At 42.6% G+C, this 134778-nt stretch overlaps 3 protein-coding genes across 4 annotated transcripts; 2 read left to right on the plus strand and 1 right to left on the minus strand.

The window, feature by feature from the left end:
- The first annotated feature begins 11993 nt into the window (after nt 1-11993).
- Nucleotides 11994-58309, plus strand: GRAMD2B (GRAM domain containing 2B). Of its 2 annotated transcripts, none has more exons than XM_075078720.1 (14): nt 11994-12185; nt 38931-39053; nt 41071-41158; nt 41471-41537; nt 42514-42617; nt 46651-46746; nt 47760-47831; nt 47952-48032; nt 48729-48840; nt 50567-50689; nt 50869-50956; nt 51370-51471; nt 53304-53397; nt 57084-58309. In XM_075078720.1, exons 1-14 carry the CDS (start codon nt 12061-12063, stop codon nt 57123-57125), a joined length of 1317 nt encoding a protein of 438 aa, XP_074934821.1. In that variant the 5' UTR covers nt 11994-12060; the 3' UTR covers nt 57126-58309. The 2 variants fall into 2 exon arrangements, with proteins under 2 accessions (XP_074934821.1, XP_074934822.1); XM_075078721.1 differs by lacking the exon at nt 11994-12185 and adding an exon at nt 24559-24729.
- A 16043-nt stretch (nt 58310-74352) lies between these two features.
- Nucleotides 74353-90794, minus strand: ALDH7A1 (aldehyde dehydrogenase 7 family member A1). The gene is made up of 18 exons (XM_075079898.1): nt 90591-90794; nt 90422-90475; nt 89518-89583; nt 87768-87848; nt 85583-85706; nt 84840-84972; nt 84175-84219; nt 83127-83204; nt 82169-82266; nt 81075-81116; nt 79648-79742; nt 78684-78768; nt 78304-78410; nt 77423-77539; nt 76894-76991; nt 76655-76728; nt 75629-75704; nt 74353-74857 (listed from the first exon to the last, which is right to left on the minus strand). The coding sequence occupies exons 1-18, from the start codon at nt 90762-90764 to the stop codon at nt 74803-74805; spliced, it is 1602 nt and encodes a 533-aa protein (XP_074935999.1). The 5' UTR covers nt 90765-90794; the 3' UTR covers nt 74353-74802.
- A 31248-nt stretch (nt 90795-122042) lies between these two features.
- TICAM2 (TIR domain containing adaptor molecule 2) lies at nt 122043-122906 on the plus strand (the record flags this gene model as incomplete). The annotated part of the gene is given in 2 exon segments (XM_075079021.1): nt 122043-122208; nt 122211-122906. Coding segments are annotated over 2 exon segments (405 nt in total), but the record flags the coding sequence as incomplete, so codon positions are not given.
- Nucleotides 122907-134778: the final 11872 nt, after the last annotated feature.

Genomic DNA, 134778 nt, shown 5'->3' on the forward strand with positions numbered 1-134778 from the left:
ATTCACAGAAGATGGCTGCTATTCTCCACAACCACTATGCAACGTATGAATTATTCACCAAAACTTTTATAGCTTCCCTTATCATTAACAAACCACAAACATCCACATCACAAATGACCTACAGTTCCTGCAGGAGGATCTCACTAGTACTCACTCATAGCAAGTGGACTCGTGCTCTACTGTTATCCAATAATCTCAGATGTAGAAAATACAGTATCGTCACAGAATGTAGACAACGCCGAGTAAAAAGCAGCATTATAAACATACTTTCTGTATACAGAAAACATATATAAGGCTTCCTTCAAAGGAAGCCTTACTGTCATTTTGCATCAAAACTAGCAAATAACTCACAATGGGTAAATTAACAAGCACCTGTTTTGACACCTGGCTGTTTTCAGATCTCAACTTTCTCATTTGTTTCATCATTCTTGGCTCAGCCCCTTAAAGTAGTTTTAAATTCTATTCTTGCAAAAATAAACTACATTTAGGCATCATTTTATGATAGCCAGAAGGACTAATGGATCACAGCTGAACAAGTTTTTCTTTGGCAGAAAGACCATTGCTGAAAAGCTGTGTTAATAAGTGCACTGCAGAGATAATCAAGAGCATTCTCAAACGGGGAATATTTGTATGAGATGCTCTTTAACGGAAATGTTATCAGAATAATTTTTAGAATACAAAAATGGATTATTAAATATCCTGAACTCGCCCCGCGCTGCCGAAAATCCACGCACTAAATTTCTGCAGCATTGTTTTCAAAACTGACTGCAGGGCCTGCAGTTTGCCGGTGGTACTGGCCGCCAGCCCGAGCAAACGGGACGCCGCGGCGGCGGGAGAGAGGCAGGCGGGCGGGCGCGCGGCGGCGGCGGCGGGAAGGGGCTCGCAAACCCCCCCCGCACAGGCCGCGGCGGCGGCGGCACCCACTAGATGGTGCTGCTCCCCCGCGGTGTGGGGACATTCTGAGGTGGACTTCAAATTAAGACTACGAAAGTACTCACTGGGGGGAGCGGGTTTTTTTTTTTTATAAAAAGAATAAAATACGATAAAGGTTCGGAGGAACATTTTATCCGCTTTCTCCTCATCACCCGTGTGAGCGGTACTGGCTCCATCACATCTTTTTCTTGAGGCAATGTTAGAGCAGAAAATTAAACTCTGCCCAGTGTCACAAGCTTGTAGATGTGTTTTCTCTTTTTTAATTGTTTTCTAAAATAATTCAAGGCCTAGTGGTCTAGTGATAATGTATATTATTCAAGCAAATACTAAATGGTTGTATGGCAGATTCTTCATACTTTATTAATTCAAAGAAATAGTCAACATGTTTGAAAATAATTTACACAGAAAAGATAATTTACATTGTAGGTAAAAAAAAAAAAAAATCAGATTGTAGGGAACAGAACCTGACCTTTTGTTTCCTGAACTTTTTTCCAGTTTATACACTAATAAATGTCACAAGTTCACTGCACACAAAGAGAAAGACTATTTTTTCCAGATGACCTACTCCATTTTGTCTTCATTTCAAAGTAATAGTCTATGCCCTTCCATACCCCTTGAGGGTATACTGGGTGAGGGGGCGACACACCAAACGAGGTAATATTTTCAGACAATGTGGTGTAAAAATGGCAGTTGAACCACAAAGGGTGGTAATTTTCTCGTGGAAAAACAATGTTACACACACAAAAAAATGGAAAAAAAAAAAAAAAAGACTTATACACTTATGTAGGATTACAAGGGGAGGAATAATGGGTTGAGTCAAAGGGAAACTTTACTGAAGTGGGGAGGCAAAAAAGTACGGAAAGTACTAAGCCAACAATGCACAGCAGACTGCATCAGAAAAGATATGAGTCATAATAAAAGACAGTGGAGATTTAATCATTAGCCGTTTCAACAGAATTTGGAAAATAGGTGTCTTATTGCTGAAGGCCTAAATAAAGTTAGCAGAGAAGAATTCAAGGCAGCAATTCCAGATGGTCAGTAAAGAATCACATTACAATCTACCTTTCTTAGCTTATAAGGGAAAGCTCAGAACAAGGCTGAACCCAAAAGCTAGGTTGAACATATGTTAGGCAAAGAACAAACCCAGTGCTTGCCTGAATAACAATGCACAGAAAGCAATCTGCTGATGAAAACTGCTATTATACGTGCAAAGTTACCATCACACCTCAAGAACCTAGTATAAGACAGTGAGTTTTAACAGCATTTTTAAGGGCATAGGATTAACATCACATTAGAATGGTTGATATAAAACTAAACTTCTTAAACTAAGCAATGATTCTGATTATAATCCAAAATTGATTCTAAGTATGTCTGCAGAGCTTTAATTTAATCTTCTAGCTATAAAACTGACAAAAAATGTTACAGGTTACCAACAAAACTAGCAATTAAGAAAACAAATCCATGTATTTGTGATATTTTCTGTCTTTTGTTATCTAAAATAATTTACTGCCAGATTAGATCACTCAGAAAGGAAATTAATAGGTAATATTTATTATAATTAAAAATTGCTAGTAATTTAAAATAGTGTTAGAAATTTAAAGCTAGATGCTAAAAAGCCTAGTTGTATTGTTTCCAGGTCCACTGGGACACTGGGCTGTGTCTCCTGTTTAAGCACAAACAGACTTTGATAATTTACAGTACTATTATGTTATCAATAACAAATGGATAGCTTGGCATAGTGAACTGTTCTATTAATCTATATTTATGCTTAAACATAAAAGATTATTCTGGACCCATCAACTACTTATTTGGGCTTTTTATGCTATTAGCTTACAAGGTAGCTTGTTATATTTTTTGTTCACTGTAGAAGCTGTTTTTCAATACAGAATAATACAGAGTAATGGTCTGGATGGAAATTCTAATTTTAAATTATAACCTGTGTAACCACTGGAAAGTACAAAATGCTTGTTGCGTAACGCCAGATCTAGTAGAGATTTTAGAAGTGCTTCCTTATATTTTCAAATATGTTTCTGCGTACACTAGTGATTAATACAAATGTTCTTCTTGCAAGTTGCCAGCGTTGTTGCATTAGTCTGTTTTACATTTTGTTCAGTCTCATTCAAGGGATAGGAAAAATTGCTTTGAGAATATTAAAGCAAGATATGTAAAGGAGGTTGCTAAAAACCTAACCCCAGTTACCACCATCTGAGGAATGCAGGCAGAAATGAATGGTCCAAAATTACCACGGTTCAGCTCCTTTAAGCAATGCTACCTACTGCAAATTGAGCCAAACAATAGCTTTAAGTAATTCATTTGAGGTATTAGGGACTCCAAGGACACGGTCCTGTATTGCTGGTCAAACTGAAGTTTTGAAGGCTCTCCCTACCTCACTTATCTGAATGACATGGGCGGCTTGAGTAGGCTTTTCAAACACTCAGCATTAATTGGTAACAGAGACTAGATCAAAATCAGCCGACTTCCTTTAACCTCTCCCAAATACCCTCACATCTTCAAGTTTCACTTAATGTAATTGTAAAAACAGGACTACTGTTATTCAACTCTCAAGGGTGGCATTAACTTCATTAGGCGCTGTTTGTACAATGTTTTAAGCTCCTCATTAGAACATGCACAGAGGTATTCTAGACTGAGGCACTATTGTTATAACCTATCACTGCATAACTGCAGTTTTTTTCTAAGTAGCTGACGTGGTGCAAACCCTCTTAAATGGTAAATACTGGCACAACAATTCGTTTTCAATGATGTGTACTTTAAAACAAACCTTCCCATTGGGCTGCAGACTGTATGCCTACTAGCTCCAGGTAAAAAAAATATTTTAAAAAGAAAAAAAACCACTACGCACATGTGACCCGCACCTCACCCACTTGCTAAAGAGTGCTGCAGCCTCCTTCCTGCTCTGGGGCCCCGGGCACAGCCTGATGTGCTGACACAGCAGCAGCAGCAGCAAGGCTCTACAGCTCACCCAGCCCGTGCATTCTAGCAGCAGCCTTCATTGACACCCTCAGTTCAGGTCTTTCACTGTCTCCTCTCACACTACAAGAGAAGCAACCCCAGAGGACTGGATAAACAGCCTGCTCTCTCACAAGGGCACGGTCACAGGAGCTAAACCCTGTTACTGCAACTGGGCTCGCGGTGGCAGGAGGCACAGGTGGCACCGGTCAACTTGGCAAATGCAGCAACTAATGCTCTAGGCAGGATGAGTACGTACAACAACTCAGGGACGATGCTTAAGAGTGTCTTGGGATAGAAGATGTTAAGCAAATCAAGGGAAAAACAAAAGGAAAACTGAACGAATAAATATCCATGTTGCAAACAGAAAGTTTGCTTCTGAAACAGTTTGTTTCTGAACAATGTATTTCCATGCTCTTTTTTTTTTTTTTTGCCCTGCAGGAAGAAAAGACACGAGGCTTATGTAATTTAAATCGTGTACATAGCTAAATATAATAAGACCTTCAAGGGAGAAGAGCCGTACCTAAGCCTTAGTTCCCCTTTTGCCCTGACAAGGCTCCTTCTAATTGCCATACCTGGGCAAAAATGTTCTGCTTTTAGCACAGTTCCACAGAGAAAGACAGCAGATTAAGAGAGATACTTGTGCACACAGGGACAGAAATGTACCTCTGAAAAGATATTCAAAAGGAAAAAAAGCTTTTAAAAAAAAACATTTTTATTTCACTTTCAGAAAGCACTCTACTGTGTGATCGCATAAGATTAAACTTGTCTCTCCAACTCTTCCTCCTTTTGTGTTAAACACAAAAATATACGGTGAGAGATAGGTTTGCCCAGTGTGCAAAGCACCAAACTAAACACAGAGCGGAGGTATTTTATTTAATTCATGTTTGTGCAAAGACGGGTGCTAGGTGGTAACCCACAAAGCTAAAACACTGCACCAAGAAACTACAATGCATTTATACAGTTAAACGTGTCAGTCACAGCTAATATCCACATGCTTCGGCTAGTAATTGGTTAATTTCTTTCTCACTTTGATGTAAAGGTACACTCACTTTTAATTTACCAGGCATGCTCAGAGAGCAAGGGACTTATTGGGGGTGGGGTGGCAGGTTCCTGGCCTTTCAGCCTGATTTTTAGTATTATACTGAGGCTAGTTCCCCTAATGGGCACTTTGTTTTAGTTCCTATCATTATCCCACTTAGTTTTCTCCTTGACTCTACACTTTATCACCCTGTTCTCAGCGGCTTCTGAGAGGGGGTGTTTGCTTTGATCAGTCTCTTGGCTCTCCTCAAGGATATAGTCGTAAAACAAGTGCTTCTCTATCTCAAATTCTGCTTTTCCAAGCTCACATAGTTCATTGTTATGGCTTAGCAGAAAATTCCAGAAATTCCATTTTCTCTAGGATATCAAGAGCAGTAAGTTGCCACTTTTTTACAAAGAAGAGAAAAACAGGTTTGAAGTGCTTAAATTTCCTCGATCTGTTTAGTTTCCTCATAGACTAGTCATCACTTCCTAAGAAAATCAAAGTAACCAAATCCATGATTTGTTCAGACTGTCTATTGGTTACTGTAGGCAAGTTTCTATCAAGCGAGGTTTCTTCCATACTTCCTACGTCAAAATTAAGTTCACCATTGCAGCACAGGGTTGTATGACAGGGATCTGGTTAGAAGTCTGATGAAGCTTCTGCTCACCTCAGTGGGGTTTTGTGTAATGCCTCAAATGCTCTTCCTGTTTTAAGGATTTGCTACACTGATATATTGGAGTTGGCCTTGTTGGAGTTTTATTCCTATTACCACTTTGTTGTTGTTTTACTGACAACTGCCTCACCAGCTGCCATCTCACTGACATTACTGTCTCATGCATATTCCTGGTGGTGCTACACTAGCTAAATGTCCCTGGAATTCCCTATTTTATTCACTAGTGCCTTTTGCCGTGCAGTCCTTGAGAGGGAGCGTCACTACACAGTCAGCAACGGTATTTTACATCTGCAGACCAGTACCTCGTTTACCAAGTGAATTGTTTAATAAAGCAGAGGTCTAGATAGAAAACAGCTAGCATAAGCTCACTTCAGAGATGACGGTACTATGGGTAGGCAGAAATTTTCTATATTTCACAATGCTGCTAACTATATTTACTTTTTCTTTCATGTCAGCAGCCACAGCTTGGTAAGATTTGTCACTTCGCATTCTTAGCAACATTTTACTCCAGGCCTGGCTGTAATCCTAACCGTTACCACAGAAAGTTTGAAAACATGACCTTGACAAATCTATCGGCTTCAAATGCACAAATAAAAAATTGTTGGCTTTTTTTCTTTATTTTAATTATCTTCTTACAGTACTCAGAGAAGAGAACAGAAAGAAAATCAATTCACATTTTTTAATGCTTGGACTGATTGTACTGCAAGCCTCTAGACATCACTTCAAGAATGAGAAATGCAGCCATTTACAAAGCTGATTTTTTTACTTTTTTAAAGCGTATGCTGCAAACATCCATAAGGCAAAGAATGAGCCATTCACTCAAATAAGCAGCACCCTGCAAAACTCAGATGCTAGTAGCCTATTGGCTTCGCATGCCTATGTTCTCTTGTTTACTTCCACAGAATCTATACTCTCATTCTCACTCAAGGCACTCAGGCCAGGCATTATTAATAGCAGGAATCCTTCAATCAACCAGAAGATGTGGGTTTTTTGTTGTTATTAACAAAGCCAAATCTCTCACTCACACAGGGCAACAAACTCAGACACTTTTTGTCTTGTATTTCCTCATCAGCCTCTGGTGCTCAAGCACTAAAGCTGTACATACACCAAATTTTTAGACTTCAGCATTTCCTACTGTTACAAGAAAATTTTACAAAACCCCACCTTTCAAGTCAGAGTTGCGTTCTGTAACCCCACCACACCAGACTCTCTTCTTCATCCCAATGGCTTTCTTCCAAATTCATTGGGTCTGGGTTTGTTTTTTAAAAAACTCTTTCCTGCCTGGAAGTAGAGGCTCCCAAACACAGATAAGCCGGACTACTCCAAGTGGAATAGTATCTCTCATGTATGTGGTCCCAGGAGTTGAGCATAAGGGAGCTCCAGGGGGAGGAAGCTGAGCATTCATATGCTGGAGTAAGCACAACAGCATCCACTGTGTCACCACCATGCCAGAGAGCAAAAAAAGAGTTTTAAGTGCATGCTCCTGCAACAAGATTACTGAGAGAAAAACAGCCACTGGCTTCAAGAACTATGGTCACCACACCATTCAGTTCATTCCTATATACCTCTAGGTGTCATTCTTCTATGCTACATTTTCATCTACCTCTTTCACTGCACCTGACTAGTTGAAGAAGTTTTCTGACTCGCTACTCTAATGTAGTTGTGATTCTACCAGTTCTGCTTTCATCCAGCATTCGGAGCAGCACAGAGGATGCTACTGCAATCCTAGGTATCTGCTTGTAGCGTCCCTCATACTCAAGAAAGTACTGGTGTAAGTTTAAGCAGAAACAGGCACAACTCAAAACTCACTGCATACAAGCAGAGTGTATCTCTGTGTTGCAGATTAAGCATAGGGTGGAGCAGGTCAAACTCAAGTTCAAGAAGAAAACCAAAAAATCTAAGATTAGAAAGAGGAGCAGAACAAAGGAACCTAGATATAAAACTTATCTAAAAATGTCCAAACTGATTTTATAGTGAACTAGATCTGATCCATATTTAATTCTGGAATTATCTGTGGAAAGGTGCACTTTTCAAATGTACAACTCAGAGGAAAAATACTAGTTTTTGCACAGGCTTGGTCTAGCAAGCAAAAAAGAAAATAAAAACTGGATGCAGTCCTAACCATGAAAGACAATGTCAGATCTGAATCAGAGCACCTGCTTCTTTATATACCGTAGAGAACAAAAATTAGGTGAGCCAAATGCAAAAGCAGGAACTCTGTGCTTTAGGCTACTGGTTAAATGTTGTCACCTCCCCCCCTCCCAATTATTCTAGGGATCATAACAGACTAATCATGCACAATCTTATTTCAGTTTAGAGTCCTGTAAATTCTGAGACTCAGAACAAACTGATTAAACACCTACTCATCCATTCCCCTGCCCTTTATTATAAAATCTATGAGATTTTGTGGCTGCACTCCAGCCAAGATGTTCTAAGATTGTACATAAAAACATTCACTACCATCTCAAATCCCTAGTATGACATTCTGCCACATGTACAATGGCTGGTTTGTTGTTGATTTGATTCTTCTTGGATAGTAATAAAATTGCATGTTTTGTTCAAACATCTTTCCAGCTATCTCTTTACCTTTTTTAACAACGCCTCCCACTTATCATCACATCAACCTGCGATGTCTATGTAGTTTCTTAGCGGTTACCTATCACAAGGCGCAAAGGCTCTCCTAGCATAAATAAAGCCCTCACTCTGAATACCCAGAATCACTTTTTTCTTCCTATCCGATAACATGAGGTCATTTTAGTAAAGACATAGGACTTAAAATAGGTGCAACACTATTGGCATTGCTAATATATTTCCCCGTATCTCTATCCTCAGAGAAACATTTCGGGAATTGAGAAAGCAAAAATAAACTACCATTTCTTTTTCTGGAGTAACTCACTTGGAAAAAACAAATTCACAGCAGTCATGAGGATAAAGAAGAGAATCGTAAATTTTTCAGGACAAATTCTAGCCTTTCAACTATGGCTGTTGTAGACTGAGAATAAAATTATATGAGGTTCAAAGGCACCAACAACTTTTTTTCCCCTGTCTGCTTATCAGAAACAATTGCAACAGTGCTAGACTCCACAAGATATAGTCTAGCAGGTAAGTGATAACAGAGTGTCAGTGACAAAGGTCAGAATTAAAGGGCATAGTTGAGAAAAATAAGGACGCACCTGGCCAAATACACATATGGAGTTCAAGAAAAGATTACAGGAAGAGAAACATGAAATAAAAAGCTGTTTTCATTATATGGGACAGCAAGAGACAGTAAAAAATGTATTAAAGCTTACAAGCCACTGAGCTACCAATTTCTTCAGAACATAAAGAACAATTCTCTGGGGAGATGTCTGTGTACAGCAGATAGCCACACCATCAGGAGTATCAACTTCTCCCCACACCTGATCCACTGCATCGGACAGAGAAAAGATATTGGTGTCCGTTAACTACTGCTAAGACATCTGAAGCAAGCAAGTACTGTATCTGCCACACGCCTCTGCAGGTGAAATTTCTGTAGGTATCTAAACCCCCATGAAAAATTTTATGGATACCAGTAACAGGGAGTGATTGACTGCTTTAAAAATTTGCATGGTGATTTATAAACTACAAGGTTTGCATATGATTGCATCAAAATAGGGCAATGCTGAAGATGATCATACAGCTTAAATCCCTTTCCAATAAAAATGGCATGAATTCAAGTCATATCATTTATACAGGCACCATCAGGTCAGTCCTTTGGGGCTCCTAATTGCAAATTACCATCTCCTTCTGTTCCAGCCCCAAAACAATCTGCAAAACATCTCAAGATAACAGTTGTGCAGAGGGACTAGAAATCAATAGTAAACTCAGTTTGTCTGAGCCTGGCAATACGAAGAGGAAAGGTCCATCCCTTGGGCATACAATGACATTGCTACCACCACTGTACCTCTCTGCTTCCACCAGAAATGTATCCTGTAGGCCAGGTCCTCTTCTTTCTATCGCTCCAGCAGTCACTGCTGCAACACTCAAGAAAGGTGAGCCTTCTTAGTAAGCAGCAGCAGTGAGAGTCTCAGGGCACTCTCACACGAGCGTTTTGCTTCACATGGCCAGTGCAACACGTAATGCCAGTGTCACTGCAACAAAAATCAGGTGGTGGGCTTGGCAGCATTAGGTTTACAGTTGGACTTGGTGATGTTATAGGTCTTCTCCAACTTAAATGATTCTATGATTCTACATAGTCAGGTCTAAGCTGGTCCTAAACTAGCTCAGTAATACCAGCTGTGTAGCCACAAGAGCATTTAACTCACCAGCTAAGTACCTGACCTGGTTAATTATAGCACTAGGATGGGCAAACCTAGAAGCCCTTCAGAACAGGCATACGTGGTGTGGTCATATAATTGCAGGCTGGAAAGCATAGACTTAGTGTGTGGTAGAGGTTGATGGAATACAATACTTCAGAGGGGGGCACAGTGCTGTGTTCGAGAATTTAACTGTTTTGTGGACACCAGCAAAGATGCATACGCTTGACGGAAGGAAATCGTGTCATGGTTGGTCCTTGCTAAAAATGTTCCTGCAATTACCCATTCAGGGAAAAATTCAATTGCCCACTCTATGTACTTGCTCTTTAACAGAAGGAACAAAGTTGCCATTATGACTTTTAATGAAGGGTTTTCATTACATTTTACTGTACTAATAGATTGTTTTCAAAGATAAATATTACATATTAATGATTTATGAGCTCACTATGTCACTTAAGTTTTCTAATCAGTTTTAAGGATGTTTGTTTCTTTGAAAAGAACAGACTTCCTATCCTAAGTGGATAGATGTGAACAACGTGACAGAGCCAAGGCCAATTCTCCTTGTGACCAGAGGAGGAAAATAGCTTTTGTTTACTGTATTTGTTGAAGGTTATATTGCTTGTTTTATGGTGAAGGAATAAAGTACAGAGACTTTGCCTAGCTAGACAGCCCTGTATTTATAGACTATGATCGTGCAGGATCAAGGAGAATCAAAGTAACAAAAAGGCCTAGATAGCAGGAAACCAAAGACATATAGCATAGCTACTGAAGAAGGCATAAATTCAGAACATTTAACTGGGGAAAAACAAGAAGACCAACCCAATTTCCAAGCAGCTTACATACTGCTCCTAAGTACAAGTGTTCCATTTTTTCCATTTCACAGGGAATACCTAAGATGATGAAGAGTGTGTATTTGATTCCTTTTCTGCTTTTTTTCTTTCAAGGCGTTTCACATTTACTCAGGATTTTCACTTCCAAGGAAATTACTCTTTCATCTCTACCTTTGCTTCTTAGCTATTATGCTAATCCTACATTTTAGTAGTTACTGTTTCTCCTGTTGTTTCTCACACTTATAGATTTCATTACAGTTTGCGTAATACTGATCACAAAATAAATTTTATATTTTAAAAAGCAAAGTCCAGGTATTTAGTCATGTAAAGAAACGAGAGACAAAAAAAACCCACAACATGGAGAAAGCCGTCATAGTTTGACTAGGTGTCTTTGAGATTATGAGTAAACCTGGGAACAGTCCAAATGCATTTGTATTGTTTCACAATCTATTTATAGAAGCTGAGAACAGACAAAGAGCACTACATTCCGTGTGTTTTTTCAGTCTCATAGACTTTATTACCTTATTATTTACAAGCTTATTACCATGCAGGCCCTAAATGAAGTTTAACAGAATTTCTGGAGGCCTTGGGGTGCTAATTCAGTATTATAAGAGGACTGGCAATCTAAAGAAACACCACTTATCATTTCCTTGACTAACCTAATCATTATACTCATCTTCAACAAACAGAAAACTGTTTAAGTTTGTAGTTAATGTGTGCCAATTCCTATGGAAAAAAATGGCTAGGCAAACTGGTTTTGTTTAGTTGGGTTTTGGTGCACCAAGAATTAAAAGATTATCTGTATTTAAGATGAACTGCAATGATGGATTTATAGCGGCTCCATGCATAAATCTGCACCAATTTGTCAGTGGAGAAGTGCAATATAGTAATTTTGACATGTCAGGATGGGTGGATATAGTCACTGCTGAAAGATACACAATTATGTTATTCAAGCTTGGGTAATTAGAGATGGGTAGATAATTCACAAAGCAGAATTTAGGACAGACCATGTTACAGTTTTTGGTACAAACCTGTCAATGAAACTTCATTTGAATTAGAGTTCTTGTTTTACATTCTTACTTCTTCTTAACTCATCAGAACAAGTTATTGCTATTATTAATGACATTCCAAAGACACAGTGCACCTAGATTTGATTGTTTTTGTTTGTGAACCTTCCAAGTGCTGTAGATAAAAAAGAAAACCACCTTATGATGTCACATCAATAAGTTACTCATTAATTGATTTTAAAAACTAGCCTGAGCTGGATTCACATCAAGATTCCATAGCAGTGAAAGGCTTTGTGTTTGAAGGATCGCTCTAGAACTGAACTTACTTAACTCTGCGGTTAACTCCATTACAATGATGAGAAAGGGGAATTCCTTGGAGGACTCCGTTTTTCATTCTGAAAGTCATAACAGCTTCCAAATGTCATGTAACGACACGCCAGTCAGCCCTACAGAGAGTTTCGGATCAGTATTTATAAGGTAAATCCTGATGTGTTTGAATGTTCAGTATGTACTTGATGCTGGGGGGGACAGGGCCACAACACAGGAGGGCACTGGTACAAATACACCGGTGAAAATAGCCTGAAGGGGAAGCTTAAAATGAGAAGGCAATGCATGCAGGAGTGATAATTTCACTCATGCTACCAGCTGCACTGGGCAGGGAGTGCTACCGTAAAGGAGAAATTTTTAAGGGAAGATAGGAGGGTGTAGTTCTCTCTTTCTTTATCTATTACACTGAAGTAAGGCTTTGATCGTGTATAGCACGGTACACTAATACGCTCAAGCCTTAAAATGACCCCTGCGAGGTCATACAATACTATGTATTATATTTGAGTGGATCTCTCTACAAAACAAATGTAATGTTTGTTAGAATAGGGAATGTAACAAAATATTTTCAGGTGTCTTTAGGCCTATATGAATGCTTATTAAATTATATTTCAAGAGAAATGCTACCGTAATCACCAGGACTATCCGTGAACATTGAATGCTTGCATGAAGGAACACTGCTACAGAGTTTGCTGATACAGCAATCACAATTTTTCAGGGGAAATCTATTTTCTTAATTTGGAAGGGTGGACTTGTTGGACTGTGGACCTAGAGTGAGGTGGAATTCATTGTAATGAAATGTTCTGGATAAATCATGCACATTTTAGCATAGCTAAATGAGGGGAGGCAGTGTCAGAGGGTTAATGGCACTTACAACTTATCCTTCACCATCTACCGCAGGAGAGAGACAAGTAAACATCCATAGTATTTATGTCAACCCATTATCAATTAAATAACTTTAAAAAGCTATTCAGAGTACCTTTAGAGATATTGGTTCTTAACCAACTTGAAAACTCTTTATCAAGTGCTGTCCTTAATATCTGTTTAGTTCCCAGCCGCCCTGAAGAGTGATTTGGAGGGAGCACCTCTACATAGTCTTTCATAGAATTATTATTACTAAGGTTGGAAAAGACCTCTAGGATCATCAAGTCCAGCCATCAACCCAAAACTACCATGCCTCCTAAACCATGCCCTGAAGTGCCACCTCTACCCTTCTTTTAAATACCTCCAGGGATGGTGACTCCACCACCTCTCTGGGCAGCCTGTTCCAGTGCCTGAACACTCTCTCAGTAAAGACATTTTCCTAATATCCAATCTAAACCTCCTCTGATGCACCTTGAAGCCATTTCCTCTCATCTTATCGCTAGTAACTTGGGAGAAGAGACCAACACCCACCCCACTACAACCTCCTTTCAGGTAGCTGTAGAGAGCGATAAGGTCACCCCTCAGCCTCCTCTTCTCCAGGCTAAATAACCCCAGTTCTCTCAACCTCTCCTCATAAGACCTGCTCTCCAGACCCTTCACCAGCTTCATTGTCCTTCCTGGGATACGCTCCAGCACCTCGATGTCCTTCTTGTAGTGAGGGGCCCAAAACTGAACACAGTATTCAAGGTGCAGCCTCACCAGTGCCGAGTCCAGGGGCACGATCACTGCCCTGCTCCTGCTGGCCACACTATTCCTGATACAAGCCAGGATGCCACTGGCCTTCTTGGCCGCCTGAGCACACTGCTGGCTCATGTTCAGGCAGCTGTCAGCCAGCACCCCCAGGTCCTTCTCTGCAGAGCAGCTTTCCAGCCACTCTTCCCCAGGCTTGTAGTGTTGCATGAGGTTGTTGTGACACAAATGCAGGACCCGGCACTTGGCCTTATTAAACCTCATAAGTTGGCCTCGGCCCATCGGTCCAGCCTGTCCAGATAGCTCTGCAGAGCCTTCTTACCCTCACGCAGATCAACACTCTTGCCCAACATGGTGTCACGTGCAAACTTACTGGGGGTGCACTCCATCCCCTCATCCAGACAATTGATAAAGATATTAAAAATGATGGCCCCAAAACTGAGCCGTGGGGAACCCCACTCGTGCCCAGTCGCCAGCTGGATTTAGCTCCATTCACCACAACTCTCCAGGCTCAGCCACCCAGCCAGATTTTTACCCAGTGAAGAGTACACCTGTCTAAGCCATGAGCCACCAGCTTTTCTAGGAGGATGCTGTGGGAGACAGTGTCAAAGGCTTTACTGAAGTCCAGGCAGACAACACCCACAGCCTTTCCCCCATCCACTAGGCAGGTCACCTGGTCATAGGAGGAGATGAGGTTGGTCAGGCAGGACCTGCCATTCATGAACCCATGCTGGCTGGGCCTGATCCCCTGCTTGTCTTGCACTTGCCTGGTGAGCTCTCTCAAGATGAACTGCTCCATGATCTTCCCCAGTACTGAGATCAGGCTACAGGCCTGTAGTTCCCTGTATCCTTCCTTCTGGCCCTTCTTGTAGACGAGTGTCACATCAGCAAGCCTCCAGTCATCTGGGACCTCCCTGTTAACCAGGACTGCTGATAGATGATGGAGGGTGGCTTGGCGAGCTCCTCTGCCAGCTCCCTCAGTACCCTTGGGTGGATCCCACCCAGTCCCATGGACTTGTGAGTGTCCAGGTGGCTCAGCAGGTCATAAACTGCTTCCTCCTGGATTATGGGGGTTCATTCCACTCCCTGTCCCTGCCTTCCAGCTCAGGGGGCTGAACACCCTGGGGATAACTGGTCTGACAGTTAAAGACTGTGGCAAAGAAGACATTTAGTACCTCGCCTTATCCTCAGTGGCGATGTTCCCCTCTGCGTCCAATAGAGGATGGAGTTTCTCTTTGGTTCTCTTTTTGTTGTTAATGTATTTGTAAGAGCATTTTTTGTTCTCCCTTACAACAGTGACCAGATTGAGTTCTAGCTGGGCTTTTGCCTAATTTTCTCTCTGCAAGACCTAACGAGAACCTTGTACTCTTTTTGAGTTGCCTGCCCCTTCTTCCAAAAGTGGTAAACTCTCCTCTTTTTTCCTGAGTGCCAGCAAAAGCTCCCTGTTCAGCCAGGCCAATTGTCTTACCTGCAGGTTTGTCTAGCAGCACATGCGGACAACCTGCTCCTGTGCCTTCAAGACTTCCTTCCTGAAGAAAGCCCAGCCTTCCTGGACTCCCTTGCCCTTCAGGACTGCCTCCCAAGGGACTCTCCCAGTCAGGACCTGAAGTCCATGGTAGTGGTTCTGCTGATCCCCCTTCTTACTTCACCAAGGATTGAGAACTCAGTCATATCATGGTAGCTAAGCCCAAGATGGCCTCCAACCACCACATCTCCCACCAGCCCGTTTATGAACAGGAGGTCAAGCGAGGCACCCTCCCTGGTAGGCTCACTTACCAGCTGCATCAGGAAGTTATCTTCCACACACTCCAGGAACCTCCTGGATTGTTTCTCCTCTGCTGTCTTGTACTTCCATCAGACATCTGGTAAACTGTGTGACTGAATTGGACTTCTTTGTAGTGGCGCACAAAATCTTTATATGGGGTGATGGCTCGTATCACTAATTGGGTCACAAGCATAAATAAGGCTGCTGGCCTCATTTTTCCTCTTTTGAAATGTTACTAGGTCGTTTTAATATTTTATCTGCGTAATGTCCTTTCTTCCAACTCAATGTCAGAGAGATAATGTCCAACAGTTTGAGCAGAGAAGAAGGAATCAGAAATTTTAGGTTTTAATTAGAGCTCTCAAAGGCTCTTACCTAATCATTTAGAGCCTGTTTTTTAAAACAACTTCCACATGTATTTTTGTATGCCTCTCTTGATCTCATTATCCGACGAGGCATGGGACATGAGTACATACAGTGGCACATGCAGTGTTCAGCACAAGGAGGTGACGTTTAACCATTTCTAATTTGGGCAACAGAAAGTTTGCCTTTTTTTCTCTGTCCAGCCTGAAACACTGGGCAGACAGATTTGCTTACTTTGTTATTTACCAGTAGATAACCAGTATGCAAAAAGCTACCATATATGCTCTGAGAGCAACGTGATCAGACCTTACAAAGAACAGAGTCCTTTGCCTCAGATTTCTCAATAATCTACCTGCTGCCAAGTAGGAAGTGGCAGGGGCGGGCCTTCTAGAAATCCAGTTTGCTCACCTGTTGTTTCAGGAAGAAGGATAACATGATTTCAAAGCCCTGCTGTGAAACTATACCTCTATCAATAGCAAAGATGGAATAGCAGGCTGCAAATACTAGACAATCTAATAAGAAGAATGCAAGATTGCACACAATGAGCTAGTAGCTGGACTGAGCTCTCACTGAACTTGCTTTTCATGTGTTTGTCACAGTCATAATACACCTACCCAACGTGAGACACATGAAAAAATCAGGGAAAATGCTTTTGGGAAAAAGAAATGCAGGCTCTGCGTTTTTAGGTGCTATTTTCAACACAGTCCTATTTACTTAGAGCATATTTCCCATATATGAGGATGCATCCACAGAGAAAATTTACTATATTAATCATTGCTTGTTTATCATAACTATTTATGCCTGAGGACAAAAACTGACAATATGCCTAAGTTTTTATATATCTCTGTTTTCACCTCACTGTAATTGGCACCATGTGGATGAGCACAAATTTGCCAGAATCCAGGGGTTATTAACATTTCAGACAGGGAGCTCACAGTTTATCACCATGGCAGCATGTTATTCCTGACACAGAGCGGAACTGATTTCAGAAGCAAATTAAGACTCTGGAGCTGTAGCTGAGGTGTCAGCCATGCATAATAGATCAGAGATTTGTACTGATAAAAGTATTGGCCACTGTATATACAGCATTTTATCAGCATCAACGCATAGAGTTGTTCTGACATTAGAACAAAACATTTTCCAGCAGTCCAGATCAAAATATTGGGAAAAACAATAGAGACCTCAACCTCCCCTTTGGAGCCCTTCCCTATGATGTGAGTCAATACCCTGCATCCAGATCTCCTAATCTTTAGAAAAATCTCGAGCCTTGTGGTTTTGACCACTCTTCAGAATGACCCTGAAAAAAATATATTGAACACAAGAGAATGATATTTTTAAACAATTTAGATCAGGACTCCTGACCACCAGCTCTGTGAATGTCACACAGCTACATATGTTAACATCAGCCCTAGCAATAATCAAATGCAGATTGTATATCAAATGCTTGTTTAAAAAGAAAGAAAAAGTGAAGATTCAGCATTTGCCAGTAACATTGATATTAGGTAAAAAAATAAAATAAAATAAAGTAAAATAAAGTAAAATAAAATAAAATAAAATTAAATTAAATTAAATTAAATTAAATCAACCAACCAAAAAGTACAGTATGGAGAAGTATGGAGAAGTCATGGAAATGGAAGTCAAAATGGTCCTGGACTCTAATCCTGGCTTGGTAGCTCATTTGGTACATTGCAATGTGTAAATCAATTAAATTTGGGGGCAGGCGCTGATCTCTTCTCTCTGGCAACTAATGACAGGACCCGAGGGAATGGCAGGAAGATGTGCCAGGGGAGCTTTATGCTGGGTATTAGGAAAAGGTTCTTCCCCCAGAGGGTGGTGGAGCCCTGGAACAGGCTCCCCAGGGAGGCATCATGGCACCAAGCCTGGTGTTATTCAAGAAGCACTTGGACAAGTCCCTCAGAGACATGGTGTGAATTCTGGGGTTGTCCTGTGCAGGGACAGGGGTTGGACTTGATGGTCCTTGTGGGTCCCTTCCAACTCAGGGCATTTTATGATTCTAAATACTATACTTGTGTTTTCCATCTGTGATCTGGCATTAATATTTACCTGTCTTTTGCATACAGCAGAAAAACAGAAAAAGTGTGTGACAACTTGTAAACTGTAAAGATTGTTGTGTTGCAGTTGGGTTTTTGTTTGGACACAAGAAAGGACCTGTACATTCAGGTTTTCTCTCTGAAGATTTTTGGATGGGAATGTGAACTTTTTTTAGGAAAATTTACTTCTGCATTGAAATTATACCCCTCAGAAGCATCCAATGCACTGCTGTAAGGCTGAGGCTTAGTTCAGACTAATCCAAGCAGTCATGCTAAAGAGATAAACACATGCCTACTATCTTCTAAAAGGTGCATTGTCTTTATAGCTCAATTATGAGCACCTGAAACACTGGCAACCACTTTACTGCTACTGCTTAAAGGCTTGCACCTGGGATTTGGTATTCACCCTACGTAGCCTTGATATGCAAGACATATCTATGGTTTTTTTTTCCCCCAGAGTAATGTAGCTCCTAGTTTTAAATGAGACGAAACAGTAAGTCTATCCAGCTTAGTAGAATAACTTATTATTCACAATCACATCTAATGTAAAGACTGTGAGAGAACTGATAGCATGATTCATTCTTTCACATTATCTTGTGTCCCTCACTTCAACCTTCCTCTTCTCAGAGTAAGAACAATCCTTTCCTAAGCTCCTGGAAAGTCTGAGCACTATTTTTTCTTGTGGAATATTTAATTTATCCTCAAAGGAGCTGTGCTAAGTTTCCCTTTCTTACATACTTAATGTACTATACTGCTGCTCTTCAGAGACTGCCAGATGACTAAAGGTTTCTCCCAATGAAATGATCACCATATTTAGATATACCATGAATGTTTGGGTGCATGCATGCATCTCTCATTCAAAGAGGTATCCATATATATTCCTTTATAATACACAGTTTCAATAATTACATACATGCATGCGCATTATTCATTAGACACACGTAATCTGGCGTCTGAAACATACCAGTGCACCTGGACTGAAATCTTTGCCCATGTAATCCATATACAGAGATGTCACACTTGGACGTCACCCAGGATTTCCTCTGGACATTTAGAGGCAGAGGATGACAAATCAAGCTAAGCTGATCCATCAGGTTAGAAAAAGCAATACTTGTATTAATCTTTTCCTGCCTAGCTGGCCAATATATTAAATGATGGTTATAAATGCAGAAAAATGGATTTTACTGCCATGCGATTTGGTACTGTAATTAAAAATTACAAGATCTAGGCACCACAGCATTCTAACAATGCCATCCATGAGGCATCCAGGGCAATACATTGCTTGGGAAGTATGGCATGACTGCTTTTTTTCTCTTGAACTAAAAGGAGACACTGACCTGTGTTTTCCAGCATAGTGCCAACTGGCTGAGGGCCACATCACAGGTAGCAGAACTGAACTATTACATGTCACAAGGTTGCTTTGTTCAGAAGAAAGTTGCCGTGAACAATTTGGAGGGAGATGAATGCTCCTTTACTTTACCAGTTCCACTGCGTTTTGCCATTAACCCTCCTTCCCATACTGTCCTTTTGATCAGTATTAGACACAGTTAGACACATCAGTAAGATGCACAGTATGCAGTGTGTATTCTGTGACTCGGCACAGTAAACTGCGTGAAGGTCACTGGTATCAAAATGGCAGTAAATGTGCTGATGGAGTACATGTACAACGTGTTACACGTTCATTGGGGGGGAGGGGGGCTGACACCATATTACTATTACCCCAGAGGCTTTGGGTGAGAATTTCTCTCCTTTTTCCTGCTGGGTGCTACAGTACCTAATTGTAGTGTAGTCTGTTTCATCCAATTGCTTTGGTAGTCAACCACAACAAACAGCCTCAGCATGCCTCACCATTTGTGGCGAGAAATGTGCTCTAACTTTTAGCCAGCTTACTTCATATGCCCTATGCACTTCCCTGTCCAAAGGGGAGCTCAACTGATACAGTAATCCAGGCTCCTGTAAACAAAAAACAGGAACAGATAGGCAGATAGGACTTCTAGCAAACTGCTAAGAAACCAATCACAAGATATAGGTCTCTATAAAGCAATCTCACACTTCTAGAAACAAATTAATAACTGAACTTTTAATCCAGGCAAGGAACGGGTATCAATTGGCCAAAACTGCTTTTCCCTCCTTACAAAACTGCACCATTTACTGTGTTCTGGCCCTAGTTATCTTACACAGACTATTTAGAACCCTGGTTTACTCCGTTTATTTTGAGCATACTTCAAGTATGCTGACTGACTTGCAGGTATTTCTGAACACTCCTGCTTGAGGCAGGAGTATCACTGACACCAGATCAGATCAGGTATGGTTTTGTCTAGCTGAGTCTTGTGAGTACCTCCAAAGATAAGAGTCTACCGCCTTTCTGGGCAACCTCTTCCAATGCTGAACGACTCTTTTAATGCAGTTTTTTTTGTCTTTTCTAGTCTGTGTTTCCCAAGCTGTAAGCCGTTTCACTCTGGCTTGTGGCTGGCTTGCATATATTCTAGAAACCAAAGTTTTTCACTGTTTCAACATCTTCCCAAATGTCTATTAGTTTGTAATTCATACTATCATAGCTCATATTTCTATGGTAGCTAACATAAGTCTGCTTACCTCTGCATATTTCAACAGAATAATATAAGGACTTATTTAGGGGGTCTTTCATCACTTAATGGCTTCTAAGGCATTTGAGTAGCTTTCACAGAATCCTTACCAAGGCAGAATATCATACAGAAAACTGAAGACAAGACATACAAGGACCTATAATCCAAAAGTTCCTGTATTCAGGTACTGTTAAGAGTGTATCAATTTGCACCCTTTCACTCCTGCAAAGAAGTACAGAAGAATTCTCTACTGAGAAAAAATGTGCTTGAAGCATACAAATGCCAAAATCCCTCTACTCATTTTCTGCTTTGCTCCTTCCCAATGAAGTTTCCTCATGTTTAGGCATGCTGATACTCACCATATAAACTGAGAAATTCTTTATGAACAGCCTTGGTGACTGTACTGAAATAAACTCCCAAGACACATAAATACTCATTGGCTAAGACAATCTCTAATCCTGTTTATTTCCAGCTAGACTGTCTTTTTTTATCATTCATCAGCAATATCCTATGCAAGAATGGGTGGCAGTCCTACTGCTTTTTGTATTGACCTTTCCAGTGTGTCTGTTTGGGCTTCTTCCTCTTCTCACATCATTCCACACAGGATTCATAATTATTCTGACAAATTGAAGAAACAATCTGAAAAAACAAGAGTGAAATCAAAAAAGGATATGTAGAAGGTCATACTTAGCCAAGTCTAACAATCAGCTGCTAATATATTAGAGAAGAACATCTCAGTTGTCCTTTATAAAAGTGTCACCAGGTCATAGTGGTTCAACAATTAAACCTGAGCCAGCCTCACACTGCTGTGAAATGCGTAAATATGTTACTATGAAATATAAACAACCGTAGTGTGTATAGGACAGATAAAGTAATCCTTTAATTTTGCCTCTACTCAGCCTTCTTAAGGCTTCTCGTGTCCAGCTTGGGGCACTGCACTTCTGAAAAGATCTGAACCTATCAGAGAGTTCACAGATAAAAAAGAAGTCCTGAAAACACCCTTTATAGATTTCATCTTAGGCTAAAGAATAGAAGAAAAGAATCTTTTCTTACAATGAAAGTTTTTCCTATTATTTCATTTCTAGTTTTTCATCCTTTGCTGTGCTATAACGTAATGTTGAAGGTCCTGATTATCAAAATCCCTCAAATCTTTCTGAGGCTTAATGCAGTCACTTCAGAGCAGGAACATGTCAATTTTTGCCTACATGACATCACCAGTACTGCACGCATTAAACAGTAATCAGTAATTTTATAGTACACTAATACCTCTTTCTCTCCCCAGTCTGGACTACACCAATTAGACAAAAACGTGGTCCATATTTGCACCAAACATGGGTCTCTCTTGCTGATAGCTTGATCTTCACATACTTGCTTTATCTGTATACCTGAAAAATTATAACTGTACGGTAAAAGGTCCTTTGTGCTTTTTTTTTGCATATGTAAGACTCACCAGAGCATACCAAAACAAAAGCATAGCATATGGTTTTCAAGTATATTCCACCCACATGGGCAGCTGCATATTTGAGTGTTTAATATAAGGCACACCTCATACATATTCCTGAGAATCCTGGCATTCAGGACTCGGGAGTGTGTCTCTTGCTCTGGAGTTGGTACACTATGCACCGTTTGACAAAGCTTGGCCACAGAGTTTCATTTCTCTTTCAAATCCTCCAAAAAAACACAAGCTATAGTTACTTGCTTATTACTTTCACTGTACTAATAGATAATAACAAAATGTACTGGAGAGGCATGCATTTAAAATTTGCCAGAACCAAGTCTCTGTCAAAAGTTAAGATATCATGATATGGAACAAAGTATTTAGTAAGGATTGATTTCTATTGTCTTGGCTGCATGCATCAATTTAAGTTACTTCTACAGTGAATACCTTGACTAATTAAAACAGAGAGCTTTTCAGACCTTGAGAATGGAGTCAACCAAAACTATAACAGAGACTAAGCTCCAGGGACCAAGCAGCTCCTTCCCAGTTCTTGCACCACTCTGCTAGAGGCAGGAGCCTCTGGAGATGAGTGAACAAAACTAGCCAGCAGTAGCATTTATTTCCTGTAGCTAAATCTGCCAGAGACTGAAAATCTAAGCACTCAAAAGGCAGCTGATTTTATTTGTTTAAATATCTAAAAGTCAGATTCTCACCTACTCTATACCAGCATTGTTCTGCTGGAGTGGTTAGAGCTATACAAGCGTTATTCTACCACAAATCTGCCTTCAGCCTCAGTGAGGACTAAAATAGCTATTGATACCTTTCTAGTGCAATGAAAGGCCTCCAAAAATGAGATGAAGGGCAGGCAGACTCTTTTCCTACTGATTCCAGACATGCTGTGCATGCCTTGGTAGTGCACACTGACATAAGAACAATTCCCAGGGAACCCAAAACCTCATACAGGTTGCTACATGCCAGCAAAGGGTCCTGGGTCCAAACAGATGCCAACCCTGCCTTCCCTGACTCTTTCAGTTCCAGCTCTACTTGCAGCCCAGACAGCAGGAATGGGCCTATTCTGTTGTCCCTTGAATAAATGGGATGCCGCTACTCACAGGTTGCACCTAGCATAAGGTAGTGGGAGAGGATCTGTAATGCAGTGCCAAACCTGCCCTGGTGCTTCACAGGGGACCATGAGGCAGCAATCAAAGTTTCACAGGTGCAGGACCTAACAGGCCTGAAAAAAATATTTCTTGTAAACTACATCTCATTGCTTTTCCTTATGTACCTTGGTTTCATGTTTAATAATACATAAGCATTAGTTAATCGTGTCTCCCAGAAATACGGCCATTTTAAATGTTTGACTTTCTATGCAGCTTGGCACAGAGTCTTAAAATTTTATTGGACTAGAGCTAATGAAAGCCACCTGGCCTAGCTAAGACCATAGAGCAACCTCGCATTTTCTGCACAATCCATGTGCCCAAGCAGCTATGGCAGTCCTGAGCCTTTTCACCCTTAACACCTCTTTCTTTTTACTTATTTCCTGAATATATTGCAACAATACCTAATGCTTAGTCCTTGCACCTTCAAAATACTGTGTTAGTATCAAGCAATCCTAACACTGCCACAGGAAAGTTGATGTTCTTCATACATCTTTTAATCTGAAATGCACATTAGTATCTATCTCCTACCTTTATGTCCGCTAACAGACACCACTCTCCTGTATATATTTTTCCCTTACTGCCTGTGAACAGTCCAGCAGTTAGAAAGAAAAATTAAAATCTTCTGTTATCAATTCTATTAATATGTTCTAACACATTAAATAGACCTTTTTCTAGAGATGTTACTTTGAAATCTCACCCCAGGGTTGGCCTTCCTTAGATTGTATTGCTACAGCTGCAGAGTCCATCTTTGCTTTGTGAAGATTATTTGCTCAGCAAACTGAACCTCAACTCGGGTATTAACCAGGCAACAAAAACATTTTTCACATGCACGTTCACAATTTGTGCATGTGATATGACTCGTGCCAAAGGCTGCCATTTAGTGCTTCTGAGGGCACCCAACTTCCAGGACAGCCCCACCAGCTTAAGCCGGGGGAAGACTTTTGCGCAACATCAGGTCATTTCCTGGGCAGACAAACCAGCCCAGGGTGCTGCTGAAAATAAACAAAAAAGCCACCTGAGGCAGCCACAGATGGAAATACCAGCTAATCACCACAGAATTTCACGTTAGTACAGCTGCCTGTAGGCCTGCACCGGTACTGGGGCTACCGCCTGCTTCACAAAGAGGCCAGGGCTCTCCTCACCGGCCACCTCCCCACCCCAGACCGCGCCTGCCCGCGTGAAACCGCATCTCCCGTCCCCTACGTATAAAACATTAAGGACACCCTTTGTTCGAGCCGGCGGGAGGCAGCCTCTCACGCCTCAACGCCCTGGCTAAATAATTTAAGGCGCGTAACGGATCGGCCACGCGGGGAGCGCGGGTTCCCGCTCCCGGGGCCGCCTCAGTCACGTCGCGGCCGCAGCCGGGGCCAACCCGCCCGCCGCGGCCCGGGGCAGCAGCCAGCCCCCGGACAGACAGACAGCCCCAGACTGACCGGCGGAACCGGTTTTTAGCGGCTTCCCACCGCGGGCCCGCGCTCTGACTCCAGCCGGCCCACGACAACGACGACCACAGCGGCGGCGCCCGCCCCGGGGCGGAGCGGGGGCGTGGGTGGGGGCGGGGTGGCCCGGCCCGCCGGTTGAGCGCGGTGGTGCAGCGGCGGCGACGGGGCTGTGTCGCGCCGTGCGGTGCCGATGGTTCTCATGACCGAGCAGCGGTGCGACGCGGAGGAACCGAAGGTTGCGCGGGCCGCCGGCAGGCGGGAAAACAGGGTCGCTCTGCGGCTGTGAGTACTGCCCGGGCCGGAGGGGCAGCCGCGGGGGGCTGCTCGGCGGAGGCGCGGCGGCGGCCGGGCCCTCTGAGGCGGAGGCGGCGGCGGCGGGCAGGAGCGGGCGGGGTGGGTAGGGGGAGCCCAGTGGGGGCTTCGCGGCGCCAGGCGTTGGCTTTGGGTGGAAGTTCATAGGGAAGTGTTGCCGAGGGGTCTCCGCCTCCAGGCTGAGATTAAGCACGAACATCTCCGCTTAGGCGAGACTCGCGCTCCTCAGGAGGCGGCCCCGAGCACAGCCTTAAACTCCAGTGCCCTACTTTTAGGAGCAAGGCGCATACATATTGCTTCTAGTGCTTTCATGCAGCAGCATGGAAATCCTTCTCTGCCGTGGCACAGAAACTCAGCAGCTCTACTTTATCGCTTACAGCAATGGGTATGGGCTCCAGTGGGAAGCTGTGATCCTCTTCTCTCCGTGCCAAAAAAACCCAGAACTTTGTCAAAAGTTCCCAAACTTCGATACAGGCAAGATGGAGTAAAACGGGAGTTCGGTCTGAATTCTGTCGCGGGCAGGGCCAGGCCGGGCCATGTCAGCGAGACGGTGGGCTCCCCACCACGGTCCTCACCCAGCCCGGCCGTGCCTGCACCCGGCCTCCTCCTGGCTTTTAACCTGACAGGTATTGTAAAAATAGAGCAGATGAAGAGATCAAAAATACTTAATATTTTTCATGAGGAAGAGGAGGCCTTGCTGGCTGGTAAAGGCTGCTTAGGCTAATTGATGGAAAGTGGGGAGTCGGAGGGCTTCCCATTCCATGGGCAGGAGGGCTCCCTGCACACCCCGAGGCCTGGGGACCTTAGGGGTTAAAGACTCCATCTCCTGCATTGGTCTTTGGCTTCCTGTGGAGGTCTCAAGTTGTTTAGGTGCTTGTATGCCATGGTAATGACCATCATCTGAAAACTGCTGGAATCAAGCAGCTGTCTGGTTCCATACAGGGCTCCCAATTCATTTGGGACTTGGCAGTCCCAAGGGTGCTCTTTGAGAAGTTAAGCGTATGTGAAAAAAGAAACTAAAAAAATCTGGGGCTTTCTCCTCCAAAGAAAAATAAAAGGTGACTTTCTCCTAATCTGGGATGATTCCATTCCCCAAAGAACTTTTCTTCACAAAGGTTTGATTGTAAACAGCGTCCAGGAGAAAGGAGAACAAGTTACCAGCAACTAGCTCTTCCTCTGGACAGAAATTCTTGAGAAGGTCTGTGCATTTCTTTTTTTCCAACTGTTGTATCCCTGGTCTCTAAGCAGGTGTATTCCCAAAGTATGTATTGCAGTGAAATCTGTTGCCAGAAATAACTTGCTTGTTAGCACTGGGAATCAAAGTGTCTTCTAACTGTCCTTTATCCTGTATGGTGTAGTCCCATCAGTGACTTCACATTAGAAATGAAGTGTAATTCCTTGGCCTTCTCTACAGCTGCCTGACTTCAAGCCTTGGGTCATGATTTCCCTCCCCCCCCCCCCCCAAATTATGCCAATAAACTTAATAAAGTTCTTCAGGTATGCAAGATCTGTATCTGATTTTTCTCTTGAACAGGACTAGGAGTCCAAGACGAAGTGTAGAAAGCTTGATGTCAGAGACACTGCACATGCAGCAGCTAACTGACCTGCTTTGTCCCCAGGTGTTTCAGTGCTGAATCAGCTACAGTTGTAGAAATGAGGTCTGTCTTAAACAGGTGATAAATGGGGAAGTCTTGCTCGCTATGACTCTCCTTTTTTTAGCTTCAGTTTTTGCTCGTCAGTAGAAATTAGGTGTCATGCAGAGGAGAGCTAGGTGGTCTGTTGCGCTGCGAGCTGCAGTGTTCAGCAGCGCTAGCCTGGGCAGCAGAAGGGTGAAAAGAATGGGGTAGGCAAAAGTTTAAATGCTTTGTCTTAAACTAGAAAATTGTTTAAGCATTTGCTGGCTGGAAACAAAATTGGAGTTTATTTGCCAATCCCATCTAACTGGTAGCTGGATCCTTCTGAGAAACTGCTGTGTTCATTTGACTGTGAGTTAATCTCAGAAACCATAACTTTGGTTTGACATATGTGAAGCTACAGGGGAGATTGTTCTGCTGAAGAACAAGAACAAAATCTTGGTTTTGATTCAATTAGAAGTGAACTTGCTAAAAGTTGGATCACTGAAGATTTGGTTTTAGAAAATTTCGTAAATAAGTGTGTGTGGTTGTGGAGCTTCATTCCCTTTGTGTACTTTTACAGAATACACACAACTAACAGAGTTCATACTGACCTCTATTGGAAAATAATCCTAGCAAAGTAATAGAGGCTTAGGGAATCTTTTAGTGTTTTCCAAAGCTCAGGGGAGAGAGGTTTATGTTTGTACTGCAAGCTGTACTTCCTGGAGGTATGGTTAAAATGTTGTTCTGTTTACTTTTGTAGCTCAGTATGCTTCTGCTGTTATGCTTCCCCAGGTGTCCCTGGGGGATAGGTGCTTCTGAAGGATTGAAGCTGTAGAAGTTTTTTGGAGTTTTTTTGTTGGATTGATTGTTTGTTTTTTTTTAATTATTTCAAGGTTAGATCTGAGAAGATAATATTTATCTGCCAGTCATTCAGGAAGCTTTATACAGAAAGAGTTAAGTACATTCATACTGATTAGAAAATGGGCTTCTCTGGCATGTTTAGCAATAGTTATATCTTTACAAAATTCGGAGTACATTTCTGTGGGTTGTACAACACCAGAGATAACATCCTGTGAAAGATGGGCACTGTTATTATGCACACCCAAAATAGTGATGTGCCAAGAGTTTGTCCTTATGTGGAGTTCCTCCCAAGCAAGTCAAAAGTTCCTGGATAGAGACATTTCAGAGTGGTGTTCCCTGACCGTTAAGTCCTGATGCAGCCTTGGACCAAAACGGAATTAACCCATGCATTGTATTTAGAGGATTTTTATTTTCCTGACTTGAAAGTGGGGTGTGTTATGTTTGTGGTGGTGCTGGACCTGCCTCAGAAGCTGTCAGCCCCAGTACAGGGACAACTGATGGAACAGTTATTGCGTTGTTGAAAACTGGGTGTGGGACATTAAGGAGAAATGGCAAAGGTGTAATAAATAACAAGCAGTTCATATTCCATGTCGGCATCCTTCTGCTTTCACACACGTTTGCATCTGTTGAAGTCCGTATAGCATTTTCTCGTTTCCACAGATAGTATTTGGCCTGGTACAATTAAATCTGTCTGTATTAGGGCAACATGCTGAGCTACTGTATGGTAAGATACCGCCAACATTAAGTGGCACATTCTGTCCTCTTACAGTTACAGCATAAGGTAATGTCCAGTTACTGAGTGTAACTTAAAGAAATGAGGAGGCTGGGACTTAAGACTCTGAAAGACATGGAAAGTTTTAGATGGATTTTTTTTGAGCAAAAATACGTTGCAAACACTGGGGGAAATATGCTACTGAAAGCAGTGGAAAATGCTTACAAGCAAATTACGTACTTCTGGGAAAAGAGAGAATGTGATTTTTATGGTTTGTTTGTCTGACGTGTTATGCTCTCATAACAGATGTTTTCTAATAACTGTTTATCAGTTGGTAAATTAAGAAACAACTGACTGACGGGCACATAGTCACAACTCACTAACTTTTTCCTCAACTCTCCTACTTCACAGAAATACAAAATGCAGCGAAGAAAGGGGAGGCTGTTTATTACTGATTCAGAGGTTTATTTCAGCTTTGATCCAGGTTAACTCCTTTAAAGCAGCCAAACTTACACTGTTTTTTTGTGAAAGGAAAAAGATGTAGCTATGTGCCTGTGTTATCCATGTGCTGTACATTCAGTGGATGAAGATATTAACACATATTAAGTATCATATTTTTTAATTCTTCCCTGGTAGTTCTTCCTGTTTTTATAGGGAAAGTCGTAATGCGTGATCTGAAAAGAAGGATGGTCTTGCAAAGTGAAACATTTAAATTTGAGGTGTGAGAGAAAAGAGGTTTCCAATCTGGATGACCTCCATTTGTTCATGATGATGTTTAATTCAGATGATTTTTCCCTTTTTCCCTGTCGTTCTTGGTTTATTCACTGTATATACATGCTTAAGTTACAAAAGCAGCTTTTTAAAAATAATTGTGCTGTGTTTAAATGCATGCCATTGATCTGAACAGCCTTTTCTTTGAACCAAAGTGCTTCATTGGCTAACCAGAAATACTCCCAAATGTGCTGCCTTTCCTGGTTATATGCAGTCTGTCGGAAATGCTTGTTAGGCGATATATACTACAGATAAGCTTTGGGCAGCAGGATTTATTGCTGGTATTTGACAGGTGATGCATAAACATAGTATCACCATATTGTCTTCCTATGGTCATCTCCATAAATGTTGCAGTCATGTGGTTAGAAAGTATGTGCTTATCTAGTGATTCCACTGCTGGGACTAGTTACCTTCATGCTCTGTACATAGCTGTTGCCGAGTCCATATATATCCTTTCCAGTTAACCTTTTTTGAGTTGTGTTACTGTTATGCCAGAGAGCTGTAGTGTTTTGTCTAGCAATCTTTACAGATCTCTTTTGTAGTACTTATTTTAACCAAAATTCATGGGTGTCTGTCTGCATCCAGCCAGGTGGATCAGCAAAGTCTCTTCAAATATTGTTGTCACAGAGCAAATCATTTCTATGAGGATAATAGTACATCAAGACAAGTTGTCTTTCCCTGTTTCTCCACTTTTCCTTGAAAAGAAACTTCTTGCTTTATCTAGAAAATCTCTTAGCTACCCAAAATTACAGAGAGATTGCTTTCTTGCCAGAAAGCTGTAAACAAGTATCTAACACATGCATTTTTCCATAATGCAAGGGTCAGTGGGAGATTCTAGGAGGTCATGGGCAACTGCTGCCTGCCAGCCCGTTGTGTAAGGCCCTTGTCTCCTCTTTATAAAATGGCATGGTGTGCTGTCTTATGCTGGGGTGATTGTTACGGTAATGGAATTAAGTACTGGGAGGTGGGACACCTGAATTAAAAGGGAGAACCAGGGATTGTAGGGTATGTACAAGGAGAACACCGTTGCCTCTTCTCAGTTCCCTGGTAACTGAACTTCAGTGCTGTACTGAAGTATGCACTTCCTTTAACTTCTACCTGGCACTGACTGCCTTCTGCCCTCATCCTTGAAAAATAGCACAGAAGGTGTGGGAGGTTAATTAGCTTCCAGAAATAGTGGCAGGAAATAATGTGCAGGTTCTGGATAGGCAGCAGAGAAACTCAGCAGGGTAGAGGGTGTAGAGACAGACTGAGGCCTTCCTCCTCCGTTGGTAGATGGGGAAAGCCTTGTATTTACCTTACTATGAAACAACAGTTCCTGACATCGCCCCAAAAACAACCATACCTAGGCATGTCCTCTACAGAGATCCGTTCCTGTAGGTGCTTCAGTGGTTTAGCCCTCTGGGAATCTCAGTTTAGGCTGTTTGTGAAAGATAGGCAGACTAGGTGAAAGACTCCTGATGGTAATTTTGTAGCTACCATTTATGCTATACTAGTTCAGGAAGAGCTGTTTAGGTCTGTTCAGCCTTCTTCTGGTCAAGAAGAAGTGCTATGGTACAAAAGTCCAGTAAATAGCAAAATTCTATATACACCCATTGCTTTTGTGAAATTTTACAATACATGTGAATATGCTATGGCCAGCATAGGAGAGAACGGGTGTTGCCTTGGAGGACAGCGTGTGGACAGTGGAAAGGCTCATACTGAAGGAGGAGATTTACAGAGCATTCAGACTCAGTGTCCTGGTGACACAGAAAATAAAAAGTCAAGCTGGCCCTAAGAGGGATCTGACCACCATGTGCCACATCTGATTCTAATAAGAGTATCTTTTTCCAGGTCTTAGCAAGAAAAATCATTCCTTATATGCAGTGTTGCAGTCAAAGGCACTGTTGTGATTAGTGTCAGACCCACTGTTGGAAGCTACTGTTTCCTACTGTGAAATAATAGCTCTTGTATTAGGTTATCTACATTGTTCTGGTCTTTTCCGCGAACACATAGATGGGTCTTTAAGAAAAATTACAGGTTGCAAAGATATAATTATGGGAAATTCAATATTGCCAGACCCTTGGTGAACAGTGACCCTCAAGCAGTGATTTCACTTTGATCAGCTTCTATTCTTGATGGAAGGTGTGATGAAACAGGGTAGACAGACATAAGTAGATGCTCCTTTTCATCTCAATGTTTTCCATTAGGCCTTCTTGTGCACTGTTCTTGCTGGGGAGCACGCAAAAAACATACTCAAGCATCCCTTGAAATATCTAAATTTTCTCTGCTCAATTAGTGTTGCCTTTTAAACAGAGAAACCTCATTAATGATCATGGCTTATCTGTTGTCAATGCCAGTTCTCAAAGAAACTGCTGCATGATCAAACCTAACCATCTTTCTCTTTGTTTATATCCTGTCTGAAGAACCAAAATTATTTTTTCCCTATATATTGATTAAAACACTTCGTGCGCAGCATATTGACTCATTATTTATATGCAGCATACTGAGTCATTATTTCTAAAAGTGCCATAAAACAGAAACTTCTCATCAGGTGATCAGTGGCAGCTTCATTTTTTAACTTTGTTTTTCTTAAGCAGCAGAGAAAGGAATAAAGGTGTTGATATGACTGTTCCCAAACCTCTGTTATCTTCTCTAACTGTTCTGCATTCTTAATAGCAGTTAATATAATTGCTGGTATCAGCCTTTTTTTTTTTTTCTTTTAAATCCTAATTCAGGCTGAAGAATTTTTTTTTTTTTCAAAAACACAGTTAATGCTGGAAAACTGGCAGCCAAGTCTTGTGTCATGTGGAGGCATGTTGCTTTGGAGTTCTTCTCCCAAAAAAGGGAGACGTGGCTTCAGGTAATGAGGCCAAACCTTTATGCTTATGCTCTGGTGATCAGGCCTTATTTGTAAAGATGCTTATGTTGTTCCAGAGAGAGTTTTGTGTTGTTTCTGCCTGGGTTATGAGTTACGGAGCAGATCTACTCGATAGATGCCTACGAGGTCATACTGAACATGTAGACTATGCATAGATGCTGTATTTATCCTTCTTATGGAATTCTGTATAGAACAATTGGTAGACCTGTCACTGAAGTGCCTTTGCACTTTTTTGCACCCTGAACAAGTTGTAGATCAGGAATTCTTCTTTCTCCTCCCTTTTTTCTCTTACTTCTAGAAGCTAAAATAAAATAAAAATGCGATCTGATATAAGGCTGCAGGCTTCCTTTTCAGTAGGAATTGTGATCCTGTTTTTTGTCTTGTTCTGGGTTAGAAGATAAGGTAGGCTAGAACTAGGAGATAGGAAAACCTTTCCCCCTAAAGGCTGCCAGTGAGTTGGAGAATGAAAAGAATGCATATTCCAGTCCAAAGTAGATGTAAATGAGTGTCTCCCCTAAGGTCTTTTGGATTTGGCCATGCTTGTGTTCAGTTAAATAGTTGTTGGTCACCCTGCTGAGATGGCCATGCAAGCTACATCATGGGTATTTCATGCAGCTGAGTGAAGATACATACAACAGGGCTTTTGCTTTTTGAAGTGGATATCTGAAACAGAAACCCTTGAAAGGACAAGAGAGCTAAATGGCTTTTGTTCCTGTTCTAGTGTTAACTTAATAAAATATCTTTTTATAGTGTCTCATGTTTCAGAGCACAGGGAATTCTTCTGCATGTTTTTTTTTTTTTTCCTACGGAACTTGATAGCAGTCTGGTTTTGATTAGACAGGGAATACAGACAGTTAATAATAGATTGTATTTAAAGCAGAGAATTTACATACTTGCTAATGATGTCTGTGGTGCCACAGTGATCTTGCTGGTGTCCAAGTGGTAAGGTAGTGTGCAACTTGATCTGGTTATTAAGTGAAATGTCTATTCAGTTGAGGAAAAAAAATTTACTTCCTCAAACCTTAACAGTGTTGGAGGGGCTCCTGTTCAGACTCAAAAATTTGATCCATCCTTCTAATAAAGACATAGCAACACAGGCTTATGAAACTACTCACACATGATCAATTGTGTTCCAAGATGTAGCTGTAAAACAGAACACAGTAAATATTCCTGAAACTAATTTCCTTCATATATAAAAAAAAAAATTCACAATTTAAGAAGTCTTTTAACAATCAGGTTGGTTCCTCTTTAGTGCTAGCTGACCTCAAGATTCCACCTGTCCCTGCTGACCTGTTTCATCCTAGGCATTCAGAGAAACACGAGGTGTATATGCATGTGTGTCCATCCATATGGATATGATAATTAATGTGCAGCTTTGTAACTTTGACTCCATTATGCCAAGTTTGAGTGTGGTATTGTGAGAAGAGAGTTAGCCTACACCTTGAACAACCTGAGGTAGTTAAATCTCAGTCTGGTTCATACCTATTCATATTAAAATCCCAACCTTTTCCTTCGTGTAGGCTTTCACATCTCTGCTCCTTCATTAATGCTTTGCAGCTCTCCATATTTGGTATAAATACATCTGCTAGCTGTATATCTGTCATACAAAATCCATAAGAAATGCCATACTTTCAGAATCATCTGCTTTACTTCCTTTACTCTTCAGCCTTAAGTACAGGCTGCGTACTAAGCATATGAAATTATACAGATACCAAATGCATACATTATGGCTATCCTTAACATCTGTTATAGCAGCTGTTATGCAGCTCTCTGCTCCATTGTGGTTAGGGTAGCTCATTTTCTACCTGTTTTGATAGTTTTTGAGTCTCAGTGATAGTCAATCTTTGGCTTTCCATTTGCACAGTAAAAGTGATACTTGGTCATAGCATTATTCTGAGGCATGTTTTTTAGGAGATGTATTTTCTCCCATTAACAGTGCCATGTGCCACATAATACTGCAGCATGGCTGTAGAGCTACTGGAGGCATTTTGCCTCTGAGTGACCAGAATGTGTAGGAATAGACAATGTCTAAGTCCTTTACTTGAGCACTGTTGTTAGCTTATCCAGTACAGAGACCACTCTAATCTGCTATGAAGAGGACAGCGGGAGAGTTTACAATGGAAAAGTTATTTTCTTCCATGCAGGGGTATAATAATTCAACTGTGTAAGGTATGAAAGCAAGCTGATCAGACAGAGCACTCCAGATTCTGATTACACATCCACAAAAGATTTGTTCAGACTAGTGTGGCATAGAAAAGGTGTTTAGTGGAACTATGGGACGTACCTTCTGAAAGAAGATTTAAGACTTAAGACAGTCCTAGCAAAAGCAAGGTTGAGATGATTGCACCTTCAGGGTATGATAGGTCAAGGAAGGTCTGTGTTGAGGCAGCCTCTGGCCTGCAGCGTGCTTAGCAGGGTGTCCTTTCAAGCGCTAGCACATTTCATCTTACCCCCTTGCAGTCACCTCTGCTTGAAGTGTGTTGCTGTTATGTCTCATGGATTCTGCCTAGATAAATCTCTTCATCCTGCTCCCTCTCCTGTGCTTTCAAGCCTGCCAAAGCCTGTCATCGTGATTTGGGATCCTGAAATACTTGGAGCCTGTCCCTTTGGCTTCTAGTTTCTGAAAGAGTAACCAAATCCATTGTCTGAAGAGACTCAGTCTGGGAGTAAGAACAGCTTAAATAACACTATCTGTTAGTATTTGGGCCTGTCACGCTACTTTGATTCCTTTGTCAAATCCTTTCATTCTGCTAACAGCTACGTAGTAAATCCAGTAGTACCCAACAGAACCAAAAGATATGGAATGTAATTGTATTTGTGACAGATATTTCCACATATGTTGTACCAAGCATGGTTGTGGACAGTAGGGGAGAAATTACTCCACACTCTTGTTTAATCGTTTACAATAATACAGCACTCTAACTACTGTTGCAAAATTAATCCTTTTCGTATAAAAGAGACAAAGCAGGAAAACAGGGCTTCTAAGGTAACATGATCCATTATGTAGGCTCCATCAGCAGAGGGAATGTTGCAGCAATGCTGGCTCACATAAAACCCTAGGGAAATATTGGTTTGGCTGCAGTTATGCAAACAATTGAAGTTGTAGCTAGCATCTCTAGTTATTCAAGATGCCTTTTTCCTCTTATGTAACTGATCTGCAGTTTGTGGACTGGGGGACTGGTTTGTCACAACTTCTTGTGGCTTCTGAACTTTTTATACCTGTTATCATGCGGACCAAGTAACATGGGTCTCCTTTGGGGGTGGATCTGAGGAAGCTTTGGAAAAAGGTATGTATGGTTGTAGGGAATTAAAGACAGTTGTGGAGTTTTCTGTCTCTCTTACATATAACTGAGAAGTAGTCATGTCTGGTAAGACTGTATTGGGGTTGTCAAAGACAACAGTTTTTCTTTAAGGCTCACCTTTCAAACCGTGGCCTATTAGCACATCTCTCATGTTATTTCTGATCAGTGCTTCTTATTTTGAAGTTTTGAAAGGAACGGGAAAAATTTATATTTTAGATTAGTGTTTTTCTTTTTTTCCCTCCTGAAAAATCCCCATTAATATGGCACAGCATAATTTTAACAAGAAGTCAGAATTTTTCAGGTCCTTAAGAAGATTAGCACCAAACAAGAAAACTTTTTAAAGTTCAGGAAACTTTCTGCACTATGAGGAACTTGACACACCTGTCTGTCAGAAAGTTTCACAGAAGCCATTCAAATCAGAAGAGGTGAAGTTCCTCTGACTTTTGAAATACATTGATGAATAATGCACTTCTGAACACTTCCTGAGAGTCAAACTTAGTTCACTTCTTTGGTTAATGTATTTCATAGTACTTTCCCTTTTCTGTGATTTAATGTTAAATTACTCAGTTCAGTTATTGGTGTATATTTAAAAAAGGAAAATAAACATTTATTGCAAGAAGTTTAGAGTGCTTGCAACTAGCGTTTATTTTAACTTGCTTAGATACAAGATATGATCCCATAGTAAGCACAAGCCTTGGCTTTGAAAATACTCCCTATGACAACTGTTCTCTATTTGGAAAAAAGAGACAACTTTGGTTTTTTTTTATTTTAGCTGCTGTTTTAAATAGGCTTGGTAGTAGTACCCTATACACAATATATTCTGTATATTTGAAAAATCAGAATCACAGAATGGTGGGTGTCAGAAGGGACCACTGGAGAACATCTTGTCCAACCCCCTGCTTGAGCAGGCACACCTAGAGCAGGGGGCACAGGAACGCGGCCAGGCAGGTTTTGAATGTCTCCAGGGAAGGAGACTCCACAGCCTCCCTGCGCAGCCTGTGCCACTGCTCTGGCACCCTCACAGGAAAGAAGTTTCTTCTCATATTGAGGTGGAACTTCCTGTGTTCCAGTTTGTGCCCATTGCCCCCTGACCTGTCTTTGGGCACAGCTGAAAAGATCCTAGTCCCATCGTCTGGACACCCACACATTAGATATCTATAGGTATTTAGGAAACCCCCCCTCATTCTTCTCTTCTCCAGGCTGAATAAACCAGAGTCTCTCAGCCTTTCCTCATAAGGGAGATGTTCCAGTCCCCTGATCATCCTTGTAGCTCTCTGCTGGAATCTCTCCAGTAGTTCCCTGTCTTTCTGGAACCAGGAAGCCCAAAACTGGACACAGTACTACAGATGTGGCCTCACTCGGGTGGAGTAGAGGGGGAAGATAACTTCCCTCAACCTGTTCGCCACACTCCTTTTAATGCACCCCCAGAAAATGTTATTTTTCATATCAACAAAGTCCTGTTGTCGCAAAGTTTACATGCTTTGCCTTGATACTTGCAAATGCAGTTCAATATACGTGACAATTGCTAACAGGTGTAGTGAGTATCCCTTTGTTTCTTACATGCACTTGATCTAATTTTTTTTATGGATTGCTCACTTTTGTGCTCTTTTTACAAAGCATTTATGAATCCTGACTCACACATCAAAATGTAAGGAATGCTTTAATTTGCTTGTGACTTGAACAATATTGTACTCTTTTTAGGTTATACCTGTGATCTGGCCTTCTCTAGGTCAGCTAAGATTCTTCTGATACTTTAAAGACACCTACCAGGAACTTAGCTGCTGTGTGGAGCTATAGTTATCAGAAGTGTAAGGACAAATCCTTATGTAGTTTTTCATTATGTGAAGGGGGCATATGGTACGTAAGGTAAAGGATAGACATAGCAAGACCATATCAGCTAGTAGGAATACACCCAGTTGCTACTGTCAGTAGCATGTGTTAAATGGATGAAGCTCATCACACCTGAGATGTGTTGTATGAAACTCCTGCTTTATTTGGGTACATTCTCCTGTTCTCAGCTGCAGAAGACGATCACGGAGAGGTGTCCAGACTGACATGAGATTCCTCAGCACTTCCACACACAACACTCAGCAGGGTTAACATGTTCAGATGCCCTAGCTCTCCACCATCTGAAAGCAGCCAGAGGGAACAAGTTCAGACAGTAGAGGTTCAGTAGTGGTTAATAGGGAAGACAGACAGGATAGGTAGGGCTTATAGGTTTAACTGCAAAGTAGGGATTAATTTATTGGTCAGGGAAAAGGAAATATGAGTGGTAAGTAAATAAAGCATTTAAGAGCAACAAAACATCTATGTTAGCAGGTGTAAGTGAACACTAAAACCTGTATTGTAGGTATTTTTGAAACAAATTTGTGGGTGTGATACAGGCTGCTTTGATCAGTCAATAGCACTGCTGTGTAAGAATAGAAGGCTGCTCAAGGCAATGATAGACACCAGTCAGGCTCCAGGCTGAAGCAACTACGTCTTCAAAATGCTCTATGTCTTGTAGTCTTATTCATTTGGGAGTTTCCATGGTGCCTTGCTCTTTTGAAATGCAGGTGTGATTGAATATGACAATTTTGCCTCACCCTGTTCCTCAGCAATGGGGAAACAATTGGTTTTTTCCCTAATGACTTTATTATGTAACGCTTTCAAGTATACACAAAGTCTAACTTGGGAAGTGTCAGTTGTGTCCCTGTGGTGGGGAGTGCTAAGGGTTGAGGAAGGATTAGATAGGGGAATAGTTGCTGTGCATAAACATCAAAGCCCTTGAGGACAAGTCTCAGCACCAGTAAGGCGAAACTCTGTGGCTTTTGTCCTGTGACATAAGCTCTAGTTTAGCTGCGAAGCAGGACTCCACATCATTAGGTCTCAATTAAGATGCTGTGAGGTGTATCTTCTAATCTTATTCACCAAAGTGAATCAAAGCAATGGATCTTTTTATGCCCTTCCTAAAAGAAAATGGAGATTAATTACTCTGGGAACCTCTGTCGGCAAAACTTTTGTCTTTTTAGGAAAAGAAACTGTTTATTGCCAAGACACCCTTACATGACGGCAGTGGCTGTGTTGTTGCCATAAAATTGCAGAAAATGAACATTATAGTGGAAAGCTTCTGGTCATTCAGGCCTGGCTTTAAGTTAGTGAGCAACATGGTTTGACTTTCTTCTTCAATGCTAAGAGCATCCTGTAATCTTTCTGAGGCTTTAGTCTTCTGAGGGAGGGTGTGTGTATATATTTGTGATGTCTTATTTTAAAGTACTGTCATTCTTCATTTAATTGTTTATTAAACTGCTATTAATGACAGCTTTTTTCCCCTCTAAATTTTCTGTGTTAACATTTTATTAGAAAATTATGAAAAGGGAAGCCAGGGAAAATCTCTGATGGCACATGTCTTAGCCCTCAGACTCTAGTTCCTTAACATGTATTTCTGAGGCAGTGGCATGTGCTGTGAAAGGGCAATGCACTGTAGTGGCAGTGCTGCTTTTGTAAACTAAACCCAGCACTTTTGATACTTTGAGAGGACCCTTTATTGTGAAAATCCTGCAGGTGCTCTCTCACAGGAGAGGTAAGTGAGAGGGAAAATACTACCCAGCTTCCTCTTGCAACACTGAGCCACAAATAATCTGCTAAGTGCTAGGTACTGTCATGCAGGATGTTTTTCTCCCAACTTGCCAATCAAATTAATTTCCATTAGTCATCGGGCCTGAGTACTGAACATGGAATGCATTTTTCCTAAATGAGACATTCTCTTTGGAGTGGAAGCTAGAGCTACGAATTTTGTGAGCGCTGAAATATCCATGGCAGTATTTCAACTTTCCTCTCTTCATTGCTGAAATTCCAGTACTGGAGCTCAGAATACTGTTCAGATGTGTAATACTGTCAAGTCAGTAGATGAAGGCCTTTCAGGACCTTAATATAAAAGTTATGTTATGATTTCGTTCTTTAATATGTGCTGTATTGTCAACATGTTGCAGTGGCATTTGACATTGGTATGAATCCTGCAGTACATATTTCTCTTTTCTTTTTTTTTTTTTTCTTTTCTCCCTCTGCAGTTCAGATGGAGAAAATGGAACAGATGAAAAAAGAAAAGCAGGAAGATCGCCTACTCTGTTGCTACAGACCCCTACCGGTGAAATGGAGTATTTTGATGACCGGAAAAAAGTTGATGTTGCTAGGTAATGTCAGAATTGCTGTCAGTTTTTCTTCTAGTCAGATAATCAGAATGGTTACAACCCATTCAAGAAGCTATGCTGAAAAGCAAGATTCATCAGACATCCCAGTTGTGGGTTAGCTTGCACACTATGCAAGTAAACAGGAATCAGAGGCACCTTCCACGGGTTGTTCCGTTACCTACCACAAGCAGTCACAATAGTGGGAATTTAGACTTTGGTCTGGCTTAGCTTCCCTGTTCTAGGAAAAAATACATTGCACTGTTTGGTGCCACTGCTAGTTACATGCCTTTCACAGTCAATTTGACAGGCAATCAAACTGAGCTGCAGCTTGAGTCCTAAGCTGTTCCCAGAACACTTTCATGCTGGAATATTGATTGTCCATGGTAAAGATATGACAGAAGTTGCATCAGATTATTGTAATGTCTCTGCAAAAGTAGTCATTCTTCCTTTCTTGAAGAACTAGAATGCTCCTCTAAAAAGAGGAGGGCTTGAGTACAAATTTTGCATCCCTTTCACTTTGTCAGCTGAGCAGCCACTGCAGAAGTCAGCAGCCAACCTGTCACTGTGGTTTTGGTCACAAGGCAGATATTTAAAAAACATCACTTGATTTCCTGAAGCATCTTTGAGGGGAAGGTATCTGAAGAAAAATGTGACTACTTTGTTGTTTTTCTTGCAAACTCTCAGTCTTACCTCTCACATACAGTGTAATTGACTGTGTGCTGGTGAGGGGTTGGCATAAGTTTTTTGTAAGGTTTACTGTTCATTTCAGTTTGACCTGTACTTTACATAGGCACACAAATACATGTACACATGTATTTTAGAGTTTTCTTCTGTGGGAGACCACCTGACACATGCAGCCAGACCCCTGCTATTTAAATCAGTCATACTGTACAACCACTTCCCTAAATCCAGCTATATCTCCATTACGCTTGGGGGTTCTTTCTATCACCCTTACAGTTTTTACTGGAAATCCTGAACCTCTCAAGTTTAGGACAGCAAAGAAGACTTATTGTACAGGGTAAGGTGCAGTAACGGAAACTTTTGTAGCACCTTTCTTTCCCTGTTGAATTGTTAGTACAACATGTTCTTCAGGTCATTCAGTACAGGAGTCCTGTGTTGTGTTTCTTTTTCTGTTCTTCAGTCTGCATCTGAAGGCCTCTAAAAAAGAGCTACCTTATTTTTATAGCCTGTTGGTAATGCTTTTTTTCTGTGCTAAATAGCTCTCAGAAGTAATTTCTCTTCTTAATGTATGAAACATTGTTTTCCCACCTCTGCATTTGTTTTTCTGAACAGTCCATGCCATTAATATCTCCTGTATAAAATGAACAAAACTCATTTTCCCAGCCGTCTGCAGACTTTCTTCTGTACTTGTTCTACTCTAGACTTGTTGGGGTTTTGGCTGTTTTTCTTTTTCCAATGTGAATGGCTAGAGCTGTACAGGTACAGCTTGCTACACAACCAGCACTCACAATTCCCTTTCATCTTGGGGATTACTGGTTATCTTAATTATTTCATTGCACTGCACTACACTGTTCATAGCCATCCTCTGACTCGTGCACCTATGTTTCTTCCCGGTTGCATATTCCAGACGGTCTCACATTTTGTATATAAGTTCATAGTGTTCAGTACGCTACCTTGCACTCTCAGCTACTAAGTTTAATCTTACTTGCATTAGTAAGTAGCATGCTTAGTGTTAGTATTTCACATGTCTCCCAGAAACAAATGGAGGTGGAGCTAAGCACTGTGATAATTGATTAAGTTACAAAAATGTCTTGAACGTTTTCACTTCCTTCCAACTAGTAATTTAGAAGAGTCCTTCTAAATTAAAAGACGACCTTCAGTGAGGGCTGGCATGGTTTAAGAATAAGATATACTCTTCATTGCTGCATAATCCTTGATGAATCAGATAATAGTTATTAAAGGCTTAATACGTTTCATGGAAAAACACATCCTGTTGATAACTTACCAAGACTAATGAACTGAGGCCAAGCTTATATGGAACGCCTTTTTTAATCTTCAGGACAAAGAACAGCACGGATAGTCCACTCCTGACAATGGATATCAAGAGTGACTCCAAGATTGAAAGGAAAAAGCATGCCTCAACTCAGGTAGGGCAGAGGATGGACTTGTTTGTTTATATATATTAAGGGTAAATACATTACTACCATGAGAGCCCCCTTGTTTAGCAATATTATAGTTCATGGTTGTATAAGGACATAGACTGCCTTTCATCACTGTGTTAGAGTATGGGGAAAGCAGGATACAGACTTAATATCCACATAGCAAAAATGAGGATTTATTATAAAACAAGTGGGCAAAATGAGAAGGTATTGGGAGGACAGGAAGTGGAATGGATCACTTGATTGTAAGAATATCTAATAAGGTGTGTGTCTCTGGGTGTGGGGCTTTTTGTTTTTTAGCTGAAGGCAAATGCACAATTTCATAAGCTGTTTCTAGATGTTCCCATGGATGAGCCACTGAAACAAAGTAAGTATTAACCCCCTTGTCATTGCTGGCTATGGGTCTGAGCTAACGTTGTGACCTGCCAACTGTGGTGATGTACAGGAGGGACTACCTAAATTTTAAAAATCTTAAACTTCAGCTGCCTAGAGCTACAAGGCCTTCATCTGCATGCAGTGGGTGTTTTTGTAGTAATCTTGTAAAACTTAGATTTTCAGATGCTGGGCATCTTTGGGAATTGTAGCCCACTTTGCAATTCTTAGCAGAATAACCTAGTGCAACATTTTTGGTACTGAAACTTCCTTACTAAAGGCACTACTTAATTTAGATGGCACTGGTCTAGTGACTAGCGTGAGTTTTTGCTGCTGCTCTAAGATTTAAAAACACTGGTAGAAGAGGTAGGAGAGGACTTTAAATGTTTAAAGATTCTACTGTTTTCTGTGGTAGTTATAACAGGTGAATTCTACAAGGTATGTGTAAGAAAAGTTTCTTGAAAGGAATACGAGGGAAGCATTTCATGAGTGAGAAATGGTTTGCTCAATGGCTGTGAAGTAAAAGCAGTATTACTTCATGTGTGCTGTACCTCTGTTGGTCATCTAGTCCCAGAAACTGCTATAGAGCTAAAAGTTTAAAGCTAAAACCTTTTATTAAGCTCTTCACTTTTACATAAAATAGTTACCTGAAAGATAGTCAAAAAGTTTTTAGGAAGCTGGGTAGTACTCTTTCAGAAAGTATTCTTGGCTTCTGGGAGCCAGTTGTGTGTTATTATGCATTTCAGTCTTTGTCCTTCAGATATTTTAAGTCTAAACGTAGGCCTGTGAAATCTTTTGAGCATGTTGGTATTAGTTAAACTTCTTGACTATTTCAGGGTTTGACAGTGTTTATCAAAAGGTATATGCTTAAACAAATTATGGCATTGAAAAAACAGCACAAAAGCCAAACTGATAACAGTTGGCTTGGGTTGTGGTTACCTTAAAGATGGTAGAGTATCTGTTTGTTTCAGGTTTTACCTGTGCTCTGCAGAAAGAAATTCTGTACCAAGGAAAGTTATTCATTTCTGAAAACTGGATTTGCTTCCATTCCAAGGTTTTTGGTAAAGACACTAAGGTTAGTAAACACTTTAAATACAGAACAGTAATGCTATTCCTTAACAGTTTATTCATCACCAGAAGTTCGCTTTATTATGCAAGGCTAGAATACTACTAATACTTCTAAGTATTATTGAATACAGTCACTGTTCAGAAGCGATGCCTGAAAGTCACTCTATAACAGGACCACTATTATTATTAAAGATTGAGTCTCTTTCTTAAGGACTTCCTGTCTGAAAAAAATAGTTGAAAGGAAAGGATTTGACATGCAGCGGTGAGGGCATTGCCAAGCCCATGTAGCATAAACTGTACAAAAATGTCTCTCTTGAGGTAAGTATGCAGAAGAGAAGGAGGAGGAGGAAGGAAGGCTGAAAAATATGAGACTCTAGCTGGGGAACTGGACGGAAAGCCCAAGCATATGAAGACAATTAAAGAGGAAGAAGTAAAACTGGCTTCTGATATGAGTGACAAAGGTCTTTGAGGGATTCTTCTAGCACTCCTTCTGTTCTGTGTAAACAGAGAACAGGGAAAGAAAAACCAGTTTGCTAGGTTTTTACTTGTGAGCCTGATACGAAGTGCAGAAAAGGGACATGAACAGTCCTAATTCACAAGACTGTCATTTACTCTTTCGCAGTGCAGATATGACCCACCCAAGTCTTGGGCCCCCTATTGTGAATGATATGCATACAGATGAAAACCAAAGCCTTTCCCAAAAGACTTGTGTTCTGATTCTGTTGATTTGGAGCTTCTGGAGTGGTTTTCTTTGCTTACATAAACTCTACTTTGTTTTTGAGCTTTTATTGGAAAACAGCTCAATTTGCTGCAAGAATTTCTTCGGCTTCTTTCTCAAATACTTCCTTGAACAAAATTCCTGGTTAGATCCAGACCCTCTGTCAGTGAATTGGGTGCTGAAGCCAGTTTAGGAGTTGACAGTATCACATTTCTCTGCTGTCAACCATTTTGATGGAACACGATCAATCTTCGAAATGGCTTCTAAGAAGGTGGAGTAGGTTTAAAGAATACTTAAAATTATTAAGAACACATTGCTCGTAGTGACCTATTGGGTTATTCTGTTCTACTGCTTGGCCCTGGAAACTGGGTTACTGTTGATTCCTAGTTAATGGGTTCTATTAGTTATACGCAGTACATTAGTGCAGATGGTGTATATGCCAGTGAAAGCCATGTGACACAAACAAGGAAATCAAAATCAACAAATGGTTAGGTACTGTCATTCATAATTAGTAACAGCTATCTTAACAATTGGCTTCATTCAAATTGAAGCTGCTGCACTAGCAGTCTCCTGTTCATCACAAAGGTGACTACTTCAAACTGTGGGAAAGCTTTCTAGATTCAAACTAAGCTAATATATAAAAATCTGGTAGAACTCTACCAAGTAGACTAGAAAAACCTGGAAAAAAGGTGCAGAGGTGCAGAATGATAATGATGTATTACCAGGAAATTGTCAACAGCGTTTTAAATGCAGGACTATATACATATTTATGTGTGTGATGAAAAGGGAAAACCTATTACAAGATAGGGTAGAGTCAACAGTATTTGTAAATGTGTCTGTAGTGATAGTCCAAATTATTCAATTCTGGGTCATTGTTTTCAGAAAACATTGCAGGGAAAATGAAGAATTAAGGGGATAGGCCTGATCATTTACTTCCAGCTGTCTTCCTCTACCCCTGCAACACACACTTAAAGCTGTGTTCAGTCACATACAGCAAGCAAAAGCTTTTAGGAATACCATCAACAAAAAAGCAGGAAGATCAGGGATATAATGAAAAATAATGTAATGGGAGGGGGAGGAGGAAATCAAGCTTGACAGGAAGAGGAACCTTCTTAGCACTCAGATACACTGACAAAGTTTCCAAGACAAAAAACCTCTATTGCTTAGAACTTGTAAAACAATTTAAGGTTAATGATAAAGTGTTTTATTGTGAGAAATAGCAACTATTCACATTCTAATAATTTTTTCAACAGTAATTCTACCTGCAGAGTTTATTTTGTTGAAAGCTCTGGTGGGGGGGAATAGCTGTGCAAGTCGGCAGATTTGAATCTGCAGTGTACACTGCATATTCAAAACCAGAAGACTGCTTCTGCAGGACTGAACAGGCTTTGAAAGACATCACTGTCTTTCCAGGTAGTTCTGTTTTGGCTATATGTATTGGCCTTGAGTCTTTCCTGGACCTAAGTGTTATCTTACACATTTTAGTTGCTTCCCAAGTTGCCTGCAGGTAAACCTTGTTTCCTGAAATAATTATTCCTTCAGATAGAAAAAAGTACTTTGATTTTGCCATTTTTATCTAACGTTGGGGTAACAGTGCAGTAAGCAAGTACTTAATCCCACTTTAATACACATTAGTCTTGATTACAGTAATATTATCAGTCAAAAGTAGCATCCAGTAGAATGCCATTAACATCTCTGATTTAAGGTTCTTCAAGGTGACCTGAACCAATTAGAAAACTTCTAAGCTGCTTTTTTATCATTATTATGAGCAGGTTTTCTGCTGAAAAATCTTTTGTTTTGGTTTGGTTTTTTGGTTGTTGTTTTTTTGTTTAAGTGATGTAGATTCTGTTCTGAGTACTTGAGGATTCTGGGTTTTTCCCATCAAACACACGTAATAGCTGGTCCCTTCTCCCCACTCCCAGAAAAAGCTGTTTTGAAAACTCCTGCAAAAACTTTGAGGAAAAATACAATGTCCGGTTTAGGAGGAAAAGGTATAGTGGAGGACCTGTTTAATTACCCATTTTCAGAAGACATGCCTTCTGAAGCAGGACAAATAGAGCTGATATTAAAAAAAAACAACAGAACAAATGATGGCTAGATTTACAAATTCTTAGATCCAGGTCTGCGACTAAGATAATTAAAATTATTTGCGTTGGGTTGGGTTGGGTTGGCTTGGGTTTTTTTCTGCGAGCATACTTTTTTAGCAAAACTAACTACCAACTAAAGAGAGAGTTTCTAGCCCTTAGATAACAAAAAGATAATACTTGGCCAGCCATGCTTAAACAGTGGCTGGCAATCTTGTGACTAACATACACAAATATATCTTTTTTGTTACCTGAAACAATTTTTCATTTCATGACTGTGTTGCTGTTCTGAACAAAATTAACAATGTTATAGGAAACTGGGCACAAAGTAACTTCATTCTCCTTCTGTGCTAACATGTCTTTAATTCTATGCTCTGATCGCTTGTAGAACAATCTTTAGACACTTCTAATCTTGCTTCCAAATTTGTCAGGGAGTTGTGATAGTGTGTGCCAAAGCAATTTTTAACAGGAGCTGTATACTAATAGTATATCCGGGATTATTATAGTTGCCTAACTCGCTAAGCTCTAGGCTTTTCAAATGAAAGTCAAATGAGGTATTTGGTCCTTTGTAATATGGAGTTTACAAGAAGAGCCTATACAGAATATCTGAAGTGAAATAGCCTGAAACTTAGCAGGCATTAAGCCAATGGGATTGGCTGTAAATACAAAGTGGGAAGGAAAATTGAGAACTTTTCAATGTAAATGTAGACAGTCTGGATGGCGCACACAGGAATCTGTTAAATCAGTGGGTGTGTGGGTATTGCATCTTTCAACATCGTGGAAGGATGAGCTGTTTGCTTAGCTGCTTGTTGCAGACTATGGTATCTGTAAGTGGTGAGAAGACTTTTATGTTCGTTTTCAACAAGCCTCTCTTATCTGATGTGTTCTGAAATGTTTTGTTTCTAAACAAAGGAGCCCAGCTTTAAGACTGGTTTGTTCTGCAGATCTACAGTGAGCTAAACCTGTAGTCTTGTGAGAGCCAGAAGGGATCAGGAAGGGAAGACACAAACGATAGCCTGGAGTGGCATCTGATAAAAGTAGAAGTTAAAATAGTAATAAACTGAAACCATACCTGTTCCATGTGAAATACTAGTAGTCAGGGACATAGTAGAGAAATCTTCAAGTGAAGAGTGTTGAAGGTCTGGCTCATCACAGTTGGTAGGCTGGCTCCTTGTGAAAGAGCATGCAGATTTGTATGTGCATGTTGAGACCCTAACACTACATTGATCTTGTTTCAGATTAGTATACCTGTGCTCTCAGTGACACTTTTGAAGAAAACCAAAACTGCCCTTCTTGTGCCAAATGCTCTGATCATAGCAACAGTCACAGATAGGGTAAGTACCGGTAAAGGGCAAAGCTATTGCGCTCTGCCTGCTTTCTTTTTCTTTTTTTCTTCTACTTTTATTTTTTTTCCCGCCCTACTCACTGGCAGTAATACGAGGTGTTCTTGGAGATGCCAAGTGGCCATTTAAACAGCTGTAGGAATTGGTTATATGTGGGCATTTAGACTTAGGACACTGGAGGAATGGTTTCTTAGGGGATGATTCTAGCTTCTTCTGCCTCCTTTCTTGTAACAAACACAGACCATTTTTATTCCTCCTACTAACTCCCTGTCTTTTTCTTTGGATCGGAGGTAAACAAAGCTCTGTAGAACTTGGTGAGAAAATAAGAAACAGAACCTCTGGTTGCCACCTGTTCTCTTGTAATCTATCATCCCTATTCTCCAAGACTGCTGTGTAGTAGCACTGGGGGAACTGAAACAGCTGGGTCAGGAAGTGCATGCACCTGCCTTGTTGGCAGCTCTGATAGTATCCTTTCATTTACTTGAGTCTCTTACCTGACCAGCAGTACCTTAGATGCACAAAATACAATTGCTTCCAGTGATACTCAGGAATAGTAATTGCATCAATCATTAAAAATGTGATTGTGCTGAGACCAGCTTTAGAACCAGCCCATTTTCATTGCACAAGTATTTTGTGGATGCAGGAAACTGGATAAAAATAAGTTATGGTTGGTTTGGAGGTTTTTTCTTTTATTTTTTTTTAAAGGGGTAGGTAAAACGTAGTATGCAAAGTTGTTTTTTTTAAAAAAAAAAAACACAACCCACATATTTGGACTATGTTCTGGTTCCTACAGCAGAACATGGTAACTTTTTTGTGCCTATTCTGTTTTCCTTGTGGTTAACCTCAGGTAATAGGCTTAGAAGGAGTGGAGGTTTTTCCTGCTATATGAAAGTTCTTGAAAATAGTTACTTGATCAGCAAAACCACCTCTAAGTTTTATTTAGATAAAAGGAAGCTTGTGCTGCATGCCTTTTCTCAAACAGTTTTGGAACTTCTGTTTTTCAGTACGTGTTTGTCTCCTTACTCTCCAGAGATACCACCTACAAGCTATTAAAATCTATCTGTGGACATCTTGAGGTAAGTACTAGTGGGAGTGAAGATGGTATGTAGCTTTGTGTTCATTATTACTGCTTTCCTGCTTTTAAATGCTAGGTAGTTTCTGAGTGTGTTCCTTGTTAACACTGCTGCTTTTTTCAGGATACAAGCATGGGCAACAGTCCAAGTCCCTTTTCTGCAGAAAACAGCTTCAGGGCTGATCGTCCTACAACTCTGCCCTTGGTAAATGGCTTAGGTGTTCGTTCTTTTGTTGTGTGGCACCTTTTGTTGCAAGTATTACTTACAATGTCTGAAGAAAGGAAACTGAAGGAAACAATGACATCTGTTTCTAAAGCTTCCATATGTATTTTAACATTAGGAAGCAGTGGGAATTATTGGCATAGGTGCAATTTGATCTGATGACATGCAGTATATATATATGTGTATGCTTTGGATATATTCCAAGGTCTGCATGCTCTACATATCTCTCTTTAGCAGTCAGCTTTCACAGCATTCTGTACTGACTTAAAGTTGCTTCTTCCTTGCCGTGAACAGTTTTTGAAGTGTTTCTAATGCAGTCCTTCCGCTGTGAGGCAATTCAGACATCTGAAAGAGCTGTGTAGCCACTTGTGATGACCAGTCTAAGTCTAGTAATGTCTGTCCTGGACTTCTCAGTTTGTCTAACTTAACAGTCTCTTTTGCACACAAACTTAATCTCTTCACTTAAATGAAGGTAGGGAATGAGGCTTGAATTCTGGTGATCATATGGGGCTTATTTTACTATCTCCATCTCAACGTCTTGATATCAGAGGTCGTTCCTGGTTAAACAGTTTTAAATCTGTAATTGTTCGTTCACTTTCTAGAGGGAGGTCAGAGGAAATACATGATTTTAGATTTAGAACAGGGCTGAGCTCTCTAGTGACTCTTAATCCCCATTAGGATTTCAATGAAGACTATTCTGATCTGGATGGAATAGAACAGCAGCAGAGGCAAGAGATGGAAGAGTCCAGCAGCACAGGCTCACAGACCCCAGAGCTGGAATGCTTCCAAGGTGAGTGGGATTATGGGACACCAAGAAAATGAGAATGCCGTAGCTCTCAGTATTACTCCTCTAATCCCCTTCTGATGTGGAATCTACATTCTCCACAGTCCTGGTGAATTACATGTTTTTTTTAAGGTCTTCCTCAAAGCCACAGTAGCTGTGTTTCCATTATTATATCCCTTTGCAATCCCGACTCAGGCAATGACTTGGTCAGCAGCAGATTAGATTTGTCACTACTGCCTCCAGCTGCTTATCCATGTGCTATCTGGTCCCCACGTCCCCCATCAGATATACTAGCAGAGATACAAAGTAGGAGATGCTTCTCCTTTTTAAAAAACAAAAACAAAACCAAAAAGTAAACAAACAAGCCCCCCTATTTTGAAGTAGCTTATGTTACAGTGTAACTTCTTGTAATCTATACAAATAACATTCTGTACTGTGATGGCTTTTGTTTTTTGAGGTGTTTTTTTTCTGGTTTTATTTTTTAAACCCTCATTTTATTTTTTGCAGTTATTAAGAAACTCGAAGATGCTGTCCAAAGTTGTTCTTTCTTAATGCTACTGTTTAGTCTCACATGCCTCAAGTCCTTCACCTAATTAATAAGAATGCTGTTTAGAAACTCACTGCATATAAGTTCAAAAGTACAGCAGAACTTGTTTTATGTAGCCCATGCTGAATGTTATTAGCAAAGCCTAGGGTATTATTCTGCTTTACAATTAATATATATTAGCATATTAATGTTTTGTTATGCTGTTATTAATGCAGGTTCTACCTTGACTATAAAAAAACGTGTATAAGAAATTTTTATCATTACTTTTAAATTAAATACTACCATTTTTTTACAGCAGTTTCCTGTTGCATTCATTTTATTTAACTCCTGTTTTTCCCTGTGTGTCTTTTGTCCAGTAGTATGATTTGGGGCTATTTGCTTTCTTAGGTATTTACTCTGTGTGTATTTTTAGTTGTCTGATAGTGTTTGTGAAGAAGTAACGAAATTGTTGTGTCATCACTTGCCACATGAATGCTTCTGAATAATGATTTAATTTGCTGTCTTACTTCCTTACAGCTAATAACTGCTTCAGACCCTTCCATTTTCCTTTTCCACAATTACACAACCTCTATCCAGTTAAAGAATCATGCTAGAAAAAGGAATTGAGGAGTGTGGAGGAACACATCTGTCACTTGTGGTTCTGTTTGTTGTGCATTGTTAGAGTAGTCCAGGGTGTGCAAGTAAAGCATGAACAAAACTGTGTGTGAGTGGATGTTTCTGTCCCATCTCTTTCAAGACATCTGCACTTAAAAAACAGTCAGGAAAGGGGGATATAATCTCCCTTTTAAAGTAACAATGCAATGTCTCCATTTGATGTTGTTATTAAAGTTGTTTGGAATCATTACCGTATTCAGTCCTTTTGACAGATGACTTCTCTGTGTGTATAATCATCTGACGAGAAATTGAGTTATAACCTTTAAAGTTTGCACAGGCTGTCATCTTTCAAAGGGTCTGGAAGTGTAAATGCAGCATACATCATCCTCTTCCAGTCCAAGTGCTTTGTATTTTGTGATGATGTGCAATTACTTTGCAAACTCTTTTAAGCCTACTAAACGAACTGCTGCCTCCTATCCAAGTTCAGAAATGCACCTTTTAAAATCCTCCTTTTCCATTACTACTTGACTATCTTAAGCTACCAACTTTGGCTTCGTATTTCAGCTTTATTAAAAGTCTTGTTTTTGACAGATTATCATGTTGTTGAGACACAGACTCACTTGAAAGTTTCCAAGACTGAGGCAAAGTCCATCCGTTCGGACGCACACAGTAAACGTGGACCTGACGGAAAAATCCAAAACAGTCCTCGAAATGGTAAGGAGTAAAGGAGAGATGTTCAGCTAGAGTTAGTTGAGATGGTTATGTCACTTCATGTAATTTGGAAGATCTCTTTCTTGTTTATTCCTCTGTTTGTATTATCTGATGCATGCTTCAAAACACTGTGTGCCGTGGTCTGCTTTGATCAAAGTAACACTTGGTTCATTTTCTTGCAGGCAGTTCTGAAGCCTTCAGGCTCTTCCACAGAGTGAAGTCCCAGAAGCTCTTATCTCTGAACCATGTACTCATATTTTACGCAGTTCTGTAAGTTAGAAGTTGATACCAAGATTGTCAAAGTACTACGATTTTCTTATAATCTACGCTTTACTTGAAAAAAGGAAATTATTGGAAATTGTGGCCTTTATACTTTTCAGAAGTAGAAATGCTGGGGCAGGCTTTCTCACAGGCCTTTTACTTTTAAAAGCAAAGGGTCTGTTGTTTCAGGAAATGTTAAACTTGCAAGTTCCTTTTACATGCCACATAGCCAAGCCATACTCAAGGCTGAGGTTTTCATTACTGTCTGGATGCCACTGATGGGTATTCCTGAGGTGTTCCTGAGAATGATAACGTTATATTCAACATGCACAAGTAACAATTTAAATAGCTTTTAACGTTTAATTTGTCAGGTACCTCTAAAGTTTCCATTAACTGATGTACCTTATTTTTCTTTTTTACAGTGTTTGTGCATTAATATTTTCTACCTTCTACATGAAATATAAAATCAGTGTCCTGGAGGAACGTCTTATTTCCATCACATCCTTTGATTCACATATTAAGGAGTAAGATACACTCTGTAAAATTTGGGGGTTTTAAAAATCCTGTCTAGTATCTGTCATGCTCATCTATTTCCTTCAGAAACTACTGTGCTACTGTAGTGCCCTTGTGATACTTCAGCGTCCTTTAGTTCTTGTAGTTCTTGTAGTACTAGTCTCATCTCACAGCTTTCTGTTTTAGACTTTTAGTACAAATATGATATATCATGGTGTACTGCTGCCTTGAGAATGTTACAGATAGCTGTAACATAAATGTGAGATGCTGAAGTGAGCAGTTCCTTTCCAGAGCAATGATTCTGTGGAAAAGGTGCAACTTCTGTCTCCAATCCTAATGTCATTTCATTAGTGTAATATGACAGAAGGTAGTTCATAATCTTTGGGCTAATACGCATGACTTTCTGTATAATGTCTTCTGAAGCTTTGGCCTGCCTCTGTCCTCTTTAGAAACTGATATTCTGCCTTGCTAAAATAAAAAATTAAAAAAAAAAAAAAAAAAACAAAAAAAAACAGAAAAATCCCTACACCACAAAACCAAAACAAAATATCCAAATACACTAAGTCAAGGTTCTTCGAGTATTTGAAGAGGAAATAGGGAAAGGGGCCATAGTTCCGCTGACAGTTCCATTCTGTAGCTAGAGCCATGGATGTCATATGCTCTTGCATATTTTTATTTTTTTAGTCTCCATGTTGAATGGATGGGAAATATGCAGACATCAAATGGAGAGGCAGTGCAGGGGCATACACCACAGCAGCATGCCATTGTAAGTTGTATCAGCTTCCTGTTCCTCTCTTAGGACAGAAGGCAGTGAACTGGATACTGCTGAGAATACTGATCAGTTCATTCACCATTAAATTTTGCATTAACTCTTCTCCCCTTCGTATAGCTGATTTTTGGGTTTTTTATGAGCTGCTCTGAAAAACATGGCTTAAAAAGTCATTTATAAATCTCACTGCAAAACCTGCAACCACATGCAGCGTGAGCAGGAATGCTGACAGCTGGAGAAGCACCACCTGAAAAACAGAGTGGGAAAATAAAATTCAAAACAGCTGTACCCAGGCTGGGTAGAACAGTCTGCAAAGTGTTTCAAACCTGTAGCAAGTTCTTGAATAAGGGTGCTTCTTAATTCAGCTCTCTCTGATGACCCATCCCTGACAAACAGGTCACTCTGACAATGCACTTGTGGTCATATTGAACAATGACCATGCTGTTTAGGATACAACTGCACTCAGCTGTCCTCTGTGGAAAGCAGCAGGACCTGTATGCATGTGTCAGAAGACAGAGCTAGATTCTTGATAATAAAGGAATAGGGAGGAACTGGTTCTTTATTTTAAGCAGGCTTGCATTTATATTTTACCAATAATGCAAGGAGGGGGGTAAACCTACCTCTAATATTAGGCAATGCCAAAAGCCATTTCCCCACTTTTTAGCATGTTTTGATTAGCAGGGTGCTCTGCCTGTCTTCTGAAGCACTGTCACATGAGAAAGTCCTGTTTTCTGTTGCTCTGATCCCAAACAGTACAAGATACAGGATGATCTAATGTGCATTTTTACAGCATCAAGGGGTTGGGCTTTTTGATTTCCTGCAGGGCACAGGTCATGGAACTTACGCAACTTTACAACTTACTTCCACTGCAAATAGGTGTAAAGGTTTCCATCCAAGCTTCTGGAGTATGAGGCCACATAAAGAATGTAGTCAAGAGTACAAAAGTGACTTAGGCCTTTGTTTCTGCAAACAAGTACAGTTCACGATGTCACCATTGTATTCCCATCTAATGTATCTCTCTGTTCTGTTATCCTCGTTTTCACTTCCGTCACACTGCTTCATTCTATTTGACAGACATCCAGTGCACCAAGGTTTGGGATCTCATCTGCAAATTAATGCTGATGCCCTTTGTGATGAGTTAACTGCTAATCTTATAAAATTGGAAAAGGTAACTTCCTACAATATAATGTAAATGCTCATACACTAATCAGATTCTTGCTGAATTTCTGTGGTCTGTATTTTGAAAAGTGCCAGGTTACCCCCAGATTTTATACCAGAAGCTGGCATGTTTTTCTAGACAAAGGAATAGTTTTTTGGACTATAAATTATCCCAAGTACAAGCATTGGTATGTGTAAATGTTTTGCCTTGAGCTGAGGCTTACCACCAGGAATACTAATAAACTGGACACTCCAGGGGCCATTATTGCGTGTAAAGACCTAAATTTTTTTTGTTGTTCATCAAGGCTAAGGATTCTGAACTTAACCTTTATTACTATTTGATGAAATTTTCTGTCTGGGACTTCTGTTTGAGTTTTGGGGTTTTTTGATTAAGAGTAATGATTCTGGCTTTCATATGTAGTATGTGACTCATATGTAGTCAGCCTCCTCATATGGAGTGGCTGGAATCTGCCTGTTTCACTTTACTAACTAACAAATGCTGCTGCGCCAGCTGCATACTCCCTATACCTGACCTTTACTTTTTACCATTCTCTAATTGCAAAACTAAATGCACCTGCTGGCTTAAATTGGAAACCTATGCAAAACATTAGTGGGTGTGTAGACCTTATTTCCACTTTAGGTGTTGTGGTGGGCTAACCTTGTCCAGCAGTCATATGCTCAACCACCTGCTCTCTCACTCACCCTTCCTAGCAGGGCGGGGGAAGAAAACAGGATAGGAAAGCTCATGGGTCCAGATAAAGGCAGGGAGATTGCTTACCAGTTACCACCTCTAGGCCAAACAGACTCACCTTGGGGAAAATCAGTTTAATATCGTGTTAGTTAAAATAGATTTGGGTCATAAGAAATAAGGACAAATGATAAAACAATACCTTTCCTTCTCCCTGTCCCAGGCTCGACTGCACTCCTTCGCTCCTCACTCCTCAGCCTATTCTCTGCCCCCCAAGTGGGGCTGGTGGGGGTTACAGTCAGTACATAACGATTTTCTCTCTGCTGCTCCTTTCTTCCCCCATTTTCCCCCTGCTGCAGCATGAGTTCCTCCACGGGCTACAGTTCTTCAGGAAATACCCATCTGCTGTGGTGTGGGCTCTCCATGGGCTGCAGTGTGGACACCTTCTCTGCCATGGAGCACCTCCTCTCCTTCCTCCTTCTCAGACCTTCATGTTCCTTCTGCTGTTTCCTTCCCTCTTACTCTCCTCCTCTCTCTCTTTTATGTTCTCCCCTTTCTTAAACACATTTTCTCAGAGGCTCCACCACCGCCTTGGCTGAGGGGCTCAGCTGTGCCCCGCAGTGGGTCCACTGGAGGCTGCTGGAATGGCTGTGTCCAGCATGGGGCAGCCCCTGGCCTCTTCCTGCAGCAGTTGCCCCTGTAGCCCCCTGTCCCACCCCTACCCCCAAACCTTGGCAGCTGCACCCAGTACAAGTGTATGAAATGTTAGGCGTTGGGAATACATACAGTGGTCAAGCATGAAAAAAGTATTAGTGGAGGGAAACAAGTTACTTGAATTCCTATGTGCATAAGTCACAGGGGCTATTTTGCCTCTGTTTCTAATAGTGAGTCTAAAACCTAGGTCTTTCAACACCTTTTCTTCCCAAACGAAGTTTCTCAAATAGCATAAAGCTAGGTTTATATAATATCACTGTTTACCTGTGCGGCATAGGTTTTACAAAGACTGCCAAAAGAGGCTATTCCCCCCACATCTCCACCCCCTGGGTTGGTGGAAGTCTAGAGTAATGCTAGCATAACCCCTCTGTGTGCTCTGAATAAGAACAATATGAATATGAGAGGAAAATGTTTAGCAGATGATTACCAGATACAAACTTTAGCCAAATTAGGTCATTTAAGAGGTTACTACTTTCCAGCTGTCTGGGACAGGCTGGCAAGATGGTTCGTAGGAGACCTTCACTGCATTTGAGTGGGAAGCCAGCCAGCCAGCCCTTTGCAGCAGGGCTAAGCACTTTCCCACTCCCTTATATAGTCTCTGCTTGGAGACAGAATAAAAGGCAGCTGGATGGTTGGATCATTCAGCTATTCCCAGAGAAGTGACCCTCTGTCCTGAATTAGAGTCTTAACTCATGTGCTCTTTTCAGTTAGTGTCTACAGGAATGGACCCTTAAAGTCTTACCTTGTATTTGCCAAATACTCGAGACGCAATCATCTGCTGTGCATACAAGCTGCATGAGTATTGCCTGTAGCTGCATATTGCCACATCCTGGCCCTTTCTAATCTAGATGAGCAGTGGTTAGAACAGGATGTTTGACCCTACTCTTGTCCTGCAAAATTGCTAGAAATCGAATAGCTTTGTGTTCTCTGAGCAAAGTTACTCCAGTTGCTTAATTGTTTCATAGGCCTCAGTGAAAAGTACTAGTAATTGGCTGCAGCTGGCTTGAGCAGCAAAGGTAGCATTAAAAGTTCCAGTGTAACTTGTCTCTCCCCTCGCTTCCTGTGCAACCGCAGCATTGTGAAGTACAGCACAGAAATTATCTAGGTTAAAAACTAAAAATTACTCTCCGGTCAAAAAATGTTCGGTACAAGAGTATGTTGCAATGGCTCTTTCAGTGTGACCTTGTGATTTTTACCAGCTCCACTTCAAACTGAGAGCCAAGGAATTACCACGGGTTAGCAGAATTTTGCATTGGCATTTAAGTGTATTTAACAGGTTGTTAAAATGCACCATGTCTATCAGAGGATAAAGCATTAAATTGGGGGAGAGAAAAATGGCCTAATTTATTTCTTCCCTTACTCTAATGTAGCCTGTGAAAATGAAGTTCCTGTGTATGTGCTAAGTGACCTTTATAAAATTAGGTGCTTCTTACTGTTTTACTTTCTACAAAATGCCCCTCTTGAAAAAGGTGTGCATCTGGCCTAGAAATCATAAGGCAGGATTAAGAAGTGTTGTCCTTGAACGAGAAGTACAATGGCCCCTCAAATTAAAGCCTGAAAGTAGCTGTAACTACACCTGCTGTAGCTAGTGACTGCTAGTTACTAAGATATAGAGAACACATGTGCCAGCGGTTGTGACCCTCTATATTCCCCACTCCCTGCATTTAAGGACAAGATGAAAGGTGGATAAATAGGCTGTGTGAAATAGGTTTGTGCAAATCATCCTTGAGGATGTGACTGGCTGGCATTGCCTTCAGCGTAACTAAGGGAAGATAACTCACAATCAGTACACACATCTGGCAAATGGGACATGTCTGCTAATGGTTAGAAGACCTTATTTTACTGCGTCGTAGCTGGCTGTGTAGCTGAAGCTGTTAGAAAACTATTTGAATTGTCCACCTAAACTTAAGAGCTGCAACTTTGAAGTTTGAGGCTTTTACTGGGTTTTGATCAAGTCCAAAATAATTGGGTGTCCTGCCCCTGTCTTTCTAGCTCTAGTTTTTTAATACCTTATTTTCTCTTACCTAATGAAGCAGAGAATCTATAGGAGGAAATTACAGGAGATACCGATAATGCAAAAGCAAGGTGTCTGCTGGCTGATCGTATCCAGATGTTTCCTTTGCCTCTAATGCAGAAAGCATTTAACATGAATACCATGGGTATGAACGGTTGTGACAGAATAAACGTGCACACAGCAAGTAGTATATTGAAGAGTATGTCTTGATTTTTTTTTTTTTAATTAAATGCAGTATAACACTTCCTGCCTTCTAATTATTTTTCTCTCTTTTTCTAAGATACAGCACAACTTACAAAAACTACTTGAAGATGGTGAATGAAACGCCAATGTTCTTGGACTGCTTCAGACCTCATTCTTCTCTCTTCACAAACAGTTCCAAAAAAGCTCTGCTGGCCAGAGTTGAAGCTTCTTTATTTTCGATCCAAACCGAACTTAAACTATGGTAAAGCTCATGTCATAATGCAGAAAGTCAGTTTATTCTTCAGCTTGTGTCTATGTTTTGAAAGCATATATGTTTTGATCTACATGTATCTATGTTTAAAAATAAGGGGATTTTTCCTTCTCTATTGTGTGTGAGTTAATGGATTTTATAGCTTGCTTGATTCTATACTTACACCAGTGCAAATCTGGTGCAACTCCTTTTACCTCAGCATTTGATTTCTGCCTTTTGTCATTGAAATGTAAATGGGAAGAATTCAGTCACAACTTGTGCTGAAGTATATGTGAATGAGCTGGTATCTGTCTCAGCTATGGTTATGGATCGGTGCTGTGCTCTTCATTTTTACTTATTTGTGCCCTGGCATCCCAAAGATCAGATAACAGACACCTCTGGGTTTGGTTATGTGAAGTTCTGAATGTTCAAGGTGTGTGCAGTTCTCAGGAGCTGTAAGAAGGCTCAATTCCACTTTCTGTGGCATTGCATCGCCACTGAGAGTAACATCTGTTTCTGCTGGGCATTCAGTTTCCATTGGAGTCAAGCTTGAAATATGTATGGACTTGCCAACTTGACTGCAAGTTGCTTATGAATAGCAGTATGGGTGTGACATATCTGCACAACTTAGAACTGCTAGGTTTTTTGTCTACTTGTATGGTCTCTGTCCATGAAGTTAATCAGTGTGAAGACCTTCAGTCAGCTTTCCTTGGAGTTGCATGGGGTTTTGGTTGGCTGAGCAAGTGCAATTTGTGTTCCAGTTGATGGAAATCTACTCTTGGTATGTGACTCCAGGGACCAGATATTTCCACGTAACAGGAACTTGCGAATTAATGATGTAGCAATACAATCGGTAGAGTAAATGAAAAAAGTGGACACCTGCTTTCACAGTGCCTAAGGTGTGATAACTGGGGATTTTAGCTTTCGCATTTCTGATTAGTTTTCAAAAATCAATATTTAGGATAACGACTAGTATCTGTGAAGTAACAGTATTGTTTATAATATGCTATGCATTTTATAACCATTTCTGTGAAATGTACCTACTTTGTTTAAATAAATTTTTTAAAAACGATTGACTTGGAAGTATAATTTGGATGAACCCAATTCCATCCATCAGTTTTAGTCAAACATGGTACTCATGATCTGAGCAGGCTCATACCTCACTATACAAGGTTTGTGCAAAACAGTAACCAACTCAAAGGGTTAGGAACTGCATCTTGCTGATGTACTTCCTCTTACTCAGCTGTACTTGAGGTCTTTCCAGATTGCAACAGTATGAGCAAATTTAGAGTTAAGGAGGTATCACCTGAGAGCACTATTAAAGGATATTGGGTGAGTATTCTAATGTTGAGACAGCTGAGAGCATCTTATGTGTTCTGTAATGCACTGGCGCAAGTTTCCAGCTGAGCATGGTCTGTCAGAAGTCTGTGAGATTTGACTGAGCTCCCTGTAGCGGCCTCTGCCTTTCATTCCTCAGCTGTCATGAGATTATTGTGATACTTGGTTCCCCAGGAAAGCTACTGAAATAAGTTATTTTTTGTTTCTTCTTTGTCCATCCTTTTCCCTGCTCTCTTTCAACAGTTGCAACAGCTTAAGCAACATTTTGGACGCCGATCTTATCTTCTCCCTTCTTCTCTACTTCCCTCCCTTCAATTCTGATCAGTAATAGAAGTCTGTAGCTCTGGTTATGGTTTAAAAAGTTGATGGCACAAGTCACCTTTTACTCCACCACATCAGCAAGGATGTGCTTTGCTATAGGAAAACAAAGGGAGAGAGAGTATTTGGCATGTGCCGTATGAAAAACAGGCAGGCTAAGCCTTCATCATTAGCCGTAAGCAAGTGGAATAATTGCGAGAGTGAATGAGTAATCAGAGGTGGATGTGGCCCTTTAGCCCATTGGGGCAGCATGCCAGGGGAGGCAAGTCTGGACAAAGGTGTAACAGTGTCTCAAATGGAGGAGAAGCAAATTACGCTCCAAAGAAAGTAGTGGCAACTGGCGCTTGTGAACCTGCGGTCACCTCAGTTCACCAATGCAATTCAATGTGGCCACCTCTTCTCTGCTCCTCAGTTGTTACCCTTCTTTTCCTGGAGGAAGGAGGAGGATGCCGTACTGTTCAGAACTCAGTGCACAGTTGGGCAGTGTGTAGTACTGCAGTACTTCCAGACTGGGGGAGACATGTATGGAAGGCAACAGGGTCACATCACTATGTTTTCTCTAGTTGTAATTGGTGACCCCATTATTTTTCGTAACAGTCTTGGCCCAACCTTCTTTGGTTCATGTGTGTGCCACTTCCAAGGGAGAAAAAACACCAAACAAACAAATGGCTGTTCGATTTTCTTTCTCACAAAATGAATTTTGAGGATATCGCCAACCATATGAAGTTTAACAAGGGCAAGTGCCGGATTTTGCACCTGGGGCACGGCAACCCCTGGCTGTACACACAGACTGGGGAATGAGAGGCTGGAGAGCAGCCCCACAGAGAGGGACCTGGGAGTTCTCATCAACGGCAAGTTGGACATGAGCCAACAGCGTGCCCTGGCAGCCAAGAGGGCCAGCCGTGCCCTGGGGTGCATCAAGCCCTGCATTGCAGCCGGGCGAGGGAGGGGATTGTCCCGCTCTGCTCTGCGCTGGGGCGGCCTCACCTCCAGTGCTGTGGGTGTTTGGGCGCCACAGTACATTAGGGATATAAAGCTACTGGAGAGTGTCCACAGGAGGGACACAAAGTTGGTGAAAGGTTTAGAGGAAAAGTTACATAAGGAGCAGCCAAAGTCACTTGGTTTGTTCAGCCTGGAGAAGAGGAGACTGAGGGGAGACCTCATGGCGGTCTGCAGCTTCCTCACAAGGGGAGGAGGAGGGGCAGGTGCTGATCTCTTCTCTCTGGTGACTGATGACAGGACCCGAGGGAATGGCAGGAAGATGTGCCGGGGGGGTTAGGTTGGGTATGAGGAAAAGGTTCTTCCCCAGAGGGTTGTGGAGCCCTGGAACAGGCTCCCCAGGGTGGCATCACAGCACCAAGCCTGACGCCATTGAAGAAGCACTTGGACAAATGCCTCAGAGACATGGTGTGAATTTTGGGGTTGTCCTGTGCAGGGCCAGGAGTTGGGAGTCAATGATCCTTGTGGGTCCCTTCCAACTCAGGACATTCCATGATTCTGTGATTCTGTGAAACCCCGAAGACACGGTGGTGGTTGCGAGTAGGAGTCATACACCAGACCTGATTTTCCACATACATTCTGCAGATGTCCCGCCAGTGGAGTCCTTACATCCTGGCCTGGCGAGACTAATCTGAGGTGGTTTTATCCACCTCACTAGTATGAACACATACCAAGTAGCTGATAGTCACTGTGGGGTGGAAACCTGGAAGTATATTATAGGCATGATTTTCTGATGTTTGGGAATTCATCTGTCTTGAGGCTGCTGTCAAGGGGAAGAGTCCTTTCTGTTTCTCCCCTCCTCCATATTTCAAGTTCTTATTTTTTTGTGTATTTTCACAACAGAATGGAGGGGGGGAAAGTAATGTGGGTGTGGAGAGGCTGGTTGGCTTGAGGGATTGTTGAATTTGTTTTCTGCCAAATTAGTTTTTTCTGCCCTATTATTTGCCTGAACTGGCCTGGGCTGAGGGGTATCAAGTTTATGATACCATTGGTGTGAAGGATGCAGCTAGTACTCCAAGAAGAGGAAGCACCTCTCATCAGAGCATAAAAGGTAGTAATTCCTGTTAACACTTGTAGAAAAGATGAACAGTTTTGTGTGTATGTGTTCAATTTTAATTCTTTGCATTACAAGAATTAATTTTTAGCATTGATTTTAATGCTTTGACCTGAGACTTCCTGCAGGTGTGCCATAATGCTTTCTGCTTCCTGCTGTGCCCGTACATTCATTTCCAAGTTTCAAGCTCATAGTCAGCTGACAAACGCTAAATAAATCTCCTGGCTGGTGCTCTCCAGGCCTTCGCGGGCTATTGCTCAGCTGGATCAGCTGCAGCTGGTAGTGAGGTGTTACGCCCAAGAAGATATGAGATTTTGCATTCACAGAGCAAGTGTGACATGCAATAAAGATAATGAAAAGGCTGGCTATTTAAATAGAAAACTGAGCAAACAGTTTCTTTTGTGCTGAGTGTGTGTGTGTGTGTGTGTGTGTGTGTGTGTGTGTGCGCTTCTGTAAACAGCAGAGGAATAATGTTGTTTGAAAGGATTTTGCCAGCACCTGCTTTCAGTTTGCCTGGTGAGACTATCTGAGTTTGACATGCAAATTTGCTCAAGTGGGAAAATTGACTAATCTCATCTGACACTTCCAGGTTTATGGTTTAAACCCCATGGAGCTTTCTGCTAAACATGGTTGCATGTAATGGGACTTTACAAAAGGGATGGGGTTTTTTGCTTTCTTGGGTTATAAAATCAATGCAATATAATTTTATAATTCTAGAGCTTCATGATAACCTGTTGTTCAGGGAACAGCCACAACAAAATACATGCCAGTAACTTTAATTTAATTTTCTCTTAAGTTATTCCCTATTTATCAGTAGCCTTCCTGAATTTTAACAAAAAATCAGTCAAATGGATATAACAAAACAGTCTACGCTATATGCACTAATCCAGGAGCACTTTCAGGGGTATGTTCCATGAACTTTACCCAATGTTATGATGCCAGTAACTATTCCTGTCCAAAATACAGGCCTTTCACTGATACGTACATAGCTGGTTTTTAGACCTTCTGGTTTTCCTCCTGGTGGCTTCTACTGATATATAGAATAATCAGAAGCTTTTGTCTTTCCTCTGTACCTGGTATCATCTCTACTATAATTTACAAAGAAGTGGTCAGTATCTCAGCAAGCAGACTTCAGGCAGGGATTCAAGGCAATCCTATGTTAGCGAAGCCTTCCCCAAGCTTGTGTTTCTAATAAAAGAGTATAAGAATATTCCAGCTATCCCCTACTGAAGTTACACATGCTTTGCATGAATCAGTTCACCTTTCTTGCCCGCAACGGGCAGTATTTGTGCCAAAAACCTTCCCTCTCCTGGAAGGTCCAAGCACCTTTCCAAGAGTGTTACGGTGGGTGGAAGGAGTAACTGCCTTGATTTGGATGTCTGTTTACTAAGTAGACATCTGTGCCAAAAAAATCGGAAGTTAGCTCCTTGAAGAGAGTGTCCTAGAAATTATTGCCCTCCATATACATTTCATACTGACTAGGCTCACTAGGTGCCAGCCTCTGTGAATTCAGCCTAGGTAGCTCTTTCCCCCTCCCATTTTTTTTTCCTTTTGTCCATTGTGTGTGGAGCCTGTGCCAATGTATTTTATTGTGTCTGTGACCTTCTTGCCTTGCCAATTTCTGTACTGTGTTTATTTGGATAGTGCTTAAACGTTCATTATGTTCTTAAAGTTGAAAAGATACCTTTTCCCAGGCTTTACACAGCAAACAGCAAGCTCATGTTATGACGCATGATGGTATAGTAAGTGCATCCTATTCTGGACATGTGACATTCTATATAACCTTCATAACGAGGATTTATTAGTCTGTGGCAACACAGGTAGTTTGGCCTGTACAATAAAGGCCTCTTCAACTGCTGTTCTCACTTAATGGTATTGATAAGGTAATTTTCCACTGAGTAGGCATTTTAGCAGTGCTTAGCAGGAGATTAAAGGAAAATCATTCCAGTGTGCTGTCAAGCACAAAATTAAAAACCAGCTCTTCACATTATCTACAGATAGATAGATAAGGGCTCCTTCCAAGAAGAAAAGGTAATGAGTAACTTCATTACAACTTTACAGACTGGACCTGGCACGCTGGGCAAAACATAGTTGAACCCTTCCTGCGCTTACAGCTTACTATCGTGGCAACATGCGCGCGTGGCCATGTTCTGGAGCAGGGGCAAGGTGGAAGGAAAGTTGGCTTGTACTAACAGCTGGTTCTCCGATGTATGTAATGAACCATGAACATTGTCTCACAGTTGAGTCATGTGAAAAATAAATGCTTTATGACACTGACTTAGATACTAGCATGAAGAGATACCCTATATTTTCCCACAAAACAGTTCTAAGCAATGCCACTAACAGCACACATGAAAGAAAAAAATCTGCCTTAGCTGATTTGGAAATGGTCAACCTTCTAAAGAGTCTGATCAACAGTAATGGCTGTAAGGAAGATGTGTGTTGAGCTGAAAGAAACTTCTTGATTGTGGGAATACATCTTCCACGTTTCTCTTCCAAGTCCCTTTGTACATTTCTGGTTCTAAAATTACTCTTTGACCATCACAGTAACTCCTCACATGAAAACAACTTGTGGTTTGGTGTCTAATTGAACTAATGAAAGCACAAGAGTGGGATAGTGCTCAGAGCTGGCTACTGAGAGCTCCCATACTTAGTTACTCCCTCCTTCTGCCTATAGCCCATCCTCTGCCTCCATTTCCCTTCTTGTGCTGCCAGATGTAACCCAGATCCAAAAGTTGGTCTGCTAAATAGTAACCTGTCCAAAAGTAGTTAATTTTTCACCAGATATATGAAGAAGAGTCTGTAAGACAGCCCAGCATCGTAGAGAGGCCTGTTGATGGATGCTTGGAATCATATTTTACGAATTTTACTGACATTACTACTTGTTCCCTCTACTGCTTTCTGTAATTTTATTCTGTGCAAAGTGAAACAACACTGGAGACTGCAAGAATATTCTGAGGCAATCTCACTGTACACCTGCCCTGTACCTCTGTGCTTCCCCAAGGAGCCATCGGCACAGATAAGTGAGACAGACCAAATGTGCCAGCAGCAATAACTTCGGCCTCCACACAACTCTGGTTGCACTCAACCGTGAGCATCAGAGAAAGCTGTATTTGTCCTGTAGTTTTTTTTTTTTTATTTTGGTTTGTGTTCCCTCAGGAAGCAGATCGAGTCGCCTAGTGCAGAGCTGTATTACTATTTCCAACCTATAAAAATCAGATTTCTTTTAAAGTTGTGACAGCCTTTAATGTTGAATTTGGAAGCATGTCTGTCATAGCAAGTAGGCCTCAGAATAAGATGGACAGTAAGCTAAGAGCAATATTAATTTTTCTCCTGCAAAAGCGAGGTTATATGCTGACACACTTTTCCTCCTTGTTTTGTATAGTGAAATTAGTCTCCAGACACCACCAACAAACAGAAATCATCTCCGTCATCTCTCTCTCACTTTCTCTGCTTAATATTTTTCTTTTCCCATTCACTTATTTTTTATTGAATCAGCTCTACTCAGCTGTAAGAGGCAGAGGCAGTGAATCCTGGGTCTGTTTTAATGTTTATAATAAGCTCTTTAGGCTAATAGTAGAAATTCCATTTATGTTTCTGCATTTGGTGAAAAAATGTGGTTCTTTCTGTATTGGAGACATAGAGTAACAACTGTACCGTGTACTATACACTATACAGTATATACAGTGTTCTTTCCAAAAGCTTATTTTTCTGTCGTTCTGAAATCTACCTGCTTTTTTTTCAGCTCTCAGACTGAGAAATCTTTAAGCTAGTTTGATTTCCATAGTGTGGGCATTTATCTGGTCTGACTTGATACAGGCTTTCTTTTACAATGTGCAAGAACGTACTGCAGAAACAGCTGTATTCAAATCACACTGGAAAAACAAAGATGTTAATGTCTAAATCATAGAACAACTTTTTTTTTTCTCTCTGACAGTTTTTTCAACAAGTAAAAACTTGTTACAATACACCCCAAACACGGATGGGTGAGTGTGTAACAGCTATGCTGCTTTAGCCACTGAATTATTACAGCGCAGGATTTCCGCTACTGCCCTTTCCTGGCTGTGCCTGGGGAAGTGCCCCACACAGCAGAACAGTTCCGCTCCCATCGCAAAGTCCTTCCTTAATGTACCTTCACTGGGAAAATTTTAAAACTCCAGCTATTTAACCACTTTTGCTAGCTGTTACTTATGGTGATACCACCACTTAAAGCTACATACCACTGCTGTTGGATGAGGAGATGTGCTTCTAGTGGTTGCTCATCCCACACTGGTCCCACCAGCGATGGCAGAAGTCCCAGGAGGAGGGGCTCCCTACACTGAACTTGACACAAAAATTTCATAAGCAAATAAGCTTTCATGCAGGCTAACAGCCACCGCCTTGTGAGTGGACACTGCAGCATTCTTATCAATCATGCTGGGATAAAAAGTGTAACATTAAGTGCCCAGAAGTTTTGCTGTCATTGCGGAATAATGAGGACGTGCAATCTGAGCAAATGAAACACAGATCTTTTATGAGTCAAAATAAAGTCTTGATGTTTCCTCCAACATATTTGTCTTTGTATCTGTCATCAGTTTAGAACACATTTTGGCAACCTTATTAAGAAAGTAGGTAGAAAATCTGCCCCGTCAAAAAGTAAATATTAGCAGCCTAGATTATCTAATCGATTCATTACCAAGAAATTATCCAAAGGACAAGTCTTTTTATTGTGATGGGCTTTATTTGGACTCCCAGGGCATTTCCCCACTGCTTTGCATCACATACAATTGTATAACACATACAATAATGTAATTTCAGTGTGATTTGCTGCAGTGAGTGAGTGTGTCCTGGCTCAGAGGTCTGAGCAAACAGTGGCTTTTGGCTCAGGGCACTGACAGCCTTTTGGCAGCAATGCAGATGACAACACCCAAGAAGCAACACTGTGCAAGCTGCTGCCAAGCTGCTACCTTCAATAGAGGTTTTGTGAGGGGAAAAAAAAAAATCAATAATTTTACTACCAAAATCTCGTTGGCCTAGTGAAAGCACAGTTCAGGAAGTGCAGATGAGCCAAACAAAACAAAACATCCATTCACACCTCTGTTGTAGACACAGTGGTTCTTCTTGTTCCTGTAAGCCACATGCAATCGGCTGTTTCTCTCCTATAGGGCTGGTTGAGGAGAGTGGGAAGTTGTTCACCTGGGGTTTTATTGACAATAACATGCGTCATAAGTTAGGCCACGGGCATGCAGGGCTTTTTGAATAAACTACACTCCCTGTCTTCCCGCCACCTCTCTAGCAGTTGCACTGAGCGATCTCTCACAGAATGCTGTGGCCAGCTACATTATAATTATTGCACCACTCGTACAGTTGAGTGGCTGGTGTTTTTGCTGAGATTAAAAATGAGTGGAAAGAAATGAGCACTGCCTGATCATTTAGTCATACAGCTGCCCAAGTCACTTCAGACACATGCACATTTCCATCTCCTCTGCTATAAAGCGCTGAAGTGAGGCAGGCTATGACAGTTGCCCAACCTGCCAGCAGTTGCCTTCATTAAGGACCAGTACTGCTGCCACCCCACTGTCACCCCCGCCCTTCCTGGTCACGTGCTGCTGCTTCCCATCCCCGCCAGCATGCCTGTGGCACAGTGGCATCAGTATCTCTAATTTGCTTCCAGGAAAATCAGCTGAGGTTATGATGTGCAAAGCCCAGAGTGCAAAGGTATGTTGCATCACTTCTGCCACATTGGCTCTGCTGAATAGATTAGAGCATTGGAGTAATCAGTTTGTCAGGGGAAGGAGCAGCTGGAAATGATGAGTGTCCAGGGTAAAAGTACATTTATCTTCTATGGATACATGTGGAAGATGTGGCTTTGAATGTCTAATTCCCTTTTGGCAGCACTTATCTATATTTAAGAGCAAGCTTGGATAGGACCATCACACACACACGCGTATATAAAAACCCCTGGTCATAGAAGAAAACAGTTATAACTAGATTTTGTGAGATTCCCTGGCCTGGCTCAGAGAAAACCTCCTGAATCAGGCAGCCAAAGGCTGTGGGACAGTGGCTGATTCACTGCAAGCCAGTTCGGCAGGTCACAGAGAAAACTGTGGTGTCCCAGGGGGCAGCAGGAGTTTAATCAAGATTTTGTTCAGCCTCTAATTCAATGCACAAGCGAAAATCCTGCTTTGGAGTGCTCTGGCCACAGCTCTGTGAAGCAAGCTGTATTCCTATTGACGTCTCTGTGCTTCTACCTTGTGGTCACTGCACCGGCTTACTGCAGAGCAATAATAATTGCTCTGGAAATCTTGCAGAGGGGAGCAGACCTCTCTCAGTCTGAGATGCACGTGCACTGCTGTGAGCATGCATTGCTTTTACCCTCAGAAATGCTGAGGTCAGGCCATCATGTCTCTGCTTCATATAGCATGAGGCTTTTATTTGGTAGCTCTGACCCCTGGCAACCAGCTCTGCTGATGGGAAACGGGGAGGACGCGGGTGGAGGCCGTGCGTGCGTGCTCGCCCCCCAGCTCTGCCCGCTTCCCTGGTGGGTGCAGGCGTTCACAGCAGGGCAGCTCAGGCTGCAAGGAAAGGCAGACAGCTTTTTTCACCTCTTCGACACGTAGAGCAGCAGAACAGTGTATTGCAGAAAAATACAGCTTCTCGTACCCTCTCTCCTATGGAAGAGCTGTGGAGGAAACAGCAGCTGAACAACAGTAGTTAACAGAGATCAGGGAGAACTTGATTTGTGCTTTGGCTGCACTCGCTGACTTCATCCTGTCTCAGTGGAATAAAGCAAAAATTAATACCCCGAGTCTTAATTAAGTGGCCTGGTAGAGACACACGCATAACCAGGTTCTCCACTCCCAGCAAATACCATTTTTGAGTAATTATACAGATTCATACACTCTTCAAGCAGAAACAGTGCTAAACCAGAATGATGACAGAAGAGCACAAATATTTTCTGCTCTGCTGTGCCGATGCACTGAACCGTAACAAAGGTTGACTAATCGCACCTCAGTGCTGAGAAATGAGAAGCTACAGAATGATGAACTAGATAAACAATTAAAACAAATGCAAAGTCATGGAGATGCTGTAGAAAATATATGTTGGCCTGTAAGTATTTAGGTGGAAAAATTAATTGTTTGACTTTGGTCATACCCGCCATAATTCTGTGCCAAAGTCAAAACAATTCATTTTTCCCCTAAATTTTTAACCCTGGTAGGGAAATAATGAAAGACCATGATTTTCTGGTATTTTAACCCACATCATTGCAAAACAAATGTTCTTGGCAGCTTAAATACAGAAATCAAAATATGGTTTCTGATTAGCTGAGGGCCATTTCTAAGCCAAGCAAATCACTTAATCTTTGCATACCCAGCACACTCTGAAATACCAGTGTCTTAACCCAGTTTCAGAAAAGCCCCAAAACAACCAGCTATCATGCTGAGGAATGACAAGCTTCTCACAGTAATGAGGAAATTTGTGATTCGAGGAACTCATAGCAAGAGTTGTGCAAAGTATGCTTCAGATTTACTACTTCCTGTCGGAACAACACAGCATGGAATAACACAGTCTAAGTACCAGTGAGGGTTAGCCTTTCTGTGAACTTTTTGTATGTATTGTTCAGACAGAAGGTGGCAGTGAACAGCCAGAAGAGTAAATGGTACTATCAGCATGCAAGCTGGAGTACTTAGACAAATACTGGCTGACATAAATCTAACAACTACGGAGGCTGGAAATGCATGGATTAATACACCAGAGCTGGTTTTAAAAAACACAGAATAAAGAGATTCATGTGGGGTTGTTTTTTGTTTTGTTTTGTTTTTACACAAAACATGCTAAATGACACTGGGACAACTTTTGCAATAAAGAAAACATTAGGAGAAACACAACCATCACAACAGGAATGTTTCTTCTGTTCTCACATGCTTTCTTTTGCATTGTCGTTGGTTTTTCCCTTAATCACAGTAGTTTTGATAGACTGTCCAACTGCCAGATTCATGCTCCAATCAATGAACCCAACAGATCTGGAGATTTAGGATGATATTGTTCCGTAGTGAATATGTCTGTCTATGCTTCATGTGCCCTAACTTCAGCCTTACGTGTTAGCTTAGACTACATCTGGCTCCTTTCCCTGTTCTCCTCATCCAGCAGTTCTGTTATCCTTTTGTTCCTTTATAGAATATTCAAAAACATGCTTTCAGTCTACCCTATATCATGCACTCTGCCCCACCTCCCATTTGCAATAGCATAATCTTATCTTCTGCAGCATTCCCAGTGTAATACCCATCATCTAAAAGCCTGGTACTGGGTCCTCCCTCTCCTCTGCAATACTGCCCGTGTCCTGCACCCTGGCTTCACCACCTACTTTGCTGGTGGTTTTGAATTCCTCATCCTCACTTTCAAGGCCCTTCCTTATTCTGCAGCCAGTGACCTGTTTCTGCCTTCCTACAGATTCCCTTGCACAGCTATGGTGCTTGTCAGACGTTGCAGGGAGTCCTTCAGCATTAAACTAGCAGGGAAAAATAAATCAGTAACACAGCTAAACAAAAAATACGGAAAAGAAATCAGCAGGCGAGACAGGGTCACAGCAGCCAGTGCTGGTTAAGTCTGCTTTGGAAAAGCAATGCTTGACTCACCGTTTTTAGATTTCCTACCTTGTGCTCCATCCCTGACTTTTTTCTTATTGCTGTAAGTTTCTGTCTCCTTTGCTGTCACTCCATAATCCTATATACCCTCTCCTTCAGCTAAGATCCTCGCATTGTTTTTGAAACCTTCAGAGATTTAGTACCATAGCGAAGCTTAGGAGGACCGCACCATGTCATGAAACATCACCATAACCTTACTCTGCTACTTGTTCTGTCATAAACCAAGAGGATAAACCACCGGTCTTTCATAACCAAGATCATAAATCACTGACCACATCTGGGTCAAACTATGAGGAGAATGAATGCCTTTTTATGGGGCAAACAGATACCCCTCATTTCTCAAACACATAATTGTGAGCATGTACAGTCATGAGTACAGTCACATATGAGTTAGAAAGAGGTTTATATTCTGGGGTTATAGAAGTATCCTGCATACTTTTGGCAACAAATGTGTTAAAATATAAAAATACCAGCAAATGTGGTAAAAAATATAGTTAGAAGAGACACAACACAAAGAAGAGGTATGCGCTGCACTTTTTAGACACTTTTCAAACACAGCAGCCACATAGGACTGAGAGGTTTGTGTCATCGTAAGTCAGTCTGCAACACAGGCCTATGAGTGAGTAGCCTCTTAAAATCCACAAAAGACAGGAGACAATAAGTGCTCAGTAATAGTTTAGTGATTAAAGAAGAGCCTGAGGAGCAAGAGAGGTGGTATTTACCTCTGCTCCTCCTCAGCCGCCCATTTTTAAGCTCGCCTGCTGTCATTTCATTACCTCTATGAGATGCCCCTGAATAAGCACTCTGCCACTGCTAATGAGGTTTGGGACCCTTGTAAGGATAGTGCCCGGGAAGTGTGAAACACGATCAGCACCAACTTCCAGCTTTCCAGACTTTAACGTAATGAAAGGATGTGCCTCCCCCTAAAGTTCAGAGACCTCGCTTGCACCGTTTGTTCCCTTTTCCTGCAACCTGATTTCAAGGTGGGGGTTAAACAGAGCCGTAACGCCAGGGAACAGAAGCATGCTGGGTAAGGCACGCATTAAACAATTTGTTCTTCCCTAGAGATGAGTAGCCGGATGAAACACTGCTATTTTTATCCTTTGGCTTTTGGAGTTAATGTTTTATATAACAATTGCACTAATCAACATAGGCTTTTGCAGAATAAAGTGTATTTAACTACCAGCTCAGAAGTAGTGTTCCCAGATGTGCTGGAATATAAAAGACATTCAGAAGAAGAGGTTCGCGTTTTACACAGCTGGCTAGCAAACCCAAGGGCTGCTCTGCGCAGGAGGGGTTGCTGCCGTGCGTCCTCCGGCGGGCTTTAGCTTGACCAACAGCGACACCAGGAGGAACACGACGACCGAAAAAACAGGCTCCGGTCCGGCTCACTGCGCAAGGCCCCTGAAAGCAGAAGAGTTTCCCTGTGCTCTGGAGGAACGCAGTGAGCTGCGTGGAAAATCAGTGCTAATAATTTAGCAGAAGGAAGACAGGCTCTGAACAAGTATGTAACTTGGTACCAGGTACCTGCAGGCAACCACGTTCAAAATGCAAGGTTAGACGAGATGCTTTGCACTGCGAGAAGCGCTTGAGCGGCAGCAGAAATTTGCGAACAGCTGAATGCAATTAATCCATTAGTTTTCAAACACTAGGCATGTCGCAAATGACAGTATGTTTTGCTGAACAAGGAGTACACATTTCAGAATACTGAACACAAGACATTAAAAAAGTCCTTGCCAGCCCACTGCTTTTACTCAAGAATTTAATTCTAAGGGATTAAGTCATTTTACCTTAAATTTTTTTGCCCTCTTCCACATAGGAAAGTAAGAGCATACATTTGTGCAATACACTGGTGCAGCACCAGCGTGGCACATGATTCAGAAGACAATCCGGGCGAAGAGCTCTCTTGTAATTTACGTGTTCTGTTTTCACAGAGCTCCAGTTGAGATGAATGCAGAGACTTGAACAGATTAGTACAGACTAACCAGTCTTGAATGCAGCAACTATGTAAACAATACCTCATACAGAAACAGAGGCAGCTGCCACAAATGAAGAGTTCTGGCCGCCTCGCAGTTTTGAACCCATCCAGAAACAAGACACAGAACCGAGTGAAGGAAATACCATGAGGAAACGATGTGATATAATATGAATGGGTTGGCCTGTTAGTACTGAAAGATAGCAGCGAGCACTTTCCCGGTTGTTTTAAATTCAGCACTGCAGGGCAGCTATTTGCAAAAACCCAAGCTGAGACCTGTTACTGGCGACCACTGTTCCTGGTTCCTGAAAACAGTTCCTGCACCAATGGAAACCGTGATAGGATGCAAAAGAATAGAAGATTAGCAGCCAGCAGCTCACAGCCTGCCTGCAGATCTGATTTTTCACCATTCATTACAAAAGCCATTGCTCTGTTTGCTTATAAGTAAATATTACATTAGCAGATTTTGTATTTTTCTTCAGTTAAAAATAACATGGCAAAAAGGAAGTTACTCGTAAGACTGTTCCCATCAAGGCCATTTCACAGCAAGCAATCCTATGCTAACAGATGAATTATTGATCACGTGTCATTTAACACTCGTTATTCGCTGGTGTTAACAAACTCAGTGGTAATGAAGTCTATGCAACAGCGGAAGCGCCTGATAGAATTTCTGTTAAAACTGCAAGTTCCATTATGTTGCACATACCAGCAGCTCCAAGACACATTTTATGAATTCTCAAATTGCTTTCCTTGGGTGAGATAACCCAATGACAGCTAATGCGGTTTACAGTCTCCTGAGTGGGCTTTCCAAATTAAAGCAGAAATTGAGAAACAGGATGCTTACAGTAGCTTTAAACCTCCCTAGTTTAATACTGCATCATAATCATAATGGTTTATAGGCACCTAAATCCTTGCCAAAACCTACTACAATCTGCAGCTGTCTTTAAAAGGCACTATCCCCAGAGCCACTTCACTGGAAGTCTTTCAGCTAGTCAGTTCAGGTAGGATTCTTCAACACAGGTAACTAAATAAATAGAATGGTGGAGAGAAGCAAGTTGCAAATATCATCTAAGAAATTCAAAGCTGGCTGGGAAGCAGATGAAGCATTATGATTACCTGCTGCAACGCCATACTAGCAGTCCAATGACAATGCAGGTAATACAATCTTTGGAACAGAAATTCACATATTCAGCAAAAGTCAGGATGAATTTGTAGTCTACTTACAGAGGGAGCCCGTTATTTGTCTACATAAAATGGATCTAATGCGCAAGTATTTCGAGCCAAGTCCTCTGCAAGACTACTCAAATGTTTGTGTTGAAGAAGGGATTGTTATGTATCAAAATGTCAAGTTAACCTTTTAAAAATGGATTAGTGTGTTTGCTATACAGTCACCCTCTCAATTACACTCCTACAATTTTTTCCATTCATGCTCATTTTCAGATAATGATTTGAAGACCAGTCAAACATCAGACTCACCATCCCAATTTTAGTTCTGTTCTGTTTCATGGCCTGAGTTGACATACCTAAAGCCAGATGGCAGAGTTAACCTTATTCCTAAAAATTAAGCCACTGGACTTGTGAAATTATTTTATCCGGAAAGAATAAAAAGGCCTTTATTTTCTGGAACAACAGATGTGACATAATGAGGCTACCCAAAAACTATTAATAAGCAACAGTGTTCTTCAGCTTAGTCTTCATTGTTGAGATAGTTTCATAGTGACATTCAGTGCCACAGAACAGCATTAAAGAATATAGCTTCAATAACTTGTGCTATTTTCAGAATAATTGTATTTAGAAGCTGGATTGTTTCTTTGCCTTCAACCTGCTAAGTATTTATCTGTCTGCTTAGGGGATTTCAGTTCCTTCTGTGTGCAAATACAGAACATTCATTCATGAAATCTGTCCTAGTTAAACGACCACAAAGAATTACAGGAGGGAGCTCACCTGGCTGTAAGAGACTCTGTAGAAAGGAAAAATTTTGCCGCCTACTGTTTGTTTTGTAGGAAGTGACACCCAAAATACTTTCTGTAATAGAGATGTAAAATTCAAAACACTATGTATTTTAAGACCAGATATTAAGGTGAACGAGGACCAGATCACATTGCGGTAAGTTGGACCTTTAACACAATTTGGGTGACATTGCTATTGTAAGATCTTAATGTCAAAGTAAATCAAAAGCCAAATCACAGTCCTAGAATCTGACAAATGAACAGCTCTGCCATGTTCAGAGCTTGTGGAAATTTGGCACATAAGACTGAGAGGAAAAGAAACCTCTTCCAAAAACGGTATACTAAAAAACCTCAGAAGTTACTCTGTGAAAAACTACAATCAGCCTAGTAGCACCATACCTTTTCTCACCTTGGAGTCTGATTTAAAGGCTGCTAAATGAGGTGGTGATGTCTGTAGTCTTCAATGGCCATGAGAAACCCTCACCTAAGGTGAAACACACACAAACAATTTGCCTTTGCCTGGCAAATCCTTCTGGAATAGTATTCCCCTCTGGCTGCATCTCCAGTTCTTCAGCTGGTTTGGCTGTAGGGTGTCACAAGGGCTGTGGCAACCTGAATTGGCTGTGACTCCTCCTACTGTTAAGAGGAGGTTCCAAGAGACAGCAGCAGCCTTTGGCCCCAGCCCATATCTCCCAACACACAGGGTGAAATTGTTGCTGAAGGAGCGGCAAGAAAACTAAAGCAGTCCTCTTAACCCAGTGGCACTCCTCCCACCCAGCAGTTCTGTGCGTGAAAACTGACAGTCTGCTGAATGTTCCTGCTCCAAAACAACGAACAAAAAGACCCTAGAAGCCCAAGGTATGTCACAAAATGTACCTTTATTTATGATTGAAAAATAGCCCTATACGACCCACCCCCCATAGCACCAGGTATCTGTAGGAAACTCAGCACGTCGGTTTGAAGCAAAGACCTTGTAGCTGGAAATACCTGTGAATGGTGGGGAGGCAGGGGATACAGTGTTGATACTGAAATATAGTGAAAAGGCAACAGAAGATAATCCAGGCCACCCGAATCCAAGTTTGTTAGTTTCAGTCACCCTCCCTTCTTCCCAAAGACGTCTCATTTGAAGACTGAAGTAGTAATTTCATACATTGAAAGTGAAGCAATTTTAGAGTAGATTATTTTTGACAGAATTAGTATCCTTGCTGAAGCTAAGTTTCAGATAATTAATCTTCTTCATGAGGAGGCTTAGAAGGTGCTTGGTTCTGAAATGATAGGCAAGTTCATGGCACAGCCGTTCATAAGGCTGTTACTGAAACTTGATTCCTTGAGCCAAAGGCAAATCTTTGCTGTAGTTGATTGTACTGGAAAAGAAACAAGTATTTAGTGATAAAGTCCAGCCTCTAAGACACATTATGCAGTCCATTTCCTACATACAAGGCTTCTGATTTCTGTCACATGTATACAAAAGACTTCTGTAAGCACTTTCCCCTCTTAAAGTTACAAACTATTTACTCCAGTTTTCAATGTAGTAACTATGCACAGGGGAAGACCGTATTCCCCCTTATGTCTTCCTTGATAGACCAAGGAGAAAGTAAAGTATCATTCTCTAATCTTTTACTAGGGGTATGTCCATACAGAAAAATCAAGGTGGGATTTCCCGCATTCATAAACCTTTGCATGGAGACCAAAGTTAGCGCAGGTACAATCTAGAGGGGCCAGCAGAGTGGGAATAGTCAACCGCTACAGCTTGTCAGGAGATTTATGGATAAATACCTAACAAGTAGCTAAATCGCCCACCACTGGCAACAGCAGCCCTCTCACTGTGGTTGCCACGTCATGCATCTCCTGTCAAGTTTCAGTAATTCAATTTTTAGCTAAATTTAAAATCAGGCAGGAGAGGAAAACAAGATTTCTTTTTCCTTTTGAGGGACAGTGAGGAAAGAAAGGTCTATCTAGGCTCTTCAAATCATCTTCTACTAGGAACACAGATGTAAATTCTTGCATGAAGAAAAGGCAGTTACATCTCCCATTTAGCAAAGATAACCTCCTGTAGTCAAGGATTTATACGTTTTTAACTTTTGCAAGTTTATCTGTAATTTACATTTATTTGGAATTTAAAAAGACCATCTTACCAAGTAGACCGTCTCATATAAAGTTTCCATGAATCACTGCCAGATTCTCTTCCCCCACCAGTGTGCTTTTCACCACCTGTAGGAAAAAGGTTATAAATGAAAACTTATAATTTTTTTGGAGCATGGGAATCTGGACCAACTCCAGGAGGTTAGACATTTTATAAAAACTCATGGGAAAAAAACTATTCTTTTGCCCTCGTTCTATATCTGAAATAATTACCAGAACACCACCACAAACAACTCACACAGCTAGCTCTCTCCTCATGCTTGATCCAAAAAAAAATCTGCCTAAAGTTGAAAGTCTCATCACGCTGGCACCAGAGGACCTTGTTTTAAAGACATTTTGGTTTAACATGAGACAAAAGTACAAGAACACACTGGTTCTTGCACTGTTTAAATGGCAAGATGAATGTTTATTCTTCCTTCTCCTCACTTCCTTCAGTGTATATAAAAAAGAGAAATAAAGGCAAAAATCTATTTAAAGACTTTCTCACAAAAATACTTTATGCTGTAATTTTTATATACACATGCCAACATCACAACAAAAATGCTTAAGACTGTTCTAACTGAAACTGTTTTAAAGAGATTTCCACTCAGCCACATCTCTAAACGCATTCAGAACATATTTCTGAGCTAAAATCCCCTGATGGCAAGGGGTGGGAGGGGCAGATGATACATGGACAATTTAAGAACCAAGCACAGATATTTTTAAAAGCTGAAATCCAACTACCTCAAGTCAATGTCTGTTTTCTGCTAAAGCTGTGTAATTCAAAATTAATGTCACTGACTTCTTCAGCCTTAGTAATTTAAATGGAACAATGAAAACCTTGAAAAATAAGATAAGGAGACCTAAATTATACTAGCTTTACAGTGGTAATACTTTATTCTCTTCCAGAGTCATTAGGGAAAAACAAGCTCCCCAGCTTTAAAAAAAAAATGAAGCTGAGGAATCATACCAAGTGTCTAGACCCGATGATAGAGGATTTCATCATTTAAAGTATATAGGAAAATGCATAAGTAACATACCAAAAGCACCTCCAATCTCAGCCCCACTGGTTGGGATGTTGACATTCACAATGCCACAGTCAGATCCCTTTGGCCTACAAACAAAAATAAGACACAATTAATTATCAGGATCAGGAAAGGCTCATTCCCTAAAATGAGGGCTATAAAATGCTCAACTAGCATTGTGCATAGGTTTACAAAAGACAAGAAGGACTGTGAGCTTATGATTCAGGGAGCTAGAAAAATAATTTAAATTATACCCAAGCCAGCGGAAAATCCTTCCCAAATCCTTGGTAAAGATACTGCTGGAAAGACCTTGTTTTACTTCATTATTCCAGGCAAAAACCTCCTCTTCGTCCTAAAAGGAGCAAGTTTCAATGGTTAAACCATGACCATTCAAAGCAAAGCAGTTACAAAGAAGCACTGTGAAAAAAAAAAAAACCAATATACCACAGCCACAATGCAAATATACAGAATGCCACTTGGCAAATACACGTGCACCAAGTCAGGGATAGGATACCACCTGCTTTTGAGCAACCTGACATGAACAACAAAAATCTATTCCTGTACAGACTCTCATTTTAACTCCAGTGCTCTTGACAGAAAATGCGTAAATGTAGCTACACAGTGAGGTAAGCTATTACAGTGGATATCCCACAGTGCAGAACAAAAGTTACCACTTCTTCAAGTCTGAGACAATTACATGAACATGACATACATCTGAAATCTCTCTCTTGACTCCTCTGTTAGCATCCTTGACACCTGACTAATTCCCCATTGTTATTTTACCTTAAATTTCAGCACATACAGTATGGGGGCAAATGTCTCAGTGTGGACAATGGGTGCATTATGAGGAAGGCCAGTCACAATGGTTGGTTCGACATAGTTTCCAGGGCGATTTATAACCTTCAAAACATAAAAGAAGAAACAACTGAGTAAGTTCAAACCAGCATCCTGCTTAGTACTAGTGTAGGAAGGGAATCCTTCATGGTCTGATTACTATAGCTGTGCCTAGTAATCAGAAGTAGAAGGTCAGGTCATCTGAACTTTAAGAGGTCAACTTAAATTTTACTCATTTAAGTATTTAAAATACAGAAGTATAACTTAGTCTTCTAAGCAGGTAATCAAATCTCAAAGTGTAGCAGCTGACAAAAAACACTTCCTTCCTCCTACTTTTAAGCTGATTATAACTTGAAAGATATTAGGAATAAAAAAGGTGCCAGTGAAAGACAAGAACTGCCAGAACGCTAAGTCCATGAGAATTAACATCCCATATGATGAAGATGTGCAAGCAGCTCTCTTGAATCTTCAGTATTTCCTGTAGTTTGGTCTTGTGAATCCAGGGACAGAACAGCAATTTTGATTTGTTGTGGGTTTGATATTCACCATTTACATTGCTGTTTGTATTTTCACCATCAGCTGCATCTAGGGGGTAGTGCAAAGAACAGCCAAAATCTCTTACCCATTTCTTGGAGGAGAAGGTAGCTTCTAAGTAGACCACTTCTACCCTAAAGACAGGACTGCAATTTAAACATTCTCAGACTGACTAATTTAACATCCTGCAATGGCTGACAGGACAAACTGAGGTACAACCTTGGCCTAAGCCACCATGTTACTGTATTTTTTTCCCTAGAGCTCTAAATGTAGCAGGGAGAACACAAGCAAGTCACCTTTCCACCATAGGCAACACAGCCACCCTGTTGTTTTGCTTGTTCTACTGCATCAAGGAACATTTTCACTGCTTCTTTGGTATGAAGAGGCCCATACAGAGTGTCAGCTGAAAACAAAAGATCCAAAAACATACTTTCAGCAAAACTGCATATGTTTGCAAATATTCTTATCATAATATTATAGGAGTAATTATTTAATCTGTCCAAGATGAGCAGATTTAGCTGGATTCTTCATCTCCCCTCCAGAATTTGTATTCTGAATGAAACCAGCTATCCCCACTCCCTGGTAAACTGCTAAAATTAGATAGCTTTGATCTATACTCTCTTTGGAATTTACACAGAAAGAAAGAAACAAACTTGTCTGAGAAACAGCTACTTACAATCCCATGGATCACCAATGCGGACCTGGGCATAGGCTTTAGCAAGCTTTGCCACCACCTCATCATGGATGCTTTCATGGAGGAACTAAACAAAATGTGGTAAGAAGGTTGTAAGACAGCTCAGCCTATGTAACTATTCGTGAAGTACTACTGCACTTTGAAGAGGGCTGAATGAAGTGTGGAGATAGTGTTGCTCATATTCAGCAAATCCCAAAGTTAAAAATAAACACATGAGCAAGGCCTCGAAACAGCACCAACACCATGAAATGAAGATTTAATATATACACCATGAAGATTTAAAAGAAGCAAAGAAACAAAAACCTGGTTTAATTTTACTCCATCTCAGAATAATGGTACTAATGTGTTCTGTAAACTCTTCAGTGAGTGTTTTATGACAAATACTCAAGCGATTTTTACTTCTATAATTGGAGGAATCACTGTCCTTCCTAAACACCCAAAGTTAACCCGCATCAGTTTTGACAAATATTTACCAAATCAACCCAGCTCTGAAAAGACTATACAGGCACAGGCTGATGTTCTAACACCTTTAAACTTGGTGAAAATTATTTGTTAAAAATTCATAATAAAGTAAGCAACGCACACACACTTGCTTTGCTGAAATCTAAACCCTGCACCAAAATTTGTACCAGGTACAAGCAGAGACGATCTGGCAATTAAACCAGAGAGAAATACAGGAAGTATGGTAAGTTTTACTTTTCTGAGTTTTAGCACCAGGTACATTTAGAAACACATACAAAGAAACTGTTTAGAACTACAATTCTAGTGGAATGACAAACTACCATCTTATTTTACCATCATACTGATTTTTGACAAAGTAAAAATGCATTTCAAAGATTATTTGTTGCTCTCCAAAACACTAGGAATTGTTAGGCATTTTCTGAGCTAATCTGGAATCAAGTTTAAATTCAGAGCTACCCAAACCAGACAATACATATTTACGCACCAGCCTTCGAGCAGTTGTGCACCTCTGACCTGCTGTTCCCACAGCGGCAAATAAAGCAGATGGGATGACTAGGTTCAGGTCTGCATCTTCAAACACTTAACAAAAATTAAAACATCAGCATGTTACTGGAGTAAACAGGCAGCTGGCAAGACTTAAGACACTAAACAATATAATAAACTGACAGATTGGTCAAGCAGCGTTAGGAATAGTCACACTACCATAGTACACTAAGATATACAGAAACACCTCAAAACTCCTAATACTTTTACACCTGGAATTAGACATATGCAGTTGGACAAAAATGCAGCTCTGAACAATTGAAGAGAGCCTTTTGCAATAAAGCTTGCAAAGAACCTCAGCTTCTTTTTAATTCAAGAAACTACAATCAATGTCTTGCCATGTCATCACCTTGTCCTTCTCTCACTGAGAAGACATGTAGCAGCATAAAGATACAATGGTAAAGTGTATCCAGATGGCATGCAAAAAAAGTAGCTAAAACACACAGGTACACAATAATGTGAAATACAAAAGAGCTCAACAAATCATCTGGCTAGAAGACATGGGGGTATTTAAAGCAAAGCTAGTATATATAAGCCTCAAAGGATCCCTAAAATATCACTCAGCTTAACCAGTCCCACAGAATTCTCTAAGTATCCAAATTATTATTAAACTGGGGACAAAGTCCAACCAAACAATGTTTAAGCCATCATTCAAAGCCAATTCCAGACAAAAACCAGGACTTTCATATGAAAAAGGAAACAATTTTCTAAGTATAAAGCAGGTTTATGCTACTGGCTGCGAAGAAGCACAGCAAAAAAGAAAGACCTGCTCAAATGTGGTTTTCAAAAGAGCTGAATATTCTAGATGGGCAATTACATTTGTTCACAATATGAGACAGGTGAAACAGAAAGCTACAGCACAAGGGGACGGCAATTTAGGTTTTTATCTAGCTTAAATTTTCTTTTTGCCGCACTGCTCAGCTTGACAGTCTTTATGTTTATCTAGGAACTAGATCATACCCTTAAACTTGTAAAATGTGCTACTGAAATAAATACCTGCATGCTTTGCTTTCAAGTATCATAAGTGTCTTAGATTTTATATATATATATATGTACTACAAATGTGGTGTTCAAAAAATTACAACTATCCTAAAATATATTTATTTAGCATTATCCACATCCCATTACTGAAGCTTCCTGTTTCTCCCATTCCCTTCTTCACTTCAATGGTGAATATACGTAAGAGCTTGAAATTTTCATTTAAAACACTACCCCTCCAGACAGAAAAAACCCAACATTCTACTACACACCTTTCAAAACCCCAGTGCGGGAGAAAACAGAGACAAAAAAGGGACAATTTACTACAAATATTTGTATACTAACTTCCAAATACCATCTACAGGACTAAATTTCTACAGCGCATATTACCAATAATGGCATTGTTTCCTCCCAGTTCCAGCAGACTTCGACCTAATAAAAACACACAAAACAAGGTATGTCATGTGCACACATATTCACTGCACCTTTTTCAGTGAGCTCAGCTCTAACCAGAGCTATGTTTCATTAAAAGTACTTTTCTGGATAGACAAAAAGTTTCAGGCATCACTCAACTAATTACTTTAGCCGAAGCAGGAATTTACACCTAATACTACATCTGTCACATAGTGTGAAGGAAGAGACCTGGAGAGCAGTTAGGGTAGATAGAGGCTGAAAAAATAGGCAAAAATAGCACTGGTAAGGAAAAGATGCAAGGAGAAAAAATTGCAGCATGAATAGCATGATGCAGACAACGAGGAGGAGGAGGTGCTACGGAGATCAAAATGCATACATAAAATTTAATCAGGTTTATTTATTTCTCTGGCAACTCCTTTATCTTAAATCTGAGAAAAGGAATCACCATCTACTTCTGGATGAACGTTTGCAATCTGTTCTGATGCTTGGGGGTTTTTTTAACACTCCTATGAGCTTCAAATGTATAAAATGAGAAAATACAGTTCACAAGGTTTTCTGTTTAAAACTAAATATTTAGAATCCAGCAGCTGTGCGTGGACTAATGCCTGTACACTTTTCAATATTTGCAAAAAACCAGCACCTCAAAAACCATAACTTTTTCCTTGTATTTATTAGGAGGAAAAGGTGAGGGGCATTTCTCCACAAACACATTGCCAAAAGACCACAGGCCCTGGTTGTTCATCTTGACAATCTCCATACAATTATATTCATGGAATGCCCCCACTAGAATTAACTGTAGGACCATGAATTTGTGGATACCCTGGAAAAAATGCTGAGTTGTGACAGAACTAACTGAAAAATGCAGTATCTAGCTCTGACCTGTTTCAACATCCTATTTCTACCAGGTGAAAAAAAAAAGGTAACAAGAGGTAAGTGAAACAAGCTGTTATTCTAAAATCCTATGGGGCCCCCCTGCCTTTCCCACCTGTTCTGGTTGGGAAATTAATCCAACTGAAACCAGGACGCCAACCATGGAAAGAAATGAAGTGGAGGAGACCTCACACACTCACCAAATCTCTCTTGAACCATGAGCGCTACCTGCTTGCCCACTTTCGTGCTGCCGGTGAAGGACAAGAGGTCCATTCTCTCATCTCTCGCCATCGCTGTCCTGCACAATGGGAGACATATCGCCACGCTCAGTGGAAGAGCAGACAGTGGAAAAGCTACTTGCACCTTCCACATAAACCAGCTTCAATGACTAAGATCTTTTAAAGTCAGAGCCACTTCTCTGAAAACATCAGGTAAGTGACTGAGCAGACAGCATGAAAGGTTCTTGGTCAGAAAAGAGAAGCAAGGCTGTTTCCCTCCCCCTCTTCACACCATAAAAGCATCACATGTACTAATTTTGAAATTCAGTCTAAAGTATGTAGTGAGATGAGCTCCAATTGTTATGTTCCCTAAGAAAATACGCATACTTGTGACTTTTTTTAATGCTTGCCATCTGTTTTTTCGTCTCTTGAAATGCCTAAAAGATACATCTGAATATACTGGGAATTTCCACATTGTAAGAATCAAACCGATTTGATTTGTATGGCTTCCAAGCACAAGTATGCATCTGTAAGCAAGTGCAGAGTCCTATGCGAGCATGGAAAATGGAGAAGTATTCTCCTCCACAAGTCGTCCAAAAGGTCAGTGGGCTAGAAATTGAAAACTCTTAAGAACGTGATGAGTTGGGTGTAAGAATATACAGATATATATACATATCCATAAGTAGAATATAAACTTAGCCATGCCTCTCCATTAAATACCTGATAAGTTATTTGTTAGCAGCTACACTCACAACAGCAAGCAGAAATATGTATTATGTTTAGAGCAAGGCCAGAGCTTCAGACCAGTTGATAAAAATTATAGCAACAGGAATGTACTTGTACTGGGAACTTCCTGGAGATCAGGATAACTTTACAAGAACCTCAAAGAATAGCCTTTATCCTCTATACATCTTCACAAGACGCAAGAAATGTTACCTACCCAATGTCTGCTCCACCACAAACCAGAGAACAGACTGCTCCAGGCACTTTGTTATCCTCCAAGACTTTGGCAATTATTCTAGAATCAAAAGATGTAAAAATTTCAGAGACTTCTGACAGGTGCATATAATAGGGAATGAACCATTAAAACTGTCCGACCATGCACATGAAGATGCTACAGATTTCTAAAAAGCAGCAGTCTTGCAGTTAATTGACATGCAGTTTGTACAACATGTAGCACTATGATTGGTGCTACAGTCATAGCTCATGCAGAAGTAAGACTCTAAAATATATTCATTATGTATCCACACAACTGGCAGAGACAAGCATCAGATCAGTGTGTAAACACCTTGGCCATAGCCTCTCGCTATTAGAAATGAGATATTTATGTAACTTCATGGAGTTACATAAAATACTCCCGAGTACTTTGGGGCCATCGTTCTCACAAGTTAATATTAAAGCTACAAGACTTACTAATTAGTTATTTTAAAGGGGCCTATTTATATTTAGCATTTAAAAATAGATGTTATTTGTAGCACACAATATAGTAAGCAAAGTAAGAAAAAACCTAGAGTAAATATCACTATAACATTCATTCTTCGGAGTTCTTCATTTTATCAAGAATGAGTTTTGGAAACACATGCTAAGGTGTTACTAAGTTTGGATAATAAAGATTGTGTGAAGGCATCTTCAGGATACAGGACTGCACAGCTAGCCAGAGGAATCTGCCAAGAAACTGGGTGCTGTTGTTGGGCTGAGACTCCCAAAAACAGGGATGATTCTGAAACATGAATGCATGATTGATGGAGGCTGAATTTCATGAGGAATTCATCTTCTGCAAGGAAGCAAACCATATAGCTAGCCCTGCTTCACCAGAAACACAGCCCTGGTCCCAGAAAAAAAGACCAACAGTATAGGTAGCATCATATATATACTGTTACTTCTTAGGTAACAATGGGAAAGCAGTTCTTCTGACCACTAAGCACTACCTAAAACAGAAAAGAAATTGTTTAAAAAGCAAAACAGAAAGGAAAGAAACCAGAACTCACTTTGTAACAGCAACACTGATGAGGGATGTTGTAGGAGCACCCTTCCTAAAAAGACAAAAAAAAGGACAAAAACAGACTGACATTATTTTCTTTTCAATTCTTCGAGAATTAGAAATAATTCAAATATATCATTTTTATGGTATCTCAAATACAGCACACTTCATTTAGGCTGGTTTTCAGCTGCACATTAAGACACACACTCAAGCATTTCTTTCCACAGATGAGCATTCAGAGCTTCTACTAAAATCCACACAGACAAGAGCTAAGCCAGACATTAGAGTGAGGCAGGTAGATGAAAGAAAAGCAGGAGCAGTGAAAGGAAGTACGGATACTTATTTAGATTCCTAATTTTAGCTGTAGCAATTCTGAAAATATTAACTGTTCACTATCACTGCTGCAAGACCTCAACCTGGGTTCTTTATTAACAGCCCATTTGGCTAAGTCCTGGACAGGTCTGAATCTCAGTACCTCATAAAAGAGGTTACCACAAAATAAAACAAAGCTCTTTGACTACAAGTGAACCAAAAAATAAATAGAAATTAAGCCTACAATAGATAGAATCAAACATATAGAAACAACCAGCCATTTGATAACAGTTTCGTGCCTGAGTTAACGGCTCTCTAATTTTAAACTATTGTTAGTACATTGGAGAGCTATTGTCTTACCAGAGGCAAGCGTTTCCACAGATCATTGCAATTGCACTGTTCCACCCATAAACCGCAACGGGGAAGTTAAAGGCTGTGATGATTCCTACTAACCCAACAGGATTCCACTGCTCTATAAGGGCATGGCCAGGCCCTGAAGGCAAAGACACAAGGCAACACTATTTGCATCTATTTAACAAACCATGTAAGCAAGCCACCTAGCATCGCTCCTCTGCCCATCACAGCATTAGCTGTGGAGAGCTGTGTTATATGTGCTCTGCAGCTTACTGGAACAAGGTTAGCTAGATTGTGGAAAACCCTAATAAACTAACACGACATCTTACTATTTTAACTACCCAGTTAACAGCATGGTGATTGTTTGTTAACCAATAACTGGCATAAAGGTCTCTCATTTCTAAGTACCCTGATGAACTTTTTACATACTTTAGTCTAGCACCTTAATTAACAAAGAAATCAAACAGAATCTCATGCTTCAAAGGGTGTAGAGAAAATCTCTTGCCTCTCTTGCTACAAGTCAAAGGCTAGATACTTCATTAGGTGGCGCTACTGTCTATCTATTCCTAGATAGCAGATCCCAGCACACCTATTCCTAGATGACATGCTCCCTAAATAACTCACAGTACAGAGATTTTGCTGCACTATATAACTGTATATTTAAGACACATCCCCATCTCTTCATTTGTACCAAAACAAAACCCTAAAAAATGAAACCCCAAACCCAACATATGTACACACATACTTACTTTCTGAAGGCAAAATAGGTCCACCAATCATTCGGGACAAACCAACAGCATAGTCACAGACATCAACATACTCCTGCACTTCCCCAACACCCTCGACAAAAATCTTGCCCATTTCCAAGGAGACCTAAAAAAATTAAGAGAAAGACAAAATTATTTTTAAAAAAAATTCCCTTGCATCCCCCAAAACATTTTGTCTCCCACTAATGTCTGGTATATCTGTATACCAAGTACAGATTAATAAAATTTAATAAGAGATTCACCTCTTCCTGAGTTATTCACAGCTTAATGAAAGAACACAATAGACAACTAGACAGGAGTCACATTCCCATACAATAGGAGGAAATTAGAAGAGAAAACTAATGAACAGAGGAAATTAAAAATAATCTACTGAAAGGAATATCCAACAGTGATGTGGTTCATAGGTTTGAATCAACAAAACACTGAATTTCCATCAGGACATTTGCATACATTGTGGACCAGGCATGGAATAAATTGGAAGAGGGATTACTCTGCTCCAGCATAAGAAAATGGTCATTTACATTTTTCATAAGCAAACTACTCATTTTACAACATCTCAAATTGAGTTTGAGAGATTCCATTTTCAGACACTGCTGAAAATGTCTATACATCCTTAGTACTTTAGTAATCTGGGATGTTTAGGTTTTGGTTTTTGTGTTTTTTTTTTTGCTGAAGTCAATCCTAAACTGTATCTTTCTGTTAAAAGCATGTTAGATGTACACAGTAGACATAGAGATCATCAATGAGAATAAGCTGGTATTTGAAGACATTTTCCTCCAAAAGTGAGAAAATTCACCAGCTTAAGAACTGAGATGTCACCCATTTACCCCCACTTAATTTTACAGTCACAATCTGATATCTAGATGCGACTTTCATGCAGATATCTACCGCTTTAGACTGATGATCGTACTTTGAAGCAGCTGATAAGTGAGGATTCAGGTTTGAAGGATTGCCACAAGATTTTACTCCCCATGCAAAGGCTAAAATAAAGGTGACTAAATGTACTTCTGTGATGCCTGTGGTTGCAGAGGGATGGCGCCTATCTGCCACCAGAAATCGGAGGGGCATCAGACGTATTTACTCAGAAACACAGCGGTGAGTCTATAAGTGCAGTAGAGATACATCTGGGTACTTGACAAGGACATCGTGAGGCTGGAAATACGAAAAGATGAGTTGCCACACCGTTCCCTTTTACATATCCTAAAGCCAGGAAAAGTCCTAAAACATGGATACCTACTGCACAGCTTTCACCCTGAAGTTCAGCCCCTACCCTGGAAGGGCTGAACAGACTTATTATCTGTTTGGGAAAACTAGAAAAACGCTCTGGCGATAAGCAACAAGTTTTGACCAAGGAACATAGAGCAAACCTCTGTCCATCCACACTCACCAGGGAAGCTGTACCGATTTTGAATACAAAAGTACATTAGCTCTCTAATTCTACCACAGAAACTCTGCTGAGGAGACAACATCAAGGGAAACAGCAGAACAAAGTTTTGCAGGTTAACAATATGGGCTTGACTACACATGGAGCTATTCACTGACAGCTATTTCTGAACAGCAGCATATACAGGCAAGCCCTGTAAGAGGCAAGTGGCAAGTTCCCACTTGTCTCCTTTTTTTCCTTAGCAACTAATAAGTGTTTTAAAGGAGTGGTCCTTCAACCTTTATGTCTTGCACAGCACTGCAAGCAGATCTCATTAAGACCATCTCACCTTCTGAAGCCTTATACCTCCACATGCCAGTTCACAAAATCCTGCAGATCACCAGAAAGAGCTCAAGGTTAAAAGCTCTGTATTAGAGGCAGGTCTTTTTCAGGACAGTTTAGTATCAGACAGTGCCCTATCTGACAGGCAAGTGAGAAACAGCAGGGCAACAGTTGTAACACTCCTCCCAGCCAGAGTACAGGTTCAGAATTAATTACACTTTCTCTTCCTGTTATATATTGTCATTTGCAGTGTAAGATGCCAGAATGCAATCTTACACATTTTTTTTCTTTTCCTTTTTTAAAATTAAATTTTCATTAGGCAAGCTAACAGAACAACAGCATTTTAACAATTATTAAGGTTAGTATTGCAGAGTGGTATGTTAAAAACCAAGAAAAACAGTTTTGACACACAGCCCTCCCATACCCCCCCCCCAAGTTAAGCTGCTTCTTAAAACACCTTACCAAGCTTCCTAGGACTTTGATTTTTTGTCTCAGGGCATCACCAATCTGTCGCACTATTTCTCCACGCTTAGGTGCAGGGATCTAGTCAAAACAAAAGAAAACAGAAGAATCTATTTGACATTGAACGCCTGTGACTTCTGCTGCATATATACTGCTAGCTTTGTACCCCTGCAGTAGGAAATTGCTATGCTTCTTCCCCTATCTTCCCCAGACATTGTTATTTATTCATTTTTATCACGTGCACTGCTTTACAGGAAACTGTTTCCTGCCTCACAGAGACTGATAACACTGCACACATTTATGTCTATTCAAAACTTCAGTTCCACTGAACATCACCAGAAACATTCAGACTATTAGTTTTGCTACTTCTGTTCAGCTACACCACCCACAATGCCCCTGAACAGTCACCTGCACCTCAAGAAACAAGCATTTTTTATAAAACCACACTTAACTGTTTTCTGACCTTTTGAAAGTACTTAACATCACATTTTCAAACCTTCTGTGTCTGTATGACAATGGCCTCTGACACTTATTTTGTTAGCAAATGCTGAGATACACAGAAACCTCAATCATGGAAAAAATTAAACCCATATACCAAATATTAATAGGTGGTATTTTTTAATGTGCTATCAGTTTGTTAGATAATAATCAATAGCCAGGATTAATAACAAACCATAGGCATGCAACAGGATTTACAGGATTAGAAACTGCTGATGAACAGGCAGCTGGAAAGACAGAAATTACATACATAAACCATGCAAACATATCTCTTTACAGGCAAAATCTTTCAGATAAGCTCATTAAAAAAAATAATCACATACTAAAAACAAACAGCTTTGAGATGAGGCTTTAAAGCATTTGATCTGTTGATTCTTTGTTATCTGTTAGACTGCTTGCAGATTAATTCCAAACACATACGAAGCTCACATGCACTCACCAACATTATATTCACGAATTGTAACAGAAGAACACATACTGACACATCCTGAGGAAGCTGTTTTGTTTGTCCTAAACTTTGTTCTCTTCAGGCACAACAAATTACTTCACTGGACAAAATACAGAATGCCCAATACCTTACAAAATTCAGGTGTCAGCTTGCATCAAAGAAGTGGCAGGTAGTTACAAAAACCAAGCCTGCCACAGCCAGCAAGGGAATGGATGCAGGCTGGACACACCTTGTACAGGGACGTTGTGAACTACAGCTTCCTAAGGAAAAACAGCCTATCTACTGTCTGACATAGCAATGTTATACTGAAGTTTTGGAATAATGTAGCTGTTTGTGAAATACCAGGACAGCAAAAAAACCACGCTCAAAACCAGCAGTTTTGCTCACTCCACGAGAACAAGATTATCACCATCAGAAGTTAGGTATCCAAATATCCTGCAGAGTTCTCACAGGAGAAAGCATGCAGCAACACGAAGTGAAATACACCCATGGGGATAATTTGCTCGCTACAAGGTTTCTGAACTTCAGCACACCCTTTGGCAATGGCTTACAGACCCAAACCTGGGTAAATTTGCCAGGCTTTCAAAACAAACATTTTCCACAAGTCAATGTCCTCATCTTTGTACCTCAATGATAACACGCACAAGTTGTCTAGGTTTTTTTCTTGAGGTCCTCGTTGCAGATTTTTGCTTTGATGCAACACACATAATATGAACATGCTTTTACATCTCCATGTGACGAGGAAACTTAATGGCCTTTGCCTGCCAGAGATATGTTATAAAAGGTAAGTCTCTGTTAACTTACATCAGCCCAGACCTTCCATGCCTCTTTAGCCTTCTTTACTGTTTCTTCATAATCCTCCAAACTAGCCTAGATGAAGAAACGTGTCAAAGAAAGAGTTAGGATATCCAAAACCCCAAACCATGGCACAGAAAAGCTTCTCCATCCAGCTCAGGACATTTCTAGCAGACTACAGAATACAAGTTTCACAGGAAGTGTATATCCTGCCATAGTTTGGTCCCAATACGGCATGCTGAGTTACTTGAAGCTACTGTCAAGGAAAAGCATATGTGCTGCCTAAACAAGAAAAAAACGTAGCACAAGTCTTCCTTCACGTGACAAAGGATGCTCCATAAAGAACGGTTATAAGAGGCACTCCTCACATATTCATATACCTTCTTTCAGCTTAGATACTACTACTATTAACAATATTAATCAAGGGCTGTGAGGACTGCCCTACTCCTCCAGGCTTGCTGGACACCCAAGGCTGGTCGAATCCTGGTACACGAAGGGGGCAGGTTAGCACCACAGCACGTTTCTCGCACCAGAGCGCTCGCCGATGTCCCACGGGAACGCCACACCGCCCCCACGTCACGTCCCGCCCGCTGGGCCAAAGAAGCCCCAGCCCACCCCCTCTCCGCGACCGCCTCCAGGAACGAGGGAAAAGGGGCAGGACAGGCCCTGTCTCTTCCCCTCAGCACCCGCGGGCCGGGGGGGGGAAGGGGGGGCGAACAGCCAGTTTTCCTTCCCAGAAAGGCCACGGGTGACTTCCAGCAGGCGGCCCGGGCACCCCAGCGCCGTCCCGACCCCGACCCCTGCCGCCACCTGTGTCCCGGGCCGAGCCGGCGGAGGGGAGGGGCAGCTCCCACCCGGCGGCCCAAGGGCTGGGGGGCTCCCCTCCCCGCGGCCGCCCGGCCCCCGCGCTTACCTGCCGGACGCTGGCGATGGGCTCGTTGTTGGCGGGGCAGTAGGTCGTCACCACCTAGGGCGGGAGCGGGGGGTCAGCAGCGGGGCCGCCGCCGCCCCCCTGCCCAGGACCCCGCCGAGGCCCACCCGCGCCGCCCCCGCTGCGCCGCCCCCCCCCCCGCCGCCCGCACCTGCCCGCTGCCGCCCCAGCGCCCGTTGTACACGCCCGGGTTCTCCTCCTGCAGGCCCAGCTCCCGCAGCCAGGCGTAGCGCGGCTGGCTGACCAGCAGGGTAGACATGGCGGCCGCCGGGGCCCCGGCCCGCAGCGGCAGCAGCGCAGCAGCAGCGAGGCGCAACCCCAGCATGGCCGGCAAGGGCCGCGTGGGCGTGGGCGGGGCCGGCCGGGCTGGGCGGGGCCGGGGGCGCGGCGAAGGACACCCGCGCCCCGCCCCCGCCCCGCCTCCCTACCGCCGGCGTCGATTGGTGAGAGCGCGGCGGCGCCCCCCGCCGGGCACCGCCCCCGCTCTTCCGCCTCCCTGCCCCCGCCCGCCTCCTGCCGCCCCCTGCCTGCCTGCCTGGCCCTAGCCCTGTGTGCCTCCTGCCTACCTGCCCCTGCCTGCCCCTGCCTGCCTGCCTGCCTGCCTGGCCCTAGCCCTGTGTGCCTCCTGCCTGCCTGCCCCTGCCTGCCCCTGCCTGCCTGCCTGGCCCTAGCCCTGTGTGCCTCCTGCCTGCCTGCCCCTGCCTGCCCCTGCCATCCTCCTGCCTGCCCCTGCCTGCCCATGCCCCTGCCTGGCCCTGCCTGCCTCCTGCCTACCTCTGATCGTGCCTGCACCTGCCTGGCCCAGGGTGGCAGTAAATAGAGTAGAAAGTAGTAAACTTACTTTGCAGTGTGTTAATGCTATTGTGACAATTTGCTTTCCCCTTTGGATGCAAATTTGGATGTGTTGTGTCCATTAGGGAGAGCACATCTTGGAATCTGTGACATTTAAAACTGGTCATGGAACATTATTCTGCTGAAAGGATGAAATTAGGGTTGGTAAAATGTTAATTTCTACCAAAGGTTTCAAACAGATGGGAAAAAATCTGTTTTGGCAATGCTCATGAAAGTCAGTAGGAATGTGGCCTCATCAAAATTTCGTTATTTCCAGATCAATCCGTGAGCTGAATCAGCTGAGCATACTCACGGGAGCACTTGGCTCCAGCTCAAGGAAAGCAACATGGTAGTGGAAGGAGGCTGGAAGGGGAGGCAGTTGTAAGCTGGACTGTGGATCCTGTGAAACCGGACTCTTGGGTTCTGGATTCACTTCAGTGCTCTTCAGATGTAGCCCCTCCTTGCTCTGTGCTTCATTTCCTCATCTGTAGAAAAAGGTAAAAGCGGCTTCCCTCTTTAAAGGATAATCTGGAGAATGTTAGCTGCTTGTATACAGTGAGGATGGAGCTTAAATGTCCATATTCAGGACATCCTAGAACTTTTACATTTATGTGAAGTTAGAGCTGCTTCAGCCTAGTACAGGAATTCAGACAAATGGAGTGGGGATGAAAATGGGAAAAGCCCCCAAAAACATGCTTAAAACTTTCCCCCTCTTTCACATGTGTTTGCAGCATGGCATGGCCTTGCCCCAGAGCAACAGGCTCCTCTGTTGTGTTTACATAATAACTTTCCCAACTTATTTTCAGAAGGAACTGTGGTGATATATTAGGAATACAAAGACTTATGGTGACTCTTGCTTTCAAAACACTGAGTTAAAGCTATAGAGGGGAAAACAAACACCACAGTTTTTCTTGACCTGAGATATTTTAAATCAGTGCCCTTCACTTTTTAGGTGTTGGTTACTCACATTTTAAAGTTTCCTATTTACTCTGTACTGAAAGTGATAGCACTTATGAATCACTTGAATCGTTAGAAATAGAAACATATGGTTTTATAGTCCATAATGACAGGAAATGGTTTGAGATATTAAAAAAAAAAAACAAAAACCAAAAAAACCCCGACACTGAAAGTAGCTCGTCATGTGGGCAATACAACATGCAATTTAGCGTGCACGCAAACAACAGACTTCACATATTCAGCTCCAAGTGATAGTGTAATGGACAATACTACATTGTCTGACTTCAGTCAGTAACGATTTAATACATGAAGTGATCAGCAGATCATGAGATCTGGGTCTGGAAAGAAAGTTAGTTTATCAGCAATCTCTGCACTGTGAGAAGAGTAATCACCTGAAGTGTATGTATATAAGTGCATGCAGTCTAGGTAGCAAACAGGAGGACCTGGAGCTCTGTGCCCACCCAGAAGGGTATGACACCATAGGAGTAACTGAAACATGGTGGGACACCTCAAATGACTGCGGGATCGCAATGGACAGTTACAGGCTCTTTCATAAAGACAGGCAGGGTAGAAGAGGTGGAGGAGTTGCACTCTACATCAAGGAACACCTTGAATATATTGAAGTCAACTATGGTGACTGCGACCGCTCTATCGAATGTCTCTGGGTTAAAGTCAAAGGAGTCATCTGCAAGCAGGACCTCACAGTGGGCATCTGCTACCGATCTCCTAACCACGATGATGAAGCCGACAAAGCGATATTTGGGGCACTAAAGCAAGCTTCTGGCCAACAGAACCCAGTCCTGATGGGTGACTTCAACTACCCAGACACCTGCTGGAAGAACAATACGGCAGCTCGCATGTCATCCACCAAGTTCCTGGAATGCATGGAGGACTGTTTCCCGATACAAATGTTAGATGTGCCAACCAGGAATGAGGCGCTGCTGGACTTGCTATTCACAAACCGAGAAAGCCTGCTTTGTAATATCTCGGTTAGTGATAGCCTTGGCTGCAGCGACCACAATATTGTGGAGTTCGGGATCCTGCTGAGTGTGCTGAAGGTCAGCTCTAAGACAAGGGTTCTGGATTTTAGAAAAGCAAACTTCACCTCACTCAGAGCTCAGCTGGGAGGGATTCGATGGGAAGACAAATGAAGACAAAGGAGCTAGTGAGTGCTGGGAGTCCTTCAAGAACTCTCTATTGGATGCACAAAGCCAATTTATCCCCTACAAAGGAAAGGGAAGTAAGCAGAGCAAGAGACCCCCATGGCTCAACCATGAACTCTGGGTTTACTCAAATCCAAAAGGGAAGCATACCAGAGAGGGAGAAGTGGAGGATTATCCATCAAGAACTACAAGGCATTGCCAGAGTGTGCAGAGACGCAGTTAGAAAAACAAAAGCCCAGCTTGAATTGAAACTGGCTGTAGACGTGAAAAATAACAAGAAAGGTTTCTTCAGATATGTCAGCCATAAGCAGAAACAGAAGGAAAACACAAGCCCACTGTTAAATGGAAAAGGAGAGTCAATCACCAATGGTGCAGAAAAGGCAGAGGTCCTCAACACTTTTTTCACGTCTGTCTTTACCAACACCATTGGGTCCCAGGCTTTGGGAACAAAATTACCAATTGATCCAAACACCGACCCACCATCAGTGAAGGAAGAGTTAGTAGTATATGAACTATTACAGGAGCTTGACCCCTACAAATCAATAGGCCCTGACACCACCCACCCGAGGGTGTTGAGAGAGCTGGCTGACATCATTGCAAGGCCACTCTCCATAATCTTCGAGAGATCATGGAGAACGGGGGATGTCCCAGGGGACCGGAGGAAGGCAAATGTTACCCCTATCTACAAGAAGGGCTCGAGGGAGGATCCAGGCAACTGTAGGCCCATCAGCCTTACTTCAATCCCTGGGAAAGTTATGGACAGAATCCTCCTGGGGCCATCCAAAGTCAAATGAAGCACGTGACTGGGAAAAGCCAACATGGCTTCACTAAAGGCAGATCGTGCTTGACAAACCTGGTGACCTTCTATGACACAGTGACTTGCCTGGTTGACATAGGGTGGGCGGTGGACATTGTCTACCTGGACTTCTCCAAGGCCTTTGATACAGTCCCCGCAGCCTCCTGCTGGAGAAATTAACGCATTATGGCCTAGGCAAGTGGTCTGTGCAGTGGGTGGGGAACTGGCTGACAGGCCGCACCCAAAGGGTGGTGGTAAATAGCTCTTTTTCAAAGTGGCAACCTGTCACTAGTGGAGTCCCCCAGGGATCAATATTGGGCCCAATGTTATTCAACATCTTTATAAGTGATCTGGATAACAGGATCAAGTGTAGCCTGATGAAGTTTGCAGATGACACCAAATTGAGTGGGGAAGTAGACACTCCAGAAGGGAGAGCTGCTCTGCAGGGAGATCTGGATAGACTGGAAGAGTGGACCAACAAGAACCTTATGAAGTTCAACAAGAAGTGTAAGGTCATGCACCTGAGAAAACATAATCCAGGAGTGCAGCACAGACTGGGACCCACCTGGCTGGAGAGCAGCTCTGTGGAAAGGGACCTGGGGGTCCTGGTGGACAGAAAGCTCGACATGAGCGAACAGTGTGCTGCTGCGGCCAAGAAGGCCAATGGGATGCTGGGTTGCATCAAAAAGGGCATCACCAGCAGAGACAAAGAAGTCATCATCCTGCTCTACTCAGCGCTTGCCAGGCCACACCTGGAGTCCTGCGTACAGCTCTGGTCCCCGCTATACAAAAAAGATGTGGACAGGCTGGAAGGGGTCCAGAGAAGGGCCACCAAGATGATCAAAGGACTGGGAAGCCTGCCATACATGGATAAGCTGGAAGAACTAGGTTTGTTCTGCCTTGAGAAAAGAAGGCTCAGAGGGGATCTCATTACCATGTACCAGTACTAAAGGGGTAGCTACAAAGAAGATGGAGACTCCATTTTCACAAGGACTCACATGGAGAGGACAAGGGGGAATGGACACAAGTTGCTCTTGGGGAGATTCTAATTGGACATGAGAGGGAAATTTTTCACAGTGAGGACAGTCAACCATTGGAATAATCTCCCCAGGGAAGTGGAGCTGAGTGGAACTCAGCCACATTGGACACCTTCAAGAGTCGTCTGGACAGGGTGCTGGGCCATCTTGTCTAGACTGTGCTCTTCCCAGAAAGGTTGGACTAGATGATTCCTGAGGTCCCTTCCAACCTGTATGATTCTGTGATTTGTCACAGCATCATAGAATCACAGAGTGGTAGGGGTTGGAAGGGACCTCTGGAGATCATCTGGTTCTACCCCCTGCTTAAGCAGGCACACCCAAAGCAGGGGGCACAGGAACACGTCCAGGTGGGTTTTGAATGTCTCCAGGGAAGGAGACTCCACAGCATCCCTGGGCAGCCTGTGCCACTGCTCTGCCACCCCCACAGGAAAGAAGTTTTTTCTCATATTGAGGTGGAACTTCCTGTGTTCCAGTTTGTGCCCATTGCCCCTTGTCCTGCCTTTGGGCACCGCTGAAAAGAGCCTAGTCCCATCGTCTGGACACCCACCCTTTAGATATTTATAGGTATTTAGGAGATCCCTCCTCCAGGCTGAACAAACCCAAGTCTCTCAGCCTTTCCTCATAAGGGAGATACTCCAGTCCCCTGATCATCCTCGTAGCTCTCCGCTGGACTTGCTGAAGAAGGTCCCTGTCCTTCTTGAACTGGGGGGCCCAAAACTGGACACAGGACTGCAGATGTGGTCTCACCACAGCAGAGTAGAGGGGGAGGATAGCCTCTCTCGACCTGTTGTCCACACTCCTTTTAATGCACCCCAGGATATCGTTGGCCTTCTTGGCCACAAGGGCACAGTGCTGCCTCATGGTCAGCTTGTCCACCAGCACTCCCAGGTCCTTCTCAACAGAGCTGCCTTCCAGTAGTTCAGCCCCCAGCCTGTACTGGTGCATAGCGTTGTTCCTCCCCAGGTGGAGGACCTTGCACTTGCTCTTGTTGAATTTCATCAGGTTCCCCTGGGCCCAGCTCTCCTGCCTGCCCAGGTCTCGTTGGATGGCAGCACAGCCTGCTGGTGTATCAGCCACTCCTCCCAGCTTGGTATTGTCAGTGAACTTGCTGAGGTTACGCTCTATCCCATCATCCAGGTCATTGGTGAATGTGTTGAACAGGACAGGACCCAGCACAGGCCCCAAGGGAACACTGCTAGTTATGGGCCTCCAACCAGACTCTGCCCCATTGATCACGACCCTCTGAGTTCTGTTGCTGAGCCAGTTCTCAGTCCACCTCACTGTCCACTCATCCAGCCCACACTTCCTTAGCTTGCCTGTGAGGATGCTATGGGAGACAGTGTCGAACATCTTACTGAAGTCAAGATAGGCAACATCCACTGCTCTCATTTGTGAGTTTTCCCTGAACTGAAACATTTTTTTGGGAGGTTTGTTTGATTTGGATTTTTATTTTGCCTGCACCTGGAACATTTCAACATTTTTAATACTAAATCTCTCTTTTAAACTACCATGGTCAACTATGGGCGTTGTAATATGTGTCCCTTTCTTTTTCAAGTGGTAAGGGCTTTGTCCAGTTTACTCCATTTCTTAAGTACCTCAAGCATCTCCTGGCAGAGATATGTAACACCCCATTGCAGTCACCTGTTGCCTATGTGTCATGGGAGAGGTAAGTTAATTGGGGAGCTCAGCCTGCTGGACGGAACAAAGAAATAAAGTACTTGAACTCTAATTTCCATGACCCTGCATAACATTTTAAAGAGATAAAATTTAAGGTGAATGCATTCCTAAATAAAGAAGTGCAGACATCAAACTCGTGACATGATTTTCCATTTTGCTTAGTATAAAGTAGAGATTTCATTTTTTATCCAGAGTTATCAAAATGCCAGAATTTCTGTCCTGTGAAAAAGCATTATGTCTGCTGTTTTGCTGAGGCCCTTGAAAATGGGAACCAATGTCCCTTGCATTGTACATCTTCCCCCAATCCGTTACTTTCATTTTTTCTTAGAACATGCTAAAGTTGGCTTTTGTGAGGTCTAGGGTGTGTCCACATTTCCCTTGTGAGAGGGCACTCCCTGGAGTGGTGGTGCATTTTGATGTGCATAGGATGTTTTGGATATTTTGTTCACTTGCTGTAGGAATCTGGTAACCATGGGCTGTGTGTATTTTCATGTCAGCTAGTCAGGCTCTGATTCACATCAGAATCTCATGTGCATGTTCCACATTTGGAACCGCACAGTCACCATAATATATACGACCCTTAAGGAGAATTGCATCCCACCTCCCCACTACACCCAAAAGAAAAAAAATGTAAATGAGATCGTAAAATATTTGGAAATGTGGGACTTAAAAAAAAAAGGTGAAAAGCTCACTATGTTTTAGAGGGATTTACCTGGAACTTCAGACAGCTAGAGAGGTCAGCTTTTGTATGACCAAAAGCACATCTGCATTGCTAACAGTGCTGAGATCCTGAGCTAGCCATAGCTTTTAGGTCTGCGTGTTGCTTACCAGGTGAGGACAGAAAACAAGAACAACTGTTCAACATTTTGCCCATGCTGATAACCTGTCTCTCTTGTCTTGTAGTGTTTATGATACTATACTGCTGATGAAGGGGGTTAAAGAAATGGGGTTTTTGAATAGTTATCATACTACTTTTTGTAAAGGTTTTTCTGAAGTGTAATTTAACATCTAAATGTCTGTGAAGGTGATAAGATAGCTGTGAAAACAGCCTCCCTTCTGTAACTGTAATTACTCAGTGTTTTGCAGATTTGCATTTCTTGTCCTTTCAGTAGCATTGCTTAATAAGAAAGGTGGGCTGTTCAACTGAAACACACCTTAGGCAGAGTCCTCTGTGATATGTTCAGAAAATGATATAAGGACATTAAAAATTAAGATCTAAAATACTGTAGATTAGCACAGATGAATGTGGTTTTCATTATTATCACATTGCATATTAAAATAACAGGGTGAGAGGGTAAGGGAAGAGCATATGAAAAATTAAGATAACAGATCTTTTGCAATAACGGGCTATTACAGAGGCATCATATCCTTGAGTCATATGCTTGAGTTCAAGCCCATGAATATGTCCAGAGAAATAAAAAAAAAGAAGTATTTTTATGCTTAATACCCAGCTGAATAAAAGCCTGCAACCACTGGAGACACACACTTGGCACCAGATCAAAAGAAAAATTAATTCAAAGGCTTAAATTCCTCCATATAATATTCCCATATATATTACAGATTTGGGGCAGAATGGAGCATGTCCGGAAGGGCATTGGTCTTGTTGGTATGGAGTAGTTCAGTGTTAATTCCTAAACTCAGTCTGGACAAAAACCAAGCCCTTCCCCTGCCCATCTTGTTAGAGGAGGGAGGGGTTGTATTTGACCTAGTCAGCATCCTTAGAGCAAATGGACCTGCAACCACTGGTCCCACACATTAGTCCAGTGGTTACAGGTCACTCTAGACTGAGAAAGGCATTGCCAGAAGGACTCAGTTCTTTATTCCAAAATTAAGGGAAATTATTTAACACTCCATTTGAAGCTTTTCAGTTGTATGGTACTTTCTTCTCTGAATATACTTACCCCCAAAATGAAAATATCCACTCCTTTACGGTTGTATCAGTCAAAGTCATTGTTCGCACTGGTGCTAAGTGGGATGTGCAGGATTACACTTCATGGCCACCCTGAAATACCTTAAGACTGCTGCTAGCATAGAACTGATGGAGAAAAATTACCTAAGTAATTCCAGTCAACAAATTATTGAAAATGAAAAATTATTATATTGCTACTCAGCTTTCTCTTGCAGCAGAGCATTCATATTTAATGTACATCCCTCCTTTAACCTACACATCCAAACTGATAGTGCATTATTAACTTCCAGTGTTTGGGGTTTTTTACAGCAGATGATACACTTAGGTCCAAATAGCAGTAGATTGGGTAAGATAAGATATGATTTGGTGGAGGAAGCCTTACTTGTTTTTTCAAGTTGGTAAATCACTTAAACACACGTCAGTGCATTGATTAAGTCTATACCATTGGGGTTCTGACTGAGAATGTGCTTAACTGCTTTGAATTAAGGCCTTAACTGGTGAATAAATATTTAGTGAAGTGTGAGAGGTGAACAGGGCCTTCTTTATTATGATTGTGAGATTTGTCTTTCCATAATAATTTTATGGTCTCTGACCTGTCCAAAAACAGCCCAATCAGAGTAATATTTTTAGGAAAAGAAACAAGCCTGATGAGTGTTTTGGAGGCTGCTGACAGCTTGATTTGAAGGCAGTGAAAGATAAACTCTTTCACAGGTATTTGACTGTCTCCATTTGTATCTGGATTGTCATTGAAAGCTTCTGAGAATCATCCACATAGTACTAAAGTACTATGTATTAGGACATGAAAGATGCCTTTATAGTAATTTTTATTATTGTTTACATTAAAATAAATAAATAGGAGTAAGATGTGTTGGGAGTGTGGGAAGCCTAAAGAGTATAATTTGCTGTGACCCTTTAGTCACCTTACTTTTTGCTCCATCTCTTGTGTTAGCAGAAAGTAACATGAGTCAGCTCAGAAAATTAAATCATCCAGAGACATTGGTTTAGCAAATGCAATAGCAGTGCATAGTAATAGTGATGTTGACAATAAGAATAAGAATAAACCAACAACAAAACAAGGATTTTTTTTTTTTTTCATTTTTATCACTAACTACCTCAAAAGAGATTTGTCTAATTAAATACTTAATCCAAAGTATGTGGTTAGTAGCAGGAGTTACAAAACAGAGCGGCAGCGTCTGTCTGTTCATTCCAAACTACTTCAGCTGAAATAAACCTCACATTTGTACTTCTGAGGAGGCCAGGAGGTGGTCCTAATGGATTGGTGCTTAAATTATATGAGAACTGAGAAACCTGAACTTCCTAGGGAGACCTGTGAAGCAGGTTGCTGTAAACTTCAGGTCTGTAAGGAGCCAGGCTTGAAGGCTAGACATACTTCCTACGGATGTCAGTTCCCAGCAGCTGTGGTACTGAGAAGAGCATCAGTACCACTGGGCAGCAGCAGCATCTGGGGAACACAGTGAAATAAAACTCAAAGTCTGTACATATGTGTATAACACCTAATACAAAAGCCTACTGGAGGACGCAGCAGGTCATTAAGTCTTGATTTTGTTCAGTGGCACAATGACAGTTCACTGGAGCCTCTTCCTGCCAGTCATAACCCAGCGCCAGTGGTCCCTGATGGTGGAAAGACACCTTGTGTAAATTAATATGCTTCAGCACACATGAAATCTCTTCCACCAGGAGTAGGGCTCACCTGGCTGGGCAGGGAGTGGAGGTGAATTTTGCGAGTGTTGGTGGGCATGATTGTCAGAGGTCTCACCTGTGCTAGACACCCACCTGGTACCTGCATGCAGCAGCCATAAGACCTTAATTTCCTTTCACTTCCTAAAGTATTTAGTGCAGACAGATGTTCTTTTAGATATTCCACATGAGGAGAGTTTAATGTTTTAATACCAGATTTAATTATTTAAAGATATTTGACATTATATGGGATTTTGACTTAGAAAAGTAATACAAAAATGCACTGAAATCACAACACAAGTGCAATGTATCAATTGCAATACACAGTTGAACTACAATACAAATGATTCACATTACCAGACCTTATGTGTTCCACTGTCATGATGCTGGGCAGCACCAATAACTGGGAAGGCATAGGTGGACTGAAGCCAGCTCAAGCCCACTGCTCTCTTCAAAGTCCATTTGCTGGTTGTTTGATGTTTGTATTCTGTGTTGGGCTGAGCCACATATACACTCCACTCATGTTTCTCTCCCTGGTTCAGGAAGATTATTCTTCCTATTGTTTATATTAGGGAAGGCCATTTACATAACCTGTTGACCCACTCAAAGATGCAGCCATTCATCAATAACAAAAGAGACCCATTGATCTCCTTGGTGTAGTTCAGTAGCCTTTACAGTAGCTGTGGCCAATTCCTACATTCCTTTCTGAGGTCATGAGCCCATGATCCTTTTGTCTATCTTCCATGAACCTTCTTCCATTGTAGGGTTTTGCAGACCAGTCACACCTAAGGACAGCACACTAACAAGTGCAGGTTACCTTCATGCCTCCTTGCCATCACAGTGTAAAGGCCCAGTCAGTAGCAAAACACTTTTGGGATTTTCAACCCTGATGCAAGGATGCAAGGAGTTGCATGCTCTGCCTTGGACTTCCAGCAACCAGAGACAGTGAGCAGCTCTTGGTCTGATTCTGCTGACCTACTTCCCCAGAGGAGCTGCCACTGCTGTGCCTGAGAAGGACTTTTCCCCAGTCCGTGGCCTCCTGCTATCAGCATGTGCCCAGCTGCCCCTCTCCAAGGCATCCCATGGTGCTGCCCCCACCCCTGCCATGCGGAAGGAGAAGGTAGGGCTCAGCACCCACATCCCCATGGGAGTAGGACACTTGCTTTGGTGGGGATGCTAGAGGAGAGGTGTCAGGAGCAAGATCTCAGTGGCAATGGCCCTGGTGTTCCTCCAGAGACATCTGCTCAGCGCCCGCATCTCTGCTGTGTGAGTACCACACACGTGCGGTGAGGAGCATGTGGGAGGTAAGGGGATGTCACACCTCATATCAGGGTGAGCCAGGGAGATGGGTAGGGTGGTTTGATGTCAGGGACTGCAGGTCCTACTGGCAAGAGCCTGGGTACTGCTAGTGCTGTGGCTGCTGCCTAGGAGGACATGAGAGTAAAAGCCATGCATGCTCCCCCCCTACAAAGCTGCAGATGGGCAAAAGCTGTTTTGACTGAGAAACTCCAAAGGACACAACAGCTCAGGAAGCAAAGCCAAGCCTTCTTAGGGGAAGGCTTTTCTCTAGCTCCAAGAGGTTTGTGGGTGGAATGAGGAATGAGTAGTTCTGTGTGTGTTGTGGGAAGGGAGCCTCAAAGCTTCTGCTCATCTGAACTGCGTGGAAAAACAGCCACCGGAAAGATCCCTTTAACTTCCAGACTTGCTTCCTATGCGCATCCTCAGGTATGCAGTGCCTTTGCATCTAATCAGGCTGTTAGCTCCTTTTGTCAAGGAGAAAGTGGAGACAAACTCTGGACCACTACAACCAGTTTTAAACAGTTTCCTAGACTGACTGACTGCCTCAGTGCACAATTGCAGCAGAGGCACCACATCCTGGATTTTGTGTATCATTTTTGGATTTATGGATATATGCTGTCCTGCAAAAGTAACAATTATGGAAAGAGGTTTTAAGGCTTGGCCCTGCAGTTCAGTAAGGCGTTATGGTGCAGCACACTGTGTGCGGAAAGCAGGTGCATCACATCATGTCACTCTAGGAAAGGTTTCTGCTTTCTGTGTGACCAAGTTCATCATATGGAATGGATCCAGCTTCCAAAGTAGCCAGTGTGGTTCTTTACTGCATGTAGTTATATTCTATGTCTCTAAAGGAAATCAAGCGCATTGCATATTATCAAGGAAATGCTACATGGTATTCAGATTTACAGAACCAGATTCACATTTACAGAACTTGTTCAGAACCACTCAAAGGAGAGGGGTTTTCTTGGTTCATTGATGGGTTATTGATGTCATTGGGCATGGCTGGAAGGTTGACAGGCTTCTCTTACACTACCACCTATTGGCTTTGTACTGGTGAAGTAGAAAAAGTAATATAGGCTTTGTTTCTGTGAACTTCAGAGTTGACAGGCAAAAGAAAACCTGTAAAGTGACTATTTGAGACTGCACATTAACTGCATCATGATATCTTACAAGTGGTTTTTCTAGCAAGTGTGTTCCTGTAAGGCTAATTGGAATGAGTGCATCTGAATATCCTGTGAAGGTATATGGCCCAATGGCATTTTTAAACTGTTGCTTTTCAAAGGCTGTTTTAGGTAATTAGCTTTCTCTGCTTACTAATTGTTATTGACTTTTAAGTCTTTCTATACTGAGGTACAATAATGCTTGACTTTATTATGGATCTTTGACCAATAATGTGATGTCCTCTCCTGGCAGCCCATGCTGTCATAACACATCATATATTTAGTTTTTTTTTTCCCTGGTGACTCTTGTAATGCCTCTTTAGTCATCAATGGACATCTAATATAGTGCTTCCTCAAAGGTTCTATGGAGTTTTTTTTTCCTTGTATTAGTGGTTTCTGTCAGTTTGCAAGAAGAAAAATGTAATCCGTTTCAAGTTCCTTACTACTTTTTGCAATGTAAATCAGATGATTTTTGGTTTCAGTAGCATAGATTAATCTTTAATTGATGGCTTTACACTTTTTTTCCCTTCAGAAACTTGCTTTTTTTCTTTTTTTTGTTCTGCCTTCTTTCAACACCCTGGCCTGTTAGACTATCATATTTACCCTGGAGAATGTCGCTTGCAGACTGTCATCATGAAATCACCATCCAGGTTCAGGAACTCCTATGGGGAGTATAGGAAGTTGCAAGGGCCAATGAAGTGGGAAATTATGCCCTAAGTGTAGAATGTCACAGAAGAAGGGCATTGCCTGACCCCACGAAGCGGGGATGCTCTCATTGCAAATTCCCCATGGTGCTGACCCCATGGTGAGGAGCAGGGGTGGCTGCATCAACCTGTCATCACCTCACAGCACCCAGGACATGCTTCAGGGTGACCATGGGTATGCTAAGACCCTGAAAGCATTGTTGCTAGCTGGCGCTCCTTTTAATAAACTTAATTCATATCCTTTGGGCTCAAAATAGTAATGCATTTTGGAACAAGAGGTCTGTGGTGCAGCCAGTATCACCCAGGGGTGGGTCAGCTGGGGGAGATTGCCAATGCAGCAACTAGATTCAGGCATGACATTTGTAGTATCTGCTGTGTTTCCTTATAGTTCTCAGTTTTAGGGCTTCAGAAACAGTTGTTTTGGCCTTGATACACTAGTATATGCTTTGGTTTTAGCATTGGTGGATGTGTTGCAGAAACAGTTTCTTTATAGTCTCTTGCAAACCGTGATGTAAGATCTACATGAATTTACTACAAACAGAAACACACAGAACTACCCTGCCACACTTAAAAATATTTTCATCCAGGAGATGAATGCAACGGGATGACTAAGACCCACTTTTGATGCCTTATGATTCAGAGGGTGTCAATAACTCGCACTTTCTTTACTTCTAGATATGCATACTATTATATCGATGTATATAGGCAGCTGTTATGGAGTCTTCATGAATGCTGGCCTGGCATCTCTTCCTTGAGAATCTGGTTGAGTACAGCAAAAACATATGAGAACAGCTGGCTAAAATGCAGGTATTAGAAGATAAGGATTTCGTTATGTTTTACAGCTTGCATTTTCATCCTTGTTCTGGCTACTTAAGCTATGGAAGGATGGCTACACTAAAGAAAATTTCAGGAATTTTAAAATACTGTTTAAAGGAATGCTTGTGCTATTTTTCTGATTTTAGTTTTTCTGTTTCCCATTTGTTTGATAAAATTCTATCCACAGTGTATTGAAATAAATGCCTTATTCAATGCCAGATGGTAAAGTCCTTAGCAATTGTGTTGTTTTTTAATTTCCTCTTAAATGTTAGTACCTGGAGTTGAAAATGGAAGTCAAACCTCTTAATTCTGGAAATACAAATATAACTACACTTCAAGAAATTATGACATTTAGCACTGCCTAGCATTCAGGAAACAATATGAGTAATAAAAAAGTATGTTATATATTAAGCTAAACAGTGAATGTTGAGAAATAGAAAAGCATTTTTGTTTTGAGACAGCATGAAGGGCTTTTTATCATACAATATATTTTTGCTCTTGATTGCGACCTCAAACCAAAATAAAGTTTGTGCAAGTTCAGACTTATGCATTTTCTTGGAGTTTGGTTTTATGGCAGCAGAAATAACTGTGAATCCAAGATCCCTCACTCAGACTTTCACCTACGCTGTCCCCACACTGTCTCTTCCCAAGATGTTTAGAAGAACTCTGACAGAGTTGTGCCTCCTATTTTTGTGCTCTGGTGCAGTTAACAGGATTAATATATGCCAGTCTGTAACTCCAAACAGGGCAAGTCAGTGTGGATAACCATATGGGGTCGTTGATTTTACTACTGTGTTCCTCTGCCGAGGCATGCGAATAGCAGCAGTTCACTGTACAGCAGAACACATGCTTTTCCCTTCCCTTATAAGGTATTGGCATCTGGCAGTGAAAGATGACCAGTAGCAACATAAGCTGTGTGCAAGTGCAATGACTGCTGTAGACCTGGGACAGTAGAATGTATTTTTAATGTGTGTGGTTTTAACTGTGCGACAACTTTGGTCATGTAAAAAGGTAATGCCTGGAGGTGTCTTGTAGTGATAATGCACTTGGTAAGGTGAGATCTCTAAATTGAAGCAAAAAGTGAAGGGTAATCTTAGGGACAAAGTTCTTTACAGACCTTTTGCACTTCTTTATAAACAGAGCCAGGACAGAATCAGCCTGGAGGCTGTTTATATATATGTACACACACACACACACAAATATACTTATTGCTAATAAGGAAGATGCCTTACATGTCTTTGAGCAGGAAAAACTACAGCTGTAAGAGGAGTGCTGCATTCAGTTCTGGGCACCCCAGTTCAAGAAAGATGGGGAACTGCTCGAGCAAGTCCAGCGGAGAGCTACCAAGATGATCAGGGGGCTGGAGCAGCTCCCTTAGGAGGAAAGGCTGAGAGACTTGGGTTTGTTCAGCCTGGAGAAGACTGAGGGGGAATCTCATCAATACTTATAATATCTGAAGGCTGGGCGTCAAGAGGATGGGACTGGACTCTTTTCAGCAGTGCCCAACGACAGGACAAGGGGCAATGGGCACAAGGTGGAACACAGGAAGGTCTGGTACCGTAAGCTGGCAAATATAAGAACCCTCTAAATCTCAATCTGTAGTTTCAGAAAGCAGCCATTCTTTATTGCGGCGCTGGGCATACAGGGGATCGCTCCACCTAGTGTGCATGCCGAGTTGCTCTACTACAGGGGTTATATGCAATCAAAATATACATATTCATTAATTTTCTAGGAAATTAGTACCATATTCATGCTATTCTTTGAACTCATCAATATATATAAATGTCCTTAACACATGCACATTCATGTTCTTTGGTGTTCTTCCGGGGTCCTCTGGTGGTCCTTGATAGTCTTCCTTACCATGTCCACTGGTTGAACTCAGTCTTTGGGCATGCTCGGTTCATTTTTGGCTTGCTTACACAATTCTTACTGATACTAAACCAGCTTCTTCTAGTACATTTCCCTTATTTCTTCTCTTCAAGGTTACAGTGCCTCCAGACTCCCTTACTTGTAAAGTGTTGCAAGTATTTCAAACTTAGCTATGTTGATCCAATTAGAGGAGGCCGTATGTTCTTTTGAAGACAGCATCAGGTATCAGTTCCACCTGAATATGAGAAAAAACTTTCCTGTGAGGATGCCAGAGCAGTGGCACAGGCTGCCCAGGGATGCTGTGGAATCTCCTTCCCTGGAGACATTCAAAACCTGCATGGACACAGTCCTGTGCCCCCTGCTCTGGGTGTGCCTGCTCAAGCAGGGGTGTTGGATGAGATGACCTCCAGAGGTCCCTTCCAAACCCTACCGTCTGTGATTCTGTGAGAGCAAACTTGCTGCATCAAAAATGCCCATAAGTTTTAGGCATTAAAAATAACATAAAATGCAAAAATATTGGCTGAACAAGGCACACAGAGAGTGATGTCTCTGTGTGTAATGCTTTATTATGGGACCAGAAATCTGCAGATCTATCTGTACATGTGCTAGAGGGCTGGCCAGCTGAGATAGCAAAATGAGAGTACAGGAGCAGCAGAACTCATAGATGAAAAACATTTGTGCTTAAATGTAATTTAGGCAGCCCATGGGAGCCTTCCATGAGTTTTAAGTTTTATTAAAATAGTTACTTGAGTACCTGGAGTCTCTGGTACTAGATGGCATATGTGGGAATGTGCTGATCCATGTGAATGAAAGAAGCAGGCAGGCTGAAACTGAGTTATGCAAGGAGACACTGATGAAATCCTGAGCAGTGGGACTGTTCAGAAGGGGCTGATGGATTGTCTGTGCTCAAGCCTGTCCTTGAAGCAAAATCAAATATTGCTTTATGTGGAGCTTTTGACCTGTGGACCAGGTGTAACAGTGTATGGGCACTACTAGCTTTATCAGAAGGGTAGATATACACCTGTTATGGAGTGTCAAATACTGTGTACAGCTGAGCTTCGACTGGGTTCACTTAGGGCTCTAATAGGTATGTGGTAGCAGGTGGAAATCAGGCATGAGGTGCTGCTGCCACCCCAGCCATCACCCTCCCTGCCCTCTGATGGGACCTGGCTCTCGTGCAGGAAAGGGGTTCAACTCACAGATGAGTCTCCAATCGTTGCAGTCTTCAGCTTGGTATAATAGCACAGTAAACTGAAAATGGTTTAATTTAATATGCAGATCTGAGCACTATCAATTCAGGACCCGATCTGCTAGGAGATGGGCTGTCCCATGGAGGACAGCCCTCCCCAGCAACATAAACCACCTGGTTTGTTTTCTGCCATTTATATTTGTGGCCTTAGTAGCACTCAAAAGGGATCACGGAATTAATTTTATAAGGCTATTGTATCTACCCTGACTTTTAAAACCAGAAGAGCTACTTAAAGCTTGGCATAAGGCGTATCACTAAATTGCCTGTGATCCCTGTTAAATGAGGAAGGGCCTGTCATATCGTTATATCTTCAGCATTAAGTCAGTTCTCATTTTCTGCAGTGACTAGTGGTGGAGTAAAATGGGCAAAACAAAGATATGGATAATGAGAATCAGATTTAAGTGATGCTGTGAGAACATAAAGTGACAGAGTACTGGTGAAGAAGGTGGTCAGTAATGCATGTGTTTTGATGCTCAGGGACTCCTGTGAGGCAACTGGAAACAAGCTGGTACATGACTTGTGCACGTGTCTGTTCTGCTTCCTCACCCACATCAGCTTCGTGGAGCGAAGCACCTCCACTGCCCAGATAGTGGAGTGCTGGCTGGGGTGGCAGCAGTGCAAGAGAGGCACTGACAGCCTGCTTGTGTCATCCAGCTGGTGAGTTTTTTCATAATTTACACTGTGGCGTTTTCAGAGACAGAAGCTGTCTTGTTATTGCATGTCTTGCACAGAGCTTAGCGGAGCGAGTTCCCAAGCTTGGTCCAGCATCCCATGGTTGTAGGCAGCCTATAAACAACTGTATGAAAGAAGATTTCATGGGAGCCATAGAGCCTTTGTTACTGTGGGTCATGTGGATTTATTGACTCAGCTCTCACCTCTTTATGAAAGACATAGGATTGCAATAGAAAGACTGCATCCCTTGTTATGACATTCCAAGTTGTACTGGGTAGCTGTTAAAGAGCTATAGGAGCATTTTCACACAAGCTCCTTGAGGACTGTGCTCTTCTGTGACACATCCACGTGTAGTTTTGGAGTGAGCTGATAATGTCTGGCAGATGCAGCACAAGTGGCCTCTTCCATTACTGTGTTTGCTGGCTCTTGTCTCAAGCAAATTCATGGTAGACTGGTTTGGAAATCCCTTCTCCAGGGAAATCACTGTATCTATCTTTCATCTGGAAAAACGACATGTGACTATGTTTCTGGTGTAGATCTGCATTTTTAAGTTGACCACTATCATATCTATGGACAGGGGGTGAGAGAGAGAAAAGAAATACTAAAACAGGAATTTTTCTTCTGCCCTATCTTTTAGCTAGAAGAGTTCATTATTTTATGTAAAATTGTTTACTTGAAGAAGCACGAATAATCCGAAAAAGCTTTTTGAAAATGTTTTACATTTCTGCTTGAACCTCCAAGGTTAGTTTCTACTGAAAAAAGGGCAATCAGATTCCTTCTGTCCTTAGTTCATAGCCACCTCAGCTCTTCTGCACTTCATGCTTCAATCAGGCATCAGCACTGTGCCAAAAGTCTAATCACCCAAATTGTTGAAACGTACACAATAAATACTGGACACATTTGTGCCATGAAAAAGTGTAACATGCCTTTTTACCCTCCACAAAATATTTCTCTCTTTTGTATTTAAAAACATGGATTATAGTCCTGGACAATGTTGAGGGATTGACGTAATGTTCTCGTAACCCTGATTTGCTTACTTAGAAGGCTGTAATGTTATAAAATCTGGCATCTGAGAAAAAAGAAAATTATCTTAATCCCTCACAGAAGTACGCTGCATTATTGTGCTGTGCCTGCAAAAGCACAGCTCCAAAGGAGTGGATTAGAATAAAATAAAACTTCATTTTCATCTTGGACAAAATCATTGTGTCCCCAAACAATACTGACATGGATTTACCAATTATTATTCCTGCTCTTTGTTTTCACTTACTAGCTTCTGTATAGTGTCCCTCTTTAGTGCTTGAAGCCTATGCTGGCATTATTTCTTAAATTACAAAAATACCATGTCATCGTCTTACTGAAGACACATAAGGGTTGCATTTCTTCCATATTTCTCCTCAGCCTCAGCAAGAAAGAGAGATTAGTCTAATTCGTGATACATCTTTAACTATGTTAAGAGTTAGCAGACCCACAGGGTGCCTGTAACGGCAGAAGCAGTCACACAGAATCACAGAGTGGTAGGGGTTGGAAGGGACCTCTGGAGATCATCTCATCCAACCCCCCTGCTTGAGCAGGCACACCCAGAGCAGGGGGCACAGGACTGTGTCCATGCAGGTTTTGAATGTCTCCAGGGAAGGAGATTCCACAGCATCCCTGGGCAGCCTGTGCCACTGCTCTGCCACCCCCACAGGAAAGAAGTTTTTTTTCTCGTATTGAGGTGGAACTTCCTGTGTTCCAGTTTGTGCCCATTGCCCCCTGACCTGTCTCTGGGCACCGCTGAAAAGAGCCTAGTCCCCCATCGTCTGGACACCCAACCTTTAGATATTTATAGGTATTTAGGAAATCCCCACTCAGTCTTCTCTTCTCCAGGCTGAACAAACCCGAGTCTCTCAGCCTTTCCTCATAAGGGAGATGCTCCAGTCCCCTGATCATCCTCGTAGCTCTCCGCTGGACTTGCTGAAGACGATCCCTGTCCTTCTTGAACTGGGGGGCCCAAAACTGGACACAGGACTGCAGATGTGGTCTCACCACAGCAGAGTAGAGGGGGAGGATAGCCTCTCTCGACCTGTTGTCCACACTCCTTTTAATGCACCCCAGGATATCGTTGGCCTTCTTGGCCACAAGGGCACAGTGCTGCCTCATGGTCAGCTTGTCCACCAGCACTCCCAGGTCCTTCTCAACAGAGCTGCCTTCCAGTAGTTCAGCCCCCAGCCTGTACTGGTGCATAGCGTTGTTCCTCCCCAGGTGGAGGACCTTGCACTTGCTCTTGTTGAATTTCATCAGGTTCCCCTGGGCCCAGCTCTCCAGCCTGCCCAGGTCTCGTTGGATGGCAGCACAGCCTTCTGGTGTATCAGCCACTCCTCCCAGCTTGGTATCGTCAGTGAACTTGCTGAGGTTACGCTCTATCCCGTCATCCAGGTCATTGGTGAATGTGTTGAACAGGACAGGACCCAGCACAGGCCCCAAGGGAACACTGCTAGTTATGGGCCTCCAACCAGACTCTGCCCCGTTGATCACGACCCTCTGAGTTCTGTTGCTGAGCCAGTTCTCAGTCCACCTCACTGTCCACTCATCCAGCCCACACTTCCTTAGCTTGCCTGTGAGGATGCTATGGGAGACAGTGTCGAACATCTTACTGAAGTCAAGATAGACAACATCCACTGCTCTCCCGTCATCGACCCGGCCAGTCACACCATCACAGAAGGCTATCAGGTTTGTCAAGCATGATCTTCCCTTGGTGTATCCATGTTTCTGATAACCTTCTTGTCCTCTACATGCCTGGAGATGACCTCCAGGATGAACTGCTCCATCACATTTCCAGGGCTGGAGGTGAGGCTGACTGGCTTACAGTTCTCCACATCCTCCTTCTTGCGCTTTCTGAAGACTGGAGTGAGATTTGCTTTCCCCCAGTCCTGGGGCATCTCTTCTGTCCTCCACGACCTTTCAGAGATGATGCAGAGTGGCTCAGCAAGAACATCTGCCAGCTCCCTTCAACACTCACAGGTGCATCCCATCAGGGCCCATGGATTTGCGATGACTCAGTTTGCCTAAGTGATCTTTGACCTAATCCTTCTCAACTGATGGTAAGTCTTCCTTTCTCCAGATTTGCCCTCTCTTCTCTCGGGGCTGGGATGCCTGAGGGCCAGACTTAGCAGTAAAGACTGAGGCAAAGAAGGCATTCAGTAACTCCGCCTTCTCTGCATCCTGCGTCACCAGGGCCCCTTCCTTATTCAGCAGCGGGCCCACTGTATCTCCAGTCTTCCTTTTACTGCTGGTGTATTGAAAGAAGCCTTTCCTGTTATGTTTGACATCTGTTGCCAGATTTAATTCCAGGTGGGCCTTGGCCTTCCTCGTCGCATCTCTGCATACCCTGGCAACATTCCTGTATTCCTCCCAAGTGGCCAGTCCCTTTTCCACATACTGTGAGCCTCCCTCTTCCATTTAAGTTTCTCTAGAACCTCTTTGCTCATCCATGTGTGTCTCCTGGCTCCTCTGCCTGACTACTTCCTCCTGGGGATGCACCGATCTTGAGCTCAGAGGAAGTGGTCCTTGAATACTGTCCAGCTCTCTTGGACCTCACCTGTCTTCCAGAGCTCTAGCCCATGGGATTCCTCCTAGCAGGTCTCTGAAGAGGCCAAAGTTGGCCCTCTTGAAGTCCAAGGTTGTAATCCAACTTGTTGCCCTGCTTCTACCACACAGAATCCTGAGCTCCACCATTTCATGGTCACTGCAGCCAAGGCTACCTCCAACTCTCACATCCTCAACCAGCCCTTCTTCATTTGTTAGGATAAGGTCAAGCAGCACATCTTGCCTCGTTGGCTTCTCCGCCACCTGTATCACAAAGTTGTCCTCGATGCTCTGCAGGAACCTTCTGGATTGTGCACGGCTCGCCGTGTTGCTGTTCCAGCAAATATTGGGGTGGTTGAAGTTCCCCATGAGAACCAGGGCCTGTGATTGTGGGGCTACTTCCAGCTGTCTGTAGAAGGGTTCATCAACTTCCTCTTCTTGATCAGGTGGCCTGTAGCAAACACCCACAAGAGTGTTGCCCGTATTTGGCTGCCCCTTAATTTTTACCCACCAGCTCTCAACTTGTTCTTCCACTGCAAGGCAGAGCTTGATGCATTCCTGTTGCCCCCTCACATAAAAAGCAATTCCCCCATCTTCCAAAACAAACCAGAGTCTTTCCAAACCCGAGTTCTTCCCAAACAAACCAGAATGACCAGATCTGGAACCCAATTCCCAGCACCTCCCTGGGCTGGTCATCTGGGAGCTGAGTGATCACTGGATCAGCTGTCTGTGTTTCAAGTGTGAGTGTGAATGAAACAGGGTAAAGCTGAAGGAACTACCAACAGAATGATTTGGGAGGGAGTCTGTGGTTCCTGTGACCAGCAGCTGTGCCCCTCTTTGGTGAGCACAGCGTTAATACATAGGCATGTACACACAGGTGTAACCTTATTGGGTATGACATACGTGTGTCACACAGTGGTGCTGCTGTTCAGCAAATGTGAAACCTGTTCCAGTATTGGCAAGGAAAAATGTGACACCTGCCACTGTGCAAATGTTTTGGTTTGTATGCATGTGTGTACGCGCATCACACATGGGTTTCCAGGCTGCGCGAGAACAGTTGATCTCTTTCATTTGTGTCACAGCTGATAAGACAGGTGCTGCTTTTTTCTTGTGTTGTATCTGTGTAGCTTGCATGCATTCCTCTTTAAAGTAGATGTTTCAAGTCAGCACCAAACCAATGATGAGCAGGCCCTAGGTATGGTGTGGAAAAGCAGCAAATTTCCCAGAAAAGAAGGAAAGTTTTAAACTTCTAGAGTATGTTCATAAACAGGAAGCCCTTAAACAATGTAGAAAGTAGCCTTTCAAATTTCAGCTTATAAATATCAGGATTAGAGTCATGGTTGTGTATTTGGTGAACTCAGTGTTTTGTTGGTGCTATGTTCTCAAGCAAACATCAAAGAAATAGCAGCTAACTGCCACTCTCATTAGAGAAATTAACTGTGGCATTATTATTAAATCATGTTATTGCCTTGTGCCTTTGTCAGAACAACATCTCATCATAATCATGATAGTCTAAGTATAAAGGTAGCACATGGGTTGCTGGAAGAGCTAATAGACTATATTAAATAACTGGTATGACAGGAGGAAATGGACAAACTTTATCACCCAAGCCATTCTTTGGATTTCCAGGTCTAAGTATGCAAAAGCTCATCCAATTTTCCCAATTATATCGGTTGGTCTGATAATGTCTACCAACAAATCACTTTCTGCTTTGTTAGAGTTGGTGTCATCTTATCAGGGCAAAGAAGAAGCCCTGACTTCCAGTGGACCTGCCAACTAATAGATCACTCTGGGTTGAATCAATCCAACTAAAAACTCCCAAAACAGCATCTAGGGCTCTTAGACACATTCATGTATTCCAAATGACCATTGTAGAAAAATGCACTGGCTGTCTTAAATCCTTTAATTTCCATATTGTTTTATCAATAAATAATTTTTAAAAGGTAAGTCTGTAGTCGATGGTCCTGATTTCTTCAACACGGCTTGAAATCTGGTGACTTGATGACAAAATTTTAATGCAAGTGTGCTAACCTAACAATTTCACTTTTCTTTGATTTTATTTTTCTCACTGTAGTCATGCACCTTTGCACATGTCTATAAAGATGAATCAAATACCAATCTTGATCAGAGACAAGTTATTTGAGTTCCTTCAAACACTCTTCTAATCACAGACCACAATGATAATATCAATTTGTAGAAGGCAGGCACCACTTAACCTAGTGAGACTCTTTCTACTGCCTCTGATCTGATTGCCACTTCCCACATATGCTTCTGAAACAGCTAGAGAACAGATTTTGAATTTTGTTTATTCATGGCGTTGTGTTTATTAATCGCCTATTGAGCATTTTACTAGATTTGGTAAATTTTTTCCACTCCATTAAAAGACTATTAATACATTGTACAGCATATATTGACTTCAACTTTTTTTCTGATTTCAATAGAGTTTGATGTCATCTTTGTGGTTTGGAGGTATACCTGACACTCCACATCTCTGCCTCGGACTTCCAGCAACCAGAGACAGTGAGCAGCTCTTGGTCTACGGAGGATGTTGGAAAGGCACCCCTGCACATGCCGAGGAGCGGCTAGTCCCAGGGGCAGGATATAACCCCAGTTTCTCTCCTGCAGCCACAGTTCCAGCCTGCGGGGATTGGGAGCAATGCTGGACGAGTATTTTGCCACCTTGTGGCGGCTCACAGGCAAAACAGCTCTGGGTGGTCATGAACGCTCAGCTGCCCAGGAGGAACAAAACCAGAATGGATGAGTTTGGTTGTGGTAACCGTAAGCTGGCACTCTGAAGGTTTGCAGCTGCACAGAGCAACCCAAATCCTGCAGAGACCATTATCTGCCCGCCTGCAGCTCTGGCATGTTCTCTGTGTGCCCGTGGTGGCATCTGAAATGAAGACAGGGAACTGTGACATGTCTGTGGGATGCTGTAGCTAACTTGGGATATGCTAAAAAAAGAAACAACCAAACCAAATGGAATGTCCTAATCCCTCAGAGATATGGTGTGAATTTGGGGTTGTCCTGTGCAGGGACAGGAGCTGGACTTGATGATCCTTGTGGGTCCCTTCCAACTCAGGACATTCTATGACGCTATGATTCTGCTGACCAGAAGGAGCAGCTCCCCAGCTCCTCCCCAGAGGAGCTGCCACTGCTGTGCCTGAGAAGGACTTTTCCCCAGTCCGTGGCCTCCTGCTATCAGCATGTGCCCAGCTGCCCCTCTCCAAGGCATCCCATGGTGCTGCCCCTGCCCCTGCCATGCGGAGGGAGAAGGTAGGGCTCAGCACCCACATCCCCATGGGAGTAGGACACTTGCTTTGGTGGGGATGCTAGAGGAGAGGTGTCAGGAGCAAGATCTCAGTGGCAATGGCCCTGGTGTTCCTCCAGAGACATCTGCTCAGCGCCCGCATCTCTGCTGTGTGAGTACCACACACGTGCGGTGAGGAGCATGTGGGAGGTAAGGGGATGTCACACCTCATATCAGGGTGAGCCAGGGAGATGGGTAGGGTGGTTTGATGTCAGGGACTGCAGGTCCTACTGGCAAGAGCCTGGGTACTGCTAGTGCTGTGGCTGCTGCCTAGGAGGGCATGAAATCAAAGCTCCCATGTGCTTTCCCCACAAAAAAGTTGTCAACAGGCAAAAGCTGTGTTGTCGATCTAGAATTTCCAAAGAACACAAAGGCTTAGAGGGAGCAGAGCCCAGCCTCTGCAAGAGAAGGCTTTTCCCCAGCTTCAAGAGATGAATGGGTGGGATGAAGAGTAGGTCTGCTATGAGGGTTATGGGGAGGAGCCACAGGCTTCTGTTTTTCCAAGCTGTGTGGAAAAACAGCCACCGGAAAGATCCCTTTAACTTCCAGACTTGCTTTGTTTCAGCTCAGAGGTGAAAGTCCTTCCATGAAAGGGGGACTTTACAGCCCCTTCTTGCTGGCCTGGGTAACTACTGATCAGCATTGGTGAGGATGCATCAACCAGCCATAGAAGCAGGTCAGGTGGTTTGTATCAGACGAGTTACCCACTCGGTGATATCAGCATGAAGATGTCACAGAACCAAGTCAGGACTGCCAGCAGCTGCTGAAAACAGTGTGCATCCTTTGCTGGCCCTTTTGGGCGGACTTCTGCCTTACGGTTCACCTATTTGCCTAGTAAAATATTAAGACAAACCAAAGATTTTCTTCAGAAGCTGATGCCTACTTGTGAGAGTGCACAAGTGCTCCCATGGGGGAGCAGATGGAGGGAAAGACCTCTTTGGACAGCAGTCCCACCACCGGGACACAATGAAGGATGCTGTGGAGGTCAGGCTGATGGAGGCCTGGGGAAAAGCCAGACAGTTTGCTGTTCCCTCCCCTGCAGACCTTGGCTGCCTGTGAGCCTCCTCCTGGTACTTAGGCATCCATGCTTTAGCCCTGAATCACAAAAATGTGAGCATGGGATGACAGCCAAAAACCACTGAAGCACTAGTGAGTGCCCTATTAAAGCCAACAGCAAATTAACATGAAAACCCATCCCCAGATTAACCAGAAGGAGGTGCTGCCAGGGGTCACACCTGTGCAGCTGGAAGCAGGCACAAGAAAAGTTAGTGCTATAGTTCACCTATCTCTAGGGAGGAGAGTCAGTTTTTGCTCTCTCTGAGCAATATTATACCAATTACAAGTGGGAAAAAGAAGAGAAACACCTTTCAAAAACAACAAGTGACACATTTCCTTGGGTTTTATTCCTATTTTTGTGTTAAACACAACTTCAGAATATTCTGGGGATAAACTTAACACACTATGAGAAAACAGGGTGGCCTTACGTAACTGCAATTTGCAAACACCCTCCTGAGAAACCTTAGAAGTTATGTGCCAGCAATACCCTGTTGTCTTCACTTTTCAGAAGCGTTCAGTGTAAAATGTGCCACATGATTTTTCCTGAGGAATCAAACCAACGGAATCTGTTGACAAACATCCTTGACAGTGTTATTGTCATAGAATTTATTGAATCATAGAATCTTTAAGGTTGGAAAAGACCTCTAGGATCATCAAGTCCAACTCTCAACCCAAAACTACCATGCCTCCTAAACCATGCCCTGAAGTGCCACCTCTACACATCTTTTAAATACCTCCAGGGATGGTGACTCCACCACTTCCCTGGGCAGCCTGTTCCAGTGCCTGAACACTCTCTCAGTAAAGACATTTTTCCTAATATTCAGTCTAAACCTCCTCTGATGCACCTTGAAGCCATTTCCTCTCGTTCTATCACTAGTAACTTGGGAGAAGAGATCAAGACCCACCCCACTACAACCTCCTTTCAGGTAGTTGTAGGGAGCAATAAGGTCTCCCCTCAGCTGCCTCTTCTCCAGGCTAAACAACCCCAGTTCTCTCAACCTCTCCTCATAAGACCTGCTCTCCAGACCCTTCACCAGCTTCGTTGTCCTTCCCTGGACACGCTCCAGCAACTCTATGTCCCTTTTGTACTGAGGGGCCCAAAACAGAACACAATATTCGAAGTGTGGCCTCACCAGTGCCGAGTACAGGGGCACTATCACTGCCCTGCTCCTGCTGGCCACACTATTCCTAACACAAGCCAGGATGCCATTGGCCTTCTTGGCCGCCTGAGCACACTGCTGGCTCATGTTCAGGCAGCTGTCAGCCAGCACCCACAGGTCCTTCTCTGCAGAGCAGCTTTCCAGCCACTCTTCCCCAGGCTTGTAGTGTTGCATGAGGTTGTTGTGACACAAATGCAGGACCCGGCACTTGGCCTTATTAAACCTCATACAGTTGGCCTCGGCCCATCGGTCCAGCCTGTCCAGATAGCTCTGCAGAGCCTTCTTACCCTCACGCAGATCAACACTCTTGCCCAACATGGTGTCACGTGCAAACTTACTGGGGGTGCACTCCATCCCCTCATCCAGACAATTGATAAAGATATTAAAAAAGATGGCCCCAATACTGAGCCGTGGGGAACCCCACTCGTGCCCAGTCGCCAGCTGGATTTAGCTCCATTCACCACAACTCTCCAGGCTCAGCCACCCAGCCAGATTTTTACCCAGTGAAGAGTACACCTGTCTAAGCCATGAGCCACCAGCTTTTCTAGGAGGATGCTGTGGGAGACAGTGTCAAAGGCTTTACTGAAGTCCAGGCAGACAACACCCACAGCCTTTCCCCCATCCACTAGGCAGGTCACCTGGTCATAGGAGGAGATGAGGTTGGTCAGGCAGGACCTGCCATTCATGAACCCATGCTGGCTGGGCCTGATCCCCTGCTTGTCTTGCACTTGCCTGGTGAGCTCTCTCAAGATGAACTGCTCCATGATCTTCCCCAGTACTGAGATCAGGCTACAGGCCTGTAGTTCCCTGTATCCTTCCTTCTAGCCCTTCTTGTAGACGAGTGTCACATCAGCAAGCCTCCAGTCATCTGGGACCTCCCTGTTAACCAGGACTGCTGATAAATGATGGAGAGTGGCTTGGCGAGCTCCTCTGCCAGCTCCCTCAGTACCCTTGGGTGGATCCCACCCAGTCCCATGGACTTGTGAGTGTCCAGGTGGCTCAGCAGGTCGTAAACTGCTTCCTCCTGGATTATGGGGGTTCATTCCACTCCCTGTCCCTGCCTTCCAGCTCAGGGGGCTGAAGGCAAGTCAATGGCAACCTCTCTTCAATAGTCTAGGAAGGATGTTCTGGGGGAAGGCAGTTGACTGGAGGATGCTGTTTGTGCTTTTTGGCCAAGGATATGTGTGCCAACATGTTCCTATTGACACAAAGCAGGACTTTTGGAAGAGGTTCTTAAGCTTGGCGCCTCCACTATCCAGTAAGATGACAAGACAGGGTTACTTCATGGGAGGACTTCCATTACCTGAAAAGGTAATTAGTGTTTTCTTACACATAGGTGAGATATTAAGCCAGAGAGACACTGAAGATTTGCATGCGAAAAAGCCCTCCTTGAGTAATCAGGTGGCTGCTTTTTTTGCAGCCTCCTAGAGTATGGATGGCCTGTGTGCATGCCCTGTGAGCACACAGGCTGATGGCACACTATGTGAGCATACACAAAGTTGATAGTAAATTGATATGTGGGATGCATTTCTTTATCTGCAAATAGGATCCTGAATGACCGAGTCCCCTTCTTGAAGTTAAAGCTGGAAGGAGATTTGTCCTGATGAGCAGAGCTTATATTTGCCATAAAGGATTACTATTATTTACAGGACAAACTTTTCTTTCAGCGTTTCTGACACTGATAATAAGATACAGACATGTATATTAAGATGGAAATCTTTATGGAAGCCAGCTAGGCAATGCCTTGGAAGTCTGCTCAAATATTCTTCTAGGGACTGAAAAAGAAAAAATCACTCTTTTCAAAAAAACTGCTTTTAGGGGGAGGAAGGGCAAGGTAGTTCATAGGTGTATAAAATATTGTATAGGACAAGATGATGTTTGTGACAAATAGTCTCATCACACAAATCAGTTCTCCCTCTCACACACATACTGAGTCAATGAACATTGTCTTAGAGAAAACAGATCTGACTTCTTACAAGCAATTCACTGTTTTTCCTATGTGGAAAAAGATGCAAAATATTGCATTTTTCTTTTGTACAAGACTCTTTCTTCCGTCTTCTCTGAGTGAGTGTGGTTTGATGCTTTTCTCTTCCTGACAACCTTCATTCTGTTTGCTTTCCTGGAGGTTGGTCAAAAGAGGGCAGCAACCAAGCACAGAAACTGCACGCCTGGCCTTATACTGGGTCACGGGAATTTAATTTGAGGGATCATTAGCACAGAAGCTCTGCGTCTTGCTGTAATTACTGCTCAATGCACTTAGCCTGCTGCCAATCCATTCTCACCGCAAAAACAACACTCTGAATTGTTCTTTTCTCTTTGTGTTGCCTTTCAAACAAAAGAAATAAGTCCAAACTTCTGCTGAATCATTTGGAATTAAGTTCTGTGCCATGGCAGCATGGTCAGACAAACACCAGGGGCTGCTCTGGGGCTGCTGCGTAGGAAGCATAGATCCAACTCCTGCATTGCCACAGCTTTACAGGGGACTGAAAGGACGTGACAAACAAGTATACAGCTATTTTGTACCTTTATTTCCATGTGTAAGACATTTTCATAGTTCATGCTGCCACCTTCCTACGGCAGGCTGTGTTACTGATAGCACACTGCTCTGCTCTTTAATGGGCAAGATTTTCTCTCAAATCCACCATTCCTGTAAGATGCAGAGCCACCTCCTTCATGTGTGAGACTGTATGATCAGATCAACACATACCTTTAAGGATATGTTTATTCCAATATTTATCGACTGTATCCAGGCTGAATCTGCTTTAGAAACAGAAGTAGCCTGCTTGGATTTGATTTGGATAATTATTTTTACCTTAAAAAGACCTCAGTGTTTTGGCCCCTGCCTCTGGAGGCAGCTGGTTGTACTGTGTATTTTTGAGATTACAACATTAAAACACAACGTTGACAGTGGGCTTTTGCTTAGTGAGGAAATATCATGGCCTGATGGAAAACAGAGGCAGGGAGAGGGAGGCTTTGTGTGGACTTTGTCTTACTGTAGGACAAAAGTGTTATTGCTGAAAGTGTTATTGCTCTCTGGGCTCTGCTCTTCCCATGTCAAACACAGATGCTGGCTCTTTACCTGGTCACTGGAAAACAGCTGAAGCTCTACTGGTAAAATGGAACTAGTGTTTAAGGGCAGAAGAAGAAACCTCCCCCAAGCACACTGTGTGGAGCGGGATGGGGCTGTAAGGGTGGGAAAGCGCGAAGCACTGAATGACTCCTGCCGTCTGGACTTGAACCGACTAATACTGGCTTAATCTTGTGTATTAAAAAAGGAAAAGCTATGGGTCAGACCGAGACCTCATTGTGGGAGACTGTGATGGGCTTCTCAGGCCAGAGGGAGCTGAGAAAGCTCCAAGCCCACAGGGAAGCCGTTCAGTGCGGTCTCAGACCCAGATTGCTTTGGGGTGGGAAACACCTGCAGTCCCACCAGTGATTCTGCCCGTTTCTCCTCAGCCCGGAGACTGTGCAGCAAATAGCATATTAGCGGGAAGGAGTTTAAAGAGAGGAGACGAAGCAGAGGGAATGGGAGCAGTGGGCTTACACCAGCAGGCACTGTTCTCTGTGCAGGTACTGCTGCTTTTACCATCCGAGCCTGATCCTGCCCCAGGTGTCCTCTGCAACCTGGTTGAGGGCACCGAAGCCCAGATTAATTTAAAGGCCAATTCAGTTGCCTAAATTCCCTGGAGGGTATCAGCCTTTGCTGCACTTTCACACTACAGCTAAATTTGTCTGGCAGCTGCTGAAAGCAGCAGGACCCCTCCTGTCCCATTCCTCCCATGGCAGCTTTGCTCAGGTCTGCAAGTGGCGTTAGCAGAATTAAAAACCCCAGCTCCTCCTACTTCTTCACACAAAGGGAAGATGCCTCTGTAAGTTCAGCTCAAGCTATGCAAATGACGATTAAAGACATAAACAGGAATCATACAGCAAAAGGCTGGCTGTTCTGTTTTCCACAGGCGCTGTGCCTTGTATCACTTCCCCAGAGCTGCCAGCATCAGCTTCTTAGTGCTGTCCCTGTGTATGACCTTCACTGATTTTGGCTGGGGTGAGAGCACAGATTACACAAGGGACGGCTGAGCTTTCACCCTGCCGTCCCTTTGCCAACATCTTCAGCAAAGCACCTCCCTTTGCAGCATGGGAACCGCAACAAGAGCTGGACCCCCATGGATGGACTTCTCCATTGGCCTGGTGGGTCTCCATGGGAAGTGCCTAGCGAGTGCTCAGCATCATCAGGAAAAAGGGCTGGGAGCTATGGAACTCAAATATCAGCTTTTGTCTCAGCATTTCTGCCTTCTTTCACTAGCACAGGTAATAGCTTCCTCCAGTCAAACAAGTCTGTTATTTAAAAAAGGCAAGGAATTTTTTTTTTATATTGTCCTAACATTCAGTAGCTCTTGTGCTTTTTCCTTTTTCTGACTTTTTTTTTTTTAAGAATGGAGAAAACAGGCATTAGTCACACCAACAAATAATTTTTCAACGTGTGTGTTTGTTGTAATGGGCAGTAATAACTCCAGACAAACCGCTCTCAGCAGAGAGCAGCAAAAGGCTAACAGCTTGAGCACAGGTCTAAGCGACTCCAAGCCAATTAATGAACTGTGTAGCCTCTCTGCTGAAATCAGACAGCCCACAAGCAGGGCTTCACGAGTTTGCAGCAGTAATGAGACTACTGAGGCTTTTTTCTGTAGTTTGTTGTTCTGCATGGTGACAATGATGCAGGTGAATCCGTCTGGATCCAGAATCTGCTGCAGAATAAATTTTGTGTTAAAACTGGAATAATCTTTGCAGAGGTATGTTGTAGTGAACATGTCTTGGAAAACTTAAGTGGTGCTGTGTTTGTCTCAGCATGGACTGACAAAATTTTCTGAATGGATCTTGGTGTGTGTTTCAGTCTTGTACCTTCTTTGTCAGTGCTCTTAACAGCATAAATTGCAACTTTGTGATACCTGTGAGGCCACTGAATAAACCACCTACCCAGGAAAACACTATTTGTTTTGCTTTGCAGGCTGTTAACACGCTGTAAGAGGATAGTTCTGGCTTTGCAAAACAAGTGGAGAAAAATTTCGTGGAATCTACATACAGGCAGCAGTGAAAGGTACAGAGGGCGGAAAGGAAGAAACAGAAACTAGAGCACATCATAGTGAAAAATGGTGAACACGGACCATGTTTAGAATAAAGCAGAAGTTATATTCCTTGCTCTTGTTTTATAAAGGAAGGGAAACTCTCTTTTGACAAAACTAATTGCAAAGTTCTCCACCAAGACGTGTCAATTAAGTACTGCAGAATGCACGCTGTGTATGAAGGCATGCCTGGCACTACAGCTACTTTGAAGTACAAAATGCCGCAGACCCCAAACCCTAGATACGTTTGGCTTTATGTTGTGAGCTCTGCCAGATATGTGCTGTTTTCCGTGAACAACGTACAGCTTTTCACATCTTGTAGCTGGTACTGGGAAATATTAATAAAAGAGGAATAGTATTCATCACAATGAAACCAATACATCACAAAAGGCACTCTATGAAATACGCTGTTACTTTGCGAAATGGGCGTTTCAAAGATACTATACTTTTGTTATATTTGGGATTTTTTTTTCTGTATAGAAGAACATTTTCTGATGTTTTTTATTATTTCAAGAAATATTTTCTTGGCTCATTTTGACCAAATTTTGCTTGTTACATTCTTAAAGGGAAAAAATTAGACAGTTACCTGAGAGAATAGTGTGGAGGCTGTGTTTGTCTTCAAGGCAAGTGTTCTGAGCTCAAGCTGGAAAAGGAGTGTTGACCCACAGAAATGTCATTGTTTTGAATTACTAGCATTTTGTATATTTCGTATACCCTAGTTCTTAAGCATGTTTGAACAGATTTAAGACAGATCTTCAATGTTCCTTTTTTCCCCCTGCACTTGATAGCTGTCATTCAGTAAGCCAGCTTGCAATAGATTTCCCTATAGGTTTGTGTTGCTGATGTGGAATGTAATTACTAAAATAACATTGGAAATATTTGCTTTTTCTGGTGGAAATTAAATTAAACACAATAATTTATTATTTTCTGAATGAACAATATCTGGCTATTCCAAATGTAAGGACAGTCAGCTCTGAGCAAAACAATTTGTTCCTTCTTGAAGAGAAAAGGCAGTGAGAGGGGCTTTGGTATTTGTTTCTGCATCAGTGCCATGCTTGTGGGAAGTAGCTGACATGATATCTGTGCCATCGCTTGCATGTAGTGTGATTTTGGACACGATGTTTTGTTTTCTGCCTCTGTTTCCTGTTTTTGCAAATGAGGAGAATAGCAGCTATGTACCTCTGTTTCAAATATTTAGGGTGAGACTCAGTTATGGACACACCACGTGCTTCATCCACGCATGGGCTCTACCCTTGTGCCACAGGAAAGCAGATTTGTGGAGCTGGAGGGCTGCTGTGTGTCGGCAGCCTCTACAAAGTGCCCTCAGTGCAGCCAGTCACAGTGCCTGGAGCGGCAGAAAGTCCTGAACAGAGTAGGGGGTTTCTCAGGTAATCACCCTGTGTCCCTGATACTGCGAGTGATGCCCATGGACAACAGGCAGCTGCCTGCAGGCAGAGGGGCGTTTCTGACTCCAGTGCTGCAGAACAGGTCACCATATGTGGCGGGGGCAGGCCTCTGCCCCCCTCTGCCCATCTTGCCACATTGGGTGGATGGAGCCACCCAAGATCCTCAAGGAGCACAAGCACTGCGAGCATGGGTGGAGGGTTTTGGTTGTGGGAAGCTTTCAGAGTTCCTCTGCCAGTGCTGATTCATTTAAGTGCTGTTTATGGTATTTTTTACCTTTTTTATTTTTCCCGACAGTGTAAATACACTTTCCCCTGTGATGTTTAAAACAGTAAACATAAGACAACCAATCTATAGCATACCGTCTATAAACCATACCAATGGGAGGATTATGCAAAGAAGACAGAAGGAAAAGAGAATGGGAACAAGTCTAAAAGGAACAGGAAGAGTTATGGTCTGTCCTGGGCTGTTACTCAGCTATGTGTTTCCAGAAAGGGAAACTAGCTCTCAGGCTTGCACCAGGCTTCAGCAACCCAGAGACGTCTATTCTTGGGGTACCAAGCTGCTGTGTTGCTGTTGCTAGTTATTTCTTCCACCTCTATAAAACCGTTTCCTCTGGCTGCTCCCAGGAGATACCAGTTGCTTTGCTGGTGAGAAGCCCATACTTGCAGATAATGTCCTGCTGTGTAGCTCTCAGGCAATGTTCGAGGGTTAAAGTCCTCAGGTCATTTACGCTTTAATGTTGTTGTCTCTCAGTAGCTAGTTTAGGAAAAAGTGTTCCCACAATGTGTTACTGTCTGCTCATACTGCTGCATACTGCCTGCAAGAACCAGACGGACGGCGATCTTGTATGCTAGGTGCCTGCAAATAAAAACTGCCGTCTCATTTTCAGGCAGAAATGTGTGCCTTGTCACTACTGATCACTGGCCATCCTCTTGCCATTCTTACCGGGATGCTTAGCGTGCTGCCCCACCAGCTGATAACTGCCTGGCCATTAAGTGATGGTCTGCCCAGGAGTTGCAGACTCCAGCCAAATGAAACTCCTGTTACTTGTCTTAGGCTGCATTTGCTGCCGACTGCAGCTCTGCTGTACCTCTCCCAGGCAGCTGTCTTCATGCTACGTGCAGAGTTCCCTGAGTACTGCAGCAGAATGCAGTACTTAAAAGGGTATGCAGGGATACTCTGGCAAAGGGAGGAAATTGGTATCCTGTGCTAAGAAAAGCCTAAGAAATGCATATGTCATCCAGCTGTGACCTGCCCCTGCTCTCACACTCGTGGATGTAAGTGCTGGAAAAGCAAGTTGGGTGACACTACCCTGACTTTGGTATGGTAAAAGAAAAACAATTCAGCAGTCGTGAGCATACTGGGTGAGCAATACTGTGCAACAAACCAAATAGATGGAATTATGTCTAAAGCTGAATTACCACTCTCCGGGAAAAGCTGGAGCACTGTTGCCATGACTATCATGTTTGTGAGGGAGACTCTCGCCTGCATCTCAGAGCACTCTGCAGCCTCTGTGCTGTCTCCTCCCTCTGGATGTCCCAAATGTCACCCTGACACCACCTGTCCCCTCAGTATACTCTGTCCTGGCAGAGGTGAGCAAAGGGCCAGAGATGGGGAGAGACTTGGGGAATGATGAGCACCATGCTGGACTTGGAAAGGCTCCTGGCCCTGGGCAGGGGGCCTGTGGTGGTGCCCTGGTTCAGCAACAGTGTTAGAAGCAGGCGCCTTGTTAATGGTTGGAAACTGGATGTGCCCAGAGAGGGAAGGGGAGTAGTGAGGCTGGGGGCTGGGACAGCAAGGCAGCACACTGGAAAACCCTCTCTGACATAAATTTCAGCCCACTCAGTGGGTTAGGTGCTCGGAGACCCCTCCATGCTTTGCTGCCTTCAGCTGTTGAACAATAACTGTGATCTGTAAGTCACAGAAGGCTACACATATTTTGTTTACAAATTCTTGCGATAGAAGACATTGCACAATGAGAACTAGAGCTGACACACTTCATATGCCTAATGGTGTATCTGGCTTTCTCTGCAACAGGTTATTAGTGATTTTAAATTTTCCTTTGCTTTGCCTGAAGGCCTATAAAACTTCTGGAAAAAATGCTGAGACTTATGAACTGTAATCAGCCATTTGCTGTTTTGTTTTTTCTTAAAAGTACAATCTTATTGCAAACTTTCTGGCACTTGTCTCAGTTGTTTCCCAGTTAATTTGGCCTGTGAAAAATGTGAAGTCTTGTGACTGCCACATTGCCCTGCACTGCATCCAGCCCTTAGAGAAAGGACAGGGTAAAAGCAGCAGCTCTTCCTTTTCAGAAAACCATCAATATCTCGTTTGGCATAACCACTAAAAGAGGGAAAATAAAACCCCCCAAACCAAAACTGAGATAAGGCAGCTTCTCCTCAGATTTCAGTGCTGGGGGTGGTTTGCCTGTGCTCTCTGGCTGTCAGCGAGAGTTGGGGGATACCCAAGGGAAGGACAGTGCCTGAGTACCTGAGGTACCAGTGGCATAAATCCAAAAGATTTATAAATTTTAAATAAGCTAAAGCAATCTGTGGAGAACAGTTTTAATAAGCTCAGTGTGGTTAGCATTAAAAACCCAGCAAACAGCTCCAAACTGCTCTAACTGAATCTTCTGAGATGCGCTTGGAAGAAGCCCTACTAAAACGTATTTCAGTAATCCAGCCCGCAGGAGAAAATGGAGTAGATGATCATATACTGCTGCAGTGGAACAGGCAGCCTAGATAAGGAGGGAATTGGTTACATGGGTGTCTGTTGCAGACTGGCTCAGAAATGTGAAACCTTGCTGTTAAAGGCAAGCGCAGAAGAGCTTGTGGGGTTTCCTTAGGCAGGATGGCAAAAGAGGACATGGGGCAATGTCAAGGGGATGGCTGTGGCCAACGGCAACTTTTCAAGAAGAGCCACCACCAAAATGACACCAGTCTTTCTTATCAGAAAGCCACCAGACAGACAGGCAGAGACACCCCTGCACAAGGGAACTGAGAAACTCAGTAGCTGAGCCCTATTTAATAAAAAAAAAAAAAAAAATAATAACAAAACCAAAACCCAACCCAAACCTCTGCCTCCTAACCTAGAATTAAGTCAGGCTTGGAAATAGTTTTCCTGTCAGTCCATGCCCTCTGTTTCTTCAGGGTCAATCCAGAGTCAGCAATCAGAGGCAGATTAATGGAAGAGTCCCTGGACACAATTTAATCGGAAGCTGTTCCCAGAGATATTTTTGCTAAGAGGCCACACACTTGCCTCTGGCAAGCTGCTTATGGAAATGGTTAGAAGGCAGAAAACGAGAGCAGAACTCTCCAAAGCACATACGCGTGTGATTGCATGCGTGCGTACACACCCACCCACCCATGCGGCCAGAAACTGCTGGGAACTGGTATTCTTCGCTAAAGACAGAAAGGTTTCTGGATATATATGGCAATGTAAAAGGTCACAGCTAGTCTGAACTGATCGGTGCCTCTGCAGATTTCCAATGACAATTACAGCTGCAGATGTCTAAAATGTCGGGTTGCTTGTAGAACTTGCATCTGAAGCCAAGGACTGAGGTACTACCGGCACGCTCCCAGCCACTCAGCAGCTCCTACAGAAGCTGCAGCGCATAGTGTGTTGCAATCCAGACTGTTGCCTGGAGCCTGTACTCTGTTTTGTTTGCTCTCTGCGGTCACACTGGCTGGTGCTTAAGGTAAATGGAGTATTCCTCTGATAACCCCCCCTCCCCTTCTATGGACACCTATTTGAGGAAAAGTAGCTTTACCATATAGATGTTTGCTTCTAACCATTTTCGACCCCCTGGAGCCTTTTGAGCTTTCCGTCAGCCCAGAGTGCTCCCTGGCTGATCAGCTCAGTAGGTTTTCTCTGCAGTGAATTAGCAGAGGGGTCTGTACAAATGCCTGGGATTTAAATATGCATATTCCCAAGTATCATGACTAGCCTAGTAGTTTTCATTGTAGGTGAAATGTCTGTTCTATACTTGGAAAGCAGAGGATGTTATGTATTTTTTATTCCACCCACTGTGGAAATCTTGTGAATTCAATAGCTAAAATTCCATATATCTTTATCAACACTGATGGTCCCGTCCTTTCCTTGGCCTGGGAGCAAAGAAAGGAAAATAATAGGGGACTAATACATATGAGGTAAAAAAAGGGCAGCAAAGAGACTGTGAGTAGCCTATTCTGGAAGTTTCACATCTATAAATACCAGAATGGGTATAGCTTGCGGGACAGGAGAGGCTCCTGGTGTCACAAGCACACAACCTGAAGTTTAACAGAGCAAAGGATTAGTCAAACCAACCAATTGTAAGCAAAGTCACAGTGCATGCCCAACATATGTCTGGTAGAAGATCACATCATGGCAGAGCACGGTTTGACCCCAGCATGGCTAGCAACGTGAACGCAACTGGCTCTACCTAATAATGGCATGGTTAAAGTACAGTGAGCTGATTTTTAATGGTAAGCTAATTTTTGATGCATTTGCTATCTACAGCTTAGCCAATTGTTGCCTTAAAACAATTGTACTGACAAACCTGAGATTATTTTGTAAGTTGCAGATGTTGCTTTGGCAGAGAATTTTACTCTGGCAGTAGATTTTGTTACTTTTAAATTTTGCCATGTTAGATTTACAAGTTTTAGTGCTCAAGATCTGCTATGCAGCCTAGGGCAGTCTCTCCCAAAATGCCAGGATAAGGATATTGTTACTGAAGAGGCAACATATGGTCATGCACTAGCTAGCAGGCATGTCTTTGGATATATGAATTCAGATGTGCAGGTCTTTTACAATATATGCTAGGGATTACCATGACAGGAAGAAAATTGGGTTTGTCTTCTTGGAGGGAAATTTAGCTTTCATGAGGTTGACAAATTCTGACCTAAGAGCTAGGTGCACATTTGCCACTGATTTTAACAGGAGAAATGTTTGAATTTCTGAAAATTGCAACCACTGTCAATGTACTTTCAACCTCTTGAATTAGCATCAGAGGCAGCTGAGAGAGAGGAAAGGAAGTTTTGCAGCTTGCTCACCCTTTATGAGGATATTTGTAAACTTGCCTTATTTGTACCTTTTACAAATATTCACATCATGTGGAATAGCACCCATCTCCTGTAGTATATTTCCATTACTAAACCACAGTGTGTATTGTAGGGAAGTTAATCTATAAACTATTTCCATTATATACACATACATACATACACATGTACAAATGTATAATTTAATAGCCTATAAAATTAGTATTATTTATACAAGTTTTTTAAAATTGTAAACAAAATTATTACAATTTTATTCTTATTTCCCTGCTTTCATAGTACAACCAGAGAAAAGTAGCAAGCCAAATATTGTTCATAGAATCATAGAATGCTTTGGGTTGGAAAGGACCTTTGGAGGTCATCCAGTCCAACCCCCCTGCAGTGAGCAGGGACATCTTCAACTAGATCAGGTTGCCCAGAGTCCCATCCAGCCTCACCTTGAATGTTCCTAGGGATGGGGCCTCCACAACCTCTCTGGGCAACCTGGGCCAGTGTTTCACCACCTTCATAGTAAAAAATTTTTTCCTTAAAACCACTCTAAATCTACAGTCCTTTAATTTAAAACCATTACCCCTTGGCCTGTCATAACAGGCCTTGCTAAAGAGGTTGCCCTCATCTTTCCCATAGTCTCCCTTTAAGTACTGGAAGGCTGCAATAAGGTCTCCCCGCAGCCTTCTCTTCTCCAGGCTGAACAACCCCAGCTCTCTCAGCCTGTCCTTGTAGCACAGGTGCTCCATCCCTCAGGTCATTTTTGTGGCCCTCCTCTGGACCCACTCCAACAGCTCCATGTCCTTCCCGTGCTGAGGGCTCCAGAGCCGGATGCAGCACTCCAGGTGGGGTCTCACCAGAGTGGAGTAGAGGGGCAGGGTCACCTCGCTCGACCTGCTGGCTGGCCATGCTTCGTTTGATGCAGGCCAGGATACAGTTGGTCTTCTGGGCTGCAAGCGCACATTGTTGGCCCATGTCCAGCTTTTCGTTCACCAGCACGCCCAAGTCCTTCTCCGCAGGGCTCCTCTCAATCCCTTCATCCCCCCAGCCTGTATTGATACCATGGGTTGCCCCAACCCAGGTGCAGGACCTTGCACTTGGCCTGGTTGAACCTCATGATGTTCTCACAGGCCCACCTCTCCAGCTTGTCTAGATCTCTCTGGATGATGTCCTGTCCTTCTGGTGTGTCAGCTGCACTGCTCAGTTTGGTGTCATCTGCAAACTTGCTGAGGGTGCACTCGATCCCACTGCCTATGTCATCAATAAAAATGTTAAAGAGCACTGGTACCAGTATGGACCCCTGAGGGACACCACTTGTCACCAGTCTCCATCTGGACTTGGAGCCATTGATCACTACCCTCTGCATGTGACCGTCCAACCAAGTCCTTATCCACCAAACAGTCCAACCCTCAAGTCCTCATCTCCCCAATTTAGAGAGAAGGATGCTGTGGGGGACCGTGTCACAGGCCTTACCTAAGTCCTGACAGATGACATGCGTTGCTTTTCCCTTGTCCACTGATGTTGTCACTCCATCATAGAAGGCCACTAGGCTGGTCAGGCAGGACTTGCCCTTGGTGAAGCCATGCTGGCTGTCTCGAACCACCTCCCTGTCCCCCATGTGCTTTAGGATAGCTTCTAGGAGGGTGTGCTCCACGATCTTCCCAGCCACAGAGGTGAGGCTGACAGGTCAGGATTTCCCCAGCTCCTCCTTTCTACCCCTTTTAAAGGTGGGCACAATGTTTCCCTTCTTCCAGTTGCCCGGGACTTCACCTGACTGCTATGACTTTTCAAATATCATGGAGAGTGGCTTGGCACCGACATCAGCCAATTCCCGCAGGATTCTGGGAGGCATCTCATCAGGTCCCACAGACTTGTGTATGTTCAGGTTCCTCACGTGGTCACAAACCTGTTCCTGCCTTACAGTGGGAGAGGCTTTACCCCCCTGGTCCCTATCTTGTGGTCCATTGACTCAGGAGGGGTGAGAAGAGAGGTTACCAGTGAAGACTGAGGCAAAAAATTTGCTGAGTACCTCACCCTTTCCTGGTCAGTTGATACTAGGCCACTGTTCTTACTCATCTGGGTGGGTATGCTTTCTTTAACTCTCCTTTTCTGTTTGACATACCTGTAGAAACCTTCTTGTTATTCTTTGCATCGCTTGCCAAATTCAGCTCCAGCCATGCCTTGGCCCTCCTGACCCCATCCCTACACAACCAGGCATCATCCCTATGCTCTTCCCAGGATACCTGTCTCTGCTTCCTCTGCCTGCGCAGTTCCCTTTTGCTCTTTAGTTTGACCAGCATGTCTCAACTCAGTGATGCTGGTCTCTTCCCTTCCTTGCCTGATTTCTTACACCTGGGAACTGAGAGCTCTTGCGCTGTGTGGCATGCGTCCTTGAAGATCTGCCAGCTCTCTTCCTTTCCCTTGTCCCTGAGGACTGTTTCCCAGAGGGTCCTGCTGACTAACTCTTTGAAGAGCTGGAATTCTGCTTTTCTAAAATTTAGGGTCCTGACTATACTCCCTTCTTTTCCCATACCCCTCAGGAGTGTGAACTCCACCAATGTATGATCGCTGCAGCCCAGGCTGCCTCCAATCTTGACGTCAGTGATGAGCTCACTTGCATTGGTGACTATCAGGTCTAGTATTGCATCCCCTTGGGTAAGGCTGTCTATTACCCAGTTTAAGAAGTTATTCTCAAAGCATTCTAGGAATCTCCTGGATGACCTACAGCTTGCCATGCTACTTTTCCAGCAGATGCCAGGGTGGTTGAAGTCCCCCCATAGGAAGAGAGCTTGTGAGTGCGAAGCCTCCCGGAGTTGGAGGAAGAAGCCTTCATCAGTAGGCTCCCCTTGATCAGCCAGCCTGTAGCAGACACCAACCATGAGGTTCCCTTTGCTGCCTCTGTCTCTTATTTTTACCCATAAGCTTTCAACATGCTCATGGTTATTCTTCAGGGACAGCTCTTCACACTTCATCGATTTCTTGATGTAGAGAGCAACGCCTTCACCCCTCCTTCCTCACCTGTCCCTTCTGAACACTCTGCTATGTTATAACATAACAGTCTGTTACGTTATTCTGTTATGGATACTGGGTGTAAAACCCTGGGTCAGCTGGCTTCACTGGAAACAAAATGTCATCCTTATGCTCCAGGGTGAATAGGCAGACACTTGTTTCCTCTTGAGAAATTAGATACTTCCCAGGACCAGACTTCTCTGTCTTGGTCTCTGTCCACATGTGGGCTGCAGACAGTTCCTGCTGTCAGATGTGAGTTAAGTGCCAAAGGACAAGGAAAGCTCACAGCTTGCAGGGGTTCAGCAAACCTGCCAAAACTTTTCAGTTCCTGCAAACTCACATCTCCAGCCAGCTCATAACCTCTCTTACAATTTTCACACCAATCATCTGCACCAAGTTTTTCTCCTTACACAACAACTTACGAATTCAGCTCCCAGAGTTATGTTGACAGGCCAATACAAGCAAGAGTTGCCAGTTAAAGAAGAAGAAACTTCATCATCTGGCTTGCCCACAGTGGACTTGCATATGAAGGGCTGGGGTTTTAGACCAAAGGGTGAATATCTGGATCTAAGAAGACTTAGCCTAAATATGCAACTACCTCAGGTGTGCAATCCTGCCAACCCGAGCATGTGTCCAAGGCCTGTGGTGCTTGCTGTCCTGAGGGAGAGAGAGATGTTTTGTGATGCAGCACGCAGATATTGCTCAGCCTCAGTCAAGGCAAGGAGATGCTGTCAGTGCCTCCAGCCCTCTCCCTGGCCCTGAGGCACAGGTTTGCATCCCCTGGCTGGCTTACATGGTGCAGGGGTCTCCCACTGCTGCAGAGGGTGTTGCAGCCCCTGGACAAAGACGTTTCCAGTGTGTGTGTTTCTGTCTGTCCTCGTGAAATTCTTCTCCTTCATATGAAAATGCATAAATATTCATGGATAAGAGCAAGTGACATCAACTGCATGTAGCATCAGTGCCAGCATCTGTGCCACCACTGGGGCTGCCAGAGGTGTGGCAAGCACTGGCAGCCAGGAAGGAGGATTTACTAAGGTAAGTTTGGAAGCAGATGACAGGAGTTTGCCACCTCCACCTCCTTGCTTGGTGGTTGGGGTCCCTCAGGGAAGATCCAGGATTCAGGCTGTGCTTCAACAGGTATTTCAGTTTATTGAATAATCTGGCCTCAGCTCACATGCTGGTATTTGCTCACAGATGCCTTAGGCATCGCTCTGCTCAGGTCATTGTCTGCTCCAGCTTGCCTTCCTGGGAGCCCTCCTGATCCTATACTCTATGTTCCCTTCCTGACCGAACTCTCAGCCAATTCTGCACAGGGGACTGCGGGCCAGTTTAGGTAAGACATGAGCTACATACACCATAGAGAGCAGCTGGAGTACATGCCCCCCTTGCAAAATGCAACACATAGTTTTCTGAGTTAGCTCAGGGCCTAACAGAAGTATAGTCATGCTGGGGATACCACCTGGTGCATGATGAAAACTGAGATAAAAAATCTGAGGAAATCACCATGTTAATGTAGAAATGTTGCTTCTAGTGCCAAAGCTAACAACTGAGATGTGGCTGAGGTTCCTCTTTGCTGTATTGCAGCATACAGCCTGCCTTGAGGAGAAGGCAAGCTCTGCACCATCTTCTTCTGTCCTTGGGGACATAGGGATAAAGAACTGAAGGGATGAAATTAAATAATACAGCACTTTACAACTGGATCTCTTGCTGAAAATAGAATTTGGCTCCCAAAATATTATCAAAGGCAGTCCTGAAAACCCTCGCACTAGTGCAAACCAAGCGTTCCATCAAGCATTGTCTGGTGACCTGTGAGTTTTTCCATATGGTATTACCATTTGTACACACAATGAACATCTCTTCTTCAATCTGGAACTAAGGCTGTGGATACAACAGTAAAACACTGGTCTGTGAGGCACAGTGCCACAGAGGCATGATGCAGGCACTGAGGCGAGGACTGCTCCATACCAAACCATAGGTACCTGCAAGGTGGGCAGAGCATTAGTCACTTGTGTATGTGACAAATCTTCTCTGCTGTTTCCTTGGAGTAGCTGTGAGGACAAGAGTACCCGAGGAAAACTAAGTCAGTGCAACACATGTTATTAGTCTACTCAACATTGTTCTCTATTCACAGCTTTCAAAACAGAGTGTATGTTTTGGGGAACAAAACTGCAAAACCTATCAAGCACCAAGGCTAACTGGTCTTTTCAATGGCACGGGCTGCTTTTGAGGACACCAACAAAAATCCCAGCCTGACAACCCCTCTTACCTGTGGGCATGGGGTCATTATCCCTACATCCAGCACAGGGCCACAAGAGAGGCAGAGGTAAGCCAGAAAAAATTGTCCCTGGCACCACGTCCCTGTGCTAGCAACCAGACTGACTGGCTATGAATGATAAAGTTGAAACCTGAATCACTCACTGTCTCTTGTTTTTCACAGTGCTTCAGGGACAGTGGGTCAAAATATTTGCTTTTTACCCTTGCAAAGCAGGACTTAGGTCCATTCTGGGAGTGAGAAAATCACTACAGTGGGGTACGTCTTCTGCCGTGGTCCAGGCAGGAGCTCCATGCACAAGCCGTTCCTGTTCCCCTCTGGCCTACCTGCCCAATTTTCTTCCTGTGGAGCCTGTCCTGGGACCTCGGCCTAAGTGGGGACAAGACCGTGTTTGACTTTTGTAGAAGCAGTGCTGCATCCTCTACTTTATAAGTGACCATGAAGCCCTGTAGTTTGCAGGTCCATCTTTGCTTGATATCCTGGAGAAAACAGAATTTTCTTCTAAGTAATAACAATGAACCATGTGAGCCTTGCAAAAGAGAAATTGGTGGCCAGAGAACAGGGCTGAGAGATAGGGAAGAGTTTGTTTTAC

The sequence above is a fragment of the Phalacrocorax aristotelis genome, chromosome Z (genome assembly GCF_949628215.1).
Source record: "Phalacrocorax aristotelis chromosome Z, bGulAri2.1, whole genome shotgun sequence".
Lineage (NCBI taxonomy): Eukaryota > Metazoa > Chordata > Aves > Suliformes > Phalacrocoracidae > Phalacrocorax > Phalacrocorax aristotelis.

Excerpts from the sequence above, each read along its gene's own strand:
- GRAMD2B (XM_075078720.1), top strand. The coding sequence starts at position 12,061 with ATGATGAGAAAGGGGAATTCCTTGGAGGACTCCGTTTTTCATTCTGAA. Across the intron at positions 48,033-48,728 it reads GTCCTACAACTCTGCCCTTG|GATTTCAATGAAGACTATTC; the intron begins GTAAATGGCTTA and ends AATCCCCATTAG. Across the intron at positions 53,398-57,083 it reads ATCTTATAAAATTGGAAAAG|ATACAGCACAACTTACAAAA; the intron begins GTAACTTCCTAC and ends TCTTTTTCTAAG.
- ALDH7A1 (XM_075079898.1), bottom strand. The coding sequence starts at position 90,764 with ATGCTGGGGTTGCGCCTCGCTGCTGCTGCGCTGCTGCCGCTGCGGGCC. Across the intron at positions 82,267-83,126 it reads TGTGGTGGAGCAGACATTGG|GACAGCGATGGCGAGAGATG; the intron begins GTAGGTAACATT and ends CCCATTGTGCAG. Across the intron at positions 81,117-82,168 it reads CATGGTTCAAGAGAGATTTG|GTCGAAGTCTGCTGGAACTG; the intron begins GTGAGTGTGTGA and ends TGTTTTTATTAG.